The 111,799-nt window shown below is 25.7% G+C and overlaps 3 protein-coding genes across 3 annotated transcripts; 2 read left to right on the forward strand and 1 right to left on the reverse strand.

Moving 5' to 3' along the window:
- Window positions 1–17,316: 17,316 nt before the first annotated feature.
- On the forward strand, window positions 17,317–49,774 carry LOC114122854 (nose resistant to fluoxetine protein 6-like). The gene is made up of 14 exons (XM_027985628.2): window positions 17,317–17,471; window positions 21,549–21,756; window positions 30,512–30,723; window positions 34,389–34,603; window positions 40,368–40,462; window positions 40,628–40,830; window positions 40,920–41,080; window positions 41,164–41,332; window positions 41,418–41,611; window positions 43,622–43,763; window positions 44,044–44,233; window positions 45,510–45,652; window positions 48,144–48,274; window positions 49,527–49,774. Exons 2-14 carry the CDS (start codon window positions 21,573–21,575, stop codon window positions 49,597–49,599), a joined length of 2,112 nt encoding a protein of 703 aa, XP_027841429.1. The 5' UTR covers window positions 17,317–17,471; window positions 21,549–21,572; the 3' UTR covers window positions 49,600–49,774.
- A 5,113-nt stretch (window positions 49,775–54,887) lies between these two features.
- LOC114122856 (uncharacterized) lies at window positions 54,888–67,851 on the reverse strand. The gene is made up of 3 exons (XM_027985630.2): window positions 67,663–67,851; window positions 64,103–65,497; window positions 54,888–55,711 (listed from the first exon to the last, which is right to left on the reverse strand). Exons 2-3 carry the CDS (start codon window positions 65,495–65,497, stop codon window positions 55,619–55,621), a joined length of 1,488 nt encoding a protein of 495 aa, XP_027841431.1. The 5' UTR covers window positions 67,663–67,851; the 3' UTR covers window positions 54,888–55,618.
- Window positions 67,852–73,710: 5,859 nt separating this feature from the next.
- Window positions 73,711–84,444, forward strand: LOC114122858 (UDP-glycosyltransferase UGT5). Its single transcript, XM_050203212.1, has 6 exons — window positions 73,711–73,877; window positions 75,007–75,259; window positions 77,527–78,119; window positions 78,557–78,779; window positions 80,572–80,791; window positions 82,692–84,444. Exons 1-6 carry the CDS (start codon window positions 73,839–73,841, stop codon window positions 82,993–82,995), a joined length of 1,632 nt encoding a protein of 543 aa, XP_050059169.1. The 5' UTR covers window positions 73,711–73,838; the 3' UTR covers window positions 82,996–84,444.
- Window positions 84,445–111,799: the final 27,355 nt, after the last annotated feature.

The following is a 111,799-nucleotide window of genomic DNA, read 5'->3' on the forward strand; positions in this document are numbered from 1 at the left end:
AAATATATTAGTCATACGCCCACGTCCTAATGTGACACTGTTATCGTTTTCACGAATTATTTTCTCCTTATACGAAATATATTCCTACTGTGTTTTGATGTATACTATTATATATTTTTGTGTTTCGTACTTATCTGTAAAGTGTAATCTGCAGCGTGCATATACGCCGCACAATAACCTCACGAGCCTGTCACGGTCACGGCAACGGGATGTTACTTTACGTTTCGCCGAAATCGTTGATAACCCGACTGCAGTAGAAAACTGAATTATTAAAATATCATATTTAGTAGAAGTAGACATTTTTGTATGTTTGATGTACTAACACAGCGTATAAGTAAGTACTGAGTAAATATAGACAGTGTTGGAACCTATATGTAATTGTACTTAGGTACTAAAAAGTTACTGCGTGATTTTAATGTATTACTATTATTATTATTATTGATGATTGCTAAGGCACCTATAGTTATTAAAAATACTTATATCATCTGGTTACGAAAATTACTTGTTATCAATTGTACAACATTAAATGGTTTTTTTTTTTCAGAAGTTTTAATTTTTTTTTAACGAAACATAATAACATTGTTTTTTTTTTTTGTACTGAAAAGTACACCAACAAGTTTGAAAAAGTTCTATAGTTACATTTATATGCAATTTAAAATGTTAAGCTGTAATATTAAGAAGTTAGTAAATAGTTCTTTAACTATAATATTAATTACTAAAGAGTTTAAAACTCTTAAATATTTTATTTAATATTTCGCTTCAGATTAAAGTTAATGGAATACCATGGAGTAGTATAAACTGCTAATGTTATTATTTTGTTTAAAAATTTTAGCCTTTAAACATTTCAAATAACCATTATGATTCAGGATATACATAAATAATAACTTTCAAGTTATAATATTTCATTATATAAATATAAATTATTCTTAATTTAAACATTTTTAAACACAATTTAGTATTAAGTATATAATATTCGTAATAATAGGTATTAGTTAGTGTACCTACATAATAAATCATTACTATTAAATATATTTAATTAGAATAATATAATATTGTACTACCTATAGGTATAACAATTTTAATGATGGCGATTTTTGGTAACCAGCTTTATAGAAATTGATTTGGTTTTTTAACAAAGGGTACATTTATTATTCTATTATAAAACGTCTTATATTTGATTTTTCTTTTTTGTTATATTAATATAAATAAATCTAAAAGGTACTTAGCAGTAGCATGTATAATTATTAATACAAATTGGCTAATTAAAAATTGAAATTATTATAAAACAGTTTATTTATATAAATACATTTTTTACTGTAATAGGTACGATTTCTATTTTATTAATTATCGTATGGCATAGTATTATGGCATCCTTATCAAACCGATTTTTAAATAGATTTTAGATTTTTATTCGACTTTCATTCGATTAAATTGTTGTATTTAATAAATAAACTTGTCATGCAATATCAAATTAAAAAAAAAATGTTATTCATTTCTTTTATTTAATTTTTAAAACTAATTTAACTAAATAAGTAGGTCAAAGAATTCGAGTTATTTAGTCAAGGAATTTAACTATTTTACCTGATAAATATTATATAGATTATATTTGATTTTATTAAAATCAAATCTATATATTATTGATATTCTGTAAAATGATTTTATTATTTATCTTTGTATGTATTTCTGTTTATAATTTTATGGTAAGTTAAGTAAATAACCTAATTTAACTAATAAATCATTTTTTCATTTCTTTTTTTTTTACATTTTATCGAGTAAAAATTAATTTATTGACGTCATATTTAATATGAACGAAATAACGATTGAGCTAACCTAACAAATGACATGATGATCAGTTGTAAAACAATAATCTGTGGTAAAGAATTTATCATTGCTGATGTCATTTAAAAATCAGAACGTGACAAAATATTTCTATTATGCAGTAGATATATGTTTCAATGTTACTTCTATGTTCAATTAAAACTTTTCGGGGAAATTCTATCCTACTGGTAGTATAAAATTACATTTCATTCAACAATCTTAGTTATATATACTTTTGAAATTAAATGAATTTGAAAAATATTTTAGTCAACTAAATATAGATTAAATCCATATTTACGCATGATCAATGATGACCACTAATGATTATATATAATATACGAGTATTGCACCTGTCATTCATCTCTTTTGAAGTTTCTTGTGCAATTGTATAAACTATAAACTATAAAGTATACAATACAACTGGTTATATTTTTTTTTACAAAATAAGTTATGAATTAATTTTTTGATGTCATATTTCATATAAATCACTATGAAAATGTAGAATATTAAAATAAATTTCTTGTTATAAATTTATGTGTATAAAAACTTGAGTTGAGTTTTTAGTTTTGATCTAAATAAAGGAAATTTATTAATAACAATTATTTTATTGGTTATATTCTTAAAAGTCAATAATAAAATAATTAAATTAGACAAAATGGTTTTTTTTCAATTCTAGTACAAAAAATAATTTAATTTGTGGTCATAATTATCAAAGGGGAATAGGAGTTTTTTTAATATACATTATAAATTACCTTATTTTAGTTTAAACAAAAATTCAAGAGCACATGTTTATGCCAAACGTCATTAGCTATTAATAATACTGGAGAGCTTACCCCAACATTGGTATAATACATTGTTGTAATCACGAGAATATTTTGTGTTTTGAAAATATAGACTTCAGATTTTTTCGAAATATATTGTCATTTATATACTTCTAATTAATGTTTGATATTATTAATAGGGATCAAAATTTCCAAAAAAAAAATTGTTTTTTCAGGTTTATTTCTGAAAAATTGGGAAAATTTGGTTTCATTTAAAATTTCTAGAAAAAATGATTTTTAAGAAAAAACCAGGATTTTTCGGAAAAATTGTAAAATTTCATGAAAAACAAATGTTTTCTTAAAGAATTGAAAAAGTAATATAAAGTGGAAAGGAAACTATCAATAAGCATAGTATATAAATTATTAATATAATATATAGTATATACCAATATCATCACATATTTCTATATATCTATTTTTTTTTACTCCGATTATTTTAAGCGTAAAAATAATTTTTTAATTTTCCAAAAACTTCGGTTTTTTTCGGAAATGTAATATTTTAATATTCTTAAATTTTTTCATATTTTTCGAAGCTTTGGGGAAAAAACGGTTTTTTTCCGATATTTTCCCAAAATTTTCTGGAAATTTTCCGGCATTTTGATCCCTAATTATTAATATAAAGTTTGGTGACTGATGGGGAGTATATAACCACCCATTACATGTTATATAAAAATATAAAATCACCATTCACTATATTAGAGTAACAGAGTAACTTGTATGTAACCAATAAGTAATTACCATTAAATCACAGTCGAAACTATACTAATGTAATGTACATTATGTTCTTACGCCAATTTAATTTATCTGTAGGTATCCCACGACATGACATTGTAAACTCTAGTAGGCGTAGTAACTAAACTAATAATATTATGAATTATGGAACCAGTACACCCACTATGAATCTGTATTTTAAGTAATTATAATATTATGATTATATTTTTTATTGGTAAATGCGCTACAAGTGCAAATTAAACATATTAATATTCAAGTCTCATTGCAATACACTTGGGGAAAAATATTCATCATCAAAGATTAAACGTGCCTCTTAAAATATTGAAATAATTTTATTAGTTTTATTGAAACGTTGATAATTTGAGACTCAAAAATGCTATTCAACACCATGAATTCTATTGTTGTATTTATTTTGTAGAGTTCTATTGAATTTCCTATTGCGAATTAATATATTGCATGTAAAAATGTATTGAGTTGGTATAAACGTTTTCTCGACCAAATAAAATTACCATTTAAATTCAACTAATTTAATATTGTAACATAACACAATATAGGTACCTACTAAAGTCTTGTTATGTCGTTAAGCCATTAACTTATAAATTCATTTATATATAGTAAAAATATGTTTATTGAAAAATATTTAGGGATTTGAAAAATAATGAGACATTTAATTAAACGTAATTTATTTATAATTTAGAAATAACCTTAAAGTTCGTAGAGCTGCTCTGAATTTGAGCTTTTTTTTATAATATAAAAAAAATTGTGTCTCTTCTTTCTCTGTATTTATGGTAATTATGATGACGATCAAAAAAAATGTTCCACTCATTTATCATTAGTATTTTATTACAGTGATTGGAACTCAAAATATTGGCTCTCTAATCTTGTTATTTTATAAGTATCAATTTGGATGCCTACTTATTAAAAATAAATATACACCTTAAAAATTGATAATTTATTGTTTTAATATGTTTTATATTCATATGACTCAATGTTGCTTTCCGAATACTACATAAATTTTTATTAAATCAAATTTCAAATATTTTCTATGTGTTACCATTGTTCTGTTTTTTAAAAATTAATTTAAGAAATACAGTGATGGACATACCTTATAAGATTCATGGATATAAGATTTAGCCACTTATTAGTTATTAGACTTAAATTATCTGGTACAGAAGTATCTAAATACATTTAAAAAAAATCGGCTATTCATAACTTTGGTTATGAGACAAATTTCGTAAGAAAAATGATATTAATTAAACTTTTTTTTGTTAAAATTAAAAAAATAAATTGGTTTTAAAAAACCAAAAGTTTGCACTAATTTTAATACACAATATCAGTACGGGTTACATATTTCTAAAGAAAATAAAAACAAGGGAAAAATCACTAATTTTTTTAACAATTAATTATACACATATATAACATAAATTAAATTATAAATTCAAAAAGTTATAATCTTTAAATTGTCATACCTATAATATATTATCTGATTTTATTTTTGGTAAGTTAAAATATTAATAAAAGATACATTCAGTTATGGGGTTCACTATAACGTGCTGGTTTTAAAGTGAGTCTTATAAACGGCGTCCACTGTATATTGAAAGAATGAAAGATTAGATTGTAAATTAATAATTAGTGATATCTTTTTTTAACGAAAGAATAATTTAAAAATATTTATAATATTGTTAAAATTTTATATTATTAATAAGTTGCAACAAATTATAAGTCACGAAACATTAAAAAACAATTGATTTAACTAATAAAAATTAAATATTTATACTATGAATTTTATATGCAATATGAGCAATTAAAAAAAGATAAAATAGTACAGAAGTATTTTTTAATTTTTAATACACGTAAATCTTAATATACAAAAAATACCGACACAACTATGGATGACGATTCTATAGTTAAGAATCAAAGTGTTCTATTTAGCTTAGTGCTTACTATTAAATAACCAATCTGTAAATGTTGTTGGTATAGAATTTTTAAATAAATAAAATTTATAATTTTTAAACTTTTTTTAGATAGGAAATTCTCTTATTATAGTTATTTGTGAGGTTGAATTTTTGTCTGCAAGATATCAATAATTAAATCTATAGTATAAAATACTAAAAAAATTAGAAATTTTCGGAACTGAGCCATTTGTGATCATTCTAATTGTGATATCTATACTATATAAGTATACAAAATCATATAATGATATTTTGATAATATATTCATCTAACTAAGCTAAAGTCATCCAACCTTCCAACCTTTTAAATTAAATCGTTTTGTATTCTCTAGGTTTTAGTTATAACAATATTGTTAAGTAAATTTCGTTGTAGCAACTTTCAATTATTTTTTTAAATTTATAAAAATGGAATTATAGTTACAAGTTAACAAACCTGTAGTGTTCCATTAAATTTCGTGAGTCCCGTTATGACGTAACCCTTGCACCTTAAGTAAATTCGGTGTTAATTTTTCATTGTGTAACGTTTATAGTAAGTTTATTCACATATGTATTTTAAAATTTAATTTCAATAATGCATAATATATTGCCTAACTATTTCGCCTAATACTTTCAATTCAGTATTTCTATACTATATTTTAGGTATTTTTTAAATTGAATTATATAAATATAATTCTAACTTGGAATCATTAATTTTGAGTTTTTATGATATTGTAATAATATTGAATATTATGAAAGATTTCATAATATATTACCTAACAAAGTGACAAATAAAGTATAACGTACCTGTATAATAATATATCAACCTTGCATTGTCTGTATGATGATCATTTAGTTTGTTAATCATGGTTATAGTGAATAGATTTTCATTCATTGAACTTTTAATATATGAATTTCAGTACCTAATATCATTTTTATAAGAAAATGAGCCTGTTTAAAATATTATGATTCTTGATAAATATTTTGGGCATATATTGTTATTTTTTTGCTCCTCAATATTAACTTCGATACTAATGTTTTATTAAATAAGTTTAATGAATTCTAATTCTAATAATTATATACATATTGATATCTACGCTAATTAAGTACATCGTATATACCAGTGGTTCTCAACCTTTGTATAGTGGCGACCCAAGATATTTACCAATTTTTCATGGGATCTTTTTATAAATAATTTTTAATAAAAAATAACTATTGGGTACTCTAAATTAATTTATTTTTGCCGATCGGTTTAACATTATTGGTAACCTAAAATTAAGTCGCAACTCTATGGTTGAGAACCACTGGTATATACTATTTATACATAATTAATAAAATTAATTTAACCACCCTTATTTGTATCATTTGTTACAATATGCCTTTTTTAAATTTGACAATTCTTATTAATATGATATTTAATAATCATAAAGATTATAGATTACAGTGAATTGGAAAATTACTTATAAATAATAATTATGTGTATAATAATTCGATACTAACTGGTTGTTTTTCACAATAATGAGCTATCGTCAGAAAATCAAGTAAATGTTGTTTTAAATTAGATGGTCATCAAGTTATATCATTAAATAGTTATTGGCGTATATGTCCATGAATGCTTATGCAGTTTTGTCCTTTACTCTTTATTCATATTTTACTACTAAGCCCAAATGTCACGGTATGTAGTTACTTAACCTAATCTATACGGTAGTCAGTAATATCTACTTGAATTTTAAATAAGTACAAATGAAACTTTTTTTTTATATATTTATTCTATTTGTTCAATTTCCAATTTTATATTTATTAATTATTATTATTATTTTTTTTTATCGTAAAATAGCAATCATAAACAAGGTCACTAGTTTACAATTTCTTACACTAAGTGAATAATGTATTACATAACATCAAGTAAAATAAAAGAGAAGAACAAAGAAAAATAATGTATTGATTATTACCTATATTAAGTACAATAATATAAATTTGAAATTGAATTGGACATTATATTTTAGTAGTTAAATGTTTGCATTTTTTATTTATTGACATAAAATTAATACGATTGTATAACAAAAATGAGTAACGTAATTAAAAAATATAGGTAGGTACATCGATAATACAAATAATAATAGAATTAAAAATAAATATTAATTATTTGTTACTTCTACTACTAAATCATTAATGGTAAAAAAAAAATTATAATAGACAATAGGTGAAATAAATTATAAATATTTTAGTTGAAAATCGAAATTAAAATTTTAATTTGATTAAATTACTAGTCTATATTACTTAAACGAACATAACCCTGAAATCTGATTATTGGAATTTTTAAATAAACTAAAAATGTATTTTACAAATAATCTTAAAAGTTATTGTACTTTTTAAGGAGTGTCTTTCTTGTGATAATTTTTATCAAACGAAAACCTCTATTTGTTTAATATAAATTATTTGGCAGATGTTTTTTCCTGAAAAGTTTGAAGTATCAAAATTAATATTCAGACAAAAAAAAAGCTTTGAAAATTATTTAAAAATTTAAAACATTATTATACTTGGGACTATATTTAATAATATATACATTGGTAAACTAATATAAATATTATTAATCATGGCTAAATAACTAGGTATGATCGCAACTTTGTGATACGCAGGTGTCATGGCCGCCACTGACAGTGATAGATAAGATGTATACCGACCCATACCGACCGACGTACTACGGTGATAAAAATCACTGAGGAAAAGAAAAGGTGAGCATGCTTGGAGTATCATCTTATATATAATGCAGACAATGCAGATAATTCTAAGCATACAGATTGTGATGTATTAAATTGAAAATAAATTATAAATCACATAGCAGAAACTCAGGTATATACTTAACTCGTCTCGGACACATACTGTTTTCGCAAATTTAAAAAAAATTTTGATTCCCGTTTCCACCAATCTACTTGCTATGGTAAAATTAATATAATATATTCCATATTTTTGGGAAAAAAATAAAATATCATGAGTTATAATACACACACACACATACAAAATGACTTTTGATTATTATATTTATAGTAACTATGACAAAATATTATGTGTTACACTTTTTTTATTATATAGAATATAGATAATATTCTAAAAATATGAATATATTATTACAATAATTTTACCATAACAAGTAGATTGGTAGAAACGAGAATCAAACTTTTTTTTAAATTGGTGGAAATAGTGATTACCTATAATATATTTTGACGAAAATCGGTGATTCTTCTCATCACAATCCCGAAAATGAATATAATTCTTATTTTTAATAAGGATCTTAGAATTTGATAAATTATATAGTCCAAGTGTACGATAAAAGAAATATTACAGTAATTGTCACTACAACTATCTTGATATTATCTTTTTATGTTCTATCAGTTATATATTTATATCTATATATTATGTGTATTACTGTAGCTAATATAATATTTTAAGGTTAACCTGTATAATGTCTATACAATATACAATTATGCGTATTTTGTATATTCCGATATCTTCTAATTTATTTATGTGTTAAACTTATATTATAATATGGAAGACATTAAAAGTATTAGACGGATATTATTTTTCGTATTATCCGGACGTCATTTCAGGGTCATCTTCTTATTTTACTTAAAGTTCACTGACGTTATAGTACAATGTTTGGCTTTTAAATTAAATATATATACATATATCATAAATTAATTTCTTTGTAGATATTACTTGTATTTTTAAACAAGCATTTTACCTATATATTAGAATTATAAAAATTAATAACATTGTACATTGTACATACATTAAAAACCAGTCAATGGTTTCATCACAATCATTTAAATATTAAACAAATCAAATTAAAACACTAAGATTACAATTGTATTAAAAATTTTAGTTCCCGTAATATACTTACATATATTACATTGTATTAACTTAAAATTTTCATTTTTAATATTTTGAAATTCATACAATTAGCATATTATTTCGAGGCTATCTATGTTATTTATTATTTTAGCATCCATATTCCGTCTAGAATAAACATCATGCAATCCATAGATCTTATGCTCTCTGAGTTGTGAGTATAAGGTGTATGATGCAATCACCATTTAGACTGTTCTGCTGAAAACTACCTCACCTCTCTTCACATACCATCAGAATATTAAAAATTTTATGTCAAAGTAATTTCCATCTCAGTAACCTATTTTGATCGATTTTGTATTTTAACTCAAATTGATTAATTTGTCTCTATTTTGTATACTATATACATATACTGGTATTATTATAGCCGTATAGTAGTATTTATTCCTAATTGACCTCTGTAACTATGTAGGTAGTATTCTAGTTTATATCAAATATTAATAATGGATAAAAAAAAAGCAGGTAAGTCGCTCAGCTGTATTTTAGGTTTAGTGTGTAATTGTGTATCTTGTCATTGACTAGGTTAATGGATTAATGAATGTATTAGTTTGAATTTAATAATAAATCATAAAGTATCTACAAACAACGATTTTGAAGGTAGATGTACTACTGTACCAGTTTTTATTTTTAAATATAAATTATAATTTGTTAATATCTTTATAAGCAATTTATTTTCTATTATAGTTATCTTGATTGGCTGATTTGATTTCCACCAAAAAATCTTATTTAATATATTATAATGATTATTATATAGTACTTAGTATTATCGTAATGTGTTATGAATTATGATAGTTATTCAGGACCTGATCAAAGACGAAGAACCGTGGATTTATCCCCGGGCGTAATACCGTAATATTTTCTTTATTATTTTAGGCTTAATTGCATACATCCGTTTATTTTCATTTCATAGTTAATATAATATTGACACACCACATATTATAGCAAACCAAATGAACATAGTCATTGAAAATCATTGAAAATGAGTGAATTGCAAAACTAAGTTTCACACAGATTTTAACTGAAAATGCTTGATCATAGCAAAATTGTCGAAAAATGTTCTGTAATAGTTTTACCTATATGTACGTATAGTATTATATAATTATATATAATAAAGTTCGAATTCAATCTTTAGATTTTAATAACAGCAATAGCTAATTTTATGAACCTTGAAAAAGTTAACAAATTTTAAAAAGAATTTTCATATCCTATATTTATATAAATGCTTTTTGTACAAGAAAATATAAATTATTTAATTTATAATACATGTATAATTTGTTAATATTATATTGAGGGCTTTGCTTTATTGTATTTAAATTTAGAAGTAGATAATAAATCATTTCTCAACACTTCAAATTATTTGAATATGATTTAATAATTTAATAGTAGCTATACCTATATGATAACATGAATATCACACATATTATATTATACTTTTTATGTTAATATATTTTCTGTAGCTATATGTATTAAAAAAGTATAAAAATATGAAATGTAACCGAAATATACCTAAGTAGATAATCTCCTTTTTTAAAGAAATTTAATATTATGGTGAATATTTAAGTTACATGCAGTTATATAAATGAAACGGGGAACGTTATGTTATTAGGCTTTATTATCGTTTTGATCCGGTCCTGTGGCTATAAGTCAATACGTAGGTATGTATCATAGAATGGTGTGAATAAATTTGTGATGTACCTAAGTAGATTAAAATAAGTCTAAATATTTTGAAGATTCAATTGTTAAATAGCAGTAATAGTTATAATAATAAAAAGTAATAAGTTTAAATGGTTAATATTTTTTGAATCGTAATAATATAATTAAAATAGTCAGTAGACAAATCGGTATTTTTCGTTTAAATGTCAATTTGATAAAATTTTTAACTTTAAATGTTTATAAAGAAATAATAATATAATAAATGCAAATAACTTTTAAAATAAATTAAGGAATCTAATGATTATAATTATCTCATATAATAAACAGAAAACCTATAATAAATCTATAAAAGAATAATAATAAAATATAAATTATTTTAATTTTTTGGTATTTAATATTTATTATAATTTCTTATTCAACAAATCGTGACTATTTATTTCTTAAAAATGTATTTTTATATATATTTTATAGATTATTATAGACCTCGATTTTTTCCAAAATATGTGTTTGAAAAATATACATATAAATAAATATGCTTAATAATAAAACTGTTACCTATGGATAGAATTTATAACTTTATATGTATATATATACTCGTATATATATATATTTTTTTTTTTGATAACTGAATAAATAACATTTTACTTATACGAATATAATTCTATTATAATTAAAAGTACTTATTAACTTAACTCATCTAATAGCTGTATTATGATAATTAAATGTATATTAATTTAAGTACGCATTTAGTTTATGTAAATTAAAGCAGAAATCATAGAGTTTATTCAAAGAAAATAAACAATAAGTTACACTAGCTACAAAATTTTTAAACGAATGAATATTTAATAAAATTCGGTGTTATTAATTTAATTTGTTATCAAATCAAATATATTTTGATTTACGAAAATACTTACATAGGTAATATGAGAATATTTAGCTACGACTGGAGACTTTTCATTTTCAATAATCACGACAAAGACATTGTTATTATTATTTATTTTAAATTTACTTACACTTTAATTGGGGATTAATAATCGATGAAATCATTTATTAACTGCATATAATATGAATAATTTACAATATTAACATAATATTATAATAATTAATGTTATTATTTGATAGAATTATATAAAAAATTGTTTATTTGGCGTTCAGTCAAGTAAGATGTTATTATTTTGTATCACTTGTATACTAAAACTTATACGAAGGATTTATTAAATAAAAGATACGCTCATCATTTCATAAAACTTTAACGACTTACTAACAATAATTTTCCAATTTTTTTTAATATTTATAATCATTTTTGAAATAATATGTATCCATATCTTATTTAAAATGAATTACCAGATCTTTCAACAGAAATTTATTTATCTTTAGTCGTAGACAATATATAAACTGCCGAAAGTATTAGTAAAAATTGAACATTACTACAAAGAAATTAAAAATAATTATCCGATGGTCATGTTATTTGCTCCTAAAACCAAATTATATTAAAATATATAAGATTATTTTGTTCAACTACAGTTAAATTATAGTTATAACAGTAGGCATTCAATTATTAAAATTAAAATTAATATACTAATATATTTAAAGAAGTACTGACAAAATTAGGTCAAACTATTATCATGTAACTGAACGGATTACTTTATAATAAATCGATAAAGAATAGGCTAAATAATATTTTGGAATCCTAACGAATAAAGAAGGACGAATAAATATGTCCATTGTCCAACCCTACTTAAAATTTAAATATTTTCAAGGTTAGTTTTATTTAATTCTAATTTCTAATTTATTTTTCTTCAAATATCGTACTTTTAAGTCAATACAATGTATGACGTAAGGTCTATTTTATGTAATTCAAAACATAAATTCCATATTCGTAATATTTGAATAGTAAGTAGAGATTTCCATTACAGTTTATTTAGTTAAAACAAACAGTCATTATTTAACTATTATTCATATTCTTAAAAGTACGATATTCTACAAGACTTAGTATAATATATTATAAATTAAGTTTATCTATAACTTTAAATTATAAAATTTTAGTTTATTGTAATTTTAGTGTTTTTTTTTTTTTGTATTAATTTATAAATAATTTTTTAAATGAATACTTTTTTATTTTTGCTATTTTGCATGGTTTTATAGTATATTATAACGTTTATTTTAAGATTTTTTAGGTAATTTATTTCTGAGTCCTGATTATAAGATCATACTAAACATTTTAGTGCTGAAATAGACGTGCTATTTCTAAAGAAAATTTTAGAAGAACTAAAAATTGATTAAAAAAAATAAAACGGTTATATATAATTTGTATTGTAATTATACTTTGAATAAAATAGTTAAAATATTATTTTATAACAGAAAAATTTGAGAGATATTCTTTTATTATTAATTATGTAGGTAAGTAGAATTATTATGGACATAGAGTATACGTACTTATGCTTTGACTGTATATATTTACTGTAGTACTCTTTCTATTAAACTGCATACGTATTTTTTATATCTATTTAAATAAACGTTTAAAATGTATGTATGTTTATTATAGTAGCTAATGATACAATTATCACTGTATAATACGATTGTTTCAAAAAACCTAACGTGCACTCTAATAACGAAATGTATGTTTCACAAATTAGAAGCATTAACTCAATAGTTAATTAATTAATTAAATTTAAAATCAAAATTACATTTTTAATTAAAATAGGTGGTTTATTTTTATAAATAAATGTTCGAAATGTTTAGAGTATTACAAAATAAAATGTTATAAACTATAATTAAGTGATTCACCAAGCATAGGTACTCATTACTTCTATCCTCTCTTTTCTTCTTTTAATAATGCAGTTATTCAATATATGATTTTTTGAATTGTAAAATAATATACTTTATTAATACTATATTTTCAAGGTTTTGAAACTTTTTCTGTACTACGGTGATACAGACTTTCATTTTTTAAATTAAAACTTCTTATTTTATCTTTTTTTTATGAACATTTTAACATACCTATCAGTATAAAAATTTGAATAATTAGTTTTTGAAGTTCCTAAAAATGGTTTTAGAAAAATATTAAACAGATATTATATTGATTGGATCTAATGTTTATTATACCTACGTACTTACACAAATTATAATATTAAATATTAGTAAGTGTTTTTTGTGTAAGATACATAGAGAAAAATTGTAATTATAAATTAATTAAAAAAATTATTATTACTTACTCATAACATTAATTGATATAGCCGTATAGATAACCAATACCTTTGAACTTTGAATAGTTTTTGTCCTTTTTGAACACTTATGATAAATCTTGAAATCATGTTTTAAGTACCTAGGTAAACTTGTTATACCTAATAAAAATCTTTAAAATGTGGTCAAGACATGCTATTGCTTATTTACAAAGCAACTGTGTCTTAAACTTTGTTTTGTTGTTACATTTTCTTAAATTAGATAGTTTTATTACATGTTTAAGCCATTAAAGGTTATTCGTTAATCATATTATCGAATTGCTACAAATTAAAAAAAAATCGTTTATAACTTTGATACTATAATTATTATTCCCGCTAAAACTTAGTGACAACTGATATGGTCTAAACAATGAAATTGGTTAGGTTCATATTTATAAATGTGTTATTATTATTAATTAATGAATCAATAACTCGTCGTAATTATTATTAGTTGCTTCCACTAAATTTGATTTATTTTACATCTAGTTTATTTATATTTGTTATAATATAGGTAGGTACTCGTATGCCGAAGAGAATTATGTTCGTGGTAGACAAAGCGTAAATCAAGGTAAGTACCTACAGCTAGTAAAACAGTATAATATAATATATATATATACATATGTATATATGTATATATATTTTGCATACCATCAATCCTTTAATAATATTATCAATTACTACCTACTCGTGTTTTATGATTTCTATGATTCATATCCTCATGTAATTATTAGTGTTGAGCAGCAGAGCATTAAAGTTATTAATAATACTGCTAGAATTAGGGTTATGTGTACTTAAACAAATTTTACTTTTTAACTTATTAATTTATAGATATTATGTGTACATAACATCTTCAATAGTAATAGTGGTCTATTTTGTTGTTCTAATAGTATAATAATAATTACTAATCAGTAACTAGTATATTGTAGTTATTATACTTAGAGATTTGAATTATGGACATTAGGTTTTAAGTAAGAACTGTACAAAAAAAAAAAAATATATATATATTTAATATATTTTTGTCTATTTTTAATCAGTTTCTTGATATTTATATCTCAATAACTTAATACACATCAGAAAATAACCTCTTCTGAAAAATGTGTAAAATACAAATAGTACGCTGTGCAATATCGCATTCGCAATTGGAATTTGTAAAATTTTCAATGTTGTATTCATATCTATGTAGCGTGTGAAGATAGATGAGTAAATAGAGACGTTCTCTGTGTTGTATTCATATACTGCATTAAAAATTGTTGACAATTCTACATTCCTTCTATGTATACTTATGAATGTTATTTTTTAACCATACAAATTAAATATAGTTATTAGTTATACTACATGTTATATTATATCTAAATAAGAAAAATTCATGAAGACAGTAAATACATTTCATTATTAAAGGAACACGATTGATAGACGTCAAGACACAGAATAGTTCTATTTATGCATACTTTCTCTAATATATATATATACATTTCTTAAATTCTCAGGAATTAAATTTTTAAATTATTATAAATTAGCATCAATTTAATGAAATTTAAAATAATAAGGAATGACATTGGTACTACACTGATATTAAATTATATCCTTGAGGTAAGTACTGATAAACCAATATTCTAAATCAATGTATTATTCTGTATCCATAACCAATGTTGTATGCATTTGTGTGCTTAACAATAAAATGAATTATGCCTGTAATTTTTTGTTTGTTTGGCAACATACAGTCTTTAAAATGTTAAAATACATTTTCTAAATATGTTTCTGAAAATAAAAATTATACGTTGGGGACCCATAAAATGATTCCTATCTAATTAAAACAATATTTGATTAATATACATTTAATTCGTTAATACTATACGAACATAATAATAAGGATTAATCTGGCTATCATTGTTTATATTAATTTATTATTAGTTATAGCCTTATAGGTTACTGCGTTACTGAATTATAAAATTACGAGATAAAAATTTAAAAAATTAAAACAGGGAAGTCAAATCGCGTACACTCAGTATTATTTCTCGTCATTGAGTACCTAAGTCTCTGTAGGGAATGTGTTGAATGGAAATTTAATGATAAATCATTTTACATAATATACATAAAAAAGTACGTAGTTGAATGTTGTCAATGTCAAATATACTCGCACTTCGATTTTCACTTACTGTAGTGTCTGTACTGTAAGACAATTTTTTTTAACATTATATAATATTGCTCACACTAAAATTATAATGTAAACACTTTTTGATGTTTATACAATACCAGATTTTGTTTTAAATAAATATTTTTTCAATTGGTCCTTTTTCTTATCTAATATTTACAGCGTACTCAATTGAAGGTTGATTTTATTTTATTCCTACTTTAATGTTCTGATGTATATATAATTTATGCAAAAAATGATTCCAAGCGGATAACCTCTATTTATAAAGATATTTTATTATGTATTTGTATTGTTACTACTAGAAATTTATCTTTACGATAATTTAAACTAATTTTAGACAAAACAAAAAAAAAAAAAAAAAAATAGCATATAATATTATATTATTATAGTTTTAATATTACTAACTGTACGTCTGTACTACTGTAGATCAGTTTATAATATTAACTAAAACAAATTAATATAAACTTTATACTATCAACAATTTGGATAAATATTTTAAGTACCTATAGATAATATTTTTGAACTACAACAAAATGATTAAGATCACAATATTTTTTGTTTTATTATCCGATGCTGTAAAATTTGGAATTTGAAATTTCTATAAATAAATTTTGTATAATTTTTTTCGATATTTTAATTTTGCAATAAAAAAATTCTTTTCGTCATTGTATAGATTTTTCAATGCATAGCTTTGAATTTTCAGTAGATAATAAATAAATTACGAATTTTCACGATTTTAACGAATTTTATCAATATGAAAATAATTGTGGTAACTATAATAGACAGTGTATACTGTATAAGCTCCTTTCAAACTATTTTCAAATATAAAATTATTACAACCTCCTTAAGATAAACCTGACTACTTGTCTAAATATGATAAACACTCCACCTGCTTAGAATATAAAATAATAAAATACGAAATATATTGTAATATAGAGGAGAATCAAATATTTTTAATCATTCCCACCATTTATATTCAAGGTTTTTGTGAAATATTCAATTTTATATTTATGTCGTTTGTATAGCACATTATTTTCTAAAATTTTAAGTCTAAGTATGGAGGAAATCACAAGGATGGAAATAATAATAACACAGTTGTTGAGGTGGGGATATTATTCTTGAACTTGGTGTTGATAATTGAACCGTAACCAGTTTCAGTGAGTCGTTGTCCAGTCGTCTTAGTGGACAGATTAGAGCCGTCGTCTCATAGGATACGTGGTAGAACGGGAAAACAATTTCATGTAAGTTACGCTTAATACTTATATCAATTTAATTTTTTTTTTAATATTTTAATCATAATATATACTAATATTGTTGAATACGATAGATTTAACAATCAACATAATTTTTTTATTATTAAACTAGTGCAGTATTTTTAATTAAATTCATGTTAATTTTTCAAATTTATTTATATTGATAGATATAAAATACACATATGTATTTGACTAACTTTTAAAGAAGAACTAAATTAAGTAACCAACACCGAAATACCAAAATATATACCTAATTTTTAAACAAATATAAAAGTAATTATCTACAATTGTGAATCGATAATTTTTTATTTTTTAATTTACTTACAATTATACAACTTTTAACGGTATTTCCATTTTATTATTCAAATTTTAATTAATATATAAATTATAAGTCAAAATACTGCAATGAAAAAACAATAATTGGTATATATATATATATATTAATTTGTGTTTATAGAATTTTAACATCAGTGCTACACCCTAAAAAAATGTATCGAGGATTTAAATAATGTAAAATAAAAATTATTAGCTTCGTTAGATTATTAAATTGTCAATAAAATAATGTGAACTCTTTTTAAATCTAGATTTTATTATTATTGCTTATTTTATACCACTCATAGTACATATTATATACATATATACATACATACATACATACATACATACATAGAACATACATAGATACATATGAAAATGTATAACAAGTAGCTAAACTAGAACTGTACAAAAATAACAAAAATTTTAACTTTTGGTATGCAAATACAATCATAATAGCTTTTATTTATTTTAACCAATGCAATCTTTATTCATAATACATCATATAAAATACTTAAATAATACGTCACGAATTATATGAAATAGATATTTTGAAAACTATTGACAAATTATTGGTGTTTAAGCTGTGAGTTTATTTGAACTTCTTAGTTAATATTTGCAAGATAATTGATCGTAATATAGCATTATTAATTATTCAATTATGAATAAATATGCAGTATGCATGTATTTAAGCCAAAAATAAAAATTTGAATTTAAATTTATTTTATAGGGAAGTATATCATATATATTTAATATTTATGGCATTTAATAATATTATAATTATTTTCATATCAAATAAAGGTTTTTAATAATATTACACACTTGTAATTGTGAATAGTATTCGGACTATAGGTAAGCCAGTGATCGTATAGATTTTAACTTATATACTAGAATAGTATTATTACAATAAACATTACTGTAGTGAGAAAATTACTTTAATTTACAAATGTCCTAAAACATTTAAATAATAAATATTTATATTCCAATAATTTAAAATATTCAAATCGATTATTATTCACTTAATATGAAGTATGAAAAACAAAAACAAAAATGATAAATATATTATTTTTATGACGTATGGATTCATACAATATTATGCATATTATAATACTTACCATAATTCATATTACTTGTTATTTAGCTTCATAGATTTTGCGTAATTATTATTTTCAAAATTCATGTTAAAAAATGTATTACAAAAATGTTGTACTATAGAATATCAATTTGAGTTTATGAATTATAGTTTCAAGATAAAAATTTGATAGAACTGCTCAAAAGAAAACCAACACATCTAAAAAAAATTTTTTTTAAATGCCATAATATTTTAATATTTATAAATTACAATAAGAGTTATTATTAATGATCTATAGTCTTCTATACGTTCTCAAGTTATTTTGTGTTATAATATTTTTGCCGTTTTAGTAAACCCGAGACTTAAATATTCATGCATTTATTTAAGAAGCTTCTTATGTATTACAGACATAAGTTACCTACCCACCTATATAATAAATAAATTTTTTAGTTTGTTGAACCAACTTAAAATATAACAGAATTTAAATTTTATTATAACATTTTTTAATGTTAAAAATGAAAAATGATGTATTCGTGAGTACCTATTAAAAAGTTTATATTTATAATTTTGTTTTGATAAACCTATTAAATATTGAAATGAAATTTTTTACAGTACTTACTCGTACTCATTTATCTAATATTATCAATGTATTACTCATTTTTTCTGTCTTAGTATAAAATATAATAATAATCAAGGAGAAGACTTAAACTATAATATAATATAATCAGTATTGAAAATGTTGATTACCTTATAACATAGTTTAGATAAACATTATCTAACCATATAGGGTTCTATACACTTGTGTCATTAATATTCATTAAATGTTTAAGTCCTTATCAATTGAACATCTGAAACAAAATTGATTATTAGGTAACGCTAATTTAAGTTGACGAATTTAAATTAACTAATAAATTAAAGTTGGATATTTTTAAAGTCACTATTTTTGTATAATGTCGTACTTGTTTCATGATGTTTCATGAACAATAATTATAATTCTTATGACAGTAAACATTCATTATCTCAAAATGTATTAATGTTTAAAGAATTTTTGTTTTTATATAATTTTAAATAATTACAAAACCTACAACATTTTTAAAAAAGTTATTTTTTGTTTTTTAATATTTTTTATCGATAGTTATATTTTTAAATTTTTTTTATGCTCATAAAAATCTTAAATTTTACATTCTGTGACAGAATATTTTCAAAAATTTAGATAAAAAATAAATAAAAATTGTACTTAAAATGAATAGTTGATTAGTTAAGACTTATAACTTATAAATTATAAGTATTTAAAGATAAACTAAATAGTAAATCAATATTCTACGGGGTATATTCGTAAACTTTAAATAATATTATAATAGTTATCATGAGTACTAGAACCTACTTCATAATTGAATATTTAAGTTATAACATATTCAGAAATATATTCTGATTTAAGTTGTAAAATTAAAAATGTGTGTTTTCATTTAAAAAAGTAAAAAACTTAAAAATATATTTTTCTTAAATCAAAAATATTGTTTTGTCTAAGACATACTTCAAAGAATATACAACGAGTTAAAATGTTAAAAATCAGACAGTATTATTATAAAGAGTTATCAATAATAATATATCATCACCAAAGTTAAATAAATAATTTGTTGATTATGTATACATATTCACGGCTTATCGTAGATAAAAATTATTACCTACTTTATTATGTATATTATTTGCTAAATGCTTTTATAGTTGGTTTTTATATCATATGATATAATGTGTAGATAAAGCAGTATTAAAGTACATATAACTCTAGTAGTTGTGCTCGAGTTTATTTAATTTAAATATTTAACGGGTGATGACCTGGTGTAGCTTTTCGGAAATATGATTACTTAAGGTTTTTTTTTTAACATCTAACTGTCAAAATTACCCTAAAAATCAGACAAGCCTCAATTGTGGTATCATAGTGGTCACTACATTTAAATTGCTACGTCACCATAGCACATATTGTTATAGACAGTGTTGTCTAAATAAAACATTTGTTTACTATTGGTAATATAACTTCTACAAAGTAGATAGTATACGGTTATAACTGACTAGTAGAACTAAACCAATATTGTTATAAGACTGTAAAAACATTTTTATCAACTAATTACTCAGTGCAACTTAATAGGTATAGCATAAGAAAAATTTAAATACAAAAGTAATGCGTAACATATACACTAAAACATTTAAAAATTTGATTACCTATTTAGTATTTTGTGAATTGTTAATTAAATGCTATCAAAATTTGCTTAGATTTAAATAGTATTCCTTAAATTTTTTGTATGAATAATTTTTCATTGGTGACTTTAATGAAATTATATATGATACGAATAGCTTATCTTATTATATTAAGTAAACTTTATTTTTAAGATAAAAAACTATCTTATTGAGGTCATTGAGATCTATTTCAAATAGGCATATTTACATTCTATTAACAGAGTAATTGAAAATTGCATAAATTAACACTTAAATAAATTTAAAAGTAAATATTGTATAAAATATTAATTTACGTTTTAAAGGTTCAATACGATTGATATAATTAATACAATTATATACCTCAAGTTTAACATAAAAAAAAAACAAATATATCTTCACAAATTAATTCAACTATACTTATTTAACTTTTTGACAAGATAATAAATTATTTACTTTTGTTTCAGAAACTCATACCATTGACCGATGAAATGGTGTCCCGTTTTGCAGTATTTTTGTTATTCCTGGTCAGTGTCAACGCATCGTTGACAGGACCAGCAAATATATTACCAACTTTACCAAATGCTATTATAAAATCAGAAAATTCTCAATGCCAATATGATAGTTTAAAATTACAATTGGGTTTGAAAAATATGACTCTATGGGCTCAACAAAGTAAGTTATCCATAATTAAAATAATATTATAGACATATTTTCTTTCAATTATTATATTATATTATTATGAGCCGTAGGCAAGGTTATTAACATCATTATTAGTTTTGTATAATATGATGTTCTTTGCTTATAAACGTATCGATTTTATTCTATTATCTCGGAAGAATACGTATGATATATTATTATATAAAAATAATGTGAAATTATAGTAATTATCATTAGTTATTAATTATTGTCTAGATATGTTTAATGTTTACCATTATAGTTGAATCAGGGCTAATTTCATATTTTTAAATACCTATTGGTTAGATATATTTTATTTTAGAACCATAATAACTGTATAGGTATTCGTGAATTTTAGTTTTTTTTTTTCATTAGAATTTTTATCGTCTTACTTGGCTATTACTTGTTTATATTTGTAGAATTTTATTAGTATATGTGTTAAGCGTTCGTAGGTAATGGAGTTTTCGGGTTTGTCTGTATATTGTACAAGTGTGTTTAATGTAAAACGATAAAACTATAATCATTTATACTGTACAGTGGTTATTTTATCACGAAATAATTGTTTTAGGTATTTTTTGGTTAAGTTTTTAATTATTTAATTCAAAATAATTAAGTTAAAAAATAAACGATAAATTGGGTGGAAATACTTCGCTTGAAATGTTTATAAAATTGTTTAAAATTTGTATAAATATCACAATAATTAAACTTGGTGAAAACAATGAGCGCTCTTTAATTTAGTTGATCCACGATCGATTTACACAAAATAATGATACGGTTAGGCCCCGACTGAACGGCCAGTTAAATTGTTAATTGATATGCTGATCATTGCAGAAAATCCATGATAGTCTGAAAATAGTGAGAGGGACTATAGAAACGTTTCTACTGTCTTTCTCGTGTTATTTTTAATTTTAAACATGATTTGATGCCAAGAAAATTCCAAAACAGGTCTCGTCAGTTAACGATAATTGTATGCTAAACATTTTGCAAAAATAATGATTTTGAAATTCCTAATGGGGACGTACGGAATGTGTCATATATTGTCATATATCGGTATCCTAAACCGTGGTTTTAATGGTGATCATGCAAAATATCGTGTCAACGTTGAAGCGAGAAAATGTACAATTGTGTGAAAAAATCTATTGGTACACATGTACCCACGTCCTACACATTATGCAGACATGTGGTTTTCCCCAGTGTGTAGATAGGTTATGGTAGAATAGGTTAGGCATTCCGGTGACATGCCGTTTCATTGCATTATTATACAGTGACTTCTATACCAGTCAGGTATCTATAATAGCCATTCACTTGTGAAATATTCGAACACAAGTATTTGCATACCTACTTACTTTTGAAGTATTTCAAACACTAATTAAAACATCTATATTTTATAATTATTTTTAGAAGATTTAAATAGTTAATTTTAATAAAGAATTCTGTAGGTACTCGTATTTAATATGTTTATATAGGTATTTAACAAATAATTGTTACCTATGTTTTGCGTATGCTGCATCCTAATTAATTACAATTTATTAAATTAAAACCCATCACCTTATGCATTTCTACAAATGATTGTATTCGTCAAGTATTTTTGTTGTCCTTTAAGGGTTATAAGTGGTTTTTATGTCATTCTAAAAAACTTCGAACAAATTAAAATGTACCGCTACTATTCCTTTTGATAATTTAGAAAATCTAAATTGTTTCACAAATTTGTGTTTCATACTTAGATTTAACGTATTTTCACAACAAATACATTATACATTAATCTGAATAAACGATTGTCCCTTAATCAGTTATTATTATGGCTATTATGTAGTATTACTTGACTAAGAATTTTGTTGCTTATAATAACTCAAGTCCCGGGTTACTTTAGGCAATAAAATTAAATAAAAATATTTCATCTATAAAAATGTTGTTAAAAATATTATAATAACATAAAAAATTATACATTTATCATTTTTTTTAAATCAAATTTTCCAGTATAGGTAATAAGTATAATAACAATAAAATTTACTAATGCGTAACATACTATACGAGTACATTAATATCCAACTTAAAAAAAAAATATAAGTATTAAAAATACAAAATTACATGAAATAATATATTTTATAAATTTAAATAAAACCTAGAGCATAATAATTAATAATATCATGGCATGTTTTAATTGTTAACTAAAACAAAATATTTGTATTCAAATTTCGTTTATACAGATTTATTCGTATATTTTGAATAATAATTTAATAGGTATAATTATTACACATAAATATATATTCTGAGTATATTATTTTGTGTGAATAAAAATAATATTGTTTTTAATATTTTATTGGAGACTGGCAAATAATTTTATTCAGTAACCTGGATATCGAATTATAGTGTATTCTGATCGAAAAATACAATTGATAGGTAACTAGTTTTTTTCATAGTTAACACTGTCCACTTTCCGTTTGTTGATCTCAACATAACTAGTTGATACCGAAATCATTTTCGCATATCCTACACGCAGAATCTTGCAATTATAATTTAATCCTATTATATTTGAACCTAATCTTATCACGAGAGAAGATGAGCTTAAAATACAAAATACTTTTCGATATCACTCATTTTTAGCAAAAATTCGAATAAGTGTAATTTATACCATTAACCTAAATATCTGGGGCAATTTCAATTGTTTTTGTTAGACCAATTTTCTCCGTCAGCTGTTGTTTATTTTGTGTAAAATGAATAGCAGGTATCTACTTCCAAATACTATAATATGTGTAAAAATAATTGTAATTATCTATAGGCCTACTATGTTGTTTTTTTTTATTACCATTTGGTTTTTATGTTTTATTAAACATCAACCTATACTATATTATTGATTGACATAAATTCTACAAAAACTCAAAAATTGAATAATTAAATTACAATTATCATCTGCCAAAACTTTTTTTAAACATCAATACTGCCAATTGATAATTATTATATTATGATAATGATTTAAATTATTTAAACACATACATCGTAAGCAATGCATTTTTAATGCAATAATATTTAAAAAATGTTTATCTGAAACACGGAATAAGTAAATAATAATAATAATGGCTTACAATAATTATGATAATAACGTTAAAATAATAATTCAAAAATTTAAATATTACTGTCCATTTATGCGTGATAATTGAGGTATAACTTATAGGCACCTGCTTACTATTAGAATAATACATTGTGTAGCACAAAAATGTACAGAAACAGGAGTCACAAGTTTCGTCGAGGACGCCCAAATTTAAATATCCTATATATCGTTACTTATAAAGTATATAATTAATTTTATAATAATGCAATTTATCAATATATTATATAACTAATATGCATGCATATAATATATGAAGTGTTTAATTTTATATAGTTGATTATTCAGTTTCCTCTGGATCTTTTATAGTTTTGAAATTGTAGTTTAAGATAAATTATTATTACCTTGATATTCGATAGCCGTTGAGTATCAATGCTATCAATTTTGGTGTAAGCATTTAGTTCTATATAAATATAATATACATATTCGATACGATGGAAGTCTAAATAAAAAATTTACAAATTAATTTGCTTTAATACCACTATAATACCAATAAGCTGCTGATTAGATTAGGTTAGAAGCTGATGCAGTGTTTTTATTATAATTTTAAAGAGTCGTTTTCGCATCGTAAATTTTTCCAGAGTAAAATTTTATTGTGCAAGCACTTACTAGTTTTTAATTTTAAAATGCGATATTGAATCGGATATATAGAACAATTTTGAAGGCTAACATCAATGTTAATACTGTTAAAATGATACAATAATGTCAATGACATTCGTGCAACGTTTAAATTACTATATATATATATTATATATATATATATACTACAATAAATCAATTTATAGTCTTTGGTAAATATTTAAAATAGGTACGTTTAAATACATAAGAAACAAAAGTTGATTTCTAACTATAACTATTATTATATTAAAAATATTATATTGTGTATATTGAATTTGATTTAGTGCCTATATTTAAACTTTTAAAGTAGGTAGTACTAGAATTTTTATCTGATGATTGTATATCCTGAGAGTTTTGGTGTCTACAAAATATTTGAGTTTTAATTACATATTAATTGTATGTAGTAGGAATATATTATATGAATAAATGTTTAATAATACACAAGTAGGTATTTCTAATTATATGCGATCCCAACAATGGTGGGTAATAATAAATAATTGATTTTATATACTTGCAATTTGGAAATAGTTTTGAATACTTTAATGTGCACTATGTTCAAACGCTCATGGTTATAATTAGCGAAAGTATATTTGTATAATAAACTTAATTTATTAATGATAGTAATTTTATAATATCAAGGGAAATTTTTGTTTTTATGAGTTTGCATGTAATTTGCATAGTTAAGTACTATGGATTACATTAGTATATTTCTAAAAAGCGATAGAGAAAGAGAGAGAAAAAAGAGAGCTATAACCTCTACGAGGATATAGAAAGACGAAAGATGTATGTAGTTGGTAGTCAAGCAGTTTCCGTTAGTCTTGAGTAATGGCAACTGCAGAAAATACAGACTGTCAACCATATTTCAATAATATCATGATGTATAAAATAAACCATTTATAAGTAAATAAAAATGCTGCGAATGTGCATTAAAAGTTTAAAGTGGTTGGAGTATCATTCAAAAGGGTGTTCATATATTTTTAATTTGAAGAGTTTACTTCTGCTATGTTCCATTATTCACATTGAGTTTATTGCAATATAATAAAATATAGGTATATATATTTTTTATTGACAAAACAGCGTTACAACCTTTGTAACAATAACAAAATATTCATAATTCATAATTTATTATTATTATTATTATATCATACCTACTTTAATATTATGATTATGGTTAATGATTCATTCATCCTGTGAACTTCTCTATATAGTACTAAGGTAGAGATCCGGCCCAAACCAGTTGTAACTCAAACTTCCTCGTGGTTAAAACTGTAGACTATCCGTTCTACTAATATTAATTATTGTATTATACATATAAGGTTACTAATTTAAAAGCGAACGTAAAATATATGCACATAATAATATTATATTTAACGAAATTAACAGTTATTAAACAACTGGATATTTGCTTTGATCGAACGGGTTGAAATACCACTCGTTTTGATCTCGCTGACTTTCTGTTTTCATGCCAACGGCATAATCCGGTTAAATATACATACAACCGCATGAGATGCCTATAACATATTGTTATCATACAATTTTCCTGACAAATTTCGTAAGTTAAATACGAGTATATTAGTTTATCGACGAGTTCCAAGTTTCTTAGTAAATATAGACATTATGTTCTAACTTCTACTATTGTTAATAGTTCAATATATTTATTCAGAGATGTATTAATAAAATGTTATAAAAAATAGCGTAGGTATTGGTTATACAGCGACATTCTTAAAACAGGTAAAGTAAAACATATGTTTTAGATCAGGTTACACTGTTACAGTGATAAAAATGAAACTTAACCGTTTTGTAACTGACCGTTACAGTTGTCATGGTGACAATTAAACAATAACAACGATGATTTATTATTGTAATAACGTTCTGATTTCGCGTTATAGTTCTTAGGTTGGTTGGTCCTAGGAACTGATAAATAATTTAATTACGTTACTATATCAACATTGCTGTAATCTTTTTTTTTAATACGAGTACATATATATATTTACGTTTTTGGTTTGAATACAAAATTTTTATCGTTATAGTGTTTAATGCTTATACTTTATGCCCGAGTTTATGGTAATCAAATAATAACAATTATCGTTATAAGTTATAACGTTATAGTACCTAGGTTGTCTGAATATAATTTCATTACTATAGCAACCAACTCCCCCTCGCTAAGTTTGATAATTTATTTTTCATAGTTGGATCTGTTGCAAGATTGCCGCTAGCAATCAATAACTAATATAATAATTATAAAAATACAATTCTCGTTGATATAGTTTTAAAAACATATTAGATATATTATGATTTAATGTTTTTTTCGTGCAACAAAAAAAATATCAAATAGCACGCTAAGTCTATCATCTATGTATCACTTATGTCAGATATTGGGTCCTGTTGACCTGTTCTCAGAAATGTAAAAAGCCTTGCGCACCTATAATTCTGAAAACGAGATGGACAATCACTGATGAAGGTCAGTGAGTTAATAGTTTGTTTCCTCGATGTTTATTCGGGAGCATGTAAGCTCTTCATAAGTACCCCTTTTTAGTATAAAATCCGTCAAAAAAAAAAAACAGATAAAATTGAGTATACAAATAACACTTTTAATATATTATTATATGAAAAAAGTCATAATTTTTATAACAATAATAATTGTCTTTAATAAAAAAAAAAAAGTTATTCGTAAAATAGCAAAAAATATGCAAAATTTAAAAATAAAAATTTAGTTAAAAATATAAAACTACTAGGCTAGCAGTATAAATTTGATAATTTGAAAATTGGGGCCATTAGGAATTGAGAGTTATGTATTTTTTATTTCATATAAGTTTATAGACTTTTACATTTTTAATGAAAATGATTTTTTTTTTTAATTAAAATACAATAAAGGATTAAATGATTATAAGAAAAATAGTAATCACAAATTTACAAAGTTTCATTAGATATTATTTGGTTTGTAAACTTGTGTATTTTAAGTTTTTATTGAAAATACTTTTTTCAATCAATTCAAAATATGAATAAACCATTGTATTCGTGTTTTGTAGTTTTTAATACAGTACATTCTGTTAATTTGTATTCAGATACAATTGAATAACATATTTTTGTTTAACCCTCAACATTGTGTCCTTTATAATTATTATTAAAATTTTACTTAGTCTTTTTATTCACAGCAAAGCAAGTTTTATACGTAATGGTCTTATAGTCATGAATTTTTTTTAAATATTTTATGTGAACATTATTTTGATCAGAGCGAATGTTTTGGAACTTTAAAATAGTTCCTTTTTTTTGGTAAAAAATCGAATTTATTTTACATTTTGTTTTTAGATTTTTTTATTATAGCTTATTTTTAAACATAAAACGGAGATGTGTTATAGAAATTTCAGTAATAGTGTTTAACAAAGCCCCTTTCAGAATCGATTTCCAAAAGTGATGATTTTTTACTGTATATTTATACATTATACATGACGTATTCAATACGCTTGGGACTTGCTTGGGATGCTTGTCAAATGTTCAATCTCTCTTTTTTTTTAATTTAATTTTAACTTCTAGCTAACCTAAAATATTATGTTGTTACAAGTATGTTTAATGGTACATTATTAATATCGAAAATATGTAAAAAGAAAAAAAAGAGTATAAAAAATATTCAAATTATTCTAAATATTGTTTTATATAGATGAAATATTATAGACTTATGAAAATTAAATGAATAATAATGTAATATTTCAATTTCACACACGAGTTCTTTTTATAAAAAAATAGGAATATCGTATTTTATTTATAAACAAAACTTATTGTAAAATTATTCTTTCTACTTACTGATATGCATTAAAAAATAGAACTTTGGTTTCAATAAAAAAGTAACGTTATTTATACAATAATAATATGAATAAGTTGTAAATATAAGCGTGTTTTTTTTTTATATTTATAGAATATAGTTAACGAATGAAATAATATGATAGTTAGAGGGAATTTATCTATTATTTTGTGTACTTAAAATATTGCATGATATTAATATTTAATATTCACACGAGACACGACCACACATATAGTATTTACTATTTGTTATTTACACAACCTCGTTAAGAGGATATTGTATACGTTTTCTTCGTCATACTAACGAATAACTTAGAAATTTTAAAACAATATTTATTTTTTTAATTTAAAAATAGAGATAACTTGCATCAAAATTGAAGTACAAAAAGCCTGCATAAAGCACTAGAAAATATATTTACTTATAATTAATAATAATGTTATTGGTTAATTTACTCTAATACTAAAAATAATACAGTAAATTTGATTCATCTAAACATAAAAATTGTTCTATAATACGTAACTTAGCGGAAACGATATTAAACATTTAACATCATTGTTATGGTAATTACACTGTCAATTCAACAATTACTGTATTATTAAATTTTGAATACACTTATTTCTGATACGTTAAATATAAATAATTCATTCGTAATAATTCATACAGGAAATTTATTATATTATTAAAACAATTGGAGAAATTTTAAGGTATAAAATTTTTAAGTATCCCAATTTTACTGGTTTTAATAGAATTTTTAAAATATTTACTTTTTACAAGTACCTACGTATTTTTATATTAAATTGAATACATATATTAAAACATAAAGATTTATATAATTTATCAAAAATAAATTTTTCTGTTAAAAATACTTTATTTTTCATTGAAACAAATTTTTAAAAATTGTGTTTTTGTTAATAACTTAAGCGAAAAATTTTGAAAACGCAATCCACAAATTTGAGATCAGATTCATATTTATATAAAAACACATATTATATATTATTTGTAATTATAAATGCCAGACTATAAATTGTTTTAAATATTTATCTTACTATATTAAATAACAAAACACGTCAAAATAAAATTAATTAAAAACCGTATCATAATAATAAGTTACCACATCAATAGAATACCAGGATGGATAAATGAAAACTATGAGTGTTTAAAAGGTTTCAGTTCATTACTTATAGAAACCCTAAAAAATCTAATCATACTATTATTATATTATTTTCTAGTGTGGGATGCATCAGCGAAACAAGCAGTGGGTCTGTTATCTGGAAACAGATTCCAGTTAGGAGACTTTGACGAGTGCCTGCAGGTAGCTAAACCAATTAAGGCCCAATACTGTCTCGTTGATGTCAAACTCGATGTGCCGCCTCAATATTCCTATGCTGATCCACTAGCTAGAGAGTATGATCCGTTATTACCAGCTTGGCATAAGATTTACGTAAGAAAAGTTTTTTTTCTGCCTTTATTTCGACAAATTAAATTCACGTACAGTACCTATACTATTTGATTATTTGCTATTTTTCGACAAATGCACTTTTCAAATGATTGATCGTAAAAATGAACATACATATATCTTCGTTTATAATGTCAGATAAAAACTTATTTATTTCGTATATATTTTATATTTTCCAACAGCTGCTGTTATTATATTATAATATATTTATATATGTAGGTATTACATTATTACATTAGTAATAATAATTACTTACTTTTATTAATGTGATGATATTGTAAACGTATTGTTTGTTTTCAATCTATGATTCAGGTGTAAGGTGTCGAATTTGCTTTCAGCAGAATCATCCTTGTGCTGATAGCTTTAAAATTTTACAATTAATTGACATAATATCAATCCTAAATTTAAAAAAATAGTCAAAAGGGATTTCTGCCCTGGATGATATTATTACCTTTAAATTTTATGATATAAGTGATAAGTCAATTCATTCTAATATTAATGCTAACGCTATATTATAGTTGGTTCTGCTAAAAGCAAAGCCTTTATGTTGCATACTTGCATGTCCTTTAGAAAGAAAAAATAAATAATGACTGGTAACCTACGTTTAATGGAAACGAATTAATTCCTATAATTCTTACTAAAATAACATTATTGATAAATTGAATAAGAATTTAAGATACTTAACACGTTTTATATTACAAAATGATGATGTTTGTAGGAAGTTATAAAAAACCAGACTAATAATCATGTTAAAATAATGATAACTAGTTCATCTAGTAGCTCATATATTTTGAATATCAGTTGTAACTAATTCAAAACATATATATTATACTGTATTTTCATAAATAAAAAGAATAGTCATATAAAACTACACAAATATTTTATAGTTATGGATAAGTCAAACTTATTTTAAATTTATGTCCTTGAACACCCTTGTTCGATTTATAAAACAAATGCTGATAGTTGCTCACCTCAACCTTCTGTCGTCCTCGATAAGAAATTCCTGTTTGTATCAAAAACTTTACATAAAGTGTAATCAATCTATTGAAAAAATCAACAATGAATAATGACAATAAATATTAAACGCCATTTATTTGACGAAACATAACATTAGATATACTTACCTAATATAATAGTAGTCTTTGAAAGATAACTAAATAAAATAGCTATATAATTATTGATATTTTAATATGGTTTAAGTTAAAGTTCCTCCACTTGAAGCCTTCTTTAATCTTTGAAACATATCTTTTTTCTATCATTATAATATTTACTTATTTAAAAAGATTGTATAATAAAAAAATATTTAAAATTAATACACATATTACTTGCATATATGTATATATATATTATGGCTTAATAAATAGGTAGTTAATGTTGGTATTGTTATAATCTTACATCATACACGGGTACTACTATACTTTATTATTCAACGTCTTAACCATAGGTCCATAGAATTCTGGTTTCAACCGAGTTAATTATATGTATCAGGTTAATATTCGTTTAATTATGCATTTAATACCATAGAACTAGTGTATAGACGTGTATATTTAATTATTAATTTGGCGAAACAATAGCATTAATTCTATAAAATCATACAATTATACATTTTAACCGAACAATAAATTATTTCAAACATCATCATAGGTAATGATATTTTGTGAATTTTTCTTGATACTAATCAAAATTTGTCCAAACAAATAAAATCGGTCTGGTCGATGCTTTATGGTAATCTTCGTTAATTGTACCAACTTACCCTGAAATAAAATCCCAAATGTGTGTCTGCATTCCTTAAATTTTTTTAGAGCCTAAACTAAGAGCGAGTGTATTAACATTTTTTTTTTGGAAGAAGAAAAGGTCATTGACATTGACTGAGAGAAATTATTTCTCATCCCTTCTTTATTTTCTCGATGCAATAACGAGCATACTGAAAACCAGTTTTTACACATTATACATGACAATATTATCGTACAAAACTTTTTTAAATAATTAAGTGTAAATGTAAAATAAAAGTCTAGTAAAGGATTGAATTAAATTAGTTGCTTTTAAAATATATAATGTATAATAGACAAATAAGCGAATAATTAAGGTTAACATGTTATGTTTATTTTACTAATAATCATAAATATACTTAGTAAAATCTGATAATACGATAAAATATTATTCCTTATTCTTTATTTTATATACAGTACTAAAATTAAAAATGTGTACACACCAAGTAATAATAACAATAATTAATAATAATAAATAAATTAAACATATTGTTTTTAAAATTATGTCAGTATAACTACTATAAATTATTCACTTTTTAGTTATTAATTATTATCCATAATAATACGTTTTTAATATTATTGTATATATTATGTTTTTTTTTATATTTTAAGGATTTTTATGCTTTTAATTTTAACAAATATTAAAATATACTTAAAAAAACACCAAGACAGAGATTAAACTAATAACGGAACACCGAGGTTTGTTATAATCTTGTTGCCATTCGTACGTTGAACAAAGTAAAAACAAGTTCATTAAGTAGATCTGTGTTGAGTTATAAATAATTGGAAAGTTATTTACATCCAATACACTGATTTTAAAATAATGAAAACTATATTTTCGAATGATACTCGTAGATTTTTTCATAAAATGTTATAATTAAATATAATAGTTATTAATAACAATAGGTCAAAAACAATTTAATATACATGATGTACTTGATAAAATAATTTTAAATAAAAAATATATTACCGCTGATACAAAAAAAACGTCTCATTTACTAAACCCAATTTAATACAACACACAAAATAGTTAAAATAGTTTTAAATAACTCAATGGGTAATATAAGAAAAAATAAATTTTAACTTAAAAACTATTTTGAATCTTATTTAAAAAAACTTCATTCAAAATTCAATATTTATGTAATTACATATTGTATATAAACTGTCAATATTTTGCCAAGTTGAAGTTAATAACTAATGCTTTTTTTTACCAAGCTTATATTGGAGGTTTTTCTGAATGATAGTTAATGTCATATTATAAATTTTTAATTACTTAGAAAGTATTTCATAAATAATTTATATTCGGTAACACAGATGGTTTTATTTATTATTTTTTATTTGAAACATAGTATAAATAACAAATTATACATTTTTTCGGAATCCAAAGACACAAAAACTTTTAAATTTTTAAATTTTCAAGTAAATAATAGAACGATAATTTGTATATTATATATGTACATACATTATACATATTTTATTATAATTCTTATTGTGTTATACATATTATTACATTACATTATGTTAATGAAACGTAATAAATTGTTAACATAAATTAATAAATTATCAATCATTTTATATAAAATTGAAGAAAAAAAAAGATACAGGTATAGTACCTATAATTATAAAAATAATAATAAATGAAAAATATTTCTTTAGAATAAAATAAGAATTGTGTTATCAAAAATAAATATAACTTTAAGTTATCGTGGTTCCTTTGATTTTCTAGTAAACATAATTTCTGTTTTAATTTTAATTTACAATTAAAAAAAGATTTATTATTAGTGATTTAATCATAAAAATGTATGTTAACTAAAAATAGGTTATAGGTATTTTATATTAATGCTTTATTTATTAATTTTGAATTAATATTTTTTTTTATAGTATGGTGGTGCCAGGTTCAAGCAACGTCTAGATATGATAAAATGGGCTTTGTGTGTGCCTGCGTCATGTTCAGCATTGGATGTTCAAACGTATCTTAGATCTTATATCAAAGAAAACAAACTAGACATGATTGAAAATGTGTCGGTTGCTGACAATATGTGTACTCAAGCGCAACGTCCAGGCGATGAATATACTGCTTATGACATAGCATTTGTGTAAGTTTTAAACGATTTAATTTAAACAAGCTTTAGGGATTTTTATCATTGACATAATATACAGGAGACCTAAAGCACAGATAAAAATCAAACATTTTCCAACATGATTTTCGGTAAAATATTGTCTATAGATCTGGTACTAAGTGCAAGATGAAAAAAATTTAGTCGTTATTTTAAAAAAAGTCTAATTAAGTAAACGTTGTGTATTTTTGTACTCAGCAATAATCTCTCCGGCAAACTAGTTTATTTTGTATATATAATACGATTTAATATGAAATTTGCAAACCTATAGAAATATAATGCCACCCTCTAAAAAGTTATACAGTGAATTTGTCTCAGCAAGACCTACTGCACTGCGAGAGGTCCCATTTCTTGTTTGTTGTTTTTAAGTAGTGCTTTGTGGGTTTGTAGTTTTTCGTGTGAAATAATGAGTGACGAGGGTTACCTGTAGTGCTTCGGAAAAAGACTGAGCAACGTGGCGATATACAAAAAAAAAAAAAATAAATAATCATCTTAAACTTTCGCTTTGTATTTGTTAAATATACATGGTGATTCATCAATCATACTCACCTCATTTAAAATTTTAAAAATAAATTAATTTATTAAAATTATGATTTTTGGAATTTATAAATACATTGAAGAACATGTTTTCAAACACTTTTTTTGTATTTTCATCATTTAAGAAGTGCCTTAAGGAGATAAAAATTTATTTTTTTCAAATGTGAACTATCCGTATATTGTTATGCGGATGATTTTTTTTGAATAATATGTTTGAACATATAAATCAACATTTAAACGAGTAGTTTCTAAGCTATTAAACTAAACTATTTACTTATTAAAATGGCCCTTTATAATGGTTTTGCATAGAATATAAATTATGCAACTTGATAATTTTTTTTGTCTTGTACCTATACTTATTACTGAATATAGATATTTAAAAATTATAAAATTTTAACATAATATTAATAATTACTATAATTTTAAAACCATTATAGTGTCCGTATCTTTTAAACCAATATCTACTTATGAACTATAATATTATCCTTAATATATACCTATAACAATATTAAAAAAGTTGCAGTCGCTTACAGAATATTAAATATATAAATATTATAATATATAATGTTATATATGTTTTATACCACACTCTATTTAATAGTTAATGATTGAAAAATACTTTTACATTAAAGTATTTAAGTATAATATATATACAATATATTTATAAAAGTTTTAATAGCTCTATTATATAAATTATAGTTAAAATAATAATAATAACAGTTTTGACATTTATGTAGTAGTCCTCTCTTCATTTCAATAATATTTTAATTATTAAAATATAAAATTAAATTAAAAATAAATGATAATTTTAATTATGTAGGTATAGTTTGTATGACACAATCTGTTACATGTTGATTTAGATTTATAAACACTTGTTTTACGTGTGTTAATCAAATGTATTGTACATTTGGTACAATATTAATTACCTACCTAACTATGCAAGAACGATATGCTTAAATAATGTTGTAATAATTGTTGATTGCATTACAAGTCACGTGTTTTAATAGAAATAACAATTATTACTTGTTATAGTTTTAAAATTATATCATAAAAATTTACAGATGTGGATACGGTGACTTTTGTGAAATATACTAAAATAATTATAGAAATAATTGCATTTAATGTTACATCATATTTATGAAAATGTTATTCAACAATATTTAATTTGTTAGATCAAACTACATTATGAATTATGATATAAATCTTGTAATGGCATCTGTATTTGTTAATAATAAATTAATAATACATTAATAATAACTTTTCACAAATTTCACTTTATAGTCGTTTAGTTAAATGATTCAAATTTATTTTAATATGATTAGCTTGTGGACTAACAATAGGAATATAAAATAAACTTATCCAAATCTATCCAAGTACTCTTTTACTAAGATATTTTGATTCACCGTCCGTTTTATCCTAAAATCAAATAATTCCAACATCAGATGAAATTAAATATCTTGGTTTTACTATAGATATACCTACACCAAACCTGCAGGGTGGATCCTTAAATGTTAGGTAGGGGCCTATATATTTATTTTTTCATGATCTAAGTAAAAATGGGTAGGTAATTCAATGCAACTGAAGGGCCAACTTTTAGGGCTATAAAATCTAGCGGACTAGAGAGTATAGGAAAGCAAAAAAAAAAGATTGATAAAATTAAAAATTTCTTATTAACATTTACTTTTTATCTTTATTTATATTTACAGCACTTCTTAATGTTAAAAACATAATTAAATAAAATACAGATAAACGCTAAAACTGTATAAAGCAATTTGAATATTGTAACAAATAATTCAATGAACAAACGATAAAGCATTTCATATCATTTTAGTTATTTCTTAATCCTTTTTAGTTGTTTAATTATAAAAAACACTGTGTTGAATGTTGAATGTATTTAATACTTTTTTAGTAATTATTTTTACCATATTATACTCGTATAATTTTGCGCAGAGATTATCTGAATAATTTTTGAAAAAAGTCATTTATGATCAAGAACAACGTACTCATACTGATGTATCGAATGATAATGTGAATTGGTTAGTTATATAAATATTTAAAAGAAAATCAAAATATTATATAGAAAATAATATACGTTACGCGAAAGCTTGCAAACCCCTTTAAATAAAATTTTTTTATTACAACAATATAAAGTGAAATCGAAAGAGGAAAATAAAATGGTAATTTTTTGTTTAAACATTAAAATCCACCAAAATTTGACCTTTAATATCTGTAAAAAATTTGTGCTAGTGCATTTTCAGTATTTTTAAAGGGCAATTATTATGTTAAATTTTGTACTAATTTTATAAGTTCTTTCTCTCAGAAAGCACACTAAATTTATTTATTTTTATTATTATTTTATCAATATAAAAATAAAATAAAATGAATTAGAAAAATTTAAACTTCTATAAATAGCTTAAATTAGCCAAAACATTAAAATAATTATATCATATTTAGAAAATACTAATAAATATTATAAGAAGTATAGTGTATACTGTATAGGTAGTAAATAACTTGTGATTATTTTGAAGTATCTATCAATAATTATTCGATTTTGAATTAAAGGTATAAAAAAAAAACAAAATGCCGTGTTACATAGATATGACCGTTTTTTTAATTATATATATAATTTTTTTTAAAGTCCGTGTGTGTGTGATATCGAATTTAACATTGTCAAAAATAAGTTACTTATAGGATTATCATAATATTGAATATTTCGAGACTTCTTAGATAATGTATCTACTCAATGAAATTCCAATAAATGTTCTACAACGTACATAACATCACCATAACACAAACACTTACGTGAAATATCATATTTTTTTAAAATAATATATTGCTTTCTAAGAACAAGGTAATGTAATTAGCTTTTAAATATCTTATTATTTCTTCCAGAAAATTTCATATTATATTATAATCACCTCTTTACAAAACTTTTGAACTCTACTTATTAAATTTTCACTGTGTAAACGTAAAATGTATTAATTTGATTACCGTCCATTTCACCATCGTATATTTGAAGTTAATAGTGATGAATTATTTTGACAAGTTCAATGACCTAGAAATAAAACCAGTTCACACATATTTGCACCGTACTCTTTACACAGTTTTATATTTATTTCAAAAAATGATATAAAAATGCAGATAATCAAATCTATTTGTTTTATTTTTAATAGGAAACTATTTACTAATTTCTGAACTCACGTACCTTCCTATTTAATATCCATTTATGTACAAGTATTAGCGATATTTTGTTCACCTGCTATGCATACCTATTAATATCGCAAACTATAATACACGATGATTGGTCGCAACTGTTATACTTGTTTTTATACTGCTTACATCAGGAAACTATATCGAAGTGACGAAGTCCCTGACATATAAATATATAATAAAGCAAAACCGTCATCACGACCAAGAGTTATACGGACGAAATAGTATTAATATATTTAATCTGTAAATATCGGAAAAATCCTTTGTAAAAATCTACGTAATAATTTTTTATGAGGGTTAAAGCTATTAGATATTCTCATCAAAGGTGTCATTGATAATTATGTTGTTCCTAGATCTCCTTGATTTGAGATTGTATTTAAGACCTAAATGTTACCGACAAACAGTGAAGTTAAACACTAAGATTTTAAATTAAACTTGAGTTGAATTTTTAAATAATTGTATTAGTAAAAATATCGTTTGAAACGGGTTAGGTAAAGCAATAAGCACATTCATAACGTATGGTTATATAGTTCCTGGTTTCTGTTCGTAATTTATGAATCTGATGAAATAAAACATAAATAATATTATTAATGTTATATTGCCCAATCACATTTATTATGTTCAAAATTCAAACGTACATTATTAAAAACAGTGAACACATGTATAAAACACCTGATCAATACCGATTGTAATACGGTTAAGGTAGCTGCGCTTTATTATGTTGTAGACAGAATACCTACCTTCAGGAGTATACTAATAGATTAATAATACATAGTATTATTTGCTTACAAAATATTATTAAAACAAGTAAAATGTTATTTATTGATACACAAGACATTAAATTTAACGATTGGGAAAGTATAATCATATAAACAAAAACTATAGTATTCTTGCAAGAATTATAGTTTAAGTATCAGCGTCTGGAAAAAATTGTGACTTATGCACTAACTACTCTCCGACTATATTTAAGATATCTAATACGTGGTATAAAATAATGTAAAACAGAAATTTTAAATTTGTACAAAAGTAAGTTACCTACAAAGCAACATAATAAGTTAAAAAAAATTATATCATTAAGAAAAATATAAAATTTATTCTCAAATATGATATTACTAATAATAAGAACATGTGATATATTAAAAATGAATTATCTTATTCATGCATTTATGCATGAGAGCGGAGAAAACCATTTATTAACTGTACTCGATACAAATTGTTTTATGTATATTTGAAATTCAAAGCTTTATGTAATTTTCTACATACATATTAATGTTTTTTGTTATAAGTGAAATTACTTGAATGTATCCTAACAGCTGTATAAAATTAAATTAAATCTATGTGTTGTACACATCGGAAAAATTAAATTATGAAGGTAAACTAAAAATTTATAAAAATATATTATTATTAACACGTATTTTTTTTTAATTAAGCATAAACGTATTGAAAAATAATATTCAAACTACATATTTAACTTAATTTTTTTTTTCAAAATTAAATTAACAAAGGTAGATAAAATTAGTGTACCTATTTTATAAACTTTATTGGTTTAGTGTACCATGTAAGTACAGAAATCGATATTAACTATCAACTGTCAATAGTAAAGCTGCACATGAAACGTATTGTTTATTTAAGGAAATATTAATTCTTAGAATCGGTTATATCATAATTGTATTCTTAATTGGCTTTTGTTTGCCAACTTTTCAGTTATTAGTGGCACCTTACAGTTTAAAAATAATTTGATTCTATGATTAAAATTTAAAAATAGACCTTACCTTACCGTGGTGTGCTAAAATCATTGACTTCCAACATTAATTTAATTGTTAATTTTGATAATTTATTAATATGCACTACAATGGAATATTTCGTATTTATAACCATCATAAACATGCTGCTATAAATAGATATTATAGGCAAGATTTAAAATGTGTTTTTGTAATATTTTACTATAGCCTAAAAATGTATGAATGAATTCATATTTTACTTTTTTTTTTCACAGATTACTTATTGGATTTTTAATATTGCTTACCATTATTGCTACCGTTTTTGATTACACAGTGTATTCTGAACAAACCACATGGCAATGGAATCAAGGTATATTTTCAACTGTATTCGTTTATCATTAGTACCTAATAATTAATAAAGTAAAAAAAAGCAAATAATATATCAGTTTCAACTTAAAATCTATGATAAAAATGGTCCAGAATCATTCAATTATAGTTCCAAGTTATTACAACCATTTATGATACAATTTTTCAGAATCTAAATCCGTGGATTTGATAATGTGTTTCTCCGGTAGACGTGCTATGCAAAGTTTAAAAAACAAAAATTGCGTAGTCCGAGGATTGGATCTTACTCCATTATGTGGAACTACAACTATTTCAATGATTCTTATCATAATTGGACACAGATGGGGTTTCCGATTACCCGGACCCTTACAAAACTACGAAGTTAACGAACAGGTTTAGAATTTAAATTATTTTGAAACAGTATTATAGTTTTACGTATATACAATAATATATTATAATGTTTTTATTTTCACAATTTTCAGGTATTCTATAATTATTTCATTTCGATATTCACCTCTCATATGGACTTGTTGGTGGACACATTTTTTGCAATAAGTGGAGCTTTAATGATCCTTATCCTACTTGATCGCCTTGAACGTTCCTTCATCAGTCCCTTTAAAGTATTGGTGTTTAAATATTTCAGGTGATTATCTACAATGAAATTTTCTAAACAATATGAATAATTATAATAACAATTATAAATAATTGCTTTATTCTATTATTTAGGTTAACGCCTGTTTATGCTGTGATAATATTCTTCTTTGCTACTCTTCAGTATAAAATGGGATCCGGTCCTCTTTGGGAAGCTTTTATTGGAACAGACAAAAAGAATTGCCAACAAACGTGGTGGATAAGTTTGCTGTACTTGAACAATTACATCGCAACCGATAAAACAGTATGTTATTTACTATACAATACAAAAAAAATTATACAATATAAAAATAAATTTTTTTTAATCTGAACTTACTGTTTATAATTAGTGTGGATATCATACATGGTTCATGCCTTGTGAATTTCACTTCACAATTATTGGTATTGTATTAGGATATGTGTTGCATAAAAAGCCTAAAATCGGAATGTATTTAACTTCCATGCTTATGGCTGTTTCTATTGCTGTACCATTTGCTCTCACTTTTATTGGACAGAAACCAGCAAATATTCAATTCAACATGGAGTAAGTAATTAATCTAATAAATATATGCCAGAAATAATAACAAAAAAAAACCTGAGAACTTTTTTACTACTTTTTACTATTACCTTACTTTTTTACATATCGATTTCAAATATTTTCTTTCAAATAAACAATAATTATATAGTTTCATGTAGAGAGTATTATTAATGAGTAACTGTAATTAGGAACTGTGTTCTAAATTACATTTTAATGATTTTCAAGTTATAGTTTTTAATAAATAATAACTTTCAAGAACCGGTTTTGGAGAGTTGCTCGAAAGACTAAAGATTATAATATTATATCAATTGTATATTCTAGAATTTAGATAGGTATATTATTAAAAAATCAATCTAAATAACATTTAGCGTTTAAAATGATCAGTATGCATGTTTTGACTATTCAAAATACAAAATTTTGGCATTTTTAAATCCTTTTAAGGGTAGTAAAGAGAGACCTCATGATAATAGTATGGTAATATGCTCTATAGTAAGTTACAAATATCCAATATCTAACGTATCCTATTAGTATATATTTAAATACTTTGTATAGTTATATGTAATTTTATAAGTTGATTATGCCTATTACTATTTTGAAGGATTTAAATACATTTTATATAGTTTACAATGTAAATTTAACATGTTATACATTTATAATTAAGTCGCTAAAAAACGTAGTGTATTCGTCCAATACCTACTTGAATGGATACTTTAGTTTAATTATATTTATTTTAAACTTAATTCAAGTGCACAAGACACAAATTGCCCCTAATACCCTATTCAAAAACAGGAAAATTAATTTCAAGTAGTCTTCACGTATGAAATAGGTTTAATTAAGTTTTCAGTATCTTTGCTACGTTTTTAGGTTAATTGTTAACCACCACGATTAATAAAAATAATACAATTACTAATTAGCTAGGTACCTAATAACTAATAAGTACTAGATAATTTATTAACTCAATAATACTCACGATCGACACATTGAAAAAAAAATACTTATAGTATTAAATATATTGATACATATGGTTTGGTTTATTAGATGAAACTAGAACCAAATTTGGGGGTAATGGTTTAGTGATCTTCATATTTTTGCTACTTATGAGTTGATTCCTGAGACCTGGAATCAACTCACTCACACCATATATTTTTCCTTATTAATTTATGGAAAAATTTCTTCTTGTACTAAATTGGTTTTCACTGTAATACTTAAATATAAATTCTCTTCAATGTTTATGCATTAATCATGCACGCCCCTTCTTTTCCTTTAATAATGTATTTATTTAAATTCTAATAATTGAAAATGTTAAACCACATTTTTAATGATTAAGAATAATAAGTACCAAATTAGTTAAATAATTTACAGTAAAAATGGTTGATTTTCGTTTAAAAGAGAACGATAAAGTCATAAAATACTTCTTAAATGGTAGGTATAACAAATAAAAATATTTGCCAAATTTTAGAAACATTCTTCCAGCAAAGGTTAGGTAATTATATGCCTCATTGAAGAAAATATTTTTTGTTACTTATCAGTTACCACTCATTATACTTATACTAATATATATTGACATTTTTTTTAACCACGAAAACTGGCATATGCGTGGGAAATGGATGTTTGTACATTAAAAATAATGCCTGTCACTCGATATAAATACTACACACAAAAACGAAACAAAATTGCCTATACATAACTCCTTAATAAATGTCCTCGATTTTGTATTACCATTCGATAAATTCTATTTATTTTTACAACTTGTAATTTTTAATGGTTATTTGAAATTGCATACATTGTAACTTAATAAATGAAAAAATATTAAATCATTAAACTAAACAGTATTGATTTTTTTTTTGTCACAAAAATAAGAATGTAATATTATTATAATACATAGTTAGATATATGTTTTTGTTTCCAATTTGAGAGTATATTATTGTAACATTTACAAATGATGAATCACATTACATGTTTATTTACATCATTAATCAAATTTAATACAACTAATAATACATTTTGTATTTTCAGTTTTACAACAAACCCAACCAATGATGATTATTTTATGTCAATTTACATAAAATCTCATACTCGTGCAGGACCTTACATAGTTGGTGCTATTTTTGGTTATCTATTGTATAGAAGAAAAGAAAGTACAAATAAATTAAACTTGGTAAGATTCATGATTAAATAAGTCAAATTTAATGAAATATGATCAGACCCTTTAGGTATAGAATATATACTTAATAACAAAACACATTCATTTTAAATTTTTTAATAAATAATTATAAATTGGTTTAAATTTGTTTTAAACTAATATTGAACTTATAAGAAACGCTAAAAGGGATACTATTATTTAAACTCAACAACTTTTAACCGTAATATACCTTACCTCATTTTATGATGTTATATATATATATTATTATTTTAATCACGAAATTATTTTATAACAGACACAGACATATGTTTTGCTCGCAATCTCTACTCTAATATGTACAACTACATGGTTTAGTGGAGCTCTACTTTATCACCCTTCCTATGTTTACGATCCGTTGCAAGCCGCTCTTTATGGTTCAACAATAAGAAGTGTTTGGGCTGCGGGTCTAGTCACAGGACTCTATGCTCTGATAATTGGCCCACCAAGTAAGTAATGTAGCTAGTAGTGAATATTAACTACGAAGAGACAATGTCATAGAAATATGATAATATTGTATATTATTATGTATAAAACTATGTAGATTAATTATTTATATGATGCACCATATACATTATATATATTATATATATATACAATATACATATTATGTACACATTAATATTATACCTTAGGAAAGATTTCATTGTAAAACAATTTACTTTAATTTGCACGCTACCTGATAAAACTATTATGAAGTTCTTAAAATGTTTATTTCCTAAAATAATCCAGTAAAACTTCCCCAACAAAATAAGTGATATTTAATGATGAATAAATCGTGATTTTTTACGAGATTAACAAAAACATGTTTTGTGTAACAATGCTCATAAATTTAATTAATTTTAATAATCAATAACGGAGCAGACGTGATTAATTGCAACTTTTTTAAAAAGGAAAATTAAAAATATTTTTAATACTTTATAAAAATATTATTTTTATTCAACCACAAAAAAAAAACAACGTTATTGCTTTACTTTCATAAATTAAACGAAATTTGAAATATGTATGTCTATAATTCTAAAATAATTTACACATTATAATAGTTTATAAAATATTAAATTACTATAATTTTAATAGATATTAACTATTATATTATTATGTAATCATTTTTGTTATTTATTCATAATATTCTATTTAGAAAACGTATGTCATCAAAAGTATACAGGCTGCAACAAATATTAAGTATCAATGTAGGTGTATCATTATTGTAAAAATAATATATAGTTTAATTTTGACTTTCGGGAAATTCATTCATAAAATTAATACATTTTACGTAGGTAACTATATAATAATAATCGATAATTCTATTATTGTTTTTTTTTTTATCTATATTATACTGTGAAACATCTACAAAAAAATAAAATATCTTTTGTTTAAATAATAAATGGAACACCCACCTCAGTATGTATAAAAGTTTACGATATTATCTAGCGCACGGGAGATTGAGTGTTTAGATTATTGGTTTTTCGAACTTAAACATCATGTCACTTTAATCCTTTTATAGGTTATTTACTGGGAATTGTTTTCTAAAAGAACCGTGTGATCAGTTTATGTTTAACGAGACGCGTGGGTTTCTAAATCAATTACCTACAACTGATATTGTTTCAGTCAAGTGTACAAATAAAATAAATAACGTGTTCTTTCATTATTGTTTTTTTTTTCACGAATATCATTTCAGTCGTAAAATTATAATGTTTTTACTTACCACTTTTATTTCTTTTCCAGATTTTGTAAAGAATATGTTGTCGTGGAAACCGTTTATACCATTGGCCAGTTTAAATTTTAATGCGTACATGGTGAATACAATACTACCCGTGGCCGACACGGCCAGCAGGCGGACTCCTGATCACTTTGACATCAGGAACTTCGTAAGTCTACATTAATATAATAAACAACTACAGAAAAATAAAAGTATAAAAATCAATGCAGGGAAAGTAAATATTTATGTAGTGGTCTACAGAAAGGAATAATATCAATGTTTTACGAAAATAAATTAAGATGTAACCGGGTTGTACTAATTTATTATTAAATTAATAACGAAGTAGATGTAGTTAACACAATGAATATTAAAATATGCAAACATTGTTTGTTTTTAATCGTCTATGGTGTACATTAAAACTAAATATTTAAACGCTCAAAGACGAAATTAAATATTTAAATATTTATTATTATCGTTGTCATGATAAAAACGTTAAAATTGGAGTAATATTAGTAGGTATCTGTACATTTAAATTAAAATCACGCAGATTTAATGTACATTTATGGTACGTTGCTGTCACTGCTGTAACGAAACTTGTATTTGAATTATATAATTTATGACACTTGGCGGAATCTGCTAATAAGTATTTATAAATTTTATAATTAAAGTGATGATGACGTCTAGTCATTCTGAAGACTGCTGAAAATTAATGAATTGTTAAAATAATCAAGGAAATCCAATTAACTATAGTTATATTGAATGACCAGTTAAAGAACTTAGTAATACCAGGTGTGGAATAAAAACTAAGACGATTAAATTGCATTGAATCCATTTTCTAGAAAAATAAGTGAAATTATAAAAAAAAAAAAATCAGTTTTTCAGTTTTTTCATCATTTTTGTTTACTGTATTTTAGTCTCGGTATTTAAAATCGATTATAATGTAATAATATAGTAGTTGACCGTTGTTCATTTGATTAAAAAAAAAAAAAAAAAAAAAAAAAAAACATAAGCGTTTTTAACAAAACTAAATATTTAGTAGAAGTACAATCAATTAATTATGATATTATAATTTATAAATCAATTGTATCGTTAGTTTATTTTTTTTGTTAATTTGAATCACACTATCATACACCTAAACTATGTGTATGAATGTTATGTATTTTATATTAATTTATAAACTAATAATATCACGTATACTTCATGGAAAATCGGTATGCAGTGAACAGTTTTGAATTGAAATTTTAAAATACTATTTGTGATGTAAAAACTGCCAGTCAATAGTGTACAGAATATGTATGTAACGTTTTTACAAAACCTATGACATAGGTATAAAAATAAGAATATAAATTATGTATATATAGTATATTATATACCTAAAAAAATGAAACTCAGGTGTGGATTTAGACGAATTGATTATATTTTTTTCTGAAAGCATGATTAAATACTTGTATCAGACTTAGATTTAACATTAATTTGTTTAAGGAACTGAATGTTATCTTTTAAACGTTATCACATGCTATTCGCATCTGCCGTCTATAAGTAATATTTATGTAAATATTCAGAATTAGTTGCAAATAGAAACTTAAAATTTCTTAAGCTAACAAATATTATGAGAAGTTTAAACGGAAAATGAGGGACGGAGACTTTTATATTTTATTTTTACTTTGTAGTAATAGTAACAAATAAACCGAATTACTAAAATTTAATTATAGTTGCTTTTCGATATTTCAATGAACCATGGCAATTTCTTTCAAGATTACAAACTATTTAAGTTATTATATTAGATGATTGGATTATAGAAAGCCTTTTGTTCTATTATGTAACTACTTTTTTGTTCATGATAATCCAATAAACTTAAATTGTAAATTATGAAAAAACATATTTTTGGTAGAGTTTTGATTATGTGGATCGAATAATATTATATTTCTGTATGTTAGATGGCGATGTCACCTATTTCATAATAATATGAATACTGTGGTTCTACGAAATTACAGCAAGCAAACACTGCTAACACTTCGTCAACTTACAATTTCACTGTCAGGCTACATTTTACCGTAACGTGAATAAAGTTGCTGAAATAATAATAATAAAACTTAACGACTCCCTTGATGCACGGTAAAAAATCGACGAAAATATAAACTTTTACGCCTAACGATACTAAAAGAAAAAAAGAACTGTCTTATATTTTATGATAGGCTTGTGGGATCAAGGTTAATGCAGACAAGTAATATTATAATCGTAAAAATAAATATTGTAAGAATTATGGGATGAAAAACAAATCAATAACAAACAGACATAATAACTGTATAAGTGTATAAATACAAATAACCAAAATAAACAATAACATTATTTTTTTAACGGTATGCGATTGTTTAAAAAAATGTTTATCAGATTAAAATTGTAATTAGTAGTGTACAATACTCATTTAAAGAATCGTTATTTATTGGTTGATATTCCAAAATATTTTAAACGTAGATTTAGCATTTAAATAAAATAATAATACGATATACAAATACAGTACTTTTACCAGTATACGTACATACAATCTAATTAATATTATGGATTTGGTTGAAGAAATCAAATATTAGTTTATTAATTATTGAATATTTACAACGTTATGATTTGCATAATAACTAATTTATATGTAATGTATTTTTCAGGTAACTGATGCAATTTCAGACACTGTAATGTGTTTGACAGCTGGTTTGTTCCTATACTTATTAGTAGAAAGACCTTTCAGGCTTTTAATCACTCAGCTTTTTGTATCAAAATCAAATGAAAATGAAAAAAAGTAAATAACTATTTGTTTATTATTTAATTTTAAGATTTAAATACGATTTAGGAATTAAGATTGAATTAGAACAGTCATTTGAGCTATTATTCAAATTATACAATAAAAAAAATATATAAGTTCTAATAATTTTAATTTTCAATTAAGTTTTCAAAAACATAAAAATAATCATCACGTCATCGCATAAATTATGATTCATAATATGCAATATAAGAAAAAAAAATAATTTTAACAATTAATATAAGAATGCATAATAATATATTATATTTAGAGAAAATACATAATATGAAATGTAAAACTTAAGTTTATATTTTTATATTTATCATAAGAAAACTATTTCATTTTTGAAAGTCTTTGCAAATAACCAATCATAAATATATTATAATAATTTATACTTTTATAAATATAGTTACCTACCTTTATTGATTTTTATTCACTCAGCGAGGAGAGTAAAAGCCATCTTTTATGGCATTTAAAATAAATTAATAAAAACTATTAAATAAAATAAAAAAAAGATTATTTACCATCTATAAAATATTAAAATATATATTTTTAAAAAAACCTTATTAAAATAGGCTTAGGTATAAGTACTAAATATATTTTTTTATTAATAATTAATAACACAATTATTGTGTAATTCTATAACGCAAGGGTATAAATATAGGTGCAGGTTGTTCGATTTTTAACAGGACGTGATACCCGCATGTGTTGTCTTCGCTTAACATGACAAATTACGTTCAGCAGCAAAAGCCATTTAGTTTTTTTTAGTTTTAATATTGCAGCGAATTGACCTATTTTTCAAACTTAAAGGTAAGAATAATAGCTGTGCTCTCTCGGTGGTTTTTTTTAGGTATTTGAAAGCAAATTACGTGCTACTCGCTTGAAAATTGAAATATCAAAAACAAAACCGATGAAAGAACAATTTGTTTTACAGTTTTACATTTAATAGTAGATACGCATTTACTGTAATAATAAAACAAATAACACTAAATGGATTCTGCTGAACGTAACTTTGATATTATGTTTGTCGGAGAGAAATCTAGTTTAGAATTCGGTCAAATAACACGTCCTCTAAAACTTAAACTAAACTTTGTAATTATTGTAAAATCTACACTGTTACATAGTAGATATTGGTTAAACATTCCTACTCGTGAATAAAATTATTTGCGATAAACTTATTTATTATGTTATCAATATTGTAATATAATAAATACATTTTATAATATCATTGTTTATTTTCACGTGTTTGCAGAAATTACGTTTCACGAGCAATAGAATCGAATCGAGATTTCGATAAAGTCCTACCAACACATCATCGAACGTAAAAAGACTCGTATTTATATAATTTATTTATTTATAATATTTTATTGTTTTTGTACCACGAAGTATTGTTTATTTATCATGTTTAAGTATTTTTGTATTTTATAATTTATAAACACTCGCCAAATTTGAGTATGAGTTAAACTAGACGATATTAAATTTGGCAATTTACCATTTTTACATTGTGTTCTCATTTGTATAATATTAATAATTATTTATTGTAGGTTACTACTAAAACGCAATTAACATTCAAGACATTTGAATAATAATCGAATACGCAACGAACGAGTATAAATATGTTTTACAAGTAGCACCAGTCATTGATCGTCTACAATTCCAAACATGTATATTTACGTATATTTACTGTTTTATTAGTTGCATTTATAAAATAAGTACCTATATATTCTCTATCAGCTTTTATAGGATAATATACTGTGCATACACATACCTATTATTATCTACCTTCAAGTTGTTAATTTTAGCGGAAGTACCTCTCTATTCAAGAGAATTTACTGCATTTAATTAACAACTTAGATTTAGCTTAAAAAGTAGCTCTTAGTAAGTACCTAATAGTAAATTATTTCGAGTGTTGTAATATTCAAAATTTCAAAAGTATAATATTCAAATTCAATTACAACCATTGATAAATATTTTAAAATAAATTTATAAATAAAATACCTACCTACGCGTGTAAGAACAACATTTTCTGTGTCTCCTTAATCCAAGAGAATGTAAATCAAATACAATACCTATGTCCTCAACAATATACTTACCCAAGACAACTTTTGAGACGTTGATCTCGCGAAACGTGTAAATATTACATTTTATATTGTTCTTATTTTCATACTTACCTATATCTTATATGCTTAGCAGTCAGATTCATTTGAATGTGTAATATTCGAAAATAACAAAAGACATAAAAATCTGGTAAAAAAATATATTTTATTATACAAACGCATGTAATGAAAAAGAGAAGTATCCATGTATCTTATATAAAATAATAATAATAATATCTAATGTCCTTGAACCATCGATTTTTGCAAATTGTTATCAAGAAGAAAAGGAATAACTGAGTAAAACAAGACGTGCAATTATACAAATAACCAATTAGTTATTCTCGGGATTGAAAATATATCTCCAGAGCTCGATGTCCTTTGATTTAAAAACACTATATCTGATAGAATATTCGACTACTGAAATAAAAATAATATTAAATATATATTTTATGTTTGTGCCTTTGAATACAATATTATAGGGTAAAACATAAATTATAATAATAGGGAAATTAGATGACGGATAATCGGGGGAGAATAAGAGAGAGAGAGCAATAACTATACAAACAGTGCAAACGCGAAGGAAGACAACTTATTATTGTTGTATAAAAAAAGCGAAGGATATTTTTGGAGTCCTGAAATTATCGTAGCTTGAAAAAAAATCAAAACGGAGTAAAGTTTAATTTAAGCGAAATACTTTTTTGTTCATCTATTGAATGTAGTACAATACATATTATAGAACATTTTTTTTTACATAAAAATTGATTCGTGTAATCAACTATTGTATAAATATTCATATTGTAAGATAATAGGTACATATAGAGAACAATAATAATTATGGAAAGAAAAATATCAATAAATAATTGTCAATTAATTTGAGAAAAATTGGACAAATCTCATCGCCGGCCGGCAAGCAGTACTAGAATGGTATGAGTGTATGACTATATAATACATGTAATATATGTTTCGTGCATTATGGCACATTAAGCATAAGCTTTGAAGAATCCTTTAAGTTACGGGGGCGGATGTGAAACGAGGAAGTGATTGGATTTTAAACAAAGTGTTTTTTTCCGGTACTTAAACACCATTCCAGGTAGTTAAACATGACGTTAGTAAACACGCTCTAAAAGTTTCATGCAGCACGCGTATACATATATACATGTTTAACAATTTACCGACTTCGATTGTATGTAAGTAATTGTTCACTGTCAAAATTGATACATTACACAACATACACAAGATAAATACATGTTGTATAAATTGTCCGTGCAATAAATATCAAATATCGGTAAATAGTCCATTCAGAGATCGCAGATACAGCCGCCCGTATAGTGGTCTGGAGGAGAAAAGGATATCTTATTTATTTCTCACAAATGCCCAATCATTGTCGTTTATTTAATTATTTATACTACCCTTTAACTTTACGAGCATGTTACGTAGTAATGCAATTTTTAATCATATATTTTACATACCCTCGTCCTTATCAAAGACTATAATAGCCAAAAAAAAACTTTGTATATCAAAACGTTATATATAATAATATGTTGTTATAGTGGAGTAATCCTTTTACTACAACACATTTGCACACATTACAATTTTTTACAACTCATTTGAGCACGATTTACGAACAATAAAAATCTTTTTTTTTTCAGATAAATTTAACTACGTGTAGGTATATAACCTGCAGCATACTTATTCAAGTTTTAAAATTTGTCACAGATGATAGAAAATTATTATACTCACTCATCATTTTCATTCACTCTTATTATAAGACTTAAGACTTTCTGTTTGATCATTGTTCTGGTATCATAGACTGGTGATTTTAAAAAATGTTGTTTGATCTATTTAATTTAACATAACTTTTTTTATAAGTCATTATTTCCGATTTTGTCAATAAAAAAAAAAAATTATCACAAATCATTTTTTACAATGAAGTCATAAACATAATTGAGTAAAGAATATAAGACAAATATAATTAATGATATTATATATATTAAAGAATTATGTATTTAAATTTTTTAAATAATTTCTAGTGCCTTCATATTTATTAATTATTATTTATTGATACGCGTTAAGATTAAAAATGCTAAAACATCAATTTTTGTAGATTTTTAATCAAATCAGAATATATTTTCTATAGATAGGGTATATTTTTATTTTTTTTTATTTTTAAATCATTATAGACTTAAATTTACATTAGTACTGAATAATCTGGTGAATACGAGGGTGGAAGGTTTAAAATTGACTATTGAAGTGCATTTGAACAATAATTGTTCAAACTGTTAAAATTATTTCAGCTCTGCTTGTTGGTCTAGGACTTTCGCCTGGTTTACTAGCCCATAATTCTGGCTTAAAATTAGCATCAAAATCAATAGAACATTTTTGTATATATATTCTGAAAAATTCATACTTTTATTGTTACATGAAGCTATTGAAATTATTTCAGTAAACGCGTCTGGAACTTCGTTTGGGTTAAATAAGGTAAACCGAAAATGTATTTGCCACCTTTCAATTTCAGAATCAATTTTCGAGTATTTTTTTTTACTGATAGGTGAAAATCGATGGGAAACTTTGATTGAAAATAAACGTTGTGCTTTAAGAGAACCTATGCGAACACCCAAACTTTTACAGTTTTACCTAAAAGCTGGTTTTCATTGTTCACGATTTTGTGCACAAACGAGCTTTCATAAATTTAAAAAATACATTGTTGTATGCGCAAACGAGTATTCACTTTTATTAATCACTAACTAGTTATCACTTTCCAGCAATAGGTAATTCCAACGAAAAAACATTTTTCTCCGCTCCGTATATCGAGTTCCTGCCAAGAAAAATTGCTAAAACCGTCGGAATTATTGTGGTTTAACTCCGAGACATGTTACTAATGATACGAATAAATAAACACATTAATACATACACGTTAACACATTTTTAACAAACGTTTAGCTTGATTAATGAACTTTGTAGTTTTTTTTTTTTAAGGCTATTAAGTACTTTTGGTGAGGACTAAAGTTTACATTTTTAAGTGGACAGCAAATGACAAAAATCGGCCAGCCAGTCTTAAATTTACCACATTTAAAATGAACTTAAATAGTACTATACTGACCCATATTATAAGCAATAATAAAATGAGTGTTAAACTTTTCAAGATACACAATTTTAAAATATTAAGTTTAAGGAGTTTAAGCGTACAATAACTTTATTATATATAATATATATATGTGTGTAATATGTACAATATACACATAATATTTAACAGTTACTAGTAAGATATAAGAAATTATAGTAATCAAAATAATTTTAAACAACAAATAACGATTTACTAATACAGATTAGTAGAATTCACAAAGGATGAATTAACAATAGGTACTTGTGATTTGTGAAACAACTCTGTAAAATAAAAGTTCGATTTTTCTTTTAGTCTTTACGTATATAGAATTTGAATTCCAGGAGGAAAAAATGGAAACTCGGTGACAATCTAGGTGGTATTTAAAATAGTTCTATAAAAATTGAATTTCCAGTAAGCCCAGTTTTAATATCAAAACGTACAAATCGTTTGATTTTAATACCTAAGGCTTGAAAACTGTATACCATTTTTCTCAACAGTTGAACTTATTGGAATCAACAAACATATTTAACGTTAAGTCATTTATATACATTAGCCACTTTTATGTGCTCGTTATTATTTGGTTGAGAATTTTTCACATACCAGTAACAACATTTTCCACTATTCCTGAAAACCGACGCGCAGATATTGACCTATATTTATTGAAAATATAAACGTGTTTGTATTTTACAGCAGCAAAGAATTGGAAACTGTTATTCAGCAATCACGTGGACTTGAAAAAAATAGTAATTCGAATAACAAATAAGAATGTTTGTCGCTGGAACATCAATAATGTACACAGTTGTGTAACTGTAAATGGAAGTTAAATCGAGTTGATATATCTCCAAATATGAGTGAATATTTAGTATTTGTTCTTCAATCATGATTCGACGTTAAAGATATAATATTATATTTTTACGGGTAATACACATTTAACGAGACAAACCTATTATATTTTATTTGAAAATTATGTTTAATACTTTAATTAATAACATTATGTATTTTATCGCATTATTTTATACGATTTAATACCAACCGAATTTGTACTATAATAATATCCTTTTTGTTTTATTCTTTAATTATAATTGACAAACGAATTCTTTAAAATCTACGTATCTGATGTAATCATAATATATTATGTTTGTTACAAACCGCATTGCACAGTGAAGAGAGATTCGAAAATCTTTTTCCGAGTCACAGAAGCTTGACAACATATGGACAAATAGCCGCATTATCCCGATATTTATGTTTCTCATCATTTTAGAAAAAAAAAATACAACTTTCGCAGTAATTCAATGTAAGTTTTGAGAACACTGACTATCTAGTTTGGGCGTGATCCAAAAAAAAAAGAAAAATGTGTCCCCCGTGCACAAGGAAATTTATATCATCTCTAAAAGAGAAATAAGAAAATTCCAAATGTTTTTATTGATAATATTTTATTTAAATATAACATCCTACTTTTATGACTACAATATTATATATTACGTAATATATAAGTACTTAATGAATTGTACCTATAATTATTATTAATTAGTAATAAATCTTACAAACAAATCACGGTAATCATTATAATTTATGTACAGGGGAATTACATAAAAGTGCAAGAACGGGCAGCATACAAAATATTATAAGTATTAAAGACAATATAAAATATAAATAGGATTAATAATATATAGGTAGTGAACGCCAATTTAATTATAATAATATTTAAAGTAAAATTAATACTTAAACAAGAAACACCGGCTTTTATGCTTACGGGTGATTATTTGTATTGTATTTTTTTTTTTATAGATACCGTAAATGCATGTATAGTGTATACAATAGGTACAATAAATCGTTTCATTCAGTCTTCGCTCCTTAATGAAATTATGTTATTAAAACAAACAATATTATGTGATATCCAACAATAATAAGTGTATTTTAACGGAGAAGGAGAATAAAATTAAAAAGTGCATACATGCTTTTAAAAAATGTAAATAAAAAAAAAAGAAGAATGGTTAGGAAATTGACTTTACACGTATAAGCGAACGTATTGAAAAAAAGAAAATTTATTATTTACACTACTATTATCATATAGTTTTTTTTTTTTGTATACTTCGATTTGACGAACTTAACAAATTTTATTCTTCATACAATAGAAAGGTCATCTTAATTTTTTCGAAGCGCACCAAGTTGAGCTGCCAGTGACGACTCATCGGATACAAATGATCTTTTCTTATTCACTTTGGCATCTTTGGGCAACTGAAAACGAAACAAATAATGCACGTTAATATCATTTAAGTTTTGTCACTTAATAATTAAGTCTTATAAAAATACGAAAACAGTTTGTTCTTATTTCAAACTAATTTATTACTACAGAGCAGAGACCAAAACATTTAAAACGAGATGGACATTATAATGTGTTAGGATTATATTGAAATTATCGTACATTTTACAAAACACAAATGTCCAATAAATTATATTTTTTCATAGACAACATTTATGGCGATTAATGTAAATACATTTTTATTGAACTGAAATTTCGGTCATTTTTACAGTATAATAAAACTAAACCCAATGTGAATAATATTATGTTTACTGCGTTTACAGTATTATTCGAAAAACAATATGAACACGTAATTGGTTCAAATAACAACATTTTTTTAATCATTGTCCGTATATTATGTAAAGTATAAATTCATCAGTGTCGTGAAATTGTAACTCGAAACTTGAAGCAGTTCATTTGAAAACTAATGTTAACACGGCAGCTGCAGTCATCCGATACTGTTTACGAACAGTAACAGAGTCAGCGATAGGGTGTGGTCGAGGTGACATTTTTAATCATCTCTCCTACACATTTTTATATTTACTTGTGTTTGTGTATTTTAGATTAAACAAGTTATATAGTTTAAATCGACCAACTTTTTATATGTATATTTTTATAAATACAGTGTTTGAACAAAGAGATAAACTCATCAATTTATTACACGAATCAAAACGTATTTGCGTCCCAATATAACAACTAAGAAGAAACTCAAAATATGATACGGTCTACATTTATTGTTATTTGATTCTTAGTTTATAATTATATCATTAAAGAAAGAATAATAACAAAAGTAATAGTAATAAACCATAATAATATACCTTATATAAATCTCATAAACTTATAGAGTTTAAGGTTAAAATAAATTGTTTTAAAAAATTTAGGTTTTACCAGCTAGTAATAAAAATCGATGTTAAAAATTTAATACCTAACCAATACTATTTAGGTTAACTCTTCTGACAATATTATATGCGATAATCTATTAAAATAATCTTAACTGCTGTACTGCTATAGATATATTATATTATATTTTGCATTTCTACGTAACATTTTAGAATAATACATGTATACGGTGATATTTTCATATAAACTTTTAATATGATGATTCTACTTAGATCTATACTTACAGATATCAACAAAAATAAAAACACTGTTTAACTTTATAATTTTAAATGTATATTATAAACATTGAGAATGCGCTACACACAATTTAAAACTTGTGTATTTAGGTACCTACTTTACAATATACATTTAAAATACATATGTTAGTTATTTTATCTGTCGTTACTGTGCCATTTAATAACATCAAATGTGTCGCAAAAGGTACACATGCCACAGGTTGGTCACCAATGGTATGCACTGCAAGTATATGAAACCATATGTTGTGTGTAAATCGTGAAATATGCACTCGTAGTGTAAATCTCTACACTAGGGCTAGGCCCATAGTACATTTTGTCTCTAAGGCATACGTTTATAATGTTGACTACAAATAACAATATGTTTTCAGCTCAATGTGGTTATGGTTGACTATGGTTGTTTTATCTGGACGGTTTTGAATTTTATATGCGAAAAAAAATAACTGCAAAGTTATCCGCATTATTATACATGCCCTGGGTATGAGCTAGAGACGAGAGAATCGTGACGGGTGAAGTGGATTCGTGTAAGTAGAATGGTAGGGTGTGTTGTGTGGGCGTTGATTCATAGTGTTAACCTATAACTACTCTGTTTCATTCCCAGCGGAAGAGAGAGACGGAAAGGATGAAGAGAGCCTCATAAATATTCGGCGCGATACTCTTTTGGGGGTTTGTTGGGTTCGGGTGGATATCACCGGGTCGGTTGTGCGTGTATGACGTCAGGCACGGCATTTTCGCAAGTGGTAGGAGGTTAGGGTAGTAGTGGTGATAATAATGTTAAGGGGTGGAGATTTAGAGAGAGGAGTGGAAATTGGGTGAGAAGAGCGACAAGGGGTGGGGTTTCATTCAACTGCGCGCACGATATACAAGTTTCTATTTTCGCTATTGACGTCATACACACAGTTGCCCCCAAATTTCCGACCTCCATTCAAGAATCCGAGTGCCGCCGCCGCCGAGAGACTCCGTATCGATTGTCCCAGCGTTGACGTCACAGCAAGAGAAAAGTAATACAATTTAAACGCTGGACACGTAAACCACCCTATAAAAGTATAAATTATATGATTTTATTCCCCAGCGAGTAGCTGGTAGTTTTGTTTTTTAGTTTATTTAATGTTTTAGTTTACCTTAATTCGTGACACTATACTAGTTTACATTAGGATATAAATTGGGAATTAAGAATAAAAAAAAAGATGTGAATCGAACGAAATATTAATGTGGCCAGACATTGGTCGTCCACAAAACCAAAAACTGTACATTATTATGTTGTACAAAACGATGGTGATATATTCAATTATTAATTACCTATTATTTTTTAAGTATAGCATGTTATCACTATTTTCTACATTTAAAACACTGAAAAATGACATTTCATATAAACCTATAAAAATTTGATATTTATGATATAATATTGTCGCTTAAAAATCTAAACTGTATATTATGACGCATTTATACTAATATAAATTTATATACTAAATTAGGTATATGAATATTATTATTATTATTATTATTATAAGAATAGAATAGTAATACAAAACCTATTTTTTTTTCGTGTATAAATATTGTGTTGAGACTTTAAAAAAACAGTGAATATAAAGGAAACTAAAAAAAAAAGTTACCATAGCAAATAAATTCTTTTAAATATGTATTCATTTCATGGAATAATTTTACTACTATACCTTATAAGTTATAGCCTATAGGTATCTAAATTTTATAAAATGTTAACTTCTTTTAATATTAGTCAATTAAATAATACTTAAATAATGTAATTTTTGTACAATCTGAAACAATTAATTATATATAGGTTTCTCTCGTTTTTAAAATTATATTAATGCAGTACATATTGTTTAACTTGATTACTTTTGTAAGCATTTAAATACGTAAAACAAATGAATACTCTAAGCTAATAGTTTAATAACCATTTATTTCAAAAGTAACCGGGAATCATGAACATGTCAATACATATTTCGATTTTTAATGTGTATTTAACAAAATTATTGCAGGTATTAGTTGTGTTCCAATAGTTTTACTACTTTAATTAATCTCCTAACACATCCTTATATCCTATCCAATTTTGTATTAAATGTAAAATATTTAATGAATGAAATAAAAATAATAGCCTAGATTAGATGAAAAAACAATAACTTGTAACATTTTAATTTTAAAAATATATTGAATCGTATGATAAATTAATAATTTACGTAAGTATTTTACTAGAAATACATATAATTATTATTTTTATTTGCTTGTAAATTAAATAACTCATACCAAATTTTAAATATATTATTTAGAATATGTTATTTGGCTCGGGTATTTATGGTTCTAAAATCTAAAAAATTTAATAATTTTAAATTTATTAAATAACTTTTTAATGGGGACTTCGTCTTCTAGCTGGCACAAAATTCCGAAAATTATACACAAACATGGTTATAATGATATACAAGCAATATAATGGTATATATTTAAGACAATAATGAATTAATATTAGAAATTTACAATTCCATACATTTTGATACTATCGAATATATCATTAGTTATATTATGTTTTGTTTTAGTTTTTGTTTTTTTTTTAATATTTAAAATAACAGATTAATAATACATTAAGTACACAATATATTTTTGTTGTTCAAACTATTCCTTTAAATTATTATATTACCTATTAATAATAATAAATACGAATTTATAAATATAATCTCATTTAAAAATACTTCTACTTCTGCCAATCAAAACATATTATATATTTTATATTTGTTATAAAATAAATCATTAATTAAATATTATATTATTTATATTACCCTGTATAGTGTATACTTTAAATCTAGGTAAGTTGATGTATTAATTTTTAATATTTAATAAATGGTTTTTATCAATAAAACAAAAATTGTTATACCTTTAAAGAATTTTGTTGTATACATTAGAAAATGTATTAAGTGAACGTTATAATATAGGTACCTGCAGTATATCAATGTATAACAAAAATAAATATATAAATATAGTAAAAATGTTCGTTTTGATTAAGAGTAATAATATTTAATACATTTATGAAAAAGTGAAATAAAAATTTCAAAATGGATGGTTTTATACCATTGTATAGGTATAGCATATTATAATATATCAATATATTATTTTTTTTTAAATTTAAATTTCATAAATAATAAACAGCACATTTGATAGTATTATTATAAATCATGGGGAAAATAAATACTTGTTTATTCAGTTTATTGAAACTTTAAAAGTTTCAAAAACCAATATACAAGTATATTAACAATTTTCTGATATTTTCTGAAATAGTTTTTATTCGTTTAAATTTTTATTCATATTGAACAAACAGGTTTTATTTTTATGTATGTACGTTTACTTAACCTAAATACAAGTATAAATATAAATTATTTTTATTTAGATTTCAGTTTTAAATTGTTGTCTTTAAGTGCAGTTAAAATATCTAATGAAAATATTACCACAGGGTATTTTACTTCTTACTTCCCACTATATGCCTTTACATTTTTGAATAAATTAACTTCATGAATATTCACTGATTATAAAAACTCTTCATTATGACTCACGAGATAGTCAAATATCTACAGCTATTATAGCACAAGGCATATTAAGCATCTACACTACAAAACGATTAATACATTTGATACTGATTAGTATATAATATATAAGTATAACTTCGTATAATAATAAATCCGGTAGGTAGGTACCATTAACTGTATTGATAATAATATAAAAACTATAAAAATAATATTAACGTGTCAATGTAAAGCGATATAATAAATATAAATTAAAATTTCATAGTACCTATATGTAAGACATATCGATATAATTTCGTATTTTCATTTATACAATTATGATTAATTTAATTTCAATGAATTTCTGTTAATATGAGAAACGTGTAATAAATAAATTATATATACCTACGTATAATACGAAAGTAGTCTTAGAAATATAATATTATAATACACTTTATCATTATATCATCATACTGTGTATTTTAACTTTTGGTTATTAAATCTGTATATTATTATGATCAGAAGTATATTACATCTATGTAATACTTATATTTAAATTTTTAATGTATAGCTCTCTATCTAAAACACAAACAACGCAAACAGGAGATAGATTATTCAATTTAAACTTATATATTATATTTAGTAGCAAATTTATAAGTTTTTTATTTTGGCATTATATCTTCAAAGAAAAAAAATATAATACTTAGGGAATCTTAAAAGTTTAAATTCAATAAAACGGATGTGCAATATGCCATTATATTTTAAATCACAAAATAAAATAATCCAATAAAGTCATCCTATAATTCAATCACCCTATAAATTTTGGATTCTACGTTAAACAAATTTCATCACACTTTATCGTTTATACTATCGATTAACTTTTTCCTGGTCATAAGCAATTTGTAAATGAAATAATATTGAACAAAAATAATATATATATTATATTCGTATTATATTTCGTATAATACAGTTTATATATATTGTATAGTGTTAAATACTTAAATGTATTGGTACCGTCATAAAAATTAAAATGAATCGATGTCAAACTATCGATAGACTATACTGAAAGTACGTGCTACGAAAACGTATATGTGGGTTAGGATAATGAAAAAAAAGTTTAATTTTGAAATTAACCGCAGTATTCCCATAATAAAATCGTCGATGCTTGAACGTTTCTCTAACACAAAACAACGTACGGGTTATTAAACAATATATCCAACAACCATATTGTATTATTATATTGAACTGTATATACTGTATAGTTATGCAGACGGATTTGAAAATAAAAATTAACTGCATAATGTATATTGATTAATTTTTAGTACAAAATAGAATAGATTAACATTTATAATAGGGAGTAATATTTGTATTTATAAATGGTATTATTAAAGTAATTCAATTTGTAGTACTTAGGTATATAAATCATTAAAATATAGATAAATTATCATTATATCGTGTCATTGCACAATACGATTTCTCGTAGTATAAATTAATTGTCCTTTAAAGTGTTTTTAAATTAAATTTTACATAAGTTTTACCTTCCTTATTAAGAATTTTTTTTAAAACTTTGAAAATTACATAGTTAATTTATACTGTTGGAGGATCATTTACTCTAGTATATATTGTCTAACCACGGTTGCTGACTAATTACCTATCGGCTACTTGTTGATACTTAGGTAAATTACTTTATTCCTTATTAATCACCTCGAGAGATGTATTATACATTTATATAATATAATATGACATGGTGAAGATAACTTATCAAATATCTACGGAAATTTAATCAAACACAATTCATCATCAATCTACATATTTTATAGTATACAAATATAATACATTTTTCATTTTTAATACTATTGTAGAAGTATTTTGACAATTTCCTAGTATCATATAAGAATACTTTTCATCTGTAATACGTTGCAAAATACAGTCGACGATGAATATCACGTTATTTTCACATAATTATTAGGTACATAGCCAATAATATTAGATAGTTAAATAATGGTATTTAAGTAAATATAATATTATACTGACCTAATAATATGATAACATAATTTACCGATTATCTATGATCTGTTTTCACCCACTAGAGTCTTAGTTAATATATATTATATTGGTGTAAGAATTTCATATTTCTTTTCTTTATTCAATTTAAAATTAATTTAAACAAGTAAAAAATATGTGCGTACAAACATATTGTATATAATGTAAGTGTTCAACTATTGTAACGATTTTTTACATAATTGCAATTTAAGAAAGTATACATTTTTCAGCAATTTCTACAATGATAAAACTACAATTTAAAGATGTCTAGGGGAACTAAAAATAAATGTTCTATATTATTATGATGCGCGTTACTTGGTCACAGAGCCATTCTAGGGATGTAGCTATAACTACTCCCGGTAGTGACGTTATTGCAGCTTGTTAATCGTACATTCGTACTTATACGGTAAACTATATACATTTACAGGTAATACATTTGTAACTTTTGTATACAACGTATTTAGTATTAAGTTTGTTTTTATAAAATATCAGCATAATATATGCTTCTATTTTATTATGCTAGTTTCACAATATTTTCTACTTATGTTTACACAAGCTTCAGTTACTACTGTTTAATGCTTTTGTCGAATTTAAGGTATTTTTTTTTTTTTATCAAACGAAATGGCTATTCAGTTGTTTGCTTTTCTATTTAGACTATTTATAATATATATTTCTATTTTCTATATTTTTGATTAACTTAAAACAATATAATATTAGGAGGTATATTATTATTGTATAGACACCGTGTTGGAAGATATTGAATTAAATAAGGCTGTGTAACATTGATAGTATCAAAGTTTAGTTGTTTCTCAGAAAATTACCAGAATATTGAGTATAATCAATAATCATACTAAAATTGTTTACCAGTGAAATTGGATACATTAATGTATAATATAGCACCAATAATAAACTATTAATTAATACTCCTCAAATTTGGTCCTGTCGCTATTTTAATATTTTTTGTTTACAGTTAAAAAATAATGTCGATCGTCGATGCACTTGCATGTTTCAACAAAATAAATAAAATGCAATAGACGTTTTTTGATGACTGTTAACCACAATACACTTACTGAATAGCGTTACCCTTATGTGACGGTTTACAGAGGAATATTTGTAGTTTCCGGAGCATAATGAGTGTGTTCTAAACATGCAATAATGCTATAATCTATAGTTTCATTAATCACAATTATTATTTTTTCGAACCTTACTTCACCTAATTTTTATTTTTTATAGCTTTAAACAGATTCTAATCAACTTAACGTAAGTTCGATGTGACATAATATGGAATTTTTAAATCTTATATTTAAAATATGAACATATAATTATTTTTTAATAGTACACCGAATGTTCATATAATATTCGAATGTTTCATTTCGATATTTTTAGAGTACAATAATCATATTTTAATAAATACATAATACTAATATTTGTGTAATGTATATTAACACTGGTAAGTGGCGACGGCAATAAAAAAAAAGTTAAAATCGAAATTTTGCGTGGAAAGCACTCAAACGGAACTGCGTATCATGACGAAAATGGAATACTGAAGTAGGTAATAATATTATAACGCACTATACCGATGTTAACCAACATCCACACACACAGCGGGATTTTTACGATTATTGAACGTAAAGTGTATACTCACATTTCCGTTTTCGCCGTAATTTCTACTAAGACCACCTTCGGCGATAACCTCTAATAGACTCTCCAAATCCGTCTTCTCGCCCGCCGGTCTAGGCAACACAACCTCTCGCTGTCCTCCATCCGCCATGGGTAGCGATGGCGCGGCCGTGGTACTCGTACCGGCGACCGTGGTAGTGGTTGTGGTCGACGTGGTCATTGTTGTCGCCGCGGCTGTCGTATTGGTAGCACCGTGGTTAGATTTTAGCTCTTGCAACTGCCGTACGTCGTCGTTGTCCAAAGTTGATGATGATGATGATGATAATAACGGTGATATAGCCGGCTTGAGTCCACCGACCGAAGACCTCTTAATGAGTGGCGATCCGTTTGCCCACTGTTTGTAGAAATTTCCTCGTTGTACGGTCTGCAATGGCGACGACTGCGCTGAGTACGATGACGCAGGTGGTGGTGGCGGTGGTGGAGGTGTCTGTTCGTCAACCGACTTGAAGTGCTGTTTTAGCAGGTGCTGTTGATTCTGTAACTTCTGTTTCTGCTGTTGCTGTTGTTGTAGTTTGAGAAATATTGGTGGCAGGTGTTGATACAACAGTGAAGTGGGGGACCCATAGTCCAGTGGCGACTGATGCTGTTGACGGTCTTGGTCCAGGAGCTGTTGTCCAATGGTTTCGTCGGTTTGCTGCATGTCATCCAGATCGCCGTTGATCAGAGATTCCCAAAAATCATACAGCTGTCGTTCTTTAGGTGACTTGAACGCGTTAGATGGTGACACGAGATTTGACATAAACACCTTCCGGAAATTGTGTATCTTGTCCGTCATCGGATATCTTGCAGTGGCAGGCGGTTCATACCTGTTGATCGTTGCTGCTGCCATTTGTCCGGTGCGATCTCCAAACAGCATATCGTCGCTGTCGTCGTCGTCGCCACGGTCGCGGTCACGATCGTCATCATCGTCGTCATACAACAGATCGTCGTCGATGGTTACCGGATAATAACCATAACCGCCGCCGTAACCACCGTAACCAACACCAAAAGTTGGATACCTGACTACAGCGTAGTCCAACCGATCGTACCGTCTAGGGCTGGGGTCGTACGCAACCGATCTAACTTCGCTGTCGTAATAGTCGTCTGGTGACAGCGTTTGTCTACCACCGCCCATTATCGCTCCATATCGGGCCATCGACATCGGATAATGTCTCATCATGTTGCCGTATGATGATGACGGCCAACCGCCAGCCCGATTAACTCCGCTCGCCCATGTCGGATTGCCGTATCGGTATTGTTTTTGGGCCAACTGCTGTTTACCATACCGATTCATGTTATGCACTTGGGCCGTAGTGGGCCACGTTAGACACATTACCACGATCGCCGCGACAGCTATGTTTAAAGCAGTGGACAAGTTCATCTGTTATTGACAAAAAAAAAAAAAAACAATAATCACTTACAATTCGTTATTATCGATCATCAGCCGCGAAAGCATTGTGAGGCACTAATTTGTTTATAAGTTTTAAAATGTTCATCATTCCTCAAAAATTAATCTAAAAAAGTAATTTAATAATATCACATCATTATAGTTAGTTTTTTAGATATTTATCTAAAGAAATCAAACGTTTTATCTAATGTAGAAAAGTATTGCACAAACCACTATTATAATTATGTAATGTATATAACAGATACGATTTAATTTTGTTTATGTGCATATAATTACATTTAGAATGTTTGTGTTATTTTTATTAAAGTTGTTGAATGTTAAGATTTTGTTAAGTCAATACATAAATAATAGTTGATTTTTGTAATGTATTTTAGTATAGGTGTCAGCAGCACTGTGTTACTGTTTTAGTATAGTGAGTTTTTATTGTATTAAAGGTTCTCGTTATCAAAATATTTGCGGGATATGTAAAGTAAACATTAACTCACATAGACTTAAAGTGAAACACAATACTTTTTTTAGTATACAATTTAATTTATTTTGAACATATTGTTGTTATTGATCAATACAAAATAGTAATTTCATGGACGTCCAAAGAAGGAGGTAAGTAATATAAATGCACTACCTAAGTAAATATTTTTAGTAATTTGGACTTTTCAAATAAACAATATAGTATACAAATTCCTGTTTTGTTAATTTATTATTCATGTCCATGATTGTGACCAAAATAGTAAATACTAGATACTTATTAGAAGAAATATGTCGTACTTTAGTAGTAACGTAGGTATAAAGTCGCTAAAAAATGAAAATATCACAAGTTTAATACGTTTATTTTGGTCACTGATGATATTATTATTAATTTCGTTATCTAAGTATTATATTGACCATTGCCTGTGGTACATTGTTATGGGTACAATATTATATTTGAGCAACTCATTATAATATATATATTCGTATAGTATAATTTAGGGTTGACAAAGGTATGAAAATAAAAAATATTTCGAACAGTATATAAAATAAATTATTGACAAGTTTAGATTGAATTCTAGGTTGTGGGCATTATTTTCAATGATTGGTAGTAGGTATACATAATGTATGAAAAAGAAAATAAATTTTTGTAGAACTAATAAATAAAATTAGTTATGGGCTATGCTATGGCTTATAATATATACATATCGTTATACTGATCATTTATGTACAAAGATGTCATATAAATGTACGGTGGAGGTGTGTGAGAGCAAAGTTCTCCACAGCCTGTATTGACACTAAAAGTATTTTACATCTAGTGAGATATTTTTTTTTTGCGGACATCCCAAGGTATTTTAAATTCTGTTCTTCAGTATAAAATAATGTCAAGAGCTTATAAATTATAATATAATATATAAGATATAGATTTATTTTCAATAATCTTAAATTACATTTTAATTTGTGTTTATTTATTAATATAGCAATACAACATCTGTCAATTATTTTCAATTGGGTTTTTATCAGAATATTAATACCAAAGTAACGTTTAATAGGTAAAACATAAAACATAATCAATTTAGATATTAGGTTTAATAGTACCTTAAAACGAATTATTGCTAGATTTTTATATGTTTGATACAAAAATGTATTTGAAATTTATAAAATCGATATTTTTACTGAATCTAAACGGGTTTTCTACGTTGACTCAAATTATGCGGGAAAATCGTTTGCGATGACGTGGGTCGTTTGTCGAGTGTTTAGCTATAGAACACCGCTTTCAAGGCTTTCCGTGACTGCTAAGTAAGACTTTTTATTTATTTATATTAAAATGTTATCATTGTTATAATATAAAGTATAAACTATAATACAATGATTTAAACATATATTTTTATAACAATATTATGATAATATTATTATTATTTTTTTTTACCATATAATATAATCAGTACGGAGTAGTCTGTGAAGCTCAATTATAATATTAGATGATAGGTAGGTAAGTATCTTCTTGAGAAATACCAAAGCAATAACATAATATCTCATAAAAACGGTAAAAACGGTAAAAAAAAGCTCTATCGAAATAAAAACATGTATAAATTGACTATAAAAATAGAATTATAAATTATAAAATATATCATACTACAATAGTATATAATTACTGGTGAAAATTAACTTACGGTTCGTTTTTTGGTTATTTTATTTTTTTCGTAAGTATTATCTTCTCTCCTTGTCGCCACTTGCCGTGTTAATATTTTTTTCTTCTTATTGGTATTGTACTTGCGCGAGTGGTGACGTGTCGTGTGCTCGGCGTTTGTTCCGGGACTGTCACGATCCGCCCGGCCGGGGTGAGGTTTTATAGGGGTCTGTCGCGACGCCCACGCGTCGCACTCTGAATGAAACCCTCCGTGCTGCCGACCCCGCCACCAAGCGGTGGTCCGATACTCCGACGATCACTATTTACGCGTCTCCCGCCCGTACCCAAGCCACCGACAACTACCCCAGTACCCACCATCCAACACTACCTATCCCTTTATCCACCGGGTGCCAATTGTGTTCCATTGTCGTCGTCGTTATCATTATTTACCTCCGCTTTTCCTAACAGGTCCTTAAAATCCATATATATTTATATATATATATATATATAGGTAATGTATTTATAAATATATAGGTGTATACTATCTAAGTTCGTGTGCGTGCGTATTCCATTGGGAATAGTGTGATAATCGTTACGGCAGAGGTAGCTCGATAATATAACGCGAGAACGTGTATTGGTTAGACCTTGAAAAATTAAAAATAATAAAAACTACTAGAAAACTATACAATATATATACCTACTGCGATATACTATATAGTAAAGTTTATGTATTATTCGTGTACTATATCGCATTTATATTATATATTAAATACTTTATAGTTTCTGTTGACGCAGTTTGCTCGCTTTTATTTCCCGTACATATAGTACACGTCATCGTTTTGCTGTCGGAAATAAAATGAATTTCTTCAATATTATATTTCTGTCTCTGTGAGAAATATTTTTTCTAGATCTACAATTTATAATTAAATAGAGCCACAAAATCTCTTCTAAATGAAAAGAGGTTCTACCAGCTCTTGATCCTACGTTTCTGATACATTAGGTGAATTAAATAAGTAATTAGATACAACTTGGAAATCGGAATTTTTCAAGACCAAATATTTTTTATATTCATCGTTCCTACATTTTTTATAAAATATGTATTTAGAAAAAGAGATATGAATAAAGAATACACATGATTAAAAAATTATAGACTTTGGTCAGCAAAAATTATATATGCTCTCTAAAAACAAATGTATTTTTTTGTGATTTAGGTAAATTATAAATCTTTAATTAAAACATAAATTTTAAATTTTAAAACTAAAAGGTCACGATAGTTTGTGGCAACGATGAAAAGTGGGAGGGATAAGCTTTAATTAAACCTTTGGAACTTTAATTCGTTATTATTGTAACTAGTAAAACGTAAAATTAAAATAAACAATTTTATAGTTAATTATATTTTATCATGGAAGTGTCATGCTACTGATGTTCTTAACTAGGTAATTAGAACAAATTTTTACTTTATTATTTAAACTATTTGTTAACATAGCAATACATAATTTCGGGGTACAACAGTGTGTTATCGATTTCATTAGGGTCTTCTATAAAAACATTTTTTTTTTTAACTGTCAACCTCGTATATTTGTATTTTTCCACTGTCTTGACGTATAATAATAGTTGTACAATTGAATCAATTTTGATTCTTGTTAATTTCATAAAAAGATTTTTACATTTACATGTCAACTGTTACAGCGAAATATACGGTTTGACTTGCTTTGCATTGGATGTGTCTAGTTAAGCATCAAATCAAATTTACATCAAAAATAACAAGCACATATATAAGATATACATGTATATATTACGTTACGCATACATATGTATGCATTTATTATATAAGTAGTAGAGAAAATGCCAAGCAACAACGATCGATGAAGTATAACTTTGTCTTTGTAATACGTGCGCACATAATTTATATAATTAAATTATATAGAGGTATATTATAGTCTGTAAATCTATAATTTAAGTTGTTTCTAATTTTTGTATAGCATTAGTATACCTTGTACTTGGGCAGTTGGGCATATGCATTTTATATAATGTATATTATTATAATTTCAAGAGGCCATCTATTTTATTTTTACATTATAACTCATTTATCAAACGATTTTTATATTAGGTATATTTTAGTTGCATAATAATTTTATATTTGTCTTCCGACATTTTTTTTTTAATCGATAACATTTTATAAACGACTGAGTATTTTTTTTAAATGTATAAATAAATGTAAAACTGTATTTATTATTTTTGTAATTTATAAGTTTAAATTGGTATCTAAAACTGAAAGCCATTTATCTATACATAGCTATAATAATATAATAATCATTGTACCAATATGAAAAGCAATTCTGAAAGAATGATGGTATTTTCTTAAGCTCTATTTCTAAATATATTTTTATGGCTATTAGTAACAATAGTAACACAATAAGACGTAGGTTGATTCTATTTTTAACAAAAATAGTGCATATTAAATTATATAATAATTGATAGTATTTTTTTAAACTTATAATTCATTACTTTTGTACGAGTACCTACTGTCAATACAAATGTTTAGTTGAACGGTATGGTTCAAACATTTAGAATAACTTAAAGTGAATGTAAAATAAAAATGTATGGATATAATGGCAAAATGTTTCAAATTGTTATGATTAATTATTTTCTAATCAAAAATTAGTAGGTAAGATTTTTTTAAATGATTAAATCGATATTTTCTGTTCAAATATCTTCGTTAATTATTTCATTTTAAAATTAAGCATAATTATTATTCCAGTTACCTCTAGGTAATGACTTCCATATCATTACAGTATAAGGTGTTCAAGTACAATACTTACGACGACTTTGCAATTTGCATCCGCGATATTTTCAGTCAGTCATCATCACACCGTGTCCAAAATATATTTTATTGTGTTGTATTTGTATATTTAATATGTAAATAAGTGTGAGAACTATATAACAGGTAAAAAATATATTGTTATTTGTTGGAACTTACTACTTGGTAACATATTAGTAGGGTTGTATATTGCCATTGATTATGAATACTAGTAATTATTAATTATAATCAAAGATATTACTCACAAGACACAAGTACGTTGTTGATGTAATTACACTAAATCGGCTACATCAGATCCTGTCTTACGATTTACGAAAACACTATTGGTCACCATTCTATTCCTGTTGATTTTCGATCGAGCTTCAAGCAGTTTGTCGACTGTCGTGATTGTGTACATAGTGATATGTGGTGGGTCGAAACTTCTTAATATAGGTATTATATAAATGAGTATATTATTATGACGAAATCAATTTTGAACGATCATCCGCGTCGTCTTCAGTTAGCCGAAATAAATACATATAATAATAATATATAGTACATACGTTATATCAGAGTTAGCAAAACGGAATTCTTAGAATTGTCCAACATGTTTTTGTAAACGTGATTTTAAAAAAAATGTTCCATTTATTCCATAATATTGATATTTGATAGTACCAATATAACCTAACCATATATTACCAGTTACCGGTTATTTGTATAGTGTTTACCACGGTTTGAGATAGACTATCTTAAACCGTAGTTTTTACAAATTACGATTTACTTATATCACCGATTAAAATGTTTTGTTTTTTTCATGAGCTTTTCTTGGATTAAACAATATTGTTTGTAGTTTTCTGTTAATTGAGTTAAATCATAAATTACATATAAATGCACCATAGTACTCAATACGATAAAAGTATAATAGAAAAACATATGAAAATATAAAAAAAGAAACAAAAGAATAAAATTGTTTTGAATTAAATCAATTAGATGTATAAAACTATGATACATATTACGTTTTAAATATCTTTAAGAACTCGCGTATTTTAGGTATTGACCAAATGTTTGTTTAGAGCTACTCATATTTGTTAATCTGTAAACGCAAGCTCTGAGTTATATAATGTCATTCTGATTTCCTATTCTCATTAAAATCACGTCGACAGAACACACAAAATAACTGTTCAAATTTTATAGTTACGTAGTGAGATCTACCGGATTACTTTGAAACTATTTCGCTTTTTTCGTTTTCGTGATTATTTACTTACAGTATTATAATAATATAATAATATTATATACCTTATGACGATTGAAACCATAGATATCATCACACTGTAATTTAAAGGTAAGTACATTGTATACTCACATATTGCTCAATAGACTTTAATTATAATAGAATATATAATAATATAGACTTGAAATTATCCAAAATCTGTGATATCACCTAAATAACTAAATAATGTGCTTAGGACGTATGTAGGTATACGTCATAATATCGATATTGTATAATTTAGTGCAATTGGTGTAAGCCTTTATTATAAATTTAGCAAATGATTAGTTTTCAATTAAAAACACTGAAATTACATTATAATATAATATTATATAATAATAATAATGTATTACCTATATACATATAAAACATTTGTTATATTATGTGCTAAAGATTTCAAATACAATAATATTATTTTGTATCGCATATTTTTGCATATCAAAAGTATTTTAGATTTTTACTGCTTTTTTTCTCAGTTTGGTGCTTCTTTATTAACCAACATACATTAAACTTAATTTATTTTGTTTTCATAAATCTTGTTATTTTAATGAAAACAGAAAAAAATGCTATTAAAATAGATAATAAAAATACCCATTATTTGTTACATTCAATTTATGTCTTAATTCAAACTCTTTTAAGTTTTGTTTTAATCTTTTTATTAATACAATCCAAAAAAAAAAAAATTGGTGAAATTTTCTTGTTTTTATGGCATATTATACTGCATATTTTAAGATTTTTTAGCTGATAATATTATGGTGTATATTTCAGCACTTCTTATACAGGTAGTGCTATAAAATTCTAGCCCTGGTCATAATATTAAATACAGCAACCTTACTTTTTATTATATAATAATACTACTATAAATTGTGTACTAATATAATCTAAACAAGTAATTTTAGTAAATTGGATTTCATATCCTGGCACTGATTTAGGTATAGTCTGGTTAAATTATAATGTTACAACATTATTTTATTTACATTTATTTGTACATATGTATTGACTTATTGTATAAATAAAATAAAAATCTTCAATTAATATTTAAGCACTTTTACTATCTAATTCTAATAATTTATTTATTTTTTATCATTTCTTATTATCAACTATTACCCCCCTAAAAGTATAATAAAACACGTGTACATTTTTGTAACTTTATAACAGATAATTTGTGATCTTACTTTGACTTAAAATTTGAGAGCACACGCTATTATCAATAGTATTTAAGTCGATAAAGTATTTATTTTATGTTTATAAAATTATCCGTCATAACTCATTATATACCTATATTATCTATATTATCCGTCTATATTCAGAATACAGAATGTTCGAGTTATCTATAGTTTTTCTTTCAAGTAATCGAGGTTTTCGCAAGGGAGCGGGTTTTTTCGACTTTTCAAGGTTTTCGACTTACCGAGGTTCCACTGTAAATTCATATTAAATTTAGGGCGCGGACGTAAGCATAAGGTGTTTCGTATCTGTAAAATGATTTACATATACTTAAAATATAGGTATACGTATAATTTAACTTTGTCGAAGTGTAGTGTCATTATCCCGCTTCCCATCACGTCATCAAATTTTTATTTGTTTCTTATTCCTTTACTATTACATGTTGCTTTTAATTTTACTGGTTGTAAATGCACTATTTATTTTTTTTTATGAAAAAAAAAAATTGTCGTATCTCAGAGAATACGAATATGATTATTCGTGAAACTATTCAAATGTTTATAAATCATGTAATAGGTATACCGATTAATTTTTTAAAAAAATTATAATATTTCTAACAATATTAAAGATTGCTTCTATTCTTTGCCATGCACAATAATTTGTACATTGAATCGATCTAATTAATGGTAAGCGTTATAGAACGGTCGGTTATTTTTAATAACAATTTATGTCCTGTTGTAATAATAATCACAATTCATAGAAATAATAATAATAATAATATGGTATGCGCGCGTGTTTATTAAGATTATTACTCCCACCGTTATCATACCGTGGTCGCAGTTACGCAACGTGACGGTCATTCAGACCTGTTGTAAATTTATAGTTGTTGGTTGTTACTTGGTTGGATCAGTATTCCGTCGACTATTATGATCGGCTGTTGTCCGCAGTAAAGTTTTTTTCGTATTTTTGCTTATAGAGCAAAGGACGGACGATGAAGATGTTCGCTCTATCGACAGCATTCTGCAACACCGTAAGTAAAATATTATTATTACAAAAAGTAATTAAATACTTATGTATGTTATATATAAATAAATAATTCAACATGTATTCTATAAATGATCTGAAAACAACTTAGGCATCTTACGAATGGTAAAAAAATTATATAAACGAACAATTCATCGTAACTATTTAAATTTATTACATGTACACGCTATTTTTATGTTTTAAAACTAGAATTGTGTCTTAAGTGTATTTTGTGCTACCATCTAGACGATTAAGGTATTCATAAGTATTGTTTGTTTTGTAATAGTTTACAACAAGAAAATGTGGTGCCATCTGTACTATTCTCTTTAAGCTTGGCGTGTGTCCAAATTTGTTACTGAATTGCGAGTACTACGCATTTTTATTTAAAATGTGACAAAAAACTTGAAAAAAGTTTTAATTTTAGTTTTCTCTAAAATAGTTTAAATACGTATTTATTATTTATATTCCGATTTTCGTTATTTTTCAAGATTGTACAGACCGTTATTATAATATCATGATACAGTAAAGTAAAAATTCTATGTTTTATTTTATTTTTCATATTATATTATTATTAGGTATAACGTTTTTATTACGTTTTATATCATTCTGTATTAAACTATAAATTATAATATAATTAATTTTTGTATTAAACTTACAAGTTACAATATATAGATTTTATTATATAATATACCTACCTACAGTAGTTATAATATTTTTTATTATTTTCTTTTACATCGATCACCGATAAAACAAACAGGAAGTTTTATATTTAGTAAATGTTTAATCGTTTAAATATATTGTAATAACTTTGAATTAACAATAAATTAGAAAACAAATAGTAAATGATTGACAATTGACTAAATTAAATATAAATGGTGTCTAGTGGCCAATGAATAATAATTTTAACCAGCGCCTATCATAATACTTTTGTTTTTTTAATAAAATAATTGCATATTATAGGTAATTAATTTGTTTTCAATAATGTTATATACAGCGTGTGTTTATGTAATATATGATTGTATTACACAAATTCACATCGCCCATACAATATATCGTATAACTGTACGGGACAAATCATGATATAATTTTTTTTCTATGGTTATTTATTTCTATTTTTATTTTATCCTCATTTTTAGATGCAACTGTTGACGTTGCTAACAGTGTTGTTGTTTGCGGTAACATCATCCAGCGAGGGACAGAAATTACCAGTGAAACAATTGAGTATTTTGGCGTTTTTGCCAACTGAAGGTAAAAGTCATTTTATGGGCTTCAAACCGTTACTAGAAACTCTTGTTTCCAGAGGACATAATGTCACACTGGTTGCACCATTTGCACTGGACGGCGCTAAACGGCCTTATCGTCACATCAAAGTGGAGTCAACGATAGGAGGTAATTTTAAAAATATTTATATCGGTAGGTATTGTATAAATATGTATTTATATGAATAAAATAAGCCTAACTTGCTCTGTGCTCCGTATGTGATTTGCGTTTGGGTTTAAAAATTGTAATGTGTTAGGGCAATTTAGCATAATGTGTTTGGGTGAGTGACTTTAAGACATTGTAATTTGTAGTTTGGTCGAATTTTTTTAATATCCTAAGATGCGTCTTGAAAATATTTTATTAATTTATTTTCCCTCTCATTTTGATGGAGTTGGTACTGTCCGTGAATTCAAAGAGTATTATTAAAAATGGTTTGTTTTTCTTTGGTGTGGTTAAAAATCGAAATAATTTGAAGGATAAAAAATAATAAAATAATATAATATTAATAACAAAAATGTAATTTAAAAATATTATACGTTTGTTTTTAAGTGTCTATAACTTAAAATATTTTAGAATGATTTAAAATTCCCTATTGATTTATCGAGTCGTTTCGTAGTTTAGTCACAAGTTCCATTTCCGTCTTCAAAACAAATGACACTGTCGATTTTTATAAATACTATTTTATTATTTAACTTTTTAGATATCAATCTTTTAGGTTATTCAATTGTACTAAATATTATTTTATTGCTATTTTACATTGTATACGATATATATAGTATAAACTGTATATTATAAACATAATGGACAATGATATTATGTTACTTTGTCTTTGTATACTTTTCTCATAAAGGTTGTGAACTAAGTGAGGAATGCATTATACAAAATAAATATTGAATATTTTACGTTGGTTTTTAGAAGATATTTTACAATTATATCTTTTTACACAGTTTTTAAATTCTCTCAGCTTTCACACTACGTACTGTGTATAATATAAGTATAAAATCGACCTATGTGTCAATATAATTATTTTTTGCTTGTGTTAAATCGATATGCGATATAATTCACTCATATTAATGTACTTCCGGTCAGTATTTATGGACTTTTCATTTATAAGTGGGTTATAATATAATTGTAATTTATAAGTGTCAAGTATTATGAATTTATTTGTAAATTATGAGGTTATCTCAAGTATTTTTCGAATTAGTAATTAATTTTAAGTATATTATAATATATATATATATATTATATATACATATATAGAGGAATATTTAATATACTAAGAAATTTTAGTGATAAGACAAAAGCATATTGATTAAAAGGAATAAAAAATACTGATGTTTGATAATTTAGCTGCTTTCCATAATTATTTATAGAGAAGGAAAGTTTAGTATTGGATTTTGGAAGGTATCTGAAGTAATCAATAACTAATAAATCATATATTAAGGGATTTTAATTTCTAATTTTATGTGTGTTTATTTTTTTATAAAAATACATGTAGGTACGTGTAATTATTTTAGGGTTAATTCATTATTAACTTATTTATTTATTTGACACCATATGGCAGCTGCAAATAAGATGTACAATTTATAACGAATATTAAGTTTAGAATATTAATTAAGACAATGAGTGTATAAGAGGTAAAATAGTAAGAAATCGTATTCACGGGTAATTAGTACACTGAATAATATTATATAAATAAATTATATTATTACCACGTTTATATGCAGTAGTTAATGCGCATTAGCTCAATGCGTATTGAGAGTTGAGTGTATATAAACGCATTTTTAATTCACATTAAACTAATGCGCATTTATTTATTTATATTCGATTCGTCATATCGAAATAACTTTTACTCCGGGATTAAGAAATGTATGTAAACATTTTAATGCGAATAATATTTTAGCGGGAATTTTAAAATGTCAAATTATATAATAATATAGGTGTTAAGGTAGGTACCAATCACATATTTTGGTCATGGAATCATAAGTATAAAGCATGATCTAAAAAACATTCGCATTAAATTTTATTCAACATCTAATCTTGATATTTTAGATGCATATAAACCTGCTCTTTAATGCACATTGAGTTGATGTGCATTAACTACTGCATATAAACGTGGTATATGATGGTAGCCAAAAAACTCAAATAATCTGTTTTTAAGTTAATAAAGCATATTCTGTGTAATGTGTATGGATTGATTGTGTATACATGACAATTGAGATGAAATAAAAGTGAAAAAAAAAATTAATTACAATTTGCTGGAGGAAGTGGTAAAGTGGTAAATCGTATCTAAATATAATTTTATTTGAATAATGTATTGTCCAGATACATTTTCACTAACCTATATTTATGTGTAGACGACACGTGATCATTTTTTCAATTTTTTTGTTTTCAAGACTTCGACATGCTAAAGATTGCAAAATTCGTGAACCTCATACCCACACCATTGCACTTGTGGTGGTTCGGACCGCACATCAGCGAGACAAGCCTGGACAAACCGTCGGTGGCGAATTTCATCAGGAGCGACCAATCGACATTTGACTTGGTGATGTTTGAGAACTTCTACCACGAGTGTTTCGTGTCCATCGGACACAAGTACGGTGCCCCGGTGATACAGCTCCTGCCATTCTCAGCAAACTCCAGGGTATCGCAGTGGCAAAGCAACCCATACAACCCAGCCTACATTCCGGACCTGGTCAGCACATTCGGGTCCAACATGACGTTTGTGCAACGAACCAGCAACGCAGTGTCCGCGTTCTTCTACACTGCCGTTTCCCGGCTGGTGTACATGCCCCGGCAACGGGTCGTCGCCGAAAAACACTTTGTCTACCCGGGACACGAACGCCGGCCTGATCTCGTCGACATGCTCCGGAATATATCGCTAACACTGGTCAATAGTCACCCGGTCGTCGGTACAGCCGTGCCGATGGTGCCCAGCTACGTGCATGTGGCTGGCATGCACTGTGTACCCGCCGCACCGTTGCCCGAAGTAATCAGCTTTGATGATGATAATAATATATCCGATTGCACTTATGCCCTATCACTGCACACATTATCGATTTCCTTGCTTTTAGTTTATTTTTTTTTCTAATATAAATCGGAAAAATATTGGAAAAACTGACGGGTTTTTCGAATATCCACGCCACTAACTTTTAGTTATTTTGGTACTTACATTTTTTTTCGAGATTCCGTTTTACAAACACAAACTAAAACATAAAGTTCTGATTTCGGTAAAGACCATCTCAGGTTAGACATAAGATCACCTATTGGTTAAACTATTTTTAGATATTCCGGTATTCGGCAGCTATGTATATTGTTGTTGTTTGCCTCTGTTTAGCTGCGTGTCATTGCATTAAATAGTATCAAGTGGAACTATTTCCTAAACTCATTGAAAATTAATTCCTTATTTTCTGGTGCGTTTTACAGGACCTGAAGCAGATAATGGATAATTCTAAAGAAGGTGTAGTCTATTTCAGTTTGGGATCAGTGGTAAAATCGTCAAAAATGCCCAAGGAAACAGTGTCGCTATTACTTTCGGAACTCTCGAAAATCGAACAGACTGTTCTGTGGAAATGGGAAGCGGAAGACGTACCGCAACTACCCAAAAATGTCATAGTTCGAAAATGGTTTCCCCAAAACGATATACTAGGTATGTATTTAATATTTTTATCACTGATTGCCCCGTCTCCATAAAAGTTTTATAAATATAAGACGTACTGATTTGACGTAACCTATGCCATAAATAAATAAAAATAAATACAGGGAGAAGTAAGTTCTCACAAAAAAGAAATTATTGTTATTATTTTTATTATTTTTTTCTTTGTAAATAAATTGTACGTAAATATATAGGTAAAAATAATTTTTTTACTTAAAAAATTAATTAATTTAAAATGCATATTACCTATCGAATATTTGTTTTTTTTTTTATATAAAAAAATCATTTTTGTTCAGTTAAATCCACTTTTTTAAAGAAATTAAATTTAAAGTTTTACATAATATAAATTGCTTTAAGAAGATATCAGCGCAATACTTATTTTCTCTCTCAGATCTACACGCAACATAAATAAAACGCTTTCATCAAAAATTTTTTTTTTATGATTTTTGAGTAGGTAATCTTAGAGTAAAATTACCTATTACAAAAATTATAAAGGATTGTACTTTTTAGGGTTTGGTAAATTGTTTATATATTTTATTGTTATTTGATTTTGTATTCGACTTTCAAAATATAAAAAAACGTTTTAAATTTAAATGATGTTTAAATTGTTTTAAGATAATATTTAGACTTTATGTCATACTCTCAAAAATATTAGGTATTCTCTATCATTTTTGTAACGGGTAATTTTACTCTAAAATTACTCAAAAACGTAACAAAAAAAAATTATGCGTTTATTGATATGTAAATGTGTTTTATTTATGTGGCTAGAGAAAAAGCACTAGATTCTCTTAAATATATTTTACAATATTTCAATTATCCGATATAAATTGACGAGTAGGTATACATATATAATATTTAAATTCTGAGTTGCATTTGTGTGTACTGAGTATAACTATTGCATTTTGATAAAGTATAATTATACAATATACACTCAAGTCGTAAAAAATGTGTATTATTTATATAGGTATACGCATTAGTTAATGAACTATGATTAGTTTGAATGTTTATTAAAAACATTTAATTAACTATATCATCATAAAATAAATGTATTAAAAAACAACACTCGTGCTTAAAAATCGTTAACTCATAGTTTTATTTTTTAATTTTTTTTTTTTTACTCTGTTAATATGAATTTAGATAAACAATAATAAATTGTTATTAGACAAAATAACGTTTAAATGTTTGTGATTTATGTAAAGGAAGGGGAGGAGAGGTATAATAGACTTTAACACCGAAAAAATAGATAACTGGCATGTAGAGTCACGTAACCGCTCGTATCATTGCAGGTTGAGACTTTACAATATAACGAACGAAAAAAAACATAATATAATATTTATAATTATTATAATTACTACTCTCCTTAGTTATAGGCTACAGGCTAAGTTTAAAATAGTTAAATGCACTATAGGATAGTTTTCAAATTATATAATACTATGTGGTCATGTTGATATCATAGAAATGATTTGAATATAATTTATTATTTAGCTTTTATCGTAATGATGTGTCAAAATAATAGGCAGTAAAATAGTATAGGTTGTATATTAATACAACTATTAAGTAGGTATTAATAATTAACTATTAAATATTATTGATTTTAAGTAAGTATTATAGGTATATTGTTTGATCACTGCCGATTTTTTCGATAACATATAGTTTTACGATACTTTCAAACTTTTAGTATAACAATTAGATTTATTATAGACATGCACTTTAGGGATTTTTATTTCCAGGAGACATTATAGTCTATATTATAATTTAACTGAATAATAATTTTTTTTTTCTTTAGGTCATCCAAACTGCAAGTTATTCATTACACACGGTGGAATACAAAGTACCACCGAGTCCGTCTATCACGGAGTTCCCATGTTAGCCGTGCCCGTTTTTGGTGACCAAAAGGGTAATTCACTACGCGCACAGTACAGAGGCATAGCTATACAAGTGCCGTACTTCGAATTGACGCACGAAGCATTTGGCAGTGCACTGCATAAGTTGTTAATCGACCCAACGTGAGTACAAAACATAATATCTTAAGAACATAAATGTAATATAAAAAAATGTACTTACAACTGAACCCGATGGTGATATTAGGGGATAGGAGTGTAAAAAAAAATTCATCGATAACAGAAAAAAAATTATACTTTGGTAGCAGAGTCGACTGACCTCACTAAAAACTATAACTATTGGTAGTTAAGTTCATTTATAATTTATAAGAAATTACTATATACTTAGTTTATCTATGGAAATGTTATTTTAATATCCTTGGCGTTATATACGTATTTTAAATGCAAATTGATATTTTTTTAATCTTAGTCTTACAATGATGTGTGAATGTGTGTGTTAAATATAAGTTTTGAATAGAATAATAATATATATATTAAAAAAAATAATGTATGGATCTTTATTCTTTATAATAGAATGAAAATTCGTCATACATAGTATTTACATTAATAATAGGTAAGGTTTTTTTAATTTTCCAAAAATACACTTTGAAGAAAACATAATAAAAAACTTTCTCGTGTTATTTTTTGAGTGGTTACGAATTTAATTTAAAAGTTTCAGTTACAAGTTACAAGTTTAACTTTATTTTTACTTCTTAAAGACCTATCTTAGAAACTTGTTCAAATTATTTATTTTAGTATTTTATAAAATTTGAACATTTTGTAGTATTTATTGTGTACAGTGTATATCTACGTAGGTATATGTATATACTCTAAACGAGTCTATAGTTTTCTAAGTTTTCTAACTATTACTAAGAAATACAACAAAAAATACTTATACTGACATTAAATTGGTAAAATACTTTGAGTAACACGATATATTTTTTGTATTTTTCAATCTTGAAGCTTGGATATAGGTAAAGTTATACCCATTTACCCTTATAAAATTTAATTTTTACTCAGTTATAATAAGTAGTATTATGTTTAAATAGTTAACCTATATATAGTTATGAATAGCGGGTTTTTTTTCGGAAACACTCTTTAGGCATGAACAATTTCAGTTTGTCTTCTAAATGGAAACTTGAATAGATTCCTTTAATAAATAATAATTTGTGTTTTGTTTCAAAAAGATCAGTTTTAAATTTGCTTGAAAATGTATTTATTTTTTTTAAATGCAGCACGTTAACGTATCTTTAAAAATGTTTACCTTTATATATACTTGTTGATATAATAATATGACTTTGGGTCGATATTCATAAAATTTATATCATAAAAATTCCTTGTCCACTATAATATTCTCAAAGGAAGGCAAGTTAATAAAAATATTTAACTCAAGTAAAGTTAAGTGAACAAAAGATCGTTAAGTTTGAAGTTATAAATAATTAATAAATAATAAATTTAACTTACGGAGTTTAAGTTTATGCCTATGACAAAAAGTACTAACTTAATTCAGTCCGAAAAAAAATCTATTTTTTAATAAGTACCTAAATCACATAACAAAAATTACTTTGTGCCAATCTATAATATAGGTATACCTAATATATTATTTTATTTTCATTAATAAACAACAAAAATTATGGTATATTGGTATATTATTGCTATGATTATAATATGTACATATTCGTTTATTTTTTATTTAAAACCGTGTTTACAGTAATTATTATTAATGTTTGAAACCAATAAATAAATCAAACATTTTTAAATTGATGAATTATTTTTAAAAAAACTGATTTATTTGATCAGTCTACAATTCAACTATTTAAGGTTTATTAATAGGTTAATTATTATTATTATAAGGTTTTAAATAAGTTAAAATTAAACATTTTAACTGTTTATGATCCTACTTTTGAATAATTATATTTAATATTTCTTGATCCATATAATAATCATCTCTCTGTGTAACATTCGTATAATATATTATAAGGTATAATTAATGTGATTAACATACCATATTTGTACAACATGGCAGGTACCGGGAAAACGCAAAAAAGTCGTCGGTCATGTTCAGGGACAACCCGCTGCCACCGCTGGAAAAGGCCGTGTTTTGGATCGAGTACGTGGCCAGGCACGGCGGTGCGAAACATCTGAGGACGGCCGCCAACGACCTTTATTGGTTCCAGTACTTGCTTTTGGACGTCTTGTTGCTGGTGTCGTTTGTGATCGTGTTGATGGCATGGATGACCAAAAAAATGCTTTGGTGCGTGTTCGGCCGGTGCTGTCGACGCAGCCAAAATGTCGCCTCACCGCCAGCAGCGGAGAAAAAAACACAATGATTTTACAAGCCTAATTATGTACAGTCAACTATCGTTCCGCTCGAAGTTCAAGATGAAAAAAAATCGAGTTAGGTATTAAAAATTTTAAGGTGCAAAAAAAACAATCTACCTATATCTAGTCCATTAAGTATATCGCATTATAATGTTTGAAGGATAATTTTTAATATTCCAAATAACATCGAAAGTCAACATGTGTTGTATTCCTAGTTATTATCAGAGCTTGAGATTTATTTTAAATATTGATCAAAATTTTCTCAAATACCTAAGTAGTATCAATATTGCCATTTGTTTATATTTAATGCTATTTATAAAATTTGTATTGCAATAATTAAAACAATTAGATAAAATCAATAATAATCGATTTAAAATTTAAAATTTAATAGATCACAACAATAACCAAAATTCAAGAAGTCAAATATTATTAATCAGCAGGTAATTAACTATAATAATATGAATGTTTGTTTTACAGTTATATACGTTACAACGCCGTGCAAACGACGATCCTACGCGTATGGCTTTGCTTGTGCGTAGAAAATAAAATAAAAATTGGAAAAAAATTTTTTTAAATCTACTAAGATATTATAAAGCAATGAAATAGACTGTATATATAATATGTAAGGGTAAAAAAAAATCATAAAAACATAAAATCAATATAACATTATTTTTAATTTAAATCAGAAAAAACCTTATATCAATAAGCGGAATTGAAATTAATATCAAACACTTCAATTACGATTCCAATCCCTGATCATTATTTACTGGAAATTTTGAAAAACCCATGAACGTCTTTCCATTCCATTTATTACTTTTACAAGACATAGGCACATAGTATATTGTACATAATATTATCATGAATTATAATAGGCTAGGTAAAATTAGTTTACACTACGAATCGTGATAACAATATTACAAGTCAATATTACCAGCTGTATCGTAGCGCGGGGCAGACTAATAATAATTACATGATAATATTTTAATCCATGACGGTCGTGCCTTGTCGCCAGATTGCATACACGAAACTTTAATACCTTTCTAGTTAATAATCGTAATCGATCGGTTTATTGTATTTTGCACCTATTATAAAAGCATACATGTATCTAATGCCTATGTTTATATTACATTTTGGCCACGCGAGAAACGTTTAAAGACAAAAAAACAAACGAAACACAATTGTATTTTAAAATAATAATTACACAAAAACGAATTTAATACTTATAGGTAATAAATGCAAGTACCTTGAATATGTATATTAAGCAAATCTATTACGAGAGATATTTTTCATTTTCCTCGGAGTTTATATATTAAGTATGTAATACGCCAAGCTGTGGTATTGTCACAACGTTGAAAATGTTTTTTGACGATTCGAACGTCATGTTTGACGCAACCGTAACACCTACCTAAACATTATATAAAATTAATAAAATTATGATACTTTTTTTTTGTTTATTATGAAGGTTTTTTTTAATATTTTTTTTTTTTATCAATTTGTAAAAGGTAAAGAATAACTGAAAAATATATTTTAATAATCTTTCTAAAACATTCAATGTAAGTATATCAAGTCAATTGAAAACAACTAAATGGTATTTGAAAAGAGCGTGTGAAATAAACACTATTAAAAGTCTATAAATACTTATCTACATTAGTTAATTGGATGATTGGAAAAAACAATTGAAGGATAGACCATTAGCGGTATTATGATAAATCCAATGCGTGTTCGTTAACATAAAATATAAAATGTAAATTATAAATATACTAATATTATTATTAATTAGGTAGGCATATATTTTTGTATTTATTTAAACATTATAATAAACACATTTGGTCGATGGATTTACTCTGACAAATAAGATGAGTTCACACATATTCACTTAATATATTTTAATCTCCTATCATTATGTTTTTTAAAAAACTACATACCTACCTATTGAAGTGTTTCTATTTAAAAGAGTAAATTAAAGATATTTTTATTGTGAACTATTATAATTATTATAGGATGTACCTACCTAATTTATATAATAATATGTTGTTTCTTAACAAAATAAGTTTAAATATATAATTCGTCCATTTGTTATGTTCATTTTATTAATATAATGTTATTATTATGATGAATTATTGATGATAATAAAACTATATAATATATAATTTTATAAAAATTAATTGTAATATTCTTTATGTGTGATTTATGTAGTAGGTTATGAAGGTTATGCACTTCTGCTGAATGAGTACCTACTGTAATATGGTTGTAATGAAGAAATATATTTTCATTCTTACAAATCACAAGTTATAACTGTATTATTATGCAGGTACGTTTTAAGGTGTTTTTCTGATCTTTTATTTGGGATTTCAAATGACTCGAAAAAATAAAATAATCTGTTTCATGTTTTTTGATTGATATATTGTCGGAAGTATCATTACTATTATTAGCATTTTTTTATTACCTATAATATAATTTTGTAGCACTGTACGTAATTAATTGTTTGGCTTTTTCCTAAAGTACACTATTTTTGATGTTTAAGTCTCCCGTGAAAGCTAAATAATCATGATTTTGCAATGATCATGTGTTTTATGATCTTGTTAGCTATCAATTTAACGTTGTTAACTGTTGTTGGACGTTGATTGTTATAATTATACGAATATACCAAATAAACGCTCTAACAATAGAGTTCACACGCTTATTAATAAAGACTCAAAATTAAGTTATCATTTTTAATCGTGTTCATTTCAGTTGCATTGTAATATCTACCTAATATTATATCTTTTGTAATATGTTGATGTTGATTCGTCATACAAATGATGGTAAGTAAAACAACGCATAGTGTATTATAGGAAAACAATATTTTGTAACTCATATTTTTCAGATAAATCAGTAGAAAACCTATATAATGCGTGTGTCACTTACGGTTTATTTAGATATAGAAATTGAGATTATAACAATTGTAATACAAAAAAAAAAAAAAAATGCTTTTAATAATTTTTATCTATTCATAAATTTTATAATTAACTTATCTAAAGGGCAAGTTGTAGTTATATACATATTATATAGTATTTTAACAATAATATGAAATACACACGACGCGTTTAGCTTAACACTTATAAAAATAACAAAAAAGATAAGATTATAGTTCAAAGGTCAAACAACAATTTAGATTTATTTGATACCAATAAATTATATTATTATTATTTATTACATAATATTGGTTCGTCAATACCTATATCGGCTTAGGCTATATCTGTAAAATAATATATTATAGGTATTAAATTTTCATCATAATATTTATTATTATAACTCTAATCTTGTTCTTGTAAAATTTTCTGTCACTATATTATATTATAAATTATTGAAATATATATTTCCTCCAATAAAAATTATTATTTTTATTATTAATTATTATATACTAAGTAGGTATAGAAAAACTTTGTTTTGTATTATGAATATTTATATTGACAATCAATTTAATATAGTTAGGTAATTAAAATGATGAAACCGTTGAAACATATTTTAGATTCTATTTGAAGCCATGAATGGATAATAATGTATTTTGCAATGTTTTAAGCCAAAATCGCTTATTATACCACGATTATATTCCCATCATTTTACGGTAAATCGGGAAATTTAATTTAATACAATGTCCCTCATAACTTATTGCTGGAATTTGAAAATAATAATTGAGGGTAAAATCACAAATATTCTTAATAAGTGTCTGAGGTTTCAATTTTGAACAGTCCAGAAATTTTCTTTACTTTTTTGAGCAACCTATTTATAAATATTTAAAATTTTCAATTTTTTTTTTCTGTAAATAGGTACCGGTAAATCATTTTTCAGGCAATAAAATTTTTGAAAATTTAATTTAAAATGCATAATTTGAAAATTTTGCCATATTATAGATATTTAAAAACTGAAAAATACACGTAATTGATGCTTTGTTTTTTAAAAGAATTTTAGGTTAAAATGTTGATATAATTGCGAACATTTACAAATAATTTTGTTACTAACAATTTATGAAAAGTTATTTTTTTAAAACTAAGAATAGAAAATGTAATAGGTACAAAGTTTTGCAATAAAAATTCGAATGTGTATAACGTGTCATGTGTAGATCACAACGAACTGGTCACGAAAAGGAAATTTATGGATGTTATTTTTGTAAAAACAAATTACTTTTGTACCTACTAAACCGATTTTTTACATGGTTGTAACTCAAAAACTAACTAATCACTTTTAATACTTGAAATTTTCACAAAGATTAGTGTTATTTATATACAGTAACATTTTCGTAATATTTTGACTTTTTTTGAGTTTTTTTATAGACAACTGAAATTTTTGATTATTCTGAGAATTTTTTTTTGAAGTGTCGATAAAACAATTTTGGGTGTCCAAAAAAACTTGAAAATTTAATTCAAGGTTCCTTATGAGTTCTTCTTATTGTAGTTAAAACAAATCAAAAATTATTAGTCATAATTTTTTTATAAGCGTTTATAGTTTTTACGAAATATGTTAAAATCGCGAAACTTTACAAGTAATGATTTGGTTGAAAAATCATAACATTTTTTGGCCGAGTAAAAAATGTAATACCAAAGTATTAAAAAGTACAGAGTACAAAGTTTCTCATAAGTTATTCTTATAATGATTCAAAATTATAAGAATACATAGGCACAGTTTTTTTTTATTAGCATTTGAAGTTAAAATATTGACAAAAATTCGTCAAAATCATGAATATTTGCAAATTATTAGGTATAATATAGGTATAATTTAAACATTTTTATAAAAGTAGCTAAGAGTTGAAAATTTAATACAAGATTTTCCATAAGTTTGACTTACAATAGTTATAAAAGAACTTAAAATTTTGGTTTATTCAGGCCATTAAAACATAAACTACCCTTGTCATCAACTTCTGGAAATTATATCCTAATCTGACAAATCATCTTCGTTCAGAATCATTTTTCGTATACAATGATACCTCTCATTTAATACATTAGTTTTAATTTAATTTAATACATCAATTATAGTGTAGTGACCTTCTATACAGCAGAGCGGTATACCCACTTGACCGGCTTTTTTTTGTTTCTTATAGCTTTTAAACAGTATTGTAATTCAAATCTCATCACTGTAAATACGTGAAATGTTCACCAAATGATTAAATTAGTATTATCTATATACTCAGTTAAATTTTCATAAATATTTTTTTTTATTGAATATAATCATCACGAACTAAATAAGACAAAAAGACAAATAGTACAATAATATACATAATTTACATGATTATCTATCTCTAAGCTTGTGCTGAGCTAGAGAGTAATACATTTTTTATTTAAATTTTAAAATACAAGACAATTCACAATCTATTAATATTTTTTACAATAAGTAAATTTGATACAAAAAATAATTAAAATTACAGGAAAATATATATAAATATAGTGTAAAAACACATTTATTAAAAATAAAGTGTGATTGATAGAAAACGAATAAATTAGTGTAGACAATTCTAAGTAAACGATTTTGAATTAAACAGTTAAAAAAAAAATGCAATAACAACAGGAAAAACCGGAGTATCCGAATTGGTTCCCTGGTCAAAGCATTTTCAATATTCTTTCCCATTTTATACAGACTTAGAACTGTCTACATAATATTATTCAGGAATTGTTAAAAATTATGATTTTTTGCCACTTCTATAATTTTTTGTTATGGTACATTAAAATAAGTAATAATAATAATATGTTTTAAAATTAAAAAGCTCAAAATAATTAACAAAAAATTGATCAAACCACATGACGTGTAATTCTTACTGGGAAATATTTTCTGATAATACACTCTTATAGGTAGGTTAATTTAATTTAAAAAAATATTATTATTATTATTATTATAACTTATTATAATGTACCATAGCAAATAACTCCATATAACTACATATATAACTACCATAACTCCGGACTTATCTTCTACAATAATCTAAAATTGTTTATTTTTCATGCCTAGATTTTAAGTAAAAACTTAAACAAGTAAACCATGAAATATAAATCACATATTCATAGTTTCATCTTTAACATATAAATATTGGAACTATAAAATATTAGGAAATATAATGGAAAAATTTGACAAAATATATTAAAACTTTTAAAAGGTGAACATAATGAAGATACTTCCTCAGTTGACATTATTTTATACTTACAACAAATACAGAAAATTGTATAAATCACATAATTATTCAATCGTCATAATATCGTTTTAAAGAGCTTGGTATTTATTAAAATTTAAAAGGAGTATGAAAATTTAAACAGAATTTGAGATAAAAGTGCGCCTATAAAATTGTTGAGAAGTGTATGAATGAACTGAGAATTAATATAATTACGGCGTGAAGACAAAGATGGTATATTTAGATAACGACTTATATCGGAATAGTCATGGTTTGGTGAAGGTAATTTAAGAATAAAAGCAGCGTAAGATAAAAATATATGCTGAACAAGGTTAAGACGTAATTGATCCTTAGCGAGGTAAAGGTTCCAAACTATAATCCCATACTCGAGAATAAATCGAGCAAGAGCAAAACACAACGACTGTAGACTACTATAATAACTAAGTGCTTTGTAATACGTTTAATAAAACCTAAAACTTTAAGAGCACGCTCTGTTACAATAAATGTGATAGCCAAAAGAGAGAGTGAATGAGTAATAAATATCCAGAACACTAATTATGGATATTCATCGTTACTGATTAAGCACACAGAGGAAGAGTAAAGGGTTTCTGGATCTAGTGAAATAGATAAAACTACACTTACTAACGTTAAGAGAAAGACCTGAGTTGGAGACCTATACATTAAATTGCTTAATCATATTATAAAATGAGACAGTTAAAATGGGTATCAACTTTATAGAATATTTTTATGTTATCAGCATAGAGAAGGAAATGAACTTTTCGGAGGTAACTGGAGATACAGTAAACGTACAAGAAAAACAAAAGATGACTCAAATATTCCACCCTGGGGTACTCCAGAAGTCAACCAAGTTGGAAAAAGCACTATTCAACTTAACAAATTCCTTATAATTATATAGGTATCGTATGAGAGCAACAAAGACAAAAGAGGGTCACCAATACGATCAAGTAGTTAAATTATCCACTGAACATTTTTAAAACTAAGTGCATTTTAAAAACATAAGGTGATTTTATATACGGAATCTGTATAATCATGGTATTATTTATGTTTGGAGTAACATAGATATAGTCAGTACAATCAATATATGTATTTGATACACAATTAATATATTTTCCGGTACTAAAATGAATTACCATTCCAGGAGGCGATTCATCTTGTACCTTATTTAACGATGCGTTTTCTATTTTACAAATTCTTATATGGAACTCGTAATTATTTTTATTATTCCTACTTGAACGATTAGCGGCAACTAGATTAACTTGTTCCGATGATAAAACAAATTTAATTGTCTCTACCTTTTTACCTGAAATAAAATAAATACTATAATTATAATCTAACGATTAATGAATAATGATCATAAAATATATTTTGGTGAATTACATAGAACTGTAGGCTTGATAACTTCGCTAATATCGTCATAGAATGGTAACCTCTTGAAATTGATTTGATTTGGAAATTCAGTGAATAAATATTTGAAATCATTATTCAATGAAACATCATTAAACTCTATATAGTCTGTCACCTTACTAATTTCATTTGAACGCAATGATCTAAATGATTCTTCAGAATTAATTTTATGATATAAATGCCATATATCTGATTTAAAACCCTTTTTAGTTAAACATTGATTTGCACATCTTCTTAATTCTTCTTTAGTTTTGTATTTGTGTTTGTATGACACTGTTGCAAAACCTTTTAAAAGAACTTTAAGTTCACGACAACGAAAAGTATCCAGCATTTTGATACAATCATCTTCAATTAAATCAGAGTCATCCATAGTCACTAAAAAAAAAAATAATAATAAAAGCAATTATTAATTTAAAAATTGTATTTTTTATAAATTTACGGTTTTTATCGTAATCAATATAAATACATATTATTTATGATAATAATAATAATCTATGTACCTATTAAAAGAATCTACATTTTTTATCTTTCATGCATTTCCATACTATTCATCTGATTTACATAAAACTTTGAAAAGTATAGTTAGTATCCTCTTTCGAAGGTTTCTGCCAGTGTAAGGTGCACTATAGGAAATACATACATTTTATATTTTATAGTGCGACCAGCAAAACTATAAGCGTGATCGTCACGCACCTACTGACCGTTTTTGTGAAAACTGGGGGTTCTAAAAGTTTTACAACCTATTTTTATGAATGTACATTACATACATATTCTATCCCGGGAAGACAGTTTTAGAAGCCTTGTTGGAAATTTACCACCAGCAATATATTATTACATAAAATATTAGAATTTTTCATTGTTAAATTAATACAATTATGAAAATACGCACTCATGTGAAAAGACTTAAAAATTTTAATTTAACAAATGAATCATTAAGTATAAATATTTAAGAATGTCATGATTACATGTTTATAGTTATTTATTAGGATTTTCTATAATATATGTATTTGAGGAAAAGTCTAATAGGGCTGTATTTGTTTCGACATCTCAAAAAGAGCTCAAACATTAAATACTTCAAAAGAAGTAATATTTTGTACAGTAATAGTAATTGTGATACTTTGGAAACTATTATCATTATTTTATAAACTGATCAGTAACTAAAGCTGGAACTGTATCAATAACATTATTATTACATTCATGATTGTCTGTTGAAAGTCAAATAACAGTTTTTGGCTTCTTAAAAACAATATATATACTCAAAACAATTTGTGAATATTGAAGTAAGTTTATTTTGTATTAATTTTAAACATATAGATTGTTAGGTATTACTATACTGAATAACTAAGATTATAATCTTTGGAAACTCATGTTTTCATGAAAAACTCAGCTACTGAGAAACAAGTATTAAATGAAGTTTGGCATCATTCTGATATTTGAGGAGGACAACTTAAGTGAACCCAACTTCAAGTGCGATGCTCCCGATATAATCGACGTGTTGAGTGGGGATAATGGATCGTCATAAGAAATCTGCACTACTCGACCCTTATCTCGGACATATCTGATACTCTCGACTAACTAGGCACTCCGCTAGCCGTGTCGTAAACGTCACTAAAAACGGGCTCTTGCCTATTTTTTTGAAACTAAATTAAATAATTATTTTTTTTAATAAACCATAAAATTATCAATAAAATGACTTTAAATTCAGTTAAGTTCAGTTATCCGTGCCGTTAGTATGAGATAATGTCAATTAAGTACAGTTATATCCATTCTTATCTAATATGCCTTGTGTAGTGTGTAATAAAAACGTTTCGCCATCTAAAACAATTACATGCTATGTGTGTTCATTAAGTTTTCACCCAACATGTACAAGTCTCGGTAGTATTTCAAATTATAATAAATTAAGCACTCAAAAAAACCAATGGAAGTTTGAAGCATGCGAACCTAATACGGTCGATTTGAATAATATTCAATCATCTATCCATTCGATTTTGAATAAGTTAAAAAAATTGGATTTATTAATCAAATCGTTTAATGAGGTTCAAGAATCTTTATCATTTTACTCAAACAAAATTGATGATTTTTCAATTAAATTGGATAACGTTATGTCTAAAGTTAATGATAACAGCAAACTAATCTCAGTCATTGATACTAAAATTTTCAAAATGCAAGAAGAAATTGATTTTTTAAAAATGAGCCACTATAGAAATGAGCAGATAAAGTTAAATTATAATTTAGATATTAGTGGTGTTCCTGTAACTACTAATGAATCTTTAATTGATATTATATTATTTAAATTGGCTAACTTAGTCAAAATCAATTTAGTGAAGGTAGAACTGTAGAAGTAAATAATATTTATTGTATTAAAAGAGCCAACATTTCAAATAATAATATTCTTCTTCTTCCTCAGCTTAGCGGTCCATTCAGGACCATCGCTGCCATCAAAATCTCTCTCCACCTCTCTCTCTGATATGCTGTTTCTAAAGTTGCGTTTTGGTCTATCATTTCTATATCTTTGGCAACTACGTCAATCCATCGGGCTTTGGGTCTTCCTAGGGGTCTCGTTTTATTTATTTTATTGATAAGTACATTTTCAACTAACTGTCCATCTGCCCTCCATGCATGTCCGAACCATTCTAGTCGTTTTTTCCTAATAAAATAGAGTATGTCTGGCTAATTATAAAGAGACTTTATATTTTCGTTGCTTCTTCTTTCGTATGTCTGTGTTTCTGGGTTGAAGATTGGTCCATAAATGGTTCGTAACACTTTCCTTTCGAACGTGATAAGTTTTCTGCTATCACCTTTAGTCAACGACCAGGTTTCACAGGCGTATGTTATCACAGGTCGAAGGTAGCTATGATATAGTAGTATCTTTGATCCTCTCGATAACAGCTTAGACTTCAGGAGTTTGATAATACTGAAATAACATCTATTACCACTAGTGATCCGTTCATTTATTTCTGTATGCATATCATTTTTGTTGTTGATGTTTACTCCTAAATACTTAAAATTATCAACTTTTTCAAATTTATAATTATCCACTACTATGGAATTTATATTGGTCTTCACGATACGACCATGTTCTTAGTTTTCCAATCGTTTACATGCGATCCCATTCCTTTACTTGCATTTATGAGTTTAGATGTTGAGTTAATGATTTCCTCTTTGGTTTCACCCATCAGCACAATGTCATCTGCATAAGCTAACATAACTTGTTCATTGCTTATCTCCAACCTTCTGTCATCGTTTGTGTCTCTAATTATTTTTTCGAGGGCTAAGTTGAATAGTGCAGGTGACAACGCGTCCCCTTGTTTAAGGCCAGATTTAACTTCAAAAGGATCTGAGATGCCTTGTATATAACACACTCTGCATAGTGTTTTTTCGTAACATGCTTTTATTAGGTTCACATACTTTTTGGGTATTCCTAGAATTACCAATGCCTTCCAAAGCTCTTCTCTGTCTACACTGTCATACGCCTGCTTGTAATCTACAAAGACTAGATGCAGGTCCTTTCCAAATTCGTAGTATTTTGACATTATCTGTCTTAGCGCGAAAACCTGGTCTGTTGTGGATTTTCCTCTCCTAAACCCGCATTGGTAATTTCCAACTATTTCTTCAACATACGGGTTTAACCTTTCTGATATCAGTGTTGTCAGAATTTTATAGCATGTGTCCAGTAGCGAAATTCCTCTATAGTTCTCAGTTCTAGTGGGGTTGCCTTTTTTAAATATTGGGCATATAATCGCAGTTTTCCATTTTTCTGGGTTTGTCTCGGTTTTCCATACTGTCTTAATAACTTCAGTAATTTTGCTCACCAACATTGTACCACCTTTTTTAAGTAATTCCGCTACTATGCTGTTTTCTCCTGGGGCTTTGTTGTTTTTAAGCCTCTTAATCAGATTCTCGATTTCTTCGTATTTGGGGGCGTCTATATCTATTTCTGCTGTTAGGCAGTCCTCGCTTGGATTTGAATCAAGCCCTATTGAGGGTCGGTTCAGGAGGTCTTCAAAATGTTCCTTGAATTGGTTAATAACTTGTCTTTCTTCTGTGATCATAGTTCCCGTACCGTCCACTAAGATCCTTGTTTTTGGTTTAAAGCCAACTTTTACTTCCTCGGTCATTTTGAAGAACTTTTTTGTGTGGTATCTATTGATTTCTATTACTTCTATTTTCTTCTTTTCGTATAAACGTTTTTCTCTCCTTAACGCTTTATTTGTCAATTTTCTTTGTTCTTCATATTCTCTTTTGCACTCGTCTGATGTATTTTGTAGTGCTTTTTTCCTCAATTCGTTTCTTCTGATAATTGCATTCTTACATAAATCGTTGAACCAATTTTTATGATTTTCCTTTGGTTTCATTCCTAAAATCTCCGTTGCACTATTAACAACCGCTTCCTTTGTTCTGTTCCAAATCGTGTCAATTTCTGTACTATGGCTTATTTGATTTAGATTAGTATTTTGTAATTCATGTGTAATTCTTTCAATGTAATTATGATTTATTTCAATATCATTTAATTTTTGTATGTCGTACTTTATTGTAGGTTTCCTTTTTTCCAAGTTTCATTTTGTTGCCAGTCTCAGGTTAAATTTCGCATACACTAGGTAGTGATCTGAGTCTGCATCAGCTCCTCTATACGTTCTCACATTCCTTACGCATCCCCTAAATCTTCTGTCGATAAGTACGTGGTCAATTTGATTAAATGTTCTTCCATCAGGGGATTTCCAAGTGAATTTGTGTATATTTTTTCTGGGGAAATATGTACTGCTTATTATACAATTTTTTGAATGTGGAAAATTTATCAGTCTGATCCCATTTCCGTTACTAATTTCGTGTAAACTGTTATTAGGTCCTATGACCGGTCTATATATATGTTCCCTTCCAACCTTTGCGTTCATATCGCCTACTACTATCTTTATACAGTGCAACGGTAAAGTGTCATATAACCTTTCTAGTTCTTCATAGAATTTGTCCTTTATGTCCTCATCTTTTTCCTCTGTTGGGGCATAGCAGTTTATGATAATTAAGTCAAATATCTTTCCCGCTATACGAATATAGCACATTCTATCATTAAAGGCTGAAAAGGTCTTAACATTTGGTAGTGTCTTGTCGTGTACTATAAAACCTACTCCATTTTCATGCTTTCCATTAGCAGTGCCACTGTAGAATATTGTTATATTGTCTTTATATATTGTTGATATACTATTTATTTTTTAATAAAAAAAGAGCATTGGCATTCACATTTTGCAAATAAAGACGTTAACCAATCTATTAATATTTTTAATGAAAAAATTGATAACTTAATTAAACTATCTTCTAATGAATATCATATTAAATATAATAATAATAATAAACGTAAATTGAAACCGTGGATTTTTATTGGCTTAATAACTTCTATAAGAACAAGAGAAAAATTGTCTGTAAAAACTATCATTAAGCTATTAAATACTAAACTTAAAAATTATTATTTATTATACAGAAATATCTTAAATAGACTGATAAAAGAATCTAAAAATTTGTTTTACGGTAAAAAAAATATCAAAGCTGGTAATAATTCTAAACTGATTTCGGATTGTATTAAGGAAGCATCTAATACTAAAATTAATAAAAAATCGGTTATAAATGAAATTTTCGATAAACATGGGAACATAGTAACTGAAATTAAAGAAATAGCTAATATTTTCAATTCATTTTTTGTTAACGTTGGATCTAGCATATCTTATAATATTACCAAAAATAAATATAAAAGTTGTGACTGGAAAAATCTAAATACAAATTGTTATATTGACAACTCTATTTTCTTCAAACCAATTGAAAAAGTTGAATTAACTAATAATTTTATCAATAAAATTAAAGATAATTCTTCATTTTATGTAGGTTCCTTGTCGAATAAAATATTTAAAAAAACATCCATTAATATATCTCTACCATTAGCAATTTTATTCAATAAATGTTTATCGTTAGGAGAGTTTCCATTATGCTATAAAAAATCAGTTGTTATACCGCTTCATAAAAATGCCGATGCCAAAAATTGTACAAATTATAGACTAATAACTACTTTTTCAACTTTTTATTTTGAACATTTATACTGGTTAATTAAATTATTGAATTTCTTCAGATATCAATATTAATAGTTATGTTTAAAAATGTATCTAAATAATGTGTATCGCAGTCTTTTGAATTTACTTAATGAGTACCTTTTACCAACATGTCTTATTATTAGTTTAAGATTCTTGTGCAACTTAATTCTTTTTTTTAAGAAATGGTCTTCGATTTTTGCATGAAAGATTGCAGAAACATGTTTAGTGAACTCTAATATTTTAACAAGAGGATAAAGTAAACTATAGTCTTCATATTCTTTTATACCAATGTGTGTATTTATCTTCCTCAGGAGAGCACTAAGAGTGCGATGAGTATGGCAAACCCGGGGCTCCGAGCTCTGAACTGAACTGACTTTAATTATAGCTCTCCTTACTCTAACCTTAATTGGTTGGAGTAGACTGGTCCTCCGGGTTAGGGGTTTAGCGAAGGACTAACGCCCCTGCTTAGTAAAAAAATCTTCTGTTCAGGATCTAATACACATAAACATGCCTCGGTTACGTGGAGCTTTGGATAATAAGACTGAAAATAATGAAAATGGCTTATTGTTTGGGACATGGAACGGATGTACTCTTTTCAAACCTGGAACGGCCCAAAACATTGTTAAAGAAATCGAGAAATACAAGTTAAAAATAGTGGCTTTACAAGAAATTAGATGGGATGATACTGGAACGTTATAGATATACAAGAAACAACAATACTTTATGGTAAATGTAATGAACAACGTCAGTTTGGAACTGGTTTTGCGGTACACAAAAGCTTAATACCAAATATAAGGGAGTCCAAAGATATCAATCCAAGAATCTCATTGTTGGCAATGAAAGCGCAGTTTTTCGACATAACTTTCATAAATGTGCACGCACCTTCCAAAGTTAAGCCGCAGGAAGAGAAGGATGATTGCTATGAGAGCTTGGACTTAACATTAAATGCATTATCTCAATACAGAATAAAAATAGTCTTATGTGTCCTTAACGCAAAAGTTGGTAAAGAGGCTGTATTCAGACCAATAATTGGTAGTCACAGCCTGCACGAAGTTACAAATGATAATGGATTAAGACTTATCCACTTTGTATGTGGAAATGGTCTTGTAGTGAAAAGTATAATGTTCTCTAATAAAAATATTTATCAAGGGAACACGGATGTCACCAGATGGAAGGTATGTTGAACAAACCGACCATATTCTAGTGAGCACAGGCTTCAAAAAATGTATTCAAAACATAAGAACGATGAGAGACACCGATGGTGATTCGGATCACTATCTGGTTAAAATAAAAATAAAAATAAAAATAAAAAAGGTTATTTGGAAAATAGGAATAGTGGTAGACAAATATGACACAGCTAAACTAAACAATATGAATACGTGTGAAAGATTCAAGTATCAGATGTCAGAAAAAATCAAAAAGATAGATACAGGTATAAATGAATCGATGCAAAATTAAAGATACTATAAAGGTAGTGACAGAGTCAGAAATTGGAAAAATAAAAGCTGTAAAAAAACCATGGTTCAACGACATATGTAAAGATGCACTAAATCGGAGAAAAGAAGCTAGAAACCCGTGGCTTAATGACCAACATAATATAGAAAAAGAAATTGTGTATAAGTTATGTCAGAAAAGCGCAAGTAGAATATTCAGAAATGAAAATCCAGAAGAAACTTTTGAATGGACACTAGTAAAAACCAACGATTGCGAAAGTCTAACCTCTACTAGCAATAAAATAAAACAACAAATATTTAGGTTAAAAAACCAAAAATCTCCCGGAGAAGATGGGATTCAAGGAGAAATATTAAAAAAATTAGTTGAGGAAATAGTATCAAGAATACATAGTATTATTAAAATGGTTTGACAGGAAGAAAAACTCTCGGAGAAGTGGAATACTACGCTAGTGTGTCCTATTCACAAAAAGAACGTTCCCCAGATATGCAACAATTATAGAGGAATGCATTACTAAACGTAACCTATAAAATTCTTGCATATTGCTTATTAGACAGAAAAAAACCGATTGCGGAAAAAATAATAAGGGATTACCAAGGAGGTTTCAGACCAAACAGGTCTACAACAGATCAAATATTTGTGATTAGGCAGACTCTTCAAAAAATGTGGGAGTTCAATAACGACGAGTATATATTCTTTATGGACTTTAAGAAAGCCTATGACTCTATCCACTGGACAAGCTTAATTAATATTCTTAGGGAATTTAAGTTTCCAAAAAAGCTAGTTAATCTTGTAGAGGCAAGTATAAATGAAACAAAGATTAAAATAAAGCTAGCAAATATGTTGCCACAACCAGTGGAAGTGGTGGCAGGCATTAGACAAGGGTATGCGCTTTCTACTATACTATTTAACTTAGTGTTGAAGAAGATAGTAAGAGAAATCAATTTATGTGAAGGGTCTGAGTTAGGTCGATTAACAATTAATATTCTGGAGTATAGGGATGATATTTCTTTATTGGAAAGGAATAGAGAGATGATAATAAAAATGGGAAAAATCACTTATAAAGACTGCGGAGAAAGTAGGACTTGGGATTAATGAAGAAAACATAGAGTACATTGTGGTCAGTTGGAGAAATAGGAATCAGGCACAAGAAGAATTTGTTGAAGTGGAAGAATACAAATTTAAAAGAGTGGGCCAATTCAAATACTTAGGGTCGATTATAACTCAAGATAACGACATAAAAATAGAAATTTCAATGAGATTTTAATCAGCTAATAAATGTTTCTTTGGACTTAGTAAAATTTTTAGATCAAGAGCAACCTCTAAGAATTTAAAAGTTAGAATGTACTAAACTTTGTTAAAGACAATTGTTCTGTATAGAGCAGAAATATGGCCTCTGAGAAAGACTGAAGAACGAAGGATGGCAGTGTTTGAGAGAAAAGTACTCAGGAAAATTTATGTGGTATACTTTGATGTTTTCACAAATGAATGGAGGAAATTACACAATGATGAACTGCAATCCCTTTTTCAGCGACAAGATACACTGAAAGAGATAAAAAAAAAGAAGGCTAGTTTGGGTAAGACATACTTGGAGGAAGCATGACTCATTAATAAGAAGAGTAATAGAGAAAAACCCAGTAAGGAGGAGACCTCTTGGAAGACCGCATTTAAGATGGTAGGATTGCGTTAAGAGAGACACCGAAACAGTGGAGCCGGAGAGTCATTGGCAGGAAGTAGCAGAGGATAGAGATAGGTAGCAATATGTTCATCTAGAGATATGGTCTTGAATGGCCGAAACCAAGGATGAAGAAGAAGAAGAAGAAGAAGAAGTGTATTTATCAAGATCAAATTTTGTATTAGTATTAGTATTGTAGTAGGTAGTGATAAGTGATTCTATTTATGAAACAAACACAATTTTGAATTAATGATAACACTATTATAATATTACTTATTATTTATTAATAATTATATATTAAAATATTAAATTCTTAAGAAAAACAATTTATTATAATATGAGTTATGATTTATATAATGTTTGTGAAGAGTAAATGAGTTTGCTACTATACGTTACATTAGACGATTTCATCACTTCGGTGGCAACGGTCACACACCAAAAGAGTTTAAAAATATTTATTTTTTAAATTTTATTCCATAGAAATACAGAATATTGTTTATAACCAATGTTGACTGGATGACTTTTATTACTTTTTACACTATAGAATTATTATTATTTTTTTTTATTTATAATGTATAATATAATAATTTTATTTTTAATGTTTAATAGAAATACTAACTAGTAATTGTCAACCAATAACAAATGACATACGTACTAGATGTTTACCGGAAGTACAACTGTATCTTGCACTCTGAATCGAGATACATAGTTTCAATGTATTTTATATCATGTACTTGAATAGTTTTTAGATTTATATATCTAGTTTTTTTTTTTTTATTGATTAAGATACTAGGTACATTCAAAAATTATACTTTATTTATATAACAGTTTTTCCAATAGTTCGTAATATTATGTAATGTTAGATAATCTAACTTAGCTCAAAGCACAGATATAGATATTATCTATAAACCTTGGCTCAAAGTAACTAGTGTCTGTTAATTATATATCAGTGATAAGATTTTGTTGTTTATTGGTTGCCAACAATCAGTTCACATTCTGTCTGTCTCAACTCTTGGGTGTATTATTCATTTATGCAGTGTTAACGTAGTGATGTTCGACAATATTTTGTGAATAGTTTTTAATATTTATAATTTATTGTTATTAACTTGGAATATTTTTAAATATCTATTATATAAATAACCAAAATAATGCAATACTTAATATTCTAAAATGCCTAGATGCACATTCTGCACGACTTTTAATTCTGGTGAAATAATAAATGTGAATTTTAATGTGAAAGCCAAATGTTAAATACATACTGTATACATTCCAAAATATTATAATAAATTATAGTATGATATAAATAGTTAATAATACATTTTAACGTGACAAAATTATATCCAAGATAAATGAATAAATGAATAAAATATGCAAATATAAAGCAGGAGCGGCCAAACACTTGATCTTGGACAATTTTATTTTAAGTGTTATTATAAACTATTAATGCAAGTACGTTTCTTAATAATTATAGTTAATCATTAATAAATAAATGTTTTGATGGAAGTCAATCCTCAAAGGTAAAACATATTTTTAATAGATTGTGACTTTTTGCCATAAGTAACATTCATTTTGACATACAAGTTTGAACTTTGTTGGTTTAGGTTATTATACTATTTAAATAACGCATATTAGACAAGTAATACAATAAAACAAATTTTAGTAATTTATATTATATTACTTGAAAATATATATCAAAGTATATTATTATATAGATTTATGTATCTACTACACTGTTCAAAATAATAATTAAAAAGCTTAAGCAACCATGTAAATCTAGCATATTATTATGACATATACTAGTGGTGCCTAACTCATACTTTTTCTGTAAAGCAAAATATGAATCGTTTGTCCCACCTACCTAAAATTTTTAGCCATCTTATATGATATCAAAATACATAAAAAAACATTTTTGTTTCTTGCTATCACCTATCAGTTATAATATAACACTATTAATAACTACTTAACTTTTTAAAATAACCCATTAAATCCATATCGTTCCTAACGTATACCCATCCACCCATTTAAGAAGTAAAGCGATCACTTCACATGCCATATGAGTTTGGAGCCATTGACGTATACTGAATACAGTGTATGTAAAGTAAATTAAAAAAAGGTTAGGTAAATAAATTGGCAAGAAAAAAAAAATCCATTTAGTACTAGGTCTTATATTATATAATAATAATATATTATTTTTCTCTTACATGTTTATTGTATGATGTAATGAATACCCAATACAACAATTTATGTTGAAGTAAAAGTTTGTTATTTATGTATTTCTAAACAATTGATCATTCTAGCAATAGTGGCCAGTCTATTGTTATATTCTGTGCCAGCCATGACAAAATTTAAAATAAGTAAGGATAGCCATTAATCACATATGATTAAAAGCTAACTAGAGTGATTATTATCATAATCTTAAGTGAATATTATAATAATTTATCATAATATCATTTACTTATTTACATATATATATATATATATTATGATTATCCTATCTGCTCAATGTCAATATTAGTCAATATGTCATTGTGTCAGACACTCAGACTTGAGACTGGTAATATTAGGGCTCTCGCGGTTTGGAACGTGTATTAATAATTGATATACACGTGATACATGTAGTTTATGCCTTAAATAATAGTATATAAGAACACCCTTGTATTTTAATACACTTATATTAAAAGTTAATTAACCCATTTATTAAAATTACCTGTGGTTCAGAAGCTTTTTTTTTATAAAATTAATAATATTGCTGTCTTGTAAACTTGTATTTTGTCTCTTAGGTATTTAAGATACTAACCAGCCCTGAATGTAACCATAAATTTAAAATTTTTTATTTTATTTTGAACAGTTTATACTAACTATTAATTAATTATTTGAGATTTCATTTATTTTAAAAGTTTTTAGTGATAACCAGCTAAAAGATATGCTGATTGTTTTATTTTGTTTTTTAAATATTTAATAGATATTAAAATAAAAGAGTGATTTTTTTGTATTAATTTTTTAATCATAAAAGGAATTCAAAATTATTTGGTTAATAAAACTGGAATTACAAGTTTTTTTACCTACATACTATATAGATTTACATAGGTTTTATTACATATTGTTTGTATAGCCAATGGCTAAAATAAAGCATGTACAAAAAAGTCTAAGCAATAATCCGGTAAGTCCATTATTATGTATTATATTGCTGCGATATTGGTTTTTGAAGTTAAAAGTTAAAGTAAAAACTCCAAAAAAATTAAAATACTAAGTGTTCAACTTCTTCTAGATATAAAATTAAATAAATCGACACAAGTTTTGATCTTTGTTAGTATAAATGCTGTTTTAGGCTTAATTTACTGTTAAAAACATAATTTACTGTCATTATCATATTGACTGGAGTTACCATGTTTTTGCTTAGCATAGCAGCAATACAATGACATATTTATTCATAGAGAAAAGTGCCAAAAGACATTAATTTTTAGAAAGAAAATGTGCAAATATCAATATAAATTTAAAAAGATAAAATTATTATCTACTACAAGGTGAACTTGTAGAATAAAAACAAGTTCATCACTATAAAATAACAACTTAACTTTGATAAAAATTAAAAATAAAAGAATAATTTATTGATTTTGCTAATGTTTCTGATGTAAAGTATGCATAAAAGGGTAGTAATTTATTTCAATTAAAAACATTTGATTTTATATTGTGACTAAAAATGCATCATTCAATACTTCAGCTAATAAATAAAATCAGTAAAATTCTATAAATTTAACTTTAATTATTTAAATTCCATCTACATACTAAAAAAAATGTCTTCTTACATAGACAATGTTAAAACTTAAAACACAATTTATCCGACAACCTAAGAAAAAAAAAATTAAAAACATCAGCTTTTTATCTTTTAATAAATACAATGTTTTATAGCATTGATGAAATATTTAGTCAACATACCTATCGTTAAAATAATTAATGTTGTACAAAATTATTAATTATGAAAATGTCATCAGTCGGCATTAAATTTCTATCAAAATATTTTCTGTGCAACAGTACTTATCATTTAGAAACTGAGGTTAAAAATTAAGTTGATTTAAAAATATAAACATTATATTATATTATACCTACCATATTATACAAATCAACATAATAAATTAATATGGTTTTTTTTTAAAACAGTAAACTATAAGGATTATATCATACCACAATGGATGGGACAATAATTTTTAAAAATTAAGGAATAAATTATTCAAACTCAATACAATTTATTTGTACTCATTTGAATTGTTTATTGTGTCATAACTCATGAGTGTTTATACATATATATTAATATATTAATATTATATATAAATAAAAAATTGATGGGAGTTTAAATAAGTATATTATTCTCTTAATTAATCAGATATTTAAGAACGATTGTAATTTTAAACTTACAAAATATCATGTAAAATATTTAAATATAATTAACTGAAGTTTATACAGTGATCAAATCTGTTTGTTCAATCAATTTCATTCTAAAAACCTACTAGTAGAAAAACGTTTAATACTTTCATTAAAACTACAATGTATAATGTATATTAGAAATCAATTCTTTTCGTTTATAAGTGGCCTATAACCTCACCTATAACCTTTACGGTGATAATTTTTAGTAAACTTCATCAACAATTTACCAACTACCATCAACACTAAAAAAATAAACTTAAACTGGTACAGCAGCTGTGTACTATACATACCTCACTTCCAATGAATCCAAGCCCGGATTAAGGATCAATTGGGCCCCAGGACACCATAAACTTAGAGGGCCCCCTTTAAACTTTAACTTCAAAAAATTGTATCACTACATTTTAAAGACTGTCTATTATTGTATAATGTTGTACAAAACAAAAAATGAAAAAAATATATAAATTAATAGTTATGTAATAATTTATTATACACATACCTATTGTCTATAATTAATAATTATATATATTATACATATAAAACACTGTATTTGTTCAAAAGAATAATGATTAATAAATGTTGCTTTGCTTTTATTTTTGCAAATTGTTGAATAGATATATTGAAATCCATCAATTTCAAAATATCATTTTCTGAATATAATATTATTAATGATGTTAAATTTACCTATTTTACTCAATAAAATATTTTTTTTTTAATTACCTATTTTAAACGCATTAAAAACATATATTTTACAAATGAAGTTAGGAACACAAAATCAATAGGCCCCAGGGCCGTGTTTTCCTAAATCCGGGCTTGAATGAATCCGATTTAAATAGGAGCAATAAGTTTTTCAAACATTTTCAGATTCAACGTCTTAAAACATACATTTCGAAAAATAAAAAAATAAGGATGACAACTCAATCGCGAGAAGGCCATAATTCCCGATAATCATATTGAAACATTTAAAAATTGGTAAAATTTAGTTACTTACCTATATCAGACATTTTATTAAATCGAACTGCTCGTCGATAATAATCCGGACAATCTAGGTGCGTACGGTCGTGTTTGTCGTCGGAACCTTCACACGATTCGAGCCAATTTGTCTTTTCGTTTTCACAACTGATGAACACCTCACGAGAATGATTACCACTAAACGCCTGGGTGAAAGTGAAAATCGTTGCCGAACAGAAAATAAACAACAGTCCAAAAACTAGAAAAAATTAAACTTGCAGGAGACGCTCAGAATGAGTAAGGACTAAAGGCAACGCCCAAATGCAAACAAAATGTGCAACGAACAGCAACACGGTTGTATGAAATCCTAACCTAACCCATATCTGTAAATTCTAACATACAACATCATAAAACAGGGTAGAGGGAAAATTGATAGCAACGCCAACGCGAATTTGACGAATCACGAACCGACGAGCGTCTCGGGAGCAAAATTGTGCAACCAATCAGAAGCGTTCACATTTCTTATCATATAACGTGATATTGTTATCTGCTGTGGTGATAATATATTCTTTATAATATATAATTATTAATTTATCATTATTTTAATTTTTAATTATAAATTATAATATTTACACAATTAGTAATTATACATAATAAAATGGAAGATTTAGGAATTGCACGCTATTAATATTTTTAGACTCTTTAGAGCCACAAGTAATTGAGTGTCTCTTTAAAGTTCTTTTATAGCTAAAATATTTGTTGCAAACCAAGCACTTAAGCTCTTCCATGTTACTGGTTGCAATTCCTAAATCTTCCATTTTATTATGTATAATTACTAATTGTGTAAATATTATAATTTATAATTAAAAATTAAAATAATAATAAATTAATAATTATTTATTATAAAGAATATATTATCACCACAGCAGATAACAATATCACGTTATATGATAAGAAATGTGATTTTCACAAATATTGATAAGAAATGTGAACGCTTCTGATTGGTTGCGCAATTTTACTCCCGAGACGCTCGTCGAACCGCTGTTGTGAAATGTGAATGTATTGGTTACTGTGTGTGTGTATCAAAACGATGGCAGTGTGACCAGCGTCGCTATGCGTACAATTGTTTCCCAGTGCAGCAATCGCTTGTAAGGGCGGACGAGCACAAAGACTTGAATTTCGTGTTTCGTTGGCGGCCAAATCGTTTCAAGGCGCGGCAATATACCATAATATATCTACAAATCGATATCACCATTTTGCCGCCGTCCGGCGCTAAGGTATTTCCCAAATTGTTTTGTTATTATTTTTTTTTTTTTTATATATATAGTATTTTATTATATGACTATTTAGTATTTTTTTTTAATATCATTTTTATTATTGATTAATTATGTGTTGATTATTGACTTACGTCAACCTATATCTAACGCATAGATGTAATATCGCGATATACCTAACTATATTACCTATACATTTTATAATAACTTAAATAACTGCAATTTTGTATAATGATGATACAATAATATTTTTTTTTTTTTCGTAGACTCGTAGTTACAGTATTGTTTGATATAATATGAATGATGAAGTACAAACGCGATTATAATTTTGACAATAGTAATACTATCATACAACACTGAAAAATTATGTGTTTAGAGGTAAGTACTAAGTATACAAATTTTAATTAATTTGGCTAATTATAAACTATAATATAATGTTTTAATATTTATTATTATATAGTTACTTTAGATTCTGAGCGGAGCTAAGAATGTATTGATTTTAAAATAATGTAGGTATGTTAGTGTGTGTGTCTGTATGTATATATTTGGGGAAAACTTTTGAAACAATAAAAGTGCTTTGATTTTCAACTTCAGCAACTTTTTTAGTATAAAAGTGAATCTTATTGGTACTTTGGAGGGTCAAAAGAAAAAAAATTCTGTATTTTACCTAATAATAGGGATTAATATACAAAAAATTAAGGAAAAACGAAAATTTTTAAGCACAATTGATTTTGTTTTTCTGTTTTAACTCTTAAAATAGTAACCGTTTATTTCACACTATAAAATGTTCAACATATTTTGACTTTTTTAAACTATTTATAAATGTACAGGGTGCTGCAGTCAAACCCGACGATTTAAAAATAATTGGTGTTTAGGGCTAAAATGGTAGAGATTTCGGGAATGTTCTTATCGCTTTTAAATACCCAAAATGTAGTGAATATTGATCGAGTGAACAGCATAGACATATATTAATAAATGAACTGATTGTAGAAAGAGAGGTACGTATGCCAACATTGTTAGAAAGAGATATCATACAACTTAAGACAGCGGCCATATTATAGGATTATATTATCAATTATCATCCATAAACAAATGAATTATTATGTTATCACCTCCCAATTTTGCTTATCATTCCATGAGATATCTAATTTTTTTCTCTATGATTTTTTTAAACTATTCTCTATCTCTTTCATAATTATTATATTCTTTCATAACAACATATTATGTTGTCTCACGGAGACATAGGCACTAGGCAGGGTGTGTGGGAGGCGCAGTCCATTTATTAATATGTCTATGGTGAACATCGTACGTTCGTGGTAAAAGCGTACCACAAAAATAATGATACATGTGTAATCTATGTGTATAACTAACCAAGGAAGGCCATTTTCGTGACATAATATTTAAAAAATGAAGTTTTTAAATATATAACATAAAATTCTACTAGTGTAGGTTTTATTTGTTTGGAGAAAAATCAATAATACATTTTTTTCTATTTTTTTTTTTTTAATTTTTTTGAATCGTCAGATTTGACTGCCGTACCCTGTATTAAGACAATAAATTTAAATTTGTTTAGTATTTTTAATTAATGTCGATTAAAAATATTCTTCGTCAAAAACCTTGAACATTTTATACAAAGTGTTACGATAGCAGTTAAAAATATTAAAGATACAATTTTTTTTTTTTCATTAATATAATGAATTATAATTGTTAATGTAATTAAATAAATTTATAATAAATATCTAAAAGATGTTGTCTACATAAAATATAATTATTAACAAGTAAAAATGTCTAAAAATCCGATATAAAATGATACATTTTGTAAAAAAACATTTAATCTCCAATGCTTTTGTTATTTTTAAACACATATTTCTTAGCCATTGTTCATATTTATTTATTTTTAAACCGTGCCAATTTTGTAATTTTTACAATTTGTTTGTTATTGCTTGTGAACTTAATTTCTGGAATGCATTAATAAATATAAACATCTATTATTTATTATATTTATGAAAAAAAAAAATTCATATTAAATAATAAACTTTTAAAAAAAATGCTGGAGTAATTTCCGTATCTTAAATATCTATATTGGAGAGGAAATGTTTTAGTACACCGAAAACAGGGGGGGTAGGATGTCCCGGTGGGGAGTGTCAACAGGTACAAAGTAAAAAGATAAAATATAATTCATATCAATTTAATATTTACCCTATAACAATGTTTAATTGTACAAATAACTATAAACATGGTTTTTAATAAATAAATAACATACTAGAGACGATTTGACCTCCAAACAATAGCATAAACGTCCCTCCAAATAGATCACCGTTCAGCGCGTTTTTAGTACCCACTCGCGTAGGTATACGTAGGTCAGTCGCTGCGGTTCGCATGGCCTATCATATCCTTATAGACCTTTTACTCGTAGACCGGCCCATCCTATACTAAATATATTGATAGTCGCAAGCTGACATAGCGCAATGATATCCGTAGTAAATAGGTACCCATCCCTATTTATACGATCATTTTTGTACTGTATCAGAGTAGGTAACTCAGTAACCGAAAAGCGCCACGTATTATGATACGGTGGAAACCTGGAAACGTTAAGAGGGCCGGTCTATGCAGTATGCGTGTCCTTCTTATTATCGTTACCTATTATATATTATTTAAATATTTAATATATCATACAACTTTAGAGTTCATAGAATATAAATCATATATAGGTATACTTAAACAAAAACAATTAATTATAGAATATTCGTTTTATAATAAAAAGTATCTAGTTATTTTGTACTAACTTTTTTTATAAAAATAAAAAATAACACCACTACATTTTAGTAATTTTACTACAAATAATTTACTTATTTAAAATAAATTTAAAAAACAAAATTAATAATATTATTGTATTTTTAAATAATATTTCTAAACATATTGTAGGTACTTATTAATTAATTGCATTTTTCAAAAACAATAAGTAAAATATTTTTGTAAATGATATATACTACAAAATTATTCAGAATTGATAAAATAAATAATAATACGTAAATGATCACCTAAACGGCTAAACTTAATTGTTTATAATTTTAATGTTAAAGAAAAATAAGATAATCGGGAGTTGTGCTCACTGGCATGTTTAATGCTATGTGATCACTAACGAGATAAAAGGGTGAAATTAGAATAAATTTGAACTTCAAAAATCTAAAAAAAAAAAAATATGTGCTTACATATGTATATATTTTAAAGTCTTTTGAAATTCATTAATAATAACTTATAAGTTAGGTATAACAAATCTTGATTTATTCAAAACATATTTAAATGTTCAAACTCGTGCAATAAAAATACGAAACATTTTTAAATTTTAGTGATTTTGAAAAATATTGTCAACATTTAAATTCCAAATGCTTATAAAAGAAAAATCGTATGTATATAATATTTTTAATATTCTTGAATTTCTTAAATTTATATAAAAAATTGATGTGGGATCTAATAGTAAATTTTCAAGACGTTAAACAAATTTAATTTAATCTAAAATTTCTATAAACAAATTGATTAATATTTTGAAAATTACATTTATTATATACAAATATACAATGATGATTTAAATGATTTATTTTATATAACCGTAGTACAATTTTAGGATTAATATTTTTTGAATTACAAAATAAAATTATAACTATTTCATAAGTAATTGATTTCTTAATTTTAATTTTCTTGTTGTAATTCATAAAATATAAATAACGATCATTATTTTATCCATCAATTATCGTTGATATAAAATGTTAAAATTTAAGCTTTAGACGTCGGTAAAAAATAATATTTATAATATTTCATTTTACTTTTAATTCTTGCAAGATAAAATTACTGACTCTTAATGAATTCGAAAACAACCAGAAATAATTTTATTTAAGACGTACGAGTAATGTGTTTAGAACGTTTAGATTCTAGTACAAGTGCAACTATGATTGATTGCACCACAAAGTAATTAGTTATATAATGATCTTTTAGCGAAGTTATACATTTTATATCCTAGACGAACCTAAATAATTGTGATTCCGAGTAACCGGTGATGCAAGTAAATTAATCAGTGGGTGCTTTTATTGGGAAGGGGGAATACTTGAATATATATTTTATGTTATTTTTTAAACAGATTATCGTAATGATTATATAACTACTATAGGTACTTGAATAAGAACTTCCATGGTCACAATATCATTATTATAATGATAGACATAATGTAAAATAGTTGACCTTGAATACATTTTTAAATATACTTACACTTACCTATCTCAGACCAACTGTTAATAATAAGAAGAATGACAGTCCACATAGATTTTGTATATTTGTACATCTATTCTATACCTATATGTGCATAGTAGAACACGTCATAACTCCTAACCTTCGTGCGTGTGTTTACTTTAATATATATATAAGTTGACTTAAGTAAACTGAACACACTTATTAAATACTAGGTATCCAATAATGTCAATTTTAAATATTTTAATATCGTATATTATTTAGTATTTACATTAATTAATATAAAACTAATATTGCCTACTATTGAATAATAACACAAATGCTATAATATTTTGGTTTTACAATGTTATGTGTGTGTGTGTCATCGTCATAACGTGTGTGTGTGTGTGTGTGTGTGTGTGCGTCTCTGTATATCCCTAACGTGCTACAGCGTTTTATAGTAGAAAATATTGTTTTGTATAAATATGATAAATTTCAACTTCAATGTGAATTTCTTGTAGACAATTAGATCTATAGTTGGTGTTATTTGTAAGATACGTTAACATTTCTAATGCTTTTAAAATAATATGCAAAAACGCGAATTTTAACATTAAACCAATCTTTGAGAACATCGAAATTATTTAGTTGTTTTAATTCAAAAAATTAATAAATGATGATTGAAATGTTTACTAAATATTCATATTATGATGCAGTTATTGTTTGTGAAATTAAATGTAATTAAAATTTTCTCACGAGATAGTCTTACAGAATTTATAAATGTCAAAAATACATAGTTACTTACATCTTTTAATATACCTAAATAATTTAAGTTCAATTTCTTACGATATTCTTTCAAATCATGAACATTTGTGAATTATTTTGTAATTACAAATGCATAAAATTTGTATATTTAGTATAATTTTAGTTAAATTTAAAATAAAAAAGTTCAGCGTAGTTAGTCATATTCATTTGTATGATTATTCGAAATTTATATTTAGATGTTATTGTATATTCAATGTAAAAACAGAAAGTAGATAATATTATAATAATATAATAACAGTATATCTACAAACAATTTTATTATTATTCAAAAAAATATTAATCGTGGAAACTTAAAACTTGAAATTACACTACCTATTACTTCTAGCTATTATTTTTTCAATTGGTACACAATAATATTTCAAA

Source organism: Aphis gossypii, chromosome 3 (assembly GCF_020184175.1).
Source record: "Aphis gossypii isolate Hap1 chromosome 3, ASM2018417v2, whole genome shotgun sequence".
Taxonomy (NCBI): domain Eukaryota; kingdom Metazoa; phylum Arthropoda; class Insecta; order Hemiptera; family Aphididae; genus Aphis; species Aphis gossypii.

Excerpts from the sequence above, each read along its gene's own strand:
- LOC114122856 (XM_027985630.2), bottom strand. The coding sequence starts at position 65,497 with ATGAACTTGTCCACTGCTTTAAACATAGCTGTCGCGGCGATCGTGGTA. Across the intron at positions 55,712-64,102 it reads ATTACGGCGAAAACGGAAAT|TTGCCCAAAGATGCCAAAGT; the intron begins GTGAGTATACAC and ends TTTCGTTTTCAG.
- LOC114122854 (XM_027985628.2), top strand. The coding sequence starts at position 21,573 with ATGGTGTCCCGTTTTGCAGTATTTTTGTTATTCCTGGTCAGTGTCAAC. Across the intron at positions 21,757-30,511 it reads GACTCTATGGGCTCAACAAA|TGTGGGATGCATCAGCGAAA; the intron begins GTAAGTTATCCA and ends ATTATTTTCTAG. Across the intron at positions 41,612-43,621 it reads AATATTCAATTCAACATGGA|TTTTACAACAAACCCAACCA; the intron begins GTAAGTAATTAA and ends TTGTATTTTCAG.
- LOC114122858 (XM_050203212.1), top strand. The coding sequence starts at position 73,839 with ATGAAGATGTTCGCTCTATCGACAGCATTCTGCAACACC. Across the intron at positions 73,878-75,006 it reads CGACAGCATTCTGCAACACC|ATGCAACTGTTGACGTTGCT; the intron begins GTAAGTAAAATA and ends CCTCATTTTTAG. Across the intron at positions 78,780-80,571 it reads TCCCCAAAACGATATACTAG|GTCATCCAAACTGCAAGTTA; the intron begins GTATGTATTTAA and ends TTTTTTCTTTAG.